General features: G+C 46.2%; 3 protein-coding genes across 4 annotated transcripts in view; 1 reads left to right on the plus strand and 2 right to left on the minus strand.

The window, feature by feature from the left end:
* The first annotated feature begins 9,304 nt into the window (after positions 1-9,304).
* Positions 9,305-27,425, plus strand: SLC35B4 (solute carrier family 35 member B4). The gene is made up of 10 exons (XM_081957628.1): positions 9,305-9,502; positions 11,933-12,046; positions 12,784-12,886; positions 13,199-13,248; positions 15,620-15,701; positions 20,640-20,703; positions 22,765-22,874; positions 23,293-23,368; positions 23,569-23,644; positions 24,988-27,425. Exons 1-10 carry the CDS (start codon positions 9,426-9,428, stop codon positions 25,238-25,240), a joined length of 1,005 nt encoding a protein of 334 aa, XP_081813754.1. The 5' UTR covers positions 9,305-9,425; the 3' UTR covers positions 25,241-27,425.
* A 3,529-nt stretch (positions 27,426-30,954) lies between these two features.
* Positions 30,955-65,838, minus strand: LRGUK (leucine rich repeats and guanylate kinase domain containing). Of its 2 annotated transcripts, XM_081957616.1 has the most exons (20): positions 65,475-65,838; positions 64,337-64,444; positions 63,080-63,161; positions 61,730-61,830; positions 60,422-60,503; positions 56,008-56,132; positions 54,420-54,563; positions 53,296-53,376; positions 51,371-51,457; positions 47,845-47,951; positions 47,314-47,433; positions 47,003-47,099; positions 45,369-45,482; positions 43,857-44,058; positions 42,946-43,062; positions 41,952-42,106; positions 36,434-36,522; positions 32,885-33,010; positions 32,253-32,386; positions 30,955-31,829 (listed from the first exon to the last, which is right to left on the minus strand). In XM_081957616.1, exons 1-20 carry the CDS (start codon positions 65,781-65,783, stop codon positions 31,630-31,632), a joined length of 2,580 nt encoding a protein of 859 aa, XP_081813742.1. In that variant the 5' UTR covers positions 65,784-65,838; the 3' UTR covers positions 30,955-31,629. The 2 variants fall into 2 exon arrangements, with proteins under 2 accessions (XP_081813742.1, XP_081813743.1); XM_081957617.1 differs by lacking the exons at positions 30,955-31,829; positions 36,434-36,522.
* A 4,782-nt stretch (positions 65,839-70,620) lies between these two features.
* The window catches only part of EXOC4 (exocyst complex component 4), a 295,460-nt gene continuing 264,776 nt past the window's right edge, over positions 70,621-101,304 (minus strand). The window contains exons 15-18 of the mRNA XM_081957613.1: positions 99,651-99,789; positions 95,947-96,125; positions 94,965-95,124; positions 70,621-72,641 (exon numbers count right to left, since the gene is read on the minus strand). Coding sequence (XP_081813739.1) covers positions 72,404-72,641; positions 94,965-95,124; positions 95,947-96,125; positions 99,651-99,789 — 716 coding nt within the window. The 3' untranslated portion in view covers positions 70,621-72,403. The remainder of the gene's footprint in view (positions 72,642-94,964; positions 95,125-95,946; positions 96,126-99,650; positions 99,790-101,304) is intronic.

Raw genomic sequence — 101,304 nt, forward strand, 5'->3', positions numbered from 1 at the left:
ACCCCCCCTGGAGGAGAGCAGCTGTCCCAGGTGAGGCCTAAACGACGGAGAGAAACAGAGAACACCAGTTGGAAGGGAGCTTGAAGGTCTTCTAGTTCAACCCTGTGCTGAATCAGGAGACCCTACACCAGGGGTGTCCAAACTTGGGAACTTTAAGACTTGTGGACTTCAACTCCCAGAATTCCCCAGCCAGCTATGCTTAAAGTTCCAAGTTTGGACACCCCTGCCCTACACTATTCTGGGCGGATGGCTGTCCAGTCTCTTCTTAAAACTGTCAGGGGACGGATGGAGCATCCACAACTTCTGTCCCACTGATTCCTCCTTCTCACAGCCAGGAAGGTTCTCCTTACTTCCAAGTTGCTTCTCTCCTTCATGAGTGTCTGTCCTCCGTTGCTTCTTCTCCTGCCTTCGGTTGCTTTGGAGAATGGACTCACCTTCCTTCCTTCCTCTCTCTGTCTCTCGAGAGAGACACAAAGGGAGTCTGCCAGGAGAAGGTTTAACTGGTAAGTTCATGGAGGACAGCTAAGGGATGAACCTTCCCAAGCCGTAAGCCCTCCTGAACTGGTCTACTAGAGTGGAAAGCCAACAGAAGGGAGCAATCGCAAAACAGGTTAATTCTATCAGTAGTTGTGGGGAAGCTGTGAAATGGATTAACTCTGAAAACAGTGAACACCTGTTGACTATTGGTGGTGGTGGAGGAGGAGGAGGAGGAGGAGGACGAGAGGAGGAGGAGCAGAAGGAGGAGGGAAGAAAGAAGGAAAGGAAGAGAGAAGGAAGGAAAGGGAGGGAGGGAAAGAAGGGAAGAAGGGAAGGAGGAAAGAAGGGAGGGAGAAAGAGAGGCAAAGAAGGAATGAAATAAGGAAGGGATGGGGGGAAAGAAAGAAAAGGGGAAGGAGGGAGGGATGAATGAAAGAAGAAAGGGAGGGAGGGAAAGAAGAGAAGAAGAAGAGAAGGAAGAAAGAAGGGAGGGAGGAGGAAGGGAGGAAGGAAAGAAAGGCGGAAAGTAGGGAAGGAGAAAGAGAGGCAAAGAAGGAAGGAATGAAATAAGAAAGGGATGGAGGGAAAGAAAGAAAAAGGGAAGGAGGGAGAGATGACTGAAAGGAGGAAGAAAGGGAGGAAGGGAAATAAGAGAGATAGAAGTGAAGAAAGGAGAGAGAGAGGAGGAAGGGAGGAAAATGGATGAAAGAAGGAAGGATGGAGGGAAAGGAAGGAAAGAAAGAAGAAAAGGATGAATGAAACAAGAAAGCAAGGAAAGGAGAGAGGGAAAGAAAGAAGGGAGGGAGGGATGAGTGAAAGAAGGAAGCAAGAAGGGGTGGAAAGAAGGAAAAGAGAAAGAGGGAAAAAAAGGAAAGAAGAAAGAGAGGGGGAGGGCAGAAAGGAGGAAGGGAGAAAGGGGAAGAAGGAAGAGAAGGAAGAAGGGAAGGAGGGAGGGAGGGCGGAAGGGCAGAAAAAAGGGAGGGAGGGAGAAAGAGATGGAAAGAAGGAAGGGAGGAAAGAAGGAAGGGATGGAAAGAAGGAGGGAGGGAGGGAAGGAAGGGTCTACATTACAAACGAGGATGAAGGCAGGTAGCCAAAGTAACCTCATATATGTAGGGCTGATTACCTGACTCCAATCACTTCCTTCATGCGCTCTACAATTCTGAGCAACAATGCAAAGTAGGGAAGTCCCACAGGCTGAGCCGACATGCTCCCTCTTGCCCAGGCCCCCATGTGCAACCCCCATGTCTACTGGGGCGCCCCCTCCCCGGAATTCACTGGGGCCGCTGCTCGTGGTGCAGCCTTGCAGCTTCCCCCCCTTCCCTCCCCCTTCGGATGCTGCCTTGTTCAACATTGACACCCCGGAGGCTGCAGTAAAAAAAAAAAACAGAATTACTCCCTCTTAAAAAAAAACCCCACATCAGGCAACTCGTGAGCTGAACGCCTTCCAGGGACTTCCCTCCCCGACATTGTCTTCAACTGCTGGACCCAAACGAGCCCCTCCCAAATCTGCCAGCCCCCCATAAATCAGCCACAAAGCAACGTTCCCCACCCCGAAGTCAACCAACAAGCACAAGCCTGCAAGATATTGTTCCCTGCCCTGGGCAGAGGGTCTTGGAGACATGGGTGGGAGATGGAGGCCCACGGCACATTTTTCACCTCTAGGTCATCTGGTTGCCCCCCACCCCTTGGATGGAGAGCCATCCGTCAACCGAAGTCACGGCCCACTGATGCTGAGCAGAGGGAGTTGGGGTTGTCCCCCCCACCCCTGCAAGGACTTTTGGATGAGCGGTTCAAGTTAACGTCCCCAGAAAACCATGGGGGCAGATTAAAGCAGGCATGGAAGGGAAGGGGGTAGAAGGGAGGGGGTCTTGGGTTGGTGGCGGACCGGAGGGCAGGTGTTTTGGGTAGTCAAGGACATGGGGATGCCAGGAAGGGGTTCAAAAATGGAAGATATGGACCTCTCATGTCTGCAGTTGATGTGCTTCATACCTTACCATTGCAAATGTTCTCCTCCTCCTTTTCCTCCTCTATTCCTACCTTATTCCTTACTAGGACTGATGACATGACCTAGTTGGGTCATAAAATGTCTGAAAGGAATCACCAAGCTCAGAGAGAACTACGGACCCCACAGCCCTCCTCTTCCTCTTCTTCTTCCTCCTCTTCCAACCCCATTCCCTACTAGCACTGATGACGTGACATAGTTGGGTCATAAAACGCCTGCAAGAAACCATCAAGCTCAGAGACAACCACGGACCCCACAGTCCTTCTCTTCTTCCTCCTCCTCCTCCAACCTCATTCCCTACTAGCACTGATGACGTGACATAGTTGGGTCATAAAACGCCTGCAAGAAACCATGAAGCTCAGAGACCCCCAAGGACCCCACAGTCCTGCTCCTCCTCTCTGCAAACCCCACTCCCTACTAGCACTGATGATGGTACTTAGTTGGGTCACGAAACGCCTGCAAGAAATTGCCAGTCCCAGAGAGGAACAAGGACCCCTCACTTCAACCCTGAGCTAGAAATATTGTTGGGACTAGTAACTTCCTCCAATAATTCCCACCTCCCAGGTTTTCAAACGAGGCCATTGGTATTGACAATCCCCCCCTGCCTTTCTTTCAGGCCCCTTCCCCACCAGGAAGAAAATTGACAGGTGCAGATTCCTAGCATAGTTGCGGGAAACCCTGAATTTGCCTGGGCTGGTGTGTGCCTGCCAAGTAAGCCCACACCTTGACGGTGTATTCAAGGGATTGTAAAAGAAGAAAGTAGTAAATCTGCCAGAGATTCCCCGAGGAAAGAAGCCGAGAGAAAGACTTCGAGATCCAGAAGATCTGCTGGTCCTTGGGGGCCGTGCAAGGTCTCTTTTCTGCTAAAACAGGGGGGGGGGGTGAGTGAGATTAGGTTCCCACAATCATGGCCACTTTCAGATACGTGGACTTCATCTCCCAGAATTCCCCAGCCAGCAAGGAATCCTGGGAGTTGAAGTCCACGTATCTGAAAGAGGCCGACCAATCTGGGAAATGCCAAACCATCCCATGGAGTATTTTGAGTGTAGGGTTTTTATGGGGGTTGCAATGTCAGAAAGAGGACGGATGGCTAGACAGACAGTCAGACAGAAAGATGAGAGAGAGAGAGAGAGAAAGAGAGAGAGAGAGAGAGAGATGATGGATGGGTAGATGAATAGGATAGATAGATAGATAGATAGATAGATAGATAGATAGATAGATAGATAGATAGACAGACACAGACAGACAGACAGACAGATATGAGAGAGAGAGAGAGAGAGAGAGAGAGATGATGGATGGATAGATGAATAGGATAGAGATAGATAGACAGATAGACAGACAGACAGATAGATGATGAATGGATAGATGAATAGGATAGACATAGACAGACAGACAGATATGAGAGAGAGATGGAAGGATATCAGAGAATCTCTCAAAGAACTGGAGATACAGGTAGCTCTCAACTCACAGCCGTTCATTTAGTGACTGTTTGAAGCTACAACGGCCCTGAAAAATTCCATATTTATTTGTTTGTTTGTTTAGTAAACGTATATGTCACCCTAGAAGCGACTGCAAAATGTTATCTCCCTTTTAGTCACCCATGCCATCCGTCTTTTCCAACACCTCTTTGTCTCCGGCCCTGGTTTTCCATGCTTTCAGCTTGGGACTTGTTACCATCTCCCTCCCTCCCTCCCTCCCTCCTCCATTTTCTCCTAAACCCAACAACATTAAGTGCTCAGAAAAAAGAGAGAAAGAAAGAAATAGGAAGAAGAAAAATAGACAGGATGTGGGGTTACACCGTACAGCTGCAATGTAATTCAGCACATAAAGAGACTGAGAGTTGAACCCCTTGTCAAAAGTGCCTCCGGGAAAGAATTCAATTTGAAACATGCTCGACAGAAAAACACACACAGGCACACAAACACAACTCAACACCTTAATGCGTGTATTTATTGTCTTTTCCAAACGATAGGATTATTGTTAGGACAAATGCATGGAAATGCATTTCCTCGGGTGACTATTCAGTTTAAGTACAGTAGCAATGAAGCCGCTGTTGCCAGTGTCCAACACAGCAGCATCACCGAGGGTGCAGATGTGGCTGCATTTGGCATAAATGCAATTCTTGTTACGTTTTTTGTTTGTTTTAATTAACAAGAGTTCAATAGGGGTAAAGATCCGAATATTCTTGCTGCAAAAGATGGTGGCACTTAGAATTTGGAATAACAGAGTTGGAAGGGACCTTGGAGGTCTTCTAGTCTAACCCCCTGCTCAGGCAGGCAACCCTACACCAAATGACCATCCAACACTTCCAGTGTTGGGACATTCACAACCTCTGGAGGCAACTTCTGTTCCACTGATTAATTGTTCTGACTGTCAGGAAATTTCTCCTCAGTTCAAGGTTGCTTCTCTCCTTGATTAGTTTCCACCCATTGCTTCTTGTTCTGCCCTCAGGTGCCTTGGAGAATAGCTTGACTCCCTCTTCTTTGTGGCATCCCCTGAGATATTGGAAGACTGCTGTCATGTCTCCCCTAGTCCTTCTTTCTCTTAAGCTAAACATACCCAGTTCCTGCAACCGTTCTTCATGTTTTAGTCTCCAACCCCCTAATCCTCTTTGTTGCTCTTCTCTGCACTCTTTCTAGAGTCTCCACATCTTTTTTACATTGTGGCGACTGAAAATGAATGCAGTATTCCAAGTAGAATAGAATAGAAGAGAATAGAATAACAGAGTTGGAAGGGACCTTGGAGGTCTTCTAGTCCAACCCCCTGCAGGAAACCTTATACCTTTTCAGACAAATGGCTATCCAACATCTTCTTAAAGACTTCCAGTGTCGGGGCGTTCACAACTTCTGGAGGCAACTTCTGTCCCACTGATTAATTGTTCTAACTGTCAGGAAGTTTCTCCTCAGTTCTAAGTTGCTTCTCTCCTTGATTAGTTTCCACCCATTGCTTCTTGTTCTACCCTCAGGTGCTTTGGAGAATAGTTTGACTCCCTCTTCTTTGTGGCAACCCCTGAGATATTGGAAGACTGCCATCATGTCTCCCCTAGTCCTTCTTTTCATTAACCTAGACATACCCAGTTTCTGCAACCGTTCTTCATATGTTTTAGTCTCCAGTCCCCTAATCCTCTTTCTTGCTCTTCTCTGCACTCTTTCTAGAGTCCCCACATCTTTTTTACATCGTGGCAACGTCAAGAAATAGAAGTTTTATGTTATATACATAGCCTACCATTTGGCTTTTGTTAGCTGTCAAACCTGGCTGCAAGGCATTAGAAACATCCAGTCTTGATTGGATTTCTGCCTGCAGTATTTGCTTTGCTTATGAATAGAGCCATCTAAATAGCTGGCTTCTTCTTTCAATAAGTTCTTTTATCTCCTTAAGTGCTGGCATCTGCTGTGGGCTATTAAGAAAGACTCAACGGAGGGGGGTGATTTCTGCCTCCTTGAAAACAAGGAAAACAAGTTTCTCCATTTCTCCTTTAAGGGGAAATATTCTATCCTGCCATTTTAATATTTCCCAAAATATTTCATTCTTCTGGAGGAATATATATATATATATATATATATATATATATATATATATATATATATATATATATATATATATATATATATATATATATATATACACATATATATATATATATACATATATATATATACACATACATACATACATACATACATACATACATATATATATATATACACATACATACATACATACATACATACATACATACATACATATATATATATATATATATTCGTAGATTTTCACGGGTGTAGGTATGCTGGTTTTGTTGTATTCGGGTCTTTTCCCGTGTAAGGTTGAGATTGTCTTTGCAACGTTTCGGCGTTGCAAAATTGCTACCAAGAAGTCTTCCATTGAGGACCTGTACGCTGCATGAGTCAAAAAGAGGGTTGTGAAAATATTTACAGACCCCTCACATCCTGGACATCAATTGTTTCAACTCCTACCCTCAAAACGACACTATAGGACACTGCACACCAGAACAACTAGACACAAGGGCAGTTTTTTTTTTCCTGAATGCCATCACTCTGCTTAATAACTAATTCCCACAATACTGTCAAACTATTTACTAAGACAGTATTACTATTCTTCTTCTTCTCATCCTTCCTATTACCTATCTCCTTTTCTACTTATGACTATAACCTTGTTGCTTGTATCTTTAGCCTTTATATTATTTAGTTTCCTAGTATGATTTGATTGCTTATTTAGTATCCTATGACTATCACCAAGTGTTGCATCTTATGATTCTTGATGAATGTATTTTTGTGTACACTGAGAGCTTATGCACTAGAGACTATTGTATTCTATTCCATTCCATTTCTTATTCTATTCTATTCCATTCCATTCCTATTCTATTGTGTTCTCTATTCCTATTCTCTATTCTATTCTATTCTATTCTATTCTATTCCTTATTCTATTCTATTCCATTCCTTATTTTATTCTATTCCATTCCTTATTCCATTTTATTCTTTCCCATTCCATTCCCTATTCTATGCTATCTCATCCTTTATTCTATTTCAATATTCTATTCTATTCTAATCCCTCTGTTAAGTATTTGTTATCTTTAGCACATAAAAAGTCCACAAACGGTTTCCCGTCTCTTATAAAGCTGTCTAGACTCTAGTCCAAAGAGCTGGGAAGCTGTTAACCCTCAACCTACTGCAAATATTCTTCATCTTGAATTCCGTGCCTACCAGGGTCAAACTCAAAGCAACTCCAACCACCTATGTCTTTGGTGTCCGGTTTTATTAAAAAGTTGCAGGCGCCACTGATCAAAACTACCTTGCACTCCCAGGTATTTCACGGTTTATTAAATGCAAATCTTTGGGGTAGAATTGATGGCTTTCTCCCTTCTGTTTGGGTTTAATAACCCCGTAGAGCTTTGTCTCTTTCGGGCATCAAAGGGGCACCCAGCTTAATATATGGGTGCCCCCCTGACCCACTATGGGCAGGGAGCCACCAAGTTAATTGCTTGCATATTTTTTTCCTCCTAAAAGCATCCATCAGAAAGGACAAAAAAGTTGTTTTTTTAAAATAAAATCCTTATTGACACCAGAATCAGCACAAAGAACTTGGGGCTCAAAGTAAGATGCTTGAGAAGAGGTGGTTGAGGAAAAACAGGTATACATGCCTTTGGTTACTTTGATCTTTTTAGATCAAAAAGGAATGGATTCTGTCAGGTGAAGATCAACACACCAAATATATATTTTGTAGCTTTCCTAGCAATAGTATGGTCATTTACATGAATCCTCTACGGTCCTTGGTGCTCTCTGAGCTTGGTGGTTTTCTTACAGACATTTCATGACCCAACTAGGTAACATCATCAGTGCTAGAAGGTCACAAAAAAGAGATCCCATGACCCCAGGGCACTGCAACCGTTATAAGTACATGCCAGTTTTCAAGCATATGAATTTTGATCGCCTGTCTATAGGAATGCCGAAATGTTTGTAAGTGTGAAAAACAGTTATGTTGAGGAACATCTGTGCAACGCATGCAATACAATATAAATACCGGTATAATATTACAAGGGACGCGGTGGCTCAGTGGCTAAGATGCCGAGCTTGTCAATCAGAAGGTCAGCAGTATGGTGGTTAAAATCCCTAATGCAATGGAGTGAGCTCCCGTGACTTGTCCCAGCTTCTGCCAACCTAACAGTTCGAAAGCAGGTAAAAATGCAAGTAGAAAAAATAGGAACCATCTTTGGTGGGAAGGGAACAATGTTCCGTGCGCCTTTGGTGTTGCGTCATGCCAGCCACATGATCACGGAGACATCTTCAGACAGCGCTGGCTCTTTGGCTTTGAAACGGAGATCAGCTCCCCCTAGAGACAGGAACAACTAGTACATATGTGCAAGGGGAACCTTTACCTATAGTATAGTATAGTATAGTATAGTATAGTATAGTATAGTATAGTATAGTATAGTATAGTATAGTATATATTATATTATATTATATTATAATATAACATTAGTGTAGTATAGTATAATATACATAACATAAAATAAGTAATATAATATAGTATAATATAGCATAGCATAGAAAAAAATAACATTAGTATAGTGTAGTGTAGTATAATATAGCATACATAACATAAAATAAGTAATATAATATAATATAGCATAGCATAGCATGTGTAGCGTAGTGTAGTATAGTTTAGTATAGTATACATAACATAAAATAAGTAATATAATATAATGTAATGTAATATAATATAATATAACATAACATTATATAGCATAGCATAGAATAACATAACATTAGTATAGCGTACTGTAGTATAGTATACATAACATAAGTAATGTAATATAATATAGCATAGCATAGCAAACCTTAGCATCGTATAGTATAATGCAATGTAATATAATATAATATAATATAATATATGCATTGCATAACATTCATGCTTTCTATTCTTTCATTTTTGCTGTCTTCGCCTTTTTTTTCTTGTTCACGTTCCCTTTACTATCCATTTTTCCCCTCTCTGAAATGCTTTTCTGTTTCTTATTAACTTTGCAAAATCTTTTCCCGAAAACCAATTCATTACTTTTTTTAATTAAAAAAGAAGAAGCAAAGCTTCCTGCGGCCACGCGGGCTCCCTCCTTCTCCACCTCTCTCCACCGCAAGCAGCTGAGAAGGATGGACTCCAACTCCCAGAAGGCCTCTGGGAAGCCGACCAGAAGGGAGCCCCGGCCTGGAGGAGAGACGGACACGTGTACAGGGGCGGAACGCGCGGGGCTTCCTGGGAGACGTAGTCCAGCCCGCGCGGGAGCGCCATAAGGTCGCCCGGCAGGGAGTCGGATGAAGAACTACAGCGGCGGAGGGAGGGCGAAGCGGGCCCGGAGCAGGAAGCGTGGGCATCACGCAGGGTGCCGGCTTGGAGTTTGCGGGCGCCCCGGTGCTCTTTGGTGGCCAGGATGCACCCCTCTTTGGCGGTGGGGCTGGTCTTTGGGGGCTGCTGCAGCAACGTGGTTTTCCTGGAGCTGCTGATCCGGTGAGTGTGGGTGCAAAAGGTGGCTGGGCTGGGCTCTGCCCTGCAGCGAGGGGATCCTTTCCCCCGGGTTTAACAGCAGCCCCGCTTCGGCTTTCTTCTGCTGGATTGCAATTCAGGGTTGATCTTTGCCCTGATGACGTTCCCTAGTTGGGTCAGGAGACGTCTGCAAGGAAAACAGCCGGCCCTGAGAATAGTAAGGACCCTCCACAGTCTTCCTCCTCCGTCAGTCTAAAAAAACAACATGCTCCCTTCTAGCTCTGATGATGTTACCTAGTTGGGTTAGGAAATGTCTGTAAAAAAACAGCTCAGAGAGCACCATGGACCTTTCAGTCCTCCCCCTACCCTTTCTAGCACTGATGATGTTACCCAGTTGGGTCATGAAACATCTTGTAAGAAAAGCAGGGAGAGCCAAGGACCCTGCAGTTGTAATTCTCCTCCTCCTCCTCCCAGATTCTTTTCTGTATTGATGTTATTACCTAGTTGGGTCATGAAATGTCTTGTAGGGAAACCACCAAGCCCAGAGAGCAATAAGGACCCCACAGTCCTCCTCCTCCTCCTCCTCCTCCTCCTCCCAGATTCTTTTCTGTATTGATGATATCACCTAGTTGGGTCATGAAAACTCTGGAAAAAAAACCTCCACCAAGCTCAGAGAGCAACAAGGACCCTCACAGGTCAATCCCCAAGGTACAAATTAATTCAAATTTTGTGGGGTCCTTAGTGCTCTCTGAGCTTCATTCTTGGCTTGCAAACACTTCCATGATCCAACTAGGGAACATCATCAGGGCGAGTGGAAAATCCCCACCCTCCTTGGCACTGATGATGTTACCTAGCTGGGTCATGAAACGCCTGCAAGAACCAACCAAGCTCAGTTCAATCTTGAACAACAGAAATTTCACTTCTGTCAACTACTGGTGTTTTCTGTAGTGCTGAGTCTCTGGATTTTTCTGAGCCTTTTTGTTAATATGTTTTTATTGTTTTATATCCCAGATTCCATTTCTATATTGAACGGTGTGTTTTCTAGGTGTCCAAAGTGTTAAAATATAAACATCACCATAATCATTATAATCATGTACATGTAAACATATATGCGATAATATCAATCGTTATTGAAAAGTATGCTATCTTCCATTATGATATCAATGACATAGCCATCAAAATATTTACTAATCATTCTTTCTTTCTCCTGTACTCCATATTTCACGTCAATCCACTCATCTAACCTCTGTATCTGTCAACTAACCATTTGTAGGAAAATTCCCATGTCACAAAATATTCTGAATCTTCTTTGATTTTCTTTCGTTTTTAAAGTCAACCTATCAATTTCTGCACATACCAGATTTTTTAAAAATTATATTAGCATCTGTCATTCGATCATTCTACATTTTTCCAGTAGTGTGCATTTACAAGCTGTTACAATATGTACAATTAAATAGGTGTTACCTTTATTATAATTTCCTATATTTTTCTGAGTCTTTTAAAAAAAAAAACACTAAAGTTTTTTTTTCCAGTTTTTGAACACAATTATCACCTTTGCAGCATTTCCACATCGGTATATCTCCATTGTGCCATTTTTGTCCATACATCTGTACATATATTTCTTTTAGTTTAGTTAGTGTAGTTTATTAAATTTATAAACCGCCCCCTCTCCCCGAAGGGACTCGGGGCGGTGTACAGACAATAAATATAATAGACAACAAAGCAAAACACAAAACGCAGACAAACCAACTTAAACACACAGTCTGTATAATAACCAAACTAACTGATAGTTAAAATAGTTTCAATTAAAACCTATTAAAAACCCCAGAATTAAAAATTTTTAAAATGCCATCCAGGAAGGTCAGGATTAGATTATACTATATTTATAGTTACAATTGGGCCAGGCCGGCTAATTTGAACAAGTGGGTCTTGAGTTTCTTACGGAAGGAGCGGAGATCAACATGATTATACATGATAGTCTATTAATATATTAATTTATCTACAATACCTCTTATGTCCATACATATGTATTTGTACTTCCTTTATACATATCAGTCTATTAATGTACTCATTGATATACAATACATCTTATATCTATCTTTGTGTACATATATTTCTTTTATACATATTAATCCATTGGCGTACTCTTTCTTATACAATGCAGCTTACATTTTCAATTTTGTTCATTTAGGCGGCTTTATAATTATTTATAATTATTTTCTAATTTCTGAATCTTTTGAATCTTTTCTGAGTCTTGATCACCTCCGTTTGAAAGAAAGAAAGAAAGAAAGAAAGAAGAAAGAAAGAAAGAGAGTGCATGGCATTTGAACTGCTTTTTCCTTTTTCTTGCTCAGTTGTATTTCTTATTTTTATTTCCAAGCTTCCCAAAGCTGCAGACAAATTGTGAATATTCTTCTCTCCTTCCCTCCTCTCATTTGTCTAACACAAACGCAGGGAATATCCAGGAAGCGGGAATTTGATTACGTTTTTTCAGTTCTTCTTCATAGCTTTGGAGGGTTTCATCTTTGAAGCCAACTTTGGAAGGAAACAGCCCACAATTCCTATCAGGTATGCCCGATCTCTTCTATTTTGAAATTGAATTTTTACTTGAATCTATCTATCTATCTATCTATCTATCTATCTATCTATCTATCTATCTATCTATCTATCTATCTATCATCTATCTATCTATCTATCTATCTATCTATCTATCTATCTATCTATCTATCTATCATCTATCTATCATCTATCTATCATCTATCATCTATCTATCTTCTATATATTCTATCTTTGTTTTTCTTTTTATATCTTTATAACAAAGACTGTATGTATGTATGTGTGTATGTGTGTGTGTGTTCTAGCATAACTCTGGAACGCCTGGCCTGTTAAGGAGAGCAAGTTCGGCGTCCTAGAGCAGCAATTGTTTATAATGTCATGGGAGGGAGAAGAGAGAGCCTGGGCCGTTATGCAGAGCGAGTGCAGTGTCCTAGAGCGGCAATTGTCTGCGATGTCCGTTCCTTCGCAGCTCCTCTGGAAAGCCAGCCGCGACGTTCGCCCTCCAGTGGGCCAATGGGGAAGCGCCTGATGGATTTGGGGCAATGCGCCAGGATTTGGGGCAATGCGCCAGGATCGTAGACAGGGCGGGAAAGAGGAGCTCATGGGAGGGGGAAGGGAGAGGGCAGGGATATTGGGCACGGGAGTAGGGGGAAGAAAGGCCCCTTGCAATGACTACCTGTCAGACGCACAAGCTTCCCGGAAACTCACATCCCACATAACCTGGAATTTTGTGCTTCTCTCTCTTCTAGGTTCTACCTCATTATGGTGGGCATGTTTTTCACAGTCAGTGTGGTGAACAACTATGCTCTCAACCTCAACATTGCGATGCCCCTGCATATGATCTTTCGATCGGTGAGAGTTTTTTCCCGTTTTTCATTATTTTGCATTGATTTACATCCCATCTTTAATATTGCCTCGCTCAGCAACAGAAATGTTGGCCTCGATTGCGGTCGTAAGTCGAGGACCCCACCTGTACCTTCAGCCCTAAAGTCATGTTCATAATCTATGGTGATAAGCGTGAAAAACCGGTCCTGGGTCACTTTTTGGGGGGGCCGTTATAACTTTGAAAGGGCACTTGTTGTAAGTCGAGGACTTACCTGTATTATCCCAATGGCTGTTACACCTGTCTCCCCCCCCCCCTTTTCCCCCTTTCTCTCCCTGTAGGGCTCTTTGATAGCCAGTATGGTGCTAGGGATCATCATTCTGAAGAAAAGGTAAGGTGGCTTCCCCTGGTAGATCTCGCAGGCCGTGGGGTTTGGCCCAAAGGACATTTGTGTACACAGGTAGTCCTCAACCTAACCCCCCCCTCCAAGGTGCTTTTTCTAGAGGCAACTGGGATTTCTTGTTCTTCTTCGTTTCACTTTTTTGTGACAAACTGAGCAACGTGGCCTGTGCAATACAACGCAGCGAGCCGTGGGCAGATCTGTAGATTGGGGAAACAAAACAGCCATTTCACAACCGCATGGCGCAACAGAGGAGAACTGAGCCCATCAGGATAAGATTCAGCAGGCCATGTGCATTCAAGAGACAAAAGACACTCTTTGGAAGACAGCAAAGCCCACATTTTGGACGGAGAGAACCGCTGCTTTGAAAGAAGGGTCAAAGAGGCCATCTTTGTAAAAATTGAACAGGCCTCTCCGCAAAGAGGGGGAGGGATATGACATCATCTATCTCCAGTTTACAACACAGTCCTTTCAGCAGTTCCAAGAAGGCTCCACACCCATTTGCTCCACTCAGTTGTGACCCTGAGGACACAGACAAACCTCCAAGTGGCCTCAAGGACTCTTTAAAAAAGGATGCAAATGACCAGCTGTCTGCAAGGAGTCTCAATCCTTCTTTTCCCCACCATTCGGTCAGAACTGAGGAAGCTTCTCGGATGAGAAGCGAAACGTCTTCAAAGAGAAACCAGAAAGTCCAGTTGCCTCCTGAAAAAAAAAGCACCCTTGGGACAACCAGCGCCTGGATGACTGAGAGTCTCCATAGACGACATTCATTTAGAGACCAAAGTTACAACGCCACTGAAAAAAGTGACTTATGTCCATTGTTCACACTTATGGCCATTGCAGCCTCCCCGTGGTCCCATGATCAAAATTCGGATGCTTGGCCACTGACTCATAGTTATGACGGTTGCAGCTTCCCAGGTGTGAGTGTGTCATGGGATCCCCTTTTGCGACCTTTTTGCGACCCATAAGGGGAGGAAGCCAAATTCACTTAACAAACGCGTGACTCACTTAACAACTGCAGTGTTAACAGCTGTGGCAAGAATGGTCCTAAAATTGGTCAAATTTCACTCGACTGTCTCGCTTAGCGACAGAAATGTTGGGCTCGGTTGTGGTCGTAAGTCGAGGACTACCTGTTTCATAGGGTGGGGGTGGGGTGTTAGGAGGATTTCAAGACCCTTCCCCCTCTCTCTGTTTTTGAGCCCCTGTTTTTTGACAAGACAATTTGAGTCCTTTTCAAAAAACGGACGAGCAACTGTTGAGAATCAGTGACATCAACCCAAAAACCTGGTTTTCTGAAAAATTGGGGGGGGGGGGGCTTGTCAACCAATATCAAGATCACGTGAAGGGTTAATACCACTTTATAAGGCCTTGGTAAGGCCACACTTGGAATATTTGCATTCAGTTTTGGTCACCAAGATGTAAAAAAGATGCGGAGACTCTGGAAAGAGTGCAGAGAAGAGCAACAAAGAGGATTAGGGGACTGGAGGCTAAAACATATGAAGAACAGTTGCAGAAAATGGGTATGTTTAGTTTAATAGAAAGAAGGACCAGGGGAGACATGATAGCAGTCTTCCAATATCTCAGGGGTTGCTACAAAGAAGAGGGAGTCAAACTATTTTCCAAGGCGCCTGAGGGCAGAACAAGAAGCAATGGGTGGAAACTAATCAAGGAGAGAAGCAACTTAGAACTGAGGAGAAATTTCCTGACAATGAGAACAATTAACCAGTGCAACATTTATCTGCCTCCAGAAGTTATGAATGCCCCAACACTGGAAGTCTTTAAGAAGATGTTGGGTAGCTATTTGTCTGAAACTGTGTAGGGTTTCCTGCCTAGGCAGGGGGTTGGACTAGAAGACCTCCAAGGTCCCTTCCAACTCTGCTATTGTATTGTATTGTCCTCTGGAAGGGGCAGGGCCAAACCAGTATGTGGGAAGGATCTTGTAATGAAATCGCCAGGCGAGAGACTGGGAGACCGAGAATTCTAGTTTTGCCTTAGGTAGGAGAGCCGGCTGGGTGACTTTGGACCAATCACCAGGAGTCAGTGAGTTCTAGTCCCTCCTTAGGCATGAAAGCCAGCTGGGTGACCTTGCACCAATCGCCAGGAGACGGTGAGTTCTAGTCCCTCACTAGGAAACAATGGCCTAAAGTCCCCCAGACAGCTTTCATGCCTAAGGCAGGACTAGAACTCACTTCCTCCTGGCTTCTAGCCAGGTGCCTTCACCACTGGACCAAACGGGCTCTTGCTTGCTTGCTGCAAAGCTGAGCTTGTCAAAGTTTGGAGGGGTTTCCCATGGAAAGCTGAGTGGGGGTCTCGGGCTGCCCTGTTCCTTCTATTGAAGCTCTCCCCTCCTTCTCTTGCCCAGGTATACTGTCTCCAAATACATCTCTATCGCTTTGGTCTCTCTGGGCATTTTCACCTGTACTCTCATGTCAGCCCAAGAACTGGTAAGTCCCGTTCCTCTCTCTGTTAAGTACCTGTCGTGTCCTCTCAAGATTAGACGCCTACCCCAGCACGCCCCACACTCTTCCCGGGCACCAACCACTGGCCAAACCTGTGCGCCCTGCCTCCCAAGGGTGGATCAGAGAGAAGCGTTCTGACTGAGGCTTCCCAAGAGCATGAAGCCGACTCCTCGTCCCAATAAAACCCCTTTTATTTAGGTTCAAGGGAATTCCTCTCCAGCAAAGTCCCGGCCAACAGTCTTTCATGAGATTTCACAATTACAGGCCTTGATCAGGCTTGGAGAGCTGCCAGGCCGATATCTTCCAAACTCCATGCTGTAGCAGCAATTCCTTGGCATGAAGTCAGGAACAGATCTTCCCCCGAATGAATTGAAGTAATTGTCTCCTGCAAACTCCACTCCCCTGTCGCTCCTCTTTTATTCCCTCTGGGAGGGGTCATTCACTGTCCACCTGTGCCTTTACTCCCGCATCGGCCCTTGTTCCTTAACTGTTCCCTTTGTCACACTGGGAACAGGCTCCAGCTGTTCTTCTGCCCCACTGATGTCTGACTCCGAAGGCAGCTGATAACTGTCGGACGGCTCTGGCCCCCTCTCTGCCTCCGACACAGAGCCCTCATCTGAGCCTTCCCCAGACTCCAGGACTGGTCCAGGTTCCTCCCCGACCTCCTCATTGTTCGAATCTGCCACCACCTCTGCTGACACCTGGCGGGCCACAACAATAGGGCTGCCACCTTCCCCTAAGAATCTCTACCTGTCCTCACAGATTACATAGGATGGGCATGCTTCTAGTCCTTTCCCCTAAATATTGCCATCTTATGGGAACTGACTTAACAACTGTCTCGCTTAGCGACAGAAATTTTGGCCTCAATTGTGGGTCATAAAGGATGGGGAGAATTTATCCCAGCTCCTGGAGAAATGCCAGGTTCTTCAAAGCTTTAAGAAAAGTTAAAAGGATGAGGGGACGGTCAAATTTAAGGGGGGGGTGTTTCCTAAAGGAGGGGCTCCCGAGCTGCCCCCAGATGGCAATATTTCAGGGAAGGGGCAAGGACTGTGCCCATCTTATTTTTAGTAGAAGGAATGGCAGAATCTGGTGGAGGAGTAAAAAGAGGTATCAGTCTTAGAATCCCTATGTAGTCACAAGCGAACTAAACTCCGTCTGGACTTCAGGGAAAGGAGATGGGATTTGAGAAGATGGAAAGATGCCAGCCCTCCTGTTAGGGTCCCAAATGTTGGGGCAGCACCTCCACATCTCCTCAAATCCCCTCCGTTCTTCTCCTTTCCCTTAAATCCGGCCAGAGTTTAGTTCGCTTGTGACTACGTAGCTGGTGCTGTTGTGGCCCGCCAGCGGTCAGTGGTACTGGCAGCAGAGTTGGACAGTGAGGAGGTTGGGGAGGAACCTGGGCCAGTCCTGGAGTCTGGGGAAGGCTTGGACGAGGGCTCTGTGTTGGAGGGAGAGAGGGGACCAGGGCTGTATGCCAGCTATCAGCTGCCTTCGGAGTCAGACATCAGTGAGGCAGAGGAACAGCTGGAGCCTGTTCCCAGTGTGCGCATGCGCAGAATGGCCAGAAGAAAAGAACAACTCAGAAATCAGGATCGACTTGGGAGTAAAGTCACAGGTGGAAGGGGATTGGCCCCTCCCATAGGAAACAAAAGAAGAGTGAAAGGGGAGGGGGCTTTTGCAGGAAGCAATTCATTCGTTCAGTTGTTAGATTCATTTCCGGAGTGTGAAGATCTGTCCGTGAATCTCCGAGACTCTGTGCCCAGCCTTTCCTTGCACAGCACCTCATTGGGAAAATATTTACACGGCAGCTTTCCAAGCTAGATAAGGTCTGTGGTCATAAATACTCCTTTGAAAGACTGTTTGCCAGGCCTTGGCTGAATGTGAATGAGAGGAATTCACATTCGTTTCATAAAAGGGACCAGGACTCTGCCTCGTGCTTTTTGGGTCAGAATAGGTGCCTCTTTTCACACCTCCCCCAGATACTGCCATTCTTTTTCCTAAAGACTGGGTGGGCACAGTCCTTGTCCCTTCCCCTAAATATCGTAGCTCGGGAGCCCTTCCCCTGTGAAACACCCCCTAAAATTTGGCAGCCCCCACCCTTTTAGTCTTCCGCAAAGCTTCAAACATTTGACTTTTCTCCAAGAGCTGGAATGAAAGACGATACGACTTGGCACCTGGACTTGGCACTCTTGTTTTGAGTGTACTTAGCTTTATGACTTGTTTTAAAATGGTTTTAAATTTGGATTGGCAACAGGCCAGGATCAATGAGTGGCTCTATGAATGTTTTAAATAAACAAATGGTTGCATCAACAGAGGGAGAGAATCAAGATCACGTCAAATGTTAATACCACTTTATAAGGCCTTGGTAAAGCCACACTTGGAATATTTGCATCCAGTTTTGGTGGCCACGATGTAAAAAAAAGATGTGGAGACTCTGGAAAGAGTGCAGAGAAGAGCAACAAAGAGGATTAGGGGACTGGAGGATAAAACATATGAAGAACGGTTGCAGGAACTGGGTATGTCTAGCTTAAGAGAAAGAAGGACTAGGGGAGACATGATAGCAGTCTTCCAATATCTCAGGGGCTGCCCCAAAGAAGAGGGAGTCAAGCTATTCTCCAAGGCACCTGAGGGCAGGACAAGAAGCAATGGGTGGAAACTAATCAAGGAGAGAAGCAACTTAGAACTGAGGAGATATTTCCTGACAGTGAGAACAATGAATCAGTGGAACAGAAGTTGCCTCCAGAAGTTGTGAATGCCCCAACACTGGAAGTCTTTAAGAAGATGTTGGATAGCTATTTGTCTGAACTGGTGTAGGGTTTCCTGCCTAGGCAGGGGGTTGGACTAGGAGATCTTCAATGTCCCTTCCAATTCTGTTATTCTATAAATGGCTTGTTGGATGGGCTGCAGCAAACTTCTTTCGTATGGCAGCAGAAGGACATTGGCAGCAAGTTGGATTTTGCCCCTCTTTGCAGTTTCGTCTTTTACTTGGCCAGGTGGCCCAGCCCCTGCCCAGACTAACTAATCCTGAACAGGTAGCCCACCTGGTCTATTTTTTTTTTGAATATTTTTGTAATTTTGTCAATTTTAAAGTTGGAACATGGCACCTGTGTGCAGAAAATGCCAGGGAAGTCATAAAAAAGGGGAGCTCTCATTTTTTGTCTGTTTTAACTTTCTGTCTGTTTAAGTTGAATTATGGTCTGCCCTATAAAATTGATTTATGATCTGCCATCAGCAAGGTAGGGCCGTTCCAAGGGGCAACAGCAAAAAAAAAAAATTACATACAACGACTAACACAAATATAATAAAGTAAAGGTAAAGGTTCCCCTCGCACATATGTGCTAGTCATTCCTGACTCTAGGGGGCAGTGCTCATCTACGTTTCAAAGCTGAAGAGCCAGCACTGTCCGAAGACGTCTCTGTGGTCATGTGGCCGGCATGACTAAATTCTGAAGGCGCACGGGACGCTGTTCCCTTCCCACCAAAGGTGGCACCTATTTTTCTACTTCCATTTTTTACCTGCTTTCGAACTGCTATGTTGGCAGAAGCTGGGACAAGTCACGGGAGCTCACTCCGTTATGCGGTGCTAGGGATTCGAACCGCCGAACTGCTGACCTTTCTGATCGACAAGCTCAGCGTCTTAGCCACTGAGCCACCCCAACACAAATACAATAAAAGCAATAAAACCTTGAGGACTTGCCCAGCAAGATTGACAGGTAGAGAAAGTAAGCAAACCGAAGGGAAATGAAGAAGAACCAGGAGATAAAATAAGAATTTGAATCCAAAGCATGAACTTCCAGGTTTACACCTTCTTATGACCACAAAGGTAGTCCTCGACATATGACCGCAATTCAGCCCAAAGTATCTGTTGGTAAGCAAGAGGGTTCACTGAGTTTTTTTATGACTTTTCTTGCCACTGTTAAGTGACTCTCTGCGGTGGTTAAGTCAGTCACAGGTTGTTAAGTGAACCTGGCTCTGCTTGGCAGAAGGGCGCCTAAGTGGATCATGTGACGCTGCAACCGTCATTAGTCCACGCCAGTTGCCAAGCCTCTGGATTTTGATCACCTGACCATGGGAAATGCTGCAAAGTGCGGAAAAACCGGCCCTAAACCACTGTTTTCAGTGTGGTTGTGACTTTGAGCAGTCACTAAATGAATGGTTGTAAGTCGAGGACTACCTGTAGCTGCCGATAAGAACCTGCCGTCGTTGATGGAGATCATGAGGACTAGTCTGAGAGCAGGGAGGAGATAAAAGGAACAGGTATGCGAAGGACTCCGGGTCAGGCTGGCCAGAGGGGCAAATTCCCCCTTTCTGCAGGTGGGATTTTGGGAAACCTTCCCTCCAAGGCTGCATTTTATGGTGGTGTTTGCAGTAATATATCAATTAAACTCATTTATAATTTTTTATCCTGATTTGATGCCTGTTGATGAATCTTATAAGAAGAGATCAATTGCAGACGCTGATATTTTCTTTCTTTCTTTCTTTTTTCTTTTCTTGCTTCTTTTGATCCATCGATCATTATCTCTTCTTCTTTCCTCCCCCCCCTCTCTTGCTTCTCTCCTTTTCTTCCATCAATGCATCAATTCATCTCTCGTCCCTCCCCCCTCCTTTTCTTTCTTCCTTCCCTTCCCACCCTTCCCTCCCCCCTCTTCCCTTTTCTTCCATCAATCTATCAATTCTTCTCTCTTGTTCCTTCTCTCCCTCCTTCCTTCCCTCCCTTCTCCCATTTTCTTCCATCAATCCTTCTCTCTTGTCCCTCCCTCCTTCTTTCCTTCCTTCCCATCCCTCCCTCTTCTCCCCTTTTCTTCCATCAATCCATCCATTCTTCTATCTTGTCCCTCCATCCTTCCTTCCTTCTTTCTCCTATTTTCTCCCATCAATCCATCCATTCTTCTCTCTTGTCCTTCCTTCCTTCCTTCCCTTGTAGAGCTCTGTGCCGGGTGCGAGTGAAGATGAGGAGAGCATCTCTGCCTTTCTCTGGTGGCTTCTAGGTGTGTAAATGCTCCCCAGGTAACCCTCATCCTGAGCCTGATGTGACCTGGGAAGGGGCACAGAACACAATCCTGTTCCCAAACCAAACCCTTTAAACCAGCCACCATATTTTTCATTTTATAGTGTGGTGGAAGGAGAAGGGCAATTCCAAAATAATAATAATTAATGTAATCCCTGAATTTGCATCTGATGCACTTAAACTTCGTATTAAATCAGATGTCATTTGTGCTCTGGCACTTCTCCTCTTTGTTCTCTTGCCAGCTATTTTGTTGTTGTTGTTATACTTTGTCCAGGCCTGATTAAAGTTGTGATGTGGTTGCTCCCTCCGCCTACACAACAGAGGTAACACTAACGCATTAATCATACCAGCGAAGCCGCTTTCTATACTGCCACCCCAGCCTTCCCCTGGCTGCCGGCCCTTTGCTAAGCTCGGCTGGATCGCTTAATCTTGAGCGTGTTCACTCAGTTGATAGGAAAAAAAACCTACGGAAATTACTCACAACATAAGAAGGGGAAGTGGGCTCTTAGCAGTATTAATACTAACCTGGGGGGGGGGGGGCTGTGGACAGGCAATATTTTTATACAGGGCCAAGGATGTGTTTTCATGGGGTCCTCAGTGGTCTCTGAGATTGATGGTGTTCTTGCAGACGTTTCATGACCCAAATAGATAACATTATCAGTGCTAAAGGAAAGGGGATTTGGGGATTGGAGGAGAAGGAGAAGGGGAGGAGGAAGCAGAAGAAAAGGAAGAGGAGTGGCAAGAGAGAGACGGTGGGGTCCTTGCTGCTCTCTGAGCTTGGTGGTTTTTTCTTGCAGACGTTTCATGACCCAACTAGGTAACATCATCCGTGCTAGAAGGGAGTGGGGTTTGTGAAGTAAAGGAGGCAAATGGGGTGGGTGGGGGAGGCGGCAGAGGAGGAGGAATGGATTGCTGGTGGGGGGTGCTTTGTTCTTTTCGTTTCCTTTTAAGCTTTTTGAGGCTGTCTTTTGAATGGCATGTAGATGTTATTTATCTCTCTCTGCCCGTCGATGGCTGTTTTGTCAGCGTGCCGGGAATTCTCCAGCCATGTTGCTCTAGGGCAGGGGTGCTGAACCTTTTCAGCACTGAGTGCCCAAACCAGAACACGCATGCACACCAGCTGGCAGGTGCATGCATGTCTTTTTTGCCCCTTTTTGGGGGCATTTTCAGGCCATTTGGGGGGTTGTTTTCAGGCTGTTTTTCGGGGCATTTTCAGGCTGGCTTTGAACATTTTTTGAGCCGTTTTCAGGTGCTCCTGAGCTTGCAAAGACCAGCTGGAAACCAGAACAGCTGGCGACGGTGCACATGGCCACAGAGAGGACTCTGTGCCATAAGTTCACCATCACGGGTCTAGGATGCTCATAGTTTCCCAGTGGAGACACACCAACACTGACTGTGCAAAAAACCCGTTTATAAACAGAGAACAAAACTCTTCCCTCCTAGCACTGATGATGTTCCCTAGTTGGGTCATGAAATGTCTGCAAGAAAAGCCCCAAGCTCAGACAGCACCAAGGACCCCACAGTCCGTCCGTCCCCTTCCTCCTCCTCCTCCTCCTCCTCCTCCAGACTGCAAACTCCCCTCCCTTTTAGCACTGATAATGTTACCTAGTTGGGTCATGAAATGTCTGCAAGTAAACAACCAAGATGGGAGAGTACCAAGGTCCCCACAGTTCAACCCTGACCTGCAATCTCTATGAACACATTTTCATGCTGTGTCTTGAATGGTGCATTTCAAGGCTACCCCTCGGTCTCTTAAGTTCGTTTTTCCTGGGTGACAGCCTTTAAGCAACCTTGGTTAGTTCCCTACAAGCTAAGATGAAGTAAATGGGGAAGTGGAAACATATCCTGGAATAAGGCAGTTTCAAACCATGTCTGTATCGTAGCCAAGGAAACAAGGTGGATGCATTCACTCAGTCAAACCTGAGACTGAGGAAATCTTATTTTAGGGAAAATGTTTTTTAAGATCCTCACCCATTCTTGGGGATTTTCGGCTGAAGGGCAGATGCCGAATGTCGGTCTCAGCATCCGCCTTATGTTTTAGGAATCGCGGCTTTGACCTTTGCCCTCTTCATGTCAGCCCTGATGGGGATTTTCCAAGAAACCATCTATAAAAAGTTTGGAAAACACTCCAAGGAAGCTTTGTTCTACAATGTAAGTGTCCACCGTCCATTTTATCTGGTTTCAATTTGCAGGAGTTACCGTAAGTGGTTTCCCCCAAATGTTAGGTGACTGTAGAATTCCCCAGCCAGCATGTTTTAAGACGGGAGGACTTCAATTCCCAGAATTCCCCAGCCAGCTTCTTTTAAAATGGGAGGACTTCAATTCCTCCAGAATTCCTCAGCTAGCATACTTTAAAATGGGTGGACTTCAATTCCCAGAATTCCCCAGCCAGCATGCTTTAAGAGGGGTGGACTTCAGCTCCCAGAATTCCTCAGCCAATAAGCTTTAAGATGGGTCGACTTCAACTCTTCCGCTGTGCTCCAGGATCTGCAGGCATGATGGGGATTGTGGTCCAAACTTAAATTTTGCCGGTTCTGTTCCGAAACTATTGTTTTATTTTTCCTCCTAGCACGCCCTTCCTCTTCCGGGGTTTCTCTTTCTGGCTCCGGATATCTACAGGCATGGACTTCTCTTCAGTCAAACCAGTGAGTTGATAACGGAGAGCTTATTTTTAATTTGAAACATGAAATTATTAAGCAGGCCCCGCTTAAAATTAGGAGGATTCTGGTAGTTGTGGAGTTGTCCACTTCAGGACCGAGTGGAGTTACTCAACGTAAGGCCAGTTGCTTAGCATGTTGCCTCTTCTTTTGATTGTCCCAGCTCACGGTCCTCTTCTTCTCCCCAGGACTCGTCCAAGTGCCATTGGTTGGGCTCAACCTACCCATCATGTGGTTGTATCTCCTGATGAACGTCGTAACTCAGTATCCTTTTTGGGGGGAAGACACCCAGCAGACTCACAGTGAGGTTGAGGCTCAGCTGACATTCCTGCGTTCCCTGCAGTAGCGGTCAAAATCGTGGAAACCTTTTGGGAAAAGTGTAATTTGAAGTTTGATGGCTAATAACGCCACTTTTGGTTTGGAGTAGTTCCATAAAATTATAGATCAATGGAAAGATAGTTCAAGCAAGAATGTAATGCAATACCTTTTATGAAGGATTTGCTATTAGAATAGCAGTTATAAAGAGGAAAAGTGAAACGCGTAGGAAAAACGAGAGATACGAAAATTATCACGATAGAAAAAAAAAGAGATATATGAAAATGTTCACCCTAGAAAAACGAGATATGCAAAAATTTGTCAGTTAATCCTTAGTTGGGTAACCTTTAGCATGATTTACAGCCTTACAACATCTTCCCATGGAGTGAAGCAAGCAAACTACTCTGTAAACCACTTAGAGAGGTCTGGAAAGCTCTATGAAGCGATACATAAGTCTTATGTGCTATAGGAAGGAAGGAAGGAAGGCAGAGAGAGAGAGAGAGAGAGGGAAAGAGGAAAGGAGAAAGAAAAAGAGAGAGAGAAAAGGAAGGAAAGAAGGGCCCTGATGATGCAGTGGTTAGAATGCAGTATTGCAAGCAAACTGCCCACTGCCTGCAGTTCGATCCTGACCAGCTCAAGGTTGACTCAGCCTTCCATCCTTCCGAGGTGGGTCAAATGAGGACCCAGATTGTTGGGTACAAGAGGTTGACTGTAAACCCCTTAGAGGGGGCTGTAAAAGCACTGTGAAGGGATGCATAAGTTTTATGTGCTGTAGGAAGGAAGGTGGAGAGAGAGAGAGAGAAAAAAAAAAGAGAGAAGGAAGGAAGGAAAGAAGGAAGGAAGGAAGGAATGGCCCTGATGATGCAGTGGTTGGAATGCAGTATTGCAGGCAAATTCTGCTCACTGCCAGCAGTTCAATCCTGACCCACTCAAGGTTGATTCAGCCTTTCATCCTTCCGAGGAGGGTCAAATGAGGACCCAGATTGTCGGGGGCAAGAGGCTGACTCTGTAAACCACTTAGAGAGGGATGAAAAGCACTGTGAAGCTGCTATTATAAGATGGCCAGGCATATAGATATTTTAAATAAAATAAAATAAAAAAATAAAAAAATGAATATCCGGTTGGTAACCAGATCAAAGAAGCTGCCAGGCCTGCAGAAACTGGAGAAGTGACCACAGCCAGGTAGAACTTCCTTTTGGCATCCCAGATGGAACGAACGCCGTCTTCGCATCTTCTCCGATCTCCTCCATTTCCCCCCCTCCTCCTTTCCCTTAACTCCGCTCCTTTCTCAGATACGTCTGCATCCGAGGCGTCTTCATCCTGACTACCGAATGTACCTCCTTGACGGTCACGCTGGTCGTGACGCTGCGGAAGTTCGTCAGCCTGATCTTCTCCATCCTCTACTTCCAGAACTCCTTCACCGTCTGGCACTGGCTGGGCACCTTCTTGGTTTTCGTGGGGATGTTGTTGTACACGGAGGTGTGGAAAAATGTGGGGTTCGTACGAGCCTGCGAACCGAAGAAGGTGGAGAAGAAGCAGGAATGATGCCGGAGAGCTTTTCGTCGGACGGAGGTCTTGATCGTGAGAGCGTTTTGTACCGTTAGGACGGAATAGGGGCCGAGATTCTTCTCTGGCAGGACGGGAAGGTTGATTTTTGTAACACAAAAGTCGCAACTCTTGGCTGGGCCAAGCTGGCGCCCCTCCCTTGGAGAAGGGGAAAGCGTTTTTTGCGTATTTGGGTTGTCGAGGTGACAATGGTGGTTTGTTTGACTGAAGAGGAATCTGATCCATGGTTTGGTGGCTCCTGCGACTCCATTAATTGGGCAGTTTTGCCCCCAAAGTTTGCAAAAAAAACCCACAAATATTCAACATCGGCGTCTTTCGGTTCACAGATATCAAACTATTGGGGTCAAACGTGGACTTTAAAACAAATATATGTGGAGTGGGGCGGTGGCCTAGAGGTGGAGCTCTCTCCTCACAATCAGGAGGCTGTGAGTTTGATCCTAGGTAGAGGCTGATATTTCTCTCTCTCGGCACAATGAGAATATATCTACCGAACAAAACTCCGCATTGGCAATGGGAAGGGGATCTGGCCACTAAACATTCTGCTAGCTTCATTCAGTTGCCCAGTCTCCACCCCGCAAGAGATTATGGGGTCATTAAAAGATGATGATGATATGTGGAAGTTGCTCTATGATAGTTTGGTTTACAGTGAAGAAGTGGCTCATTTGACCCTTTCATGAGTGATCCATGGCATGGTTGAAGAACATTGCAAAAGCTTGTTGCCTGTTTGGGACAGAAGAGCTATGCCAGTGAGAACTGGGTCCTTGGACAGGGCTGAAGAAGATGTGGGCAGCTATCAAGTTACTTTTTGGTTGGTTGGGAGTGTTGACCACCCATTTGTCATCTTGGCCCAACCAGCATCATCCAAAGTTGGTTCCTCACAAATCAGATTGCCTAAGCAGTAGCTCTCCGCATGTCTATTAATTTGTAGATAGAAGGTAAGCTAGATAGCTCTCCAGATCTTTCTCCCCAATACACATGAAGAAACCAAATCTCATGACCTTCCTCTAGAACAGAGATGACCAATCTTGGCCAGTTTTAAGACCTGTGGACTTCCAACTCGCAGAATTCCATAGCCAGCATGGCTGGTTGTGGAATTCTGGGAAGTCTATGGGTCTTAAAACTGGCCAAGGTTGGACATTCCTGGTCTAGGATAAGTATCCCTAGAATAAGGGTTTATCTAAGTGTCCCTAGTTAAAGATGGCCTATTGACAGAGGACAAGGAAGATTATCCAACTTTCTTGAGAGTCAGAGGCTTGGTCAAACAGGTTGACTATTTCTCAGGTTCCTTTCTTCCTCAACCTGAGCAAATTCAAGAAGACACCTAGACTCCAACTCACGAGAAATTCTGGGAGTTGAAGTCCATGCAACTTCCGAAAAGTTGAGGCTGAGAGATGCTGAGGAAGAGGGTTCCAGAATTTCTTCAGATGTTCTCCTGCTCTTTGGAGAAGACTCTGAATGGAGATGTTGGCCAGGAATGACAGAATAAGCGACACCACTAGGAACCAACGGGGAAACTGATTTAAAATGGGAACTCTGCAAGGTTCTTGGACTTAACTGGGGAGTCTTTTTGTCTGCGACAAGGTCTTCTCCAAACCAGGACTCCATTTGAACAAACATATCCACACTGGAGATGTTCCTGATGGGAGGACCACGAGTTAAAGCAAGCTAATTTTTTACCATGCGATCGCCTCATTTAAGCATCTGTAGATTTTGAGGGTTTATTATTTTTGCAATGTTTATATTTATAACCTGCGTTGACAAGCAAGCAGGGTTGATTTCCTTGGTGCTATCAATCGGTGTTCCTCAACTTTAAGATGTGGGGACTTCAACTCCCAGAATTCCCCAGTGTAGGGAATTCTGGGAGTTGAAGTCCACGCATCTCAAAAGTATTAGGTTGAGGAACACTGGTATAAATAACGGAGAAAGGTCTTCTTCTTTTATCCATATATGCATCTCATCTGAATTTTGGTTACTTTGGTGAAGCGGTTAAGGCACCAGAAACCAGGAGACTGTGAGTTCTGGTCCTGTTTTAGGCACAACGCCTTAAAAACTGAGCCACACACTTTTTCTGAGCCCTGGGAAGGAGGCAATGGCAAACCAGTTCAAAAAAAATACAGCTTTGTTTAGTTGCTGAGAATCAGGCGTTGATTTTTTTTTTTTAAAAGCACAATTTTCGTTTTTATCGCTTGGGGGGAATTTCCCCACCTTTACCGTAGCTCAGGGGTGTCCAAACTTGGGAACTTTAAGACTTGTGGACTTCAACTCCCATGCTGGCTGGGGAATTTTGGGAGTTGAAGTCCACAAGTCTTAAAGTTCCCAAGTTTGGACACCCCTGCCGTAGCTGAATTGGGTTGTGTTAAATTTGCGATGCTCTGGAATTGTACATATTTGGGCCCTTGCAGGTTCCTTTAGAAAGGCATCGCACAAGCATGCATTCAAACACGTGTGTGTGTGTGTGTGTGTGTGTGTGTGTGTGTGTGTTTCAAACCCTTAAAAGATAAGAATGGTAGCTGGTTTCTTTCTTTCTCCTGGTGTGTAGCGGTTTTGTGAAAGGCTAACCTCCGAGTTGAACACTTGGTGCCAACCCAGAAAAGAGGTTAACCAACATAACACGGTTAATTAAGGCCTGTTGTGGGTTTTGCAAGACTCTCCTTCGTTGGCCGAAGATGGTTTCCTATCTAAGTTGGTTGCTCAAATATACAGCGGTACAGTAGAAGCCATTTTAAGGCACAAAAGGCTGTATCTTAGCAGGCTTGGTTTAGCAGCTGCAAAGTGTTGCGAGCGACTTTGTTCCTTTCTTCCTCCGTTGCTTGAAGTCAACACGAAGAGAGACGTTCTTGAACGGTGTTTTGGCTCATTCACAAATCAACCCACATTGTATTAGCTAGTCAACCAACTAGGCGTAACGTGTTTGTTGCAGGAAAAATAAGCGCAGAGGCCCCTTCGTGGTGAACATCAAACCTGGTTTGTCTCGTGAACATAATCAGTCTCATATTTAATGGTACTTTTTGATATTTTCTGTCGACACGATACCTCGCCCTCACACACACACCGGAAATAAGGTTTTCATGGCACTCTTTCACCATAAACTTCACTGAGTACACGGTCGATGCTTTAAGCAAGAAGAGAAGTCTTAATTCATCCCTTGAAGGTCTTAGGTTGGAAAAGAGAAGCTTTTGCAAGGCATAGAGAGATTATAGCATGGATGTCTCTTTTAAAAAAAAAACTATGTGGATCCTGGCTGAAAATAGAATTTATTCAATAAAGAACGTTAGTGAAATACAGATTCCCTGATCTATATTTTTTCTGTCTCTCTATAAATCAGTGTTTCTTGACCTCAATAACTTTAAGGTCTGAGGACTTCAACTCCCACAATTCCATAATTCTCTGGCTCAATTTGGTTTATTTTTATGTGGAACTAGTTGATAACCCACCGTTCCTCGGGTATTTATTTATAGGGAGGGGTAAATGTCCGGACCAAGCGTAATTTCTAATGTTGGATTTTCCTCCTTAGCAGAGGGAGCCCCCTAGTGGAGTACTGTGAGGCCGTTGCCACAGCAACTCCACTACGATGTACAGTAGAAGCCATTTTACGACAGTACAGTAGAAGCCATTTGAAGGCACAAAGGGCTGTATCTTAACAGAACCACCTCCTCCCCTGAGGGCTTTTAGGGGCGTCTTACCCCCACAATGTTTTTTTTCCAGAGAATAAGTCATCTGTGTAACAAGTTTGGTTGAAATTGCTCCAGGCGTTCCAGAGTTATGCTGGAACACACACACAAACACACTGACGGGCAGAACAATGTTGGCCCCCAATTTTAATTCTCCGCAGCGACGGATGGGCGAATGCAAGTTTTATTTTGAAGCGCGTTAGCCTCTCAGTCAATTTGCAGTTGTGGAAATCCGAATGCACGCAACACAACAACTTTTGTTGTTCAAATAAAATGGGACCCAGTCAGAATTGAGGAACAGAAGCAGGGTGAAGGTATGTACATGAATATGTTGACGTGCAATGATGCATTGATAAGAGAGTCCTCAACTTATCACAACTGAGCCCCCAATTTCTGTGGCGGAGACAGCCGTTGCGGTTTGCCCCATTTTACGATTTTCCCACGGTCATTAAGTGAATCACTGCAGTTCAATTAGTTGCACAGTTGTTCAATGAATCTGGATTTGAGAGTGCTTTGTCGGGTCGTATAAGGGGATCCCGTGACTCTGGGACATTGCAACCGTCATAAGTATGAGTCAACTGTTGCCAATCAGCTGAATTTTGATGACACGACCATGGGGGATGTACTTAATGGCCCTCAGTGAAAATGGTTGTAAGTCACTTTTTCAGTGTTGTTCTCACTTGGAATAGTCACTAAATGAACTATTGTAAGTGAAGGATTATATTCATACCCCGACTGATGTAGGGTTCACAAATCAGAGAAAGCAGATTTTATTCTGAAATAAAATCCTTTCGTTGTCTTGAGTTGCTCGATCTATTTCTGCATAAAAATATGCCGACGGATTGCACTGAGAGTTAGTTTTGTTACACCAGGGGTCAGCTCTGGAGCCGCATCTGGCTCTTTCCTCCCTCTGCTGCGGCTCCGTCACCAGTCGGCGCCACAATTTTGAGAGGAGCTTCCAGTGAGGGGGAGGGAGAGAAGCGCAGTGCGCCAGGAGAAGACTCTGGCAGGGGGAGGGTTTTCCAGTTGTCTCCACAATTGATAGGGCTTTTGGTTATGACGGGTAGAGGAAAAAGGACGCTGCGCTAGGAAGAGACTCTATGGTGGGGGAACCGGACTTCCAATCAGCAGAGGAAAAAGGACGCTGCGCTAGGAGGAGACTCTATGGTGGGGGAACCGGACTTCTGGCCAATAGAGGAAAAAGGATGCCACACTAGGAGGAGACTCTATGGTGGGGGAACTGGACTTCCGGCCAGTAGAGGAAAAAGGATGCCGCACTAGGAAGAGACTCTATGGTGTGGGAGAACTGAACTTCCGGTCAGCTCCAGAATTGAACAGGGGGCTCCCAGTTAGGACCTTTGTGGCTCCCGGAGTTTTCTTTTCTGTGGGAAACGGGTCCCAATGGCTCTTTGAGTGTTTAAGTTTGCCGACCCCTGTGTTAGACATATACTCTTCTACAGGTGTGTGTACTTATGTATGCAGACAATGTTGTGTTGGCAGAAAAGCAAGAAATCTGCCAGAAATGTTAGAAAGATTGCACAGGTAGTCCTCGACTTCCAGCACTTCATTTAGCGACCATTCAAAGTTATGATGGCACTGAAAAAAATGACTTAGGACCGTTTTCCACACTTACGACCCTTGCGGCGTTTCCCGTGATGATGGGATCCCAGGGTTACGTGATCCCCTTTTGCGACCAGACAAGCAAAGTCAACGAGGGAAGGCAGATTCATTTAATAACCGTCTTACTAACTGAACAAGGGCAGTGATTCACTTAACAACCGTGGCAAGCAATGTTGTAAAATGGGGCAAAATCCACGTAACCAATGTTTCACTTGGCAGCAGAAATTTTGGGGACCTATTGTGGTCGTACGTTCGAAGGATTACCTGCATCTTGAAACTTAACAGCGGTTCACAGAACGTGACAACGAAAAGCCGTAGTTGACTTAAGTCGGGAATCTCCACGCAAACGTTATCGAAGGCCGAGATTCTCTGAAATTTAAAAAAAGAAGGACCCCCAACATCCCACGGGAAAATAAAATCTTTATTTCAAAGGCGCTAAACAGGTGAGGAACGTTGGAAATCGTAGAGTTAAGGCACTTTCTCCTTTGATCTACACAGGTTCCTTACATTACGGCAGGGGAAGATAGAAATATGGTTCTAAATAACATTATAATTGGCTAAATCTCTGCTTTTTACCCAGAAAAATCTCTCAGGTGGCTCAAGCGCTATTCATATCCGTGTGTGTGTGTGTGTGTGTGTTGAAATTTTACATATATGTATATGTGTGTATATATATATGTATATATATGTGTGTATATATAATTTAATATATATGTTTGTGTGTATGTATTTACACACACATAGTTAGTTATTTACACACACACACACACACATGAATATGAATAGCTCTTGAACCACCTAATTGATATAAATAAATATATATATATATATATATATTTGCAAAAAGCACCAGGAACCCACTAGAAATAACGGTGGGATCCATGTTGTGTCACCAAACAAGTGTTTTAAAAATAAATAAATGGAAGAACCGGATGTTTTCTGAGTCCAGGTGGGCTGGTTCAAGCGGGGATTCCCTCTGGGGGCCCGGAGGCAGAGTCGGGGCCCGAAAGTGCTACTCGGGAGCCAAAGGCGCTGGAGGGGACGGGGGACGGGGACGCATGACCGCTGTTCCCAAGGCTAGGGCTTCAGCCAGACGACTGAGGCGTAGCTGTCTGGGCTGGCCGCTTTGGGCTTCTTCCGGCCGGAGGGGATGGGCGGAAGGACTGGCTTGGTGTTGGATCCTGGACGGACGGTGACCGTTGGGGGGAGGTTGGGGGAGGTGGCTTTGTGCTTGGGCGTCTTCTTCTCCTTGCTGTCCGCAGGACGGTCAGCGGGCTCTGTCCAAGAGAAGAAGGGGATTGGGGTCTGCTTGGAGAAAGTGACCGTGTGACTTTCCTTTTTCTACCTTTTCTTCTTCCTTTTCTTTTTCCTTTCCTTCCTCCACTTCCCTCTCTTTTTCCTTTTCCTTCCTTCCTTTCCTTCCTTCTATTTCCTTTTTCCCTTCCTTCCCCCCTTCCTTCACTCTCTTCCTTCCCTTTTTCTTTTTTCCTTTCCTTTCCCTCCTTCCTTTTTCCTTTCTTCCCTTCCTTTCCCCCCCCTTCCTTTTCTTTCCTTCCTTCCTTCCTTCCTTCCTTCCTTCCTTCCTTCCTTCCTTCCTTCTCTTTCTCTTCTTTCCTTCCTCCCCTGCTTTCCTTTTCCTTTTCTTCCTTCCCTTTCCTCGTTTTTTTCCTCCTTCCCTGATGCGTATTCAAAGCACCCACCTTCCCGGCTCCTTTTTTCATCGGCGACTTCTATCACCAGTGTGGGCCTGGAGGTGCGGCTGAAAGAGACGCTGGGGGAAAGGGGCGCTCCTGAATCGCTGGACTTTTTGGTTGGTTGACCTGATTCCCTGTAGCTGAGGGAAGGAGAGGAGGAGGAGGTCAAGGCCCAGGAACGCGAAGCTACAGCCCACCCAGAGAAGTCATGTCAGGTGGGCTCCACCAGTTCTCTTCCCACTCAGAGGCCCTTCCTGGGCATCATGTCCTCTTAACAGAGAGATGGGGGCATTCCTTCCACGGGGATGATGGGTCTGGTGGGGCTCCAGGTGCAGAAGGTCTAATCACAAGCCCTGACACATCAGCCGTGGGCTGTGGAGATCTTCTACTCTGCCACTTGGATGGCCCCAAGGGTCCTAGATCCTGGACTCATCATGGGCACCTTTAATCAGTTGCACAGTTGGTTGTCAGGGTGGGCTGGCCGTCTTCCCGATAAGACCGATGGGGGCACTCCCTGACTGGGGATCATGGGCCTTGTAGTCTGAGGTATCTTTAGGGCTGCAGGTCGGAGAGGTCTAATCAGAAGGCCTCATGTTCTGGAGAAGGTCCCCGGAAGGAGTCCATGACTCTCTACTCACCTGTAGTCAGAGGTGGTGGGTGGGATGGAGGTGCTGGGGCTCACGCCGTGTCTGAAGGAAGTGGACGACGGGGGCTCCAAAAACTGGCCATGTATGGTGATGGGGCCTGAAATTCGGAGGGCGTCCCTGGAATGAATCAGAAAGAGCCACCGCTGGTTCTGCAGAGTCCCTCCGATTTATGCAGCTCTGAGATCCTTTTTCTGTTTTCTGGTTATGCAAATTCTATTTCTTCAACTGTTTTTCCTTTGGGCGGAATCAGTCTATCCATCCATCCATCCATCCATCCACCATGCAACTCTCTCTCTCTCTCTCATCTATCTATCTATCTATCTATCTATCTATCTATCTATCTATCTATCTATCTATCTATCTATCTATCTATCATCTATCATCTATCTATCTATCTATCTATCTATCTATCATCTATCTATCTATCTATCCATCCACCATCCATCCATCCATCCATCCATCCATCTCTCCATCTGATCTATCTATCTATCTATCTATCTATCTATCTATCTATCTATCTATCTATCTATCTATCTATCATCTATCTATCTATCTATCATCTATCTATCTATCTATCTATCCATCCACCATCCATCCATCCATCCATCCATCTCTCTCTCCATCTGATCTATCTATCATCTATCTATCTATCTATCTATCTATCTATCTATCTATCTATCTATCTATCTATCTATCTATCATCTATCTATCTATCTATCATCTATCTATCATCTATCCATCCATCCATCCATCCATCCATCCATCCATCCATCTCTCTCTCCATCTGATCTATCTATCCAACTATCTATACATCCATTCCTGTCTGTCTGTCTGTCTGTCCGTCCGTCCGTCCATCCGTCCGTCCATCCATCTATACAACCTACCCTGTAAACAAGCCCTAGACTAGAATGAGGTTAGGTTAGACTAGACTAGACTAGACTAGAATGAAGGAAGATGAATAGAATAGAATAATAATACAGAATATAATAGAATGTAGAGTAGAATAGAGAATAGAATATAAAATAGAGAATGGAAAGTAATAGAATAGAAATTAAGAATATAGAATAGAATAAAAAAGAGAACAGAACAGAATAGAATAGAATGAGAGAATGGATTCACCTAACTGCCGTGTTTAGCAACAGAAATACTTGGGCTCAAGTGTGGTCATAAGTCGAGGACCACCCATGGTCCAGATTCTAATTCCCAGGAGAGCATCCTCCACCCCAAATACATCCAATAGATCCCACGCTCCGAAAACAAATAACCCTCTTCTAGGACATGGTGGGGCGATTTTAAAAAAACGCAATGCTGTAGCAGGCTCAGACTCCAGTGGGGACAATCTTGTGCAAGCAGAGCGCACCTATGCTCACACCTGGGGAACCAGCGTGCCTTTGCGGTCCCCAAAGACACCTGGCAGGTGCGGCTGGGTGTACGTTTCTGCCATGGTTCAAATCCAGAGGATGAGGTTGTGGCCCGCGAGCAGAGCAGAACTCGGACAGTGAGGGAGTTGGGGGGGGGGGGACATGGGGCAGTCCTGGAGTGTCTGGGGAAGTCTCGGTTGAGGGCTCTGTGTCGGAGGCAGGCAGTTTTTCATCCTCCCTAGGCTTCAGGAAGGGCGAAAAACAGCCCCAATGAACTTCCGGTTGGCCTGTTGGGCCTGTTTTTTGCTCTCCCCAGCCTCCAGGGGCCTTCCTGAAGCCTGAGGAGGGGGAAAACGGCCTCCCCCCAGCTATCTGGAAGGCAAAAAATCAGCTGGCCGGAGCCGGCGACTGGTGTGCCAGCAAATATGGCTCCGCGTGCCACCTGTGGCACAGGTGCCATAGGTTCACCGTCACAGGCTTAGGCTTTGTGAATGGATACTTTGTAAAGCCAGGCCACTCTATTCATCAACAAAGGGCAGCCAGAAATTCAGAATAAGCAGCACGATAGGCAAGCAGCAGAAACTGACAAGATTAGCCGACACAAACAAAACACCCAGGATTTGCATTCCCCCCCCCTTTTTTTTTGCCTGTAGAGCCAGCCGTGACCCCGACACGACCCCATAGGAATCTGGCAACAGCCATGAAAATATGAAATGACACCCCCACCCCCCCGGAACAACCATCTCAATGACAAAGCCCCAAAGAATGTAGGAAAGCCCACCGACTCTCGGCCCCATTTTGTCAGCCACCCTCGGAAACACGCTGCTGTTGCCGTAGTTTCTGGCTACCAGATAAACATTTTGGAGACCACCTTCCCAAAATGCAGCTTGCCATCGTTTTATTTCAGTGTCTTTCTCCCAGTTTGGAACTGGATTTGATGTTACTTCCAGCAAGTCTCCAACCCCCTGCTCAAACAGGAGACCCTCTACCCATTCCACACAAATGGCAGTCCAGTCTCTTCTTAAAAACCTCCAGTGATGAAGCACCCACAATTTCTGGTGGCAAGCTGTTCCACTGGTTGATTGTTCGCACTGTCAGGAAAGTTCTTCTAATGGTGATAATTAAAATTAACAGTAATAAACCCATGTGTTTTGTTAGGGGAGACATGATAGCAGTGTTCCAATATCTCAGGGGTTGCCATAAAGAAGAGGGAGTCAAGCTATTCTCCAAGGCACCTGAGGGTAGAACAAGAAGCAATGGGTGGAAACTAATCAAGGAGAGAAGCAACTTAGAACTGAGGAGAAATTTCCTGACAGTGAGAACAATTAATCAGTGGAACAGAAGTTGCCCCCAGAAGTTGTGAATGCCCCAACACTGGAAGTCTTTAAGATGATGTTGGATAGCCATTTGTCTGAAACGGTATAGGGTTTCCTGCCTAGGCAGGGGGTTGGACTAGAAGACCTCCAAGGTCCCTTCCAACTCTATTCTCTTCTCTCTCTCTCTCTCTCTCTCTCTCTCTCTCTCTCTCTCTCTCTCTCTCCATCCATCCATCCATCCATCCATCCATCCATCCATCCATCCATCCATCTATCTATCTATCTATCTAAATTAATCAATCAGTGGAACAGAAGTTGCCACCAGAAGTTGTGAAATTCTCCAACACTGGAAGTCTTTAAGAAGATGTTGGATAGCCATTTGTCTGAAACGGTATAGGGTTTCCTGCCTAGGCAGGGGGTTGGACTAGAAGACCTCCAAGGTCCCTTCCAACTCTATTCTCTTCTCTCTCTCTCTCTCTCTCTCTCTCTCTCTCTCTCTCTCTCTCCATCCATCCATCCATCCATCCATCCATCCATCCATCCATCTATCTATCTATCTATCTATCTATCTATCTATCTATCTATCTATCTATCTAAATTAATCAATCAGTGGAACAGAAGTTGCCACCAGAAGTTGTGAAATTCTCCAACACTGGAAGTCTTTAAGAAGATGTTGGATAGCCATTTGTCTGAAACGGTATAGGGTTTCCTGCCTAGGCAGGGGGTTGGACTAGAAGACCTCCAAAGTCCCTTCCAACTCTGCTATTGTATTGCATTGTTTCCTGATTTCTCCCCGTCCCCTCTTTGGAGCAAACCATTCTCAATCTTTTTTTTTGGGGGGGGGGGGGATCATCCATTTTTACCTCTCGAACAGCTGGGAGTAGGAAGAGATGGCTTTGCCTGTCAGGCCCTGCTTGGCCAGATACTGCCTTCGATGGAGGGATGCCTCTTCCTGCAGATGGAACACAAACAGCCCCCTTAGTGTGGGGTTCAGCAAAAGGTTTGGGCACAGGTCATTATCGGGGGGAAATACAGCAGGTTCTTCAACCAGTTAACCTTGTCAAAGTTAGGGCAGCCATGAGGTCACTTCTCCCCCTGGGGGGGGGGCAGGCACTGGTGGTCTGATAGACACACCAATGGCAGGTGAAGGTTGAGAAGAAGGAACCCATGGAAGAAAAGGCCCCGTCCTGGCTGAATGGTCTTGGTAGAAAGTTCATGGGACTTCTTCAAAGACTCTGCGTGAAGGCATCTCCCTGCCTTCATTGGTGGGAGGTGAACTTGGAAAATGGAGCATGACCCAATTTCTGTGACCGGTAGGGCAGTGTTTCCCAATCTTGACAACTTTAAGATGGGTGGACTTCCAGGATTCTGAACGTGGAGATTATCCCCATCTTAAAGATTGACAGCTAGGGAATTTGGGAGTTGAAGTCCACCATCTTAAAACATGCTGGCTGGGGAATTCTGGGAGTTGAAGTCCACCCATCTCAAATCTTGCTTGTGTCAACTCCTAAAGTTGCCATATTGAGAGAAGCGGGGGGACGACGTATTCCACACATACTTTTGGCTAAAGTTGGATCTCAGATTACTGCAGCAGGCTTGGGAGGGGTGCACCTCATAGGGGAATGTGATTTATGACACAGACTGAGGGGAGGGAAGAAACGGGGGTAAATTTCAGCTATAACTCAAGCAAAGCTCAGTTCTGACTGCGAAAAGGTCTTGCCTAATGGTGCTCCTAATAAACGACTAGTTTTGTATTGAAACTTGGCTTGATACTCATGAATCAATTAGGGCATTTTTAGGAAACCTGACAGCTGGCTGGAGAATTCTGGGAGTTGTAGTCCACCCATCTTAAACCATACTGGCTGGGGAATTCTGGGAATCAAAGTCCACCCCTCTCAAAGCATGCTGGCTGGGGAATTCTTAGAGTTGACGTTCACTCGTCTTAAAGTTGCCAAGGTTTAGAAACCTGGCAATACGCTATGCTGTCCTCCCCATCAACAATTTATATCTGAACCTCTTGAGAAAACCAGGAGCTGAAGAATCCCAGATGGTGAACAATTATCCAGGATAAAAGGAAGGAAGGAACTGTGGGCAACATACATTTCCACATCCCTCACCCCTAAATTTCACTCAGACAATAACTCAATAAGTATACGAGGTAAGTTATAAAAATAGTTGACCAGTTTTGAGCTGGTACTGTCTACTCCACCTTAGCGGAATTTAATGCATCTTATGTGCAATGGTTAACTGCATTTCCTTCTTGGAAACAGAATAACAGAGTTGGAAGGGACCTTGGAGGTCGTCTAGTCCAAGCCCCTGCTCAGGCAGGAAGACCTATATGGTTTCAGACAAATGATTGTCCAGTCTCTTTTAAAAACTTCCAGTGTTGAAGCACCATAACCTCTGGTGGCAAGCTGTTCCACTGATTAATTCTTCTATCAGGAAATGTCTTAATTCTAGGTTGCTTCTCTCCTTGATTAGTTTCCATCCGTTGCTTCTTGTTCTGCCTTCAGGTGCTTTGGAGAACAGATTGACCCCCTCTTCTTGTGGCAGGCTCTCAAATATTGGAAGATCTCTATTATATCACCCCTTCTGTTCATTAGATTAGACCTACCCAGTTCCTGCAACCGTTCTTCCTATGTTTTAGCCTCCAGTCCCCTCATCCTCTTTGTTGCTCTTCTCTGCACTCTTTCCAGAGTCTCCACATCTTTTTTGTATTGAGGTGACCAAAGCTGGATGCAGGATTCCAAGTGTGGCCTTACCAAGGCCTTGTAAATTGGTATTACTGGTACTCACTTGTTTTTCCCAAACCTGCCCAACCAACCTGGCATCTAAACTTTCCCCTGGGCATGGCGGTCTAAGAGTGGCCTGCTGCCTCCTCCTTGAAGGCTTGAAGGATCCAATGGGAGAAACCGAGGCAGATGCTTCCCATTGGGCCACCTACCTCTCTCCAAAAAGAAAGCCTTTTGCTGACTGGTTGATAGCGGATTAGTTTGCGACTCCTCTTCTCCATCTGGGGGGAGGGGGGCAGCGCCAGATATGGGAGGATGGACCCTGGCCGTCCTAGCAAGGAAAGACCTCCAGGGATGAAATTCCCCATTGTGACACCATCACTCTAGAATATTCTCCCACCATCGCTCTCTGGCCTTTGGTGAGATGTCTCCTCTTACTTCTCGATCAGAATAGAGCTGGAAGGGACTGTGGAGGACTTCTAGTCCAATCCCCTGCTCAAGCAGGAGACCCTCTACCATTTCTGACAGATGGCAGCCCAGTCTCTTCTTAAAAACCTCCAGGGATGGAGCGCCAAGAGCTTCTGGAGGAAAGCCCTTCCACTGGTTGATTTTCCTCACTCTTAGGAAGTTTCTCCTTATTTCTAGGTTGCTTCTTTCCTTGATTAGTTTCCATCGTTGCTTCTTGTTCTGCCTTCTGGTGCTTTAGAGAATATGTTGATCCCCTCTTCTTTGGGGCAGCCCTCAAATAAAATAGAATAACAGAGTTGGAAGAGACCTTGGAGGTCTTCTAGTCCAACTCCCTGCCTAGGCAGGAAACCCTACACTACTTCAGACAAATGGCTATCCAACATCTTCTTAAAGACTTCCAGTGTTGGAGCATTCACAAATTCTGGAGGCAAGGAGTTCCACTGATTAATTGTTCTGTCAGAAAGTTTCTCCTTAGTTCTAGGTTGCTTCTCTCCTTGATTAGTTTCCACCCATTGCTTCTTGTTCTGCCCTCAGGTGCCTTGGAGAATAGCTTGACTCCCTTTTCTTTGTGGCAACCCCTGAGATATTGGAAGACTGCTATCCTGTCTCCCCTACTCCTTCTTTCTCTTAAGCTAAACATACCCAGTTCCTGCAACCGTTCTTTGTATCTTTTAGTCTCCAGTCCCCTAATCCTCTTTGTTGCTCTTCTCTGCACTCTTTCCAGAGTCTCCACATCTTTTCTACATCGTGGCGACCAAATAAACTGTCCATTATCCAAGGAAGGAAGCAGCAGCGTTCCTTTTGAGCCGCCCGCAATTAAAAACTTCCTCTGCTCAGCCTGTTCTATGCCTTTGGCCAGTTGGTCCATGTTTGGGAAATGATTTGTTTGATGAAGCGCTTGGCTCGGTGTGTTTGCCTCCCTTGTTGGGGAAATGGATTAATAGTTTTGGAGCATAGTTTGACTCCCTCTTCTTTGTGCAACCCCTGAGATATTGGAAGATTGCCATCATGTCTCCCGCGGTCCTTCTTTTCATTAAACTAGACCTACCCAATTCCATCCTTTCCTGTGACTTGGTACCCTTGAATGGGAGACCTTGAGGATCTAGTCATGTTGACATTTTTCTCCAGTAGTAGCCTGGGATCAAAGGGTCTCCTCACGATGGGCAAGAGAAGAAAATCAACCTTCTGAACGGAACTGAAGATGTGGCTAAGCGCCAGGGAAATCAGGAGATTCAGGCAGTTCAAACAAGTCTGAAGATTTACGGCAAGCTTAAGCGCTCTACGAGAATCTGAACTACTAACAGTCAAGGGAAATGAGCGGGAGATAAGAAAGGCATTCAAGGTGGGCTGGGCCTAGATCTCTTGTGGGTGGGAAGGGTTATGACGCGTTGGATCCCTCCCTCGGGCTCAACCTGGTCATCTCCTCCAGAAGCTTCTTGGATGAGAAGCTAAATGTGTCAGACCTGCCACAACTTGGTCCTTTAGGCAAGGGAGACCCTCAACTCCCATTTTTAGTGAAAGGTATACTTTACTAGATGGGATGCGGTGACTCAGTGGCTAATACGCTGAGCTTGTCGATCAGAAAGGTCAGCAGTTCGGTGGTTTGAATCCCTTGTGACGCATAACGGAAGGAGCGCCTGTTACTTGTCCCAGCTTCTGCCAACCTAACAGTTCGAAAGCAGGTAAAAAATGCAAGTAGAAAAATAGGAACCACCTTTGGTGGGAAAGGGACATCGTTTCGTGGGCCTTCGGTGTTGAGTCATGCTGGCCACATGACCACGGAGATGTCTTCGGACAGTGCTGGCTCTTCGGGTTTGAAACGGAGATGAGCACCGCCCCCTAGAGTCGGGAACGACTAGCAGATATGTGCGAGGAGAACCTTTACCTTATACTTTACTAAAAGTCAAGTGGTATACAATATAACAAAGCCAGAACTGAAGTTCGCACACCAAACTCTGCCAATTAACATTCTCCATCCGGTTCCTCCCCAGTATCTCCCCCTTGCTGGTCTCTTATTGTCCAATGGTACTTGAATAAATCATTTTGGGAAATGTCTCTTCAACGGCAGACTGGGTGGTCTGCCATTCCCAGCGCTTTGATCTTGGGATAGAGTCTCCAAAAGGTATGATGAGTAGTCAGCCTTCCCCTCTCCCAACTGGCTCCCTCCACCCATGTTCCATGGCAGACTGGCAGTTAGCAATTGTGAAGCTCAAACCTATGAGGGCGATTCTGACAAAGAACTTTATTTTTTCGATGAAAAAAACCCAAGAATGTCCAGTTGCCTTTTGGGAAAAGCACCTTTGTGGTGGCCTGTTGACTACCAGCCCCTCCAGCAGCCAAATCGGAGGAGGAGGCGGCGTGGGAGAGGGTCAGCATCAAGGCAACCTGAGAGCTCCAAGGGGGAAGAGGGAGTGGAGCTGGCAGAGAGAGACAGAGGCAGAGCCTGGACCGTCTGTCAGCCCTCCGATGGAGAGTCAACAGCCCCCAGGTCTGGAAGTGGCTGATGAGGAAGAGGAGGAACAGCTGGGTCCAGTGCCTGATGCACGGATGCACAGAAGGCAGAGGAGAGCAGTGGAAATCTATGGGCTGGTCCTTGGGATGGAAGATCCCTGAGTGCCTGATGTGCAGATGTGCAGAAGGCAGAGGAGAGGAGAGCAGTGGAAATCTATGGGCTGGTTCTTGGGACAGAAGATCCCTGAGTGCCTGATGTGCAGAAGGCAGAGGAGAGGAGAGCAGTGGAAATCTCGCGTCCTTGGGACGGAAGATCCCTGAGTGCCTGACCTGTGGATGTGCAGAAGGCAGAGGAGAGAAGAGCAGTGGAAATCTATGGGCTGGTCCTTGGGACGAAAGAGCCAAAACTGCTAGCGAAGCACCACCTGAGCTCTGGGGATCAAAGGCAGGGGGCGGAGATGAATAGATGTGGCAGACAACTATTCATCTCTCTGCCGGAGGGACTTGTTAGCCTATAGTGAGAGAGAAACTTTTTGCCGGGGCTGCCGGCGGTCCTAATAAATGAATTACTTCAGAGGGTTTGTCGTGTTTAGGGTCAGAAGAACCTTTGGGACATTTCTGGAAATCCATCTGGACTTCAAAGCGTAGGTGCTTCCAAGTGTCCAGTTCGGATTAACATAACTTTGTGTTTCACTAATCGCTCAAAACATGTTCCTGGTCTTTTACTTACCACCCGAGTCTTCTGCGATGAAAGCTGGGCTGATATTTTGGCGGAGTAATTTTTGGCGGAAGAATCCATAAATTCGTTGGGAGTGGGCGAGGGGGCGACCCCGTCAGTCCCCCGGACGCTGACTTTCAGAACTGCAGGTGCCTCCTTGCTGGGGACTAAAAACAAACAGCAGATAATGGGTTGGAACGGCTCTGTCCTCAGAAATCGTGGGTGCTTTATCACTGGAGGTTTTCAAGAAGAGATTGGACAGCTATTTTCTGGCATGGTTTAGGGCAAACCCATGGCATGCGTGCCAGAGGTGGCACGAAGGGCCGTCTATGTGGGCACACACATCGTTACCAGCTGCTCTTCTGGTATCCGGCATGTTGGTCTTTGAGAGCGGCCATTTTTTGGCCATTTTTGGCTGTTTTCTGGCTGTTTTTCATGCTAAAAACAGCCTGAAAATGGCCTGGAAAATGGCCACAAAACCAGCCAAAAATGGCCCAAAATCACATCATTTTTCCAGCCATTTTCAGGCAATTTTTAAGGTCATTTTTTGGGGGACAAAAATGGCCTGAAAACGGCCCGTAAAACATCAAAAAACAGCCCTGCGTGTGCTGGCCAGCTGGTCTATGGGTCTTTCTAATCCCACCCCTTTCTAGTGTCTCCCTCTGTCCCAGAACACAAATTCTTGTATTTCCATCACAGCTTTCCATTATATCCAGCCGTTCATATCCCTTTCCCAATTCACCATCTTAATGCAAAGGTTCATATTAAAGAGCCACCCTCCAAGGTTTTAATAAATAAATTGTTAAGGCAATGGTGATTTAATAGCTGACCAGCTGCTGTAAGGCTGTAAACAGAGATGATGAAATGAGAATGAGTCAGCAGGGTTACTGTCACTTTAAGAAGCTGTATATATAAGGGAGGCTCTAGGCACCAAGTTTCCTTTCCCAATGAGACTTTCTCCTTCCAAGGAATTGTGGGAGTTGTAGGATTCAGCCGTGTTTAATACCTGAAAGGTATTTGCCATCCGCTGCAGTAACCGTGGCTGTGGATTCAGAAGGCTGCACCAGCCCCAGGAACTCTTCCAGAAGACCGCTAAGTTTGGAGAAGGCTTCGTCGTAATCATCTAGAGGGTTTTTTGGGAGAAGAAGAGAAGAGTTTTGGTCAAGGCTGGGAGAAGATGCAGCCTCTGGCAGCCCAGATCATTCTCATAATCTCGCATCTAAGTACCGTGTTTCCCCCAAAATAAGACTGGGTCTTATATTCATTTTTATTATTTTGGGGAAAATACAGCACTAAACGCCTCCGTCTGATGTCGATCTTAACTGGGTCTTATTTTGGGGGTAGGGCTTATATTACGAGCATCCTGAAAAGTCATGCTAGGGCTTATTTTCCCATTGGGTCTTATTTTTGGGAAAACAAGGTAGGCCTTAACTTACGACCACTTGTTTAGTGATTGTTCAGTTATAACGGCGCTGAAGAAAGTGACTTATGGCCAGTTTTTGTACTTATGATATACATAGCATCCCTACATGGGTGCTTGGCAAATGGCATGGGAGGTCTTCAACTCCCAAAATGCTGGCTGGGGAATTCTGGTAGTTGAAGTCCACCCATCTTAAAACATGCTGCCCAGGGAGTTCTGGGAGTTGAAGTCCCACCCATCATAAATCATGCTAGCAGGGAAATTCTGGGAATTGAAGCCCCACCCATCATAAATCATGCTGGCTGGGGAATTCTGGGAGTTGGCCCATGCCTCTTCAAGTTATCAAAGTTGAGAAAGAGCCACAGTAGAGTTGTGGGTTAAGGGCCAGTTAACTGTGCAACCTGAGGTCCACTTGCATTTGCTTCCAATGGATATTTCATTGTGATCCTTCTGGTTAGGATTAGCTTTAAACCTAGTTTATAAAGTAACAGACTGACCTACATTGATGACGGCATCGAAGAAGCCTGGGAAATCCTGATTCACTCTGGTGTACATGTCCACCCTACGGAGAGCTTCCTCGATCTCCGGTCTGCTGAACAAGCCCATCCTTCGGAGGTGACCCCCATATTTCTCTTTGTTCACTGGAATCAGTAGGATGTATCGTGGCTTGAAGTAGGAATTCTTCAAACTTCTGACACCCTTTGAGAGAGAGTGAGAGAGAGAGAGTGAGAGAGAAAGACACACACAGAGAGAAAGTATAAGTTTAACTGTGGGGAACCTTTAGTTACTAAATAACTCCAAGGACCAATTCAATGCAGAAATGCGTAAGATTAAAAAAACCCAAAGGTGCTTGGTTTGGGTTCTCCAAACTATGTGGCTGAGCCACATTAAAAAGTCTATAAATCTCAGTAAGCCATCTTCTTTACACAGTGTTTTTTCAACCTTGAAGACTTCAGCAACAAGAATTCCCCAGCCAACATTCTGTAGATGCTCCATATGAGGATATCGTCCAAATACACGAGTACACCCTTATACAGACATTCGTGCCGCACCTCACTGATGAACTGCGGGAAGACGGCTGGTGCTCCCTGCCATCCAAAGGGCATGACCCGGTATTGATAGCTTTAAAAAATAGCTTCTGACAATTGCGCGGCTCACTGTGAGCCGTGTGATCGTCGGATGCTATTTTTTTAGATTTTAAAAGCATTTTGTCCCTGCCAGTTCGCCGGCGGGGGTGAAAGGTTTCCCATGATTGCGTGGCTCACAGCTGAGCTGCACAATTGTTGGAAGCTTTTTTTGTTTTACTACCGGCTTGCAGAACCAAGGGCAATCCTCCCTAATGGTTCGGCCGAACTTGCAGACTGGCTGGTTGTTGTACAGTCACAATGCAAGTCCTTTCAGCAGTCCCAAGAAGGCTCCACAACCATTTGCCCCCATCAGGTGACCCTGAGGACTCAGACAAACCTCCATGTGGCCTCACCGACATTCTTTCTTTCTTTAACCATATAATATACTTTTACAGCTTTCCATATCAGCATATATATTCTACCTTTGTGGTTTACGACAACTTTCTTAATGGATGCAAATGACTAGATTTCTGCAGGGAATATAAATCCTTCCCTTCCCCGAGCGAGAAGTGAAATGTCTACAAAGAAAAACTAGTCCAGTTGCCTCTTGAAAAAGCACTTTTGGCACAACTATCTTAAAGCCTGCTTGTCTGGGGAATTCTGGGAGTTGAAGTCCACCTACCTCAAAGTTGCTAAGGTTGAGAAGCCCTGCTTTAAGATAGGTTCACGGGAGTTTGCTGGCTCTTTTAGCCCCTTTGCCCTCTTTCTCCCACAATTCTCTTCCCTCCTTCCGCCGCAGGAGTCTTACCTTCCACCTCTCCGTTCTCTGGATTCTTCTCCAGACCTTCCTGCTTCCTTTGAACCAGACCACAGTTTAAACCCAAGTGCATAAGCCTCGCCGCCCTGAAAATGCTTCTGCCGCCAGGCCAGGGGGCTTCCTACCTCTATATCTAAATGCATGCAGGTGGCCAGACCCTCCCTAGCGATGGTTTCAATGATCTCTCGGCTCAGCCCATAATAGAAGCCGTTATATTTGAAAGTGACGATGAATTTCCCCTGAAATGAGAAGGAAAAAAAAAACAAAAACAAAAATGGAAGCCTGGGTGAAGCAAATAGCAAAGGATGAGCATTCAGAATGAGCCCTGCCTGGATTCTAGCACATCATAGTTTTTATATTTTCTACTTATTATCCTCTTCTGGGGGTCCTTGGTGTTCTCTGAGCTTGATGGTTTTCTTGCAGACATTTCAGGACCGAATTAGGTAACATCATCAATGCTAGAGGGGAGTAGGGTTTGCTCAGTCCCTTCTAGAACTGATGATGTTACCTAGTTGGGTCATGAAATGTCTGCAAAGAAATCACCAAGCTCAGAGAGCACCAAGGACCTCACAAAAAGACTCCTCTTTTTCCTCCTCCTCCTCCCTTTTCCTCCATCCCCTCCTCCTCCGCAAACCCTACTCCCTTCTAGCACTGATGATGTTACCTAGTTGGGTCATGAAACGTCTGCAAGGAAACAACCAAGCTCAGAGAGTATCAAGGAAGTCACAATCCTCCCCCCCTCCAAATCCCTCTCCCTTCTAGCACTGATGATGATACCTAGTTGGATCAGGAAACGTCTGCAAGGAAACCACTAAGCTCAGAGAGCACTAAGGACCCCACAACCCATCTCCCCTTCTTCCTCCTCCTCCTCCCTCCGCAAAGCTCCCTTGCTGATCTTTGCTGTCCTCTGAGCGTTGGTGGTTTTCTCGCAGACGTTTCAGGACCGAGTTAGGTAACATCATCAGTGCTAGAGGAGAGCACTGATGATGTGACCTGGTTATGTCATAAAACATGCCCAAGAAAACAACCGAGTTCAGAGAGTGCCAAGGGGCCCAGCGTCCCATTTCCTGTCCTATTCTCTTCTATCAGCTTTGTTGTACCAAACTTTCCCATCAGCTGAGATTACAAGACACCTGTTCGAATCCTCCAATTGTTACCAACCTACGACAACGCAGGCGGAAGACGGACACACAAGAGAGCAAACTTTCTAGATTTTTTCAACCTCTGAAGGCCCAAAAGTCCCATCCTTCTGTCCACCCCAAATGGGACCTGGCGTCAGGCCTGCAGCCATCTTTTCTTTTGAATCTTTGCCCTGCCACACTTTCTATTATTTTGCTATGACTTTTCTATGGTGGGAAAATGGGGGGGGGGGGATTGTACGGAGTTAGATGATACGTAGCCATAACAGAATTCCTTCTAGAAAGCCAAGGTCATCCTTTCTTCTCTGCACCTCTGCACCTGACCGTAACTGGATGGGTGGAACTGCCAGCATGGCAGTGGGAGACTGGACCACGGGATGGACTTGTGGGTGTGGGGGCAAGATCTTGAACTTTCAACTGGGTGGGGAAAACTGGGAAACTTTCAGATTCGGGTTTTCCCAGATTTGCCAACATGGCTCTCTTCATAAATTGGAACTTTGAGGAATCCTTTGCCTCGGACTCTGATTTACTTTTGGATGCTATCTGGAACCCTGACACCTGGGCTGGGATCTGCAGATAACTTCCCTTGTTACTCTGCAAAAGACTGATTCCCCCTTTACCGTGATCACCATCTTGTCAAATTCCTCCTGAGATATGTAATAGTAGTCTAATCTGTTCTCTTCTCCGAAATAAGGACTCCTGGTGGTATGACAGGGGCTGAGAAGGAAGCAAAGCAGAAAGAGAAGGAGCTGTTAAAAGAGCACCAAGGAGCCCCCTATTCCCTCTTTTAACCCAACACGGTGGGCAATGAGAAAACTAGATTCATTAGAAAAGACTGCAGCGTGCTCCCTTTCTACTATTCCCCCCCCCTCCTTGAGTACGTCTGCCTCCACCAACTCCTCAAAGGTTCCCAAACGTGTAGGACTCCTACCTGTATCTGAAATAGTTGTTGAACTTCCGACAAAGCCTGTGACAAAGTTCTCGCTTCCAGCAAGCCAACGGTCCAGTCAAGACCAACATGGGGTAGGGGGTATCGAGGTTGGGCAGGGTACTGTAGGAGGAGAAGAGATGTAGAACCTTGATGAGGTTCCTGAGATGGGCAAAGAAGGACATTGGACAACGAAACCCTTGTGTGAGTAGTTCTCATTATTGTAGTAGATGAACTTCCGTTAGGTTACGTAGTAGACCACGGACCGATGTGATTTTATGCAATGTAACCAGGGTCTTCTTTCAAAATTAAAAGAGTGGGTTAAAAACCAAAAAGCTTTAAAACTTCAAACAGTCAAAGCCTTCCAAAGTCCCAATAGATTTTCTAAGAATAAACCTGGAATTTCCACATTTCCAGTTTTGAAAGAGAAGGAGAGGAGAGGAAAGGCTGTAGAAGGCCTACTTCGTGACAGGAGGAGGAGGAGGAGGAGGAGGAGGAGGAGGAGGAGGAGGAGGAGGAGGAGGAGGTGGTCACCTGTTGAAGATGTGCTGGGGTTGCATCATGCTGTACATGATGTGAGTTATGTGGTCCTGAGCAGCCATCACTTCTTGAGGGGGGTCGTACTTGTTCACAGCGGCGACCTGATCCCAGTAAGGAAAAGGGAAAATGTGGGTCAATTATGCCTACAGGTATTTATTTATTTATTTATTTATTTATTTATTTATTTATTTATTTATTATTAGCGTTTATATACCGCCCCCTCTCCCGAGAGGGACTCGGGGCGGTGTACAGTCCATACCAAAATACAACAGATTAAAACGTAGAAATAACTATATAAATACATGTATAAGAGGAGGGTAAAATATGCCAAACTGTACAGCTAATAAATAAATCAATACAAAAGTTTAAAATATCAAGTTAAATTTAAAACAATATCCCTCTAAAAACCAGTAAGAATGTGTATGCCAGGAGGTAAACGTTAAAATTATGCCAAACCAGCCAGTCGGAACAGGTGTGTTTTCAGTTTCTGTCGGAAGGAGCGGAGGTCAGTAGTGGTTCTAATATCGGGGGGGAGGTCATTCCAGAGGGTTGGGCCCATCACAGAGAAGGCTCTGCTCCTTGGTGTCGCCCGTTGGCATTGCCTCGTGGACGGCACCAGGAGAAGGCCCTCCCTGTGAGAGCGGATTGGCCGCAGGGATGTATGTGGGAGGATGCGATCCCGCAGGTAACTAGGCCCTATGCCATGGAGCGCTTTAAAGATGGTGATCAGAACCTTGAAACGCACCCGAAAGACCACAGGTAGCCAGTGCAGCTCGCGCAGGAGAGGTGTTACGTGGGAGTACCTAGTACTCCCCATGACTACCCGCGCGGCTGCGTTCTGGACTAGCTGCAGTCTTCGGGCGCGTCCCAAGGGAAGCCCCATGTAGAGAGCGTTACAGTAGTCCAGGCGAGACGTCACCAGTGCATGAGTGACTGTGCGTAGGGCATCACGGTCCAGAAGGGGGCGCAATTGGCGCACCAGGCGAACCTGGAACGCCCCCCTTGCCACGGCTGCCACATGGTCATCCATTGACAGCCGGGCGTCTAGGAGGACACCCAAATTGCGCGCCCGTTCCACAGGGGGCAATTGTTCGCCCCCTATGGCCAGTGATGGGATCAACTGGCTGAACCGAGGCGCCGGTAGCCACAGCCACTCAGTCTTGGAGGGGTTGAGTTTGAGTCTGTTGTCCCCCATCCAGACCCCGACGGCTTCCAAACACCGGGACATCACTTCGACAGCCTCGTTGGGGTGGCTTGGGGTTGAGATGTACAACTGAGTATCATCAGCGTACAGATGGTACTCAACCCCAAAACCACGGATGATCTCACCCAGCGGCTTCACGTATGCGTTGAACCGAAGGGGCGAGAGGACCGACCCCTGAGGCACCCCACAGGAGAGTGGCCTCGGGGTTGACCTCTGCCCCCCAGTCAACACATATTGCATCCGGCCGGAGAGGTAGGAGCCGAACCACCGTAAAACGGTGCCTCCAACTCCCATCCCCTCCAGCCGGCGCAGTAGGATACCATGGTCGATGGTATCAAAAGCCGCTGAGAGGTCTAATAGGACCAGGATAGAGGAGCAACCTCTATCTCTGGCCCTCCAGAGATCATCCACCAACGCGACCAAGGCTGTCTCGGTGCTGTGCCCGGGTCGGAAACCGGACTGGCGCGGGTCTAGATATACGGATTCGTCGAGGTGACGTGGAAATTGCTGCGCCACCACATTCTCGACAACCTTCGCTAAAAAGGGGAGGTTGGAGATTGGACGATAATTAGCTAGCTCCGTTGGGTCAAGTGAAGGCCTCTTGAGCAGGGGCCTCACCACCGCCTCTTTCAAGGCAGTCGGCAAGGAACCCTCGCTCAATGAGGCGTTTACCAGGCCCAGAAGCCAGCCTCGCGTCACCTCCCAGGATGCCAGTACCAACCAGGAGGGGCACGGGTCCATTGAACATGTGGTGGGTCGCAGCCGTCCACGCAACCCGTCTAAATCCTCGGGGGCAACAGAGTCAAACTCCTCCCAGAGTGGACTCACAAGACTCACTGATGTCGGCTGGTAGTCCTCAACTCACAAGGGTGGCGCAGTGGTTAGAATGCAGCATTGCAGGCTAACTTCTGCCGACTGCCAGCAGTTTGATGCTGACCGGCTCAAGGTTGACTCAGCCTTTCATCCTTCCAAGGTGGGTAAAATGAGGACCCAGACTGTTGGGGGCAAGAGAGGCTGACTCTGTAAACAGCTTAGAGAGGGCTGAAAAGCACTGTGAAGCGGTATATAAGTCTAAATGCAATTGCTAAGTGGGAAGGAAGGAAGGATGGAAGGAAGGAAGGAAGGTAGGTGGTGGTGCAGTGGTTAGAGTGAAGTATTGCAGGCAAATTCTGTCCACTGCCAGCAGTTCAATCCTGACCGGCTCAAGATTGACTCAGCCTTCCATCCTTCTGAGGTCAGTAAAATGAGGAGCCAGATTGTTGAGGGCAAGAGGCTGACACTATAAACCACTTAGAGAGGACTGTAGAGCACTGTAAAGCAGTATATAAGTCTAAGTGCTATTGGTAAGTACTAAGGAAGGGAGAAAGAGAAAGGGAGGGAGGGAGGGAGGGAGGGAGGGAGGGAGGGAGGAAGGAAGGAAGGAAGGAAGGAAGGAAGGAAGGAAGGAAGGAAGGAAGAGCCATGGTGGTGCAGTGGTGAGACTGCAGTATTGCAGGCAAATTCTGCCCACTGCTATCAGTTCCATGGCATAGGGCCTAGTTACCTGCGGGATCGCATCCTCCCGCACACATCCCTGCGGCCAATCCGCTCTCACAGGGAGGGCCTTCTCCTGGTGCCGTCCACGAGGCAATGCCAACGGGCGACACCGAGGAGTAGGGCCTTCTCTGTGATGGGCCCAACCCTCTGGAATGACCTCCCCCCCGACATTAGAACCACTACTGACCTCCGCTCCTTCCGACAGAAACTGAAGACACACCTGTTCCGACTGGCTGGTTTGGCATAATTTACAACGTCTGCCCCCCTGGCATATACTTTTTATGGGTTTTTAGAGGGATAGTGCATAAATTGTATGATTTTTTAAATTCTTATATTGTTTATTTATTAGCTGTACAGTTTTGGCCTATTTTATCCTCCTCCTATGCATACATGTATTTTATTTGGTGTTTTTTAATATGGACTGTACACCGCCCCGAGTCCCTTTCGGGAGAGGGGGCGGTATATAAGTGCTAATAAATGAAATGAAAATGAATGAAAGTTCAATTCTGACTGGTTCAAGGTTGAGTCAGCCATCATTCTGAGGTGGGTAAAATGAGGAGCCAGATCGTTGGGGAGCAAGAGGCTGACTCTGTATACCACTTAGAGAGGCCTTTAAAAGCACTGTAAAGCAGTATATAAGCCTAGGTGCTATTGCTATCTATCATCTATCTGTGATGGCGCAGAGATTAGAAGGCAGTACTGCAGGCTAACTCTGCCAGCGGTTCGATTCTGACCAGCTCAAGGTTCAGCCATCCATCTTTCTGAGGTGGGGGCATTTACCTTTTCCTCCACGGAGATCTTCTTGTGATCCAGTTTGGTCAGACGGAGCAGCATAAAAATCACCAGGAGCCAATAATCTTCTTGGTCCTGAGGAAAAGGCAGAGATGGGTTCGTCTCAGGTTTTTTTGTTGGATTTCAGGCTAACAGAGGAAAAGTTATTTCATCAGTTGATCCTCGCGTGCTTTGGGACGCAGAGAAGGAAGAGACGCTCAGAAATAAGAGGGTACAGGAAGTCTCTGACTTATAACAATTCGCTTAGCGACCACTCGAAGTTACGACAGCACTGGAAAAAGGGACCTATGACCATTTTTTTTCACACTTACAACCTATTGCAGCTTCCCCAAGGTCATGTGATTAAAATTCAGACGTTTGGTAACTGACTTGTGTTTGTGACGGTTGCAGTGTCCCCGGGTCACGTGATCCTCCTTTTTGCGACCTCCTGACAAGCAAAGTCAAGGGGAAAGCCTGGTTCCCATAACAACCTTTTTTTAAATAGCAGAGTTGGAAGGGACCTTGGAGGTCTTCTAGTCCAACCCCCTGCCTAGGCAGGAAACTCTACACCACTTCAGACAAATGGATATCCCACATCTTCTTAAAGACTTCCAGTGTTGGGGCATTCACAACTTCTGGAGGCAACTTCTATTCCACTGATTAATTGTTCTAACTGTCAGGAAATTTCTCCTCAGTTCTAAGTTGCTTCTCTCCTTGATTAGTTTCCACCCATTGCTTCTTGTTCTACTCTCAGGTGCCTTGGAGAATAGTTTGGGTATAGGCTATACCTAATAACTGGTATAACTGGGTGTAGGATCTCCATTTTGAGCAGGGGGGGTTGAACTAGAAGACCTCTAAGGTCCCTTCCGGCCAGTAGTAAAATCAATTTTTTTTTACTACCGGTTCTGTGGGTGTGGCTTGGTGGGGGTGTCATGTGACTGGGTGGGCGTGGCTATGTAGTCATGTAACCGGGGGATCAAAAGACCGAAACTCACTTTAACAATGACCTGCTGGAGCAGGGTTGGACTAGATGACCTCCAGGTCCATTCCAGCCCTGGATTATCCTCTGAAACTGCGTCTAGTGCCAGGTTTGTAGTCCTTCCTCCCTCTCCTTTTTCCCTCCCTCCCTCCCTTTCTTTTTCTTCTTTCTTTTCTCTCTTTCTTTCTCTCTTTTTCTTTCTTTCTCAGCCTCCCCCCCCCCTGTTTTTGGCCCAGATTGTTGGGGGCAACATGCTGATTCTGTAAACCACTTAGAGAGGGCTGCAAAGTACTGTGAAGCAGTATAAAGGTACTCCTCAACTCACGACCACAACTGAGCCCAAAATTCACATTGTTAAATGAATCACTGCAGTTGTTAACACACTGCCGTGATTGTAACGTGGTCGTTGAGTGAATCTGGCTTCCCCCTTGATTTCGCTGGTCAGAAGGTCGCAAAAGGAGATCACGTGACCCCGGGACACCACAACCGTCATAAAGGTGAATCGGTTGCCAAGCATCTGGATGTAAGTCAAGTGACCGTGGGGATGCTGCAACGGTCGTGTGAGAAACAGCCCTACGCTCCTTTTTTTCAGTGTCGTTGAAACTTTGGTCACTAAGCGAAATGTTGTAAGCCGAGGACTACCTGTAAAAAAATCGAAGTGCTATTGCTATCTCACTATCTAAAGCGACTCTGCTTCCTCTCCTGCTCCTTTTAGGAGACGCGACCTCAAATTATTGCCTGTCCCTTAATCGTCCTATTAAATGACGTTAGAGCAGGGGTGTCCAAACTTAGCAACTTTAAGACTTGTGGACTTCAACTCCCAGAATTCCCCAGCCAGCAGAGCTGGCTGGGGAATTCTGGGAGTTGAAGTCCACAAGTCTTAAAGTTGCCAAGTTTGGACACCCATGCGTTAGAGTAATAAAAATTTGCCATGTTCCAATATTTCATTCCTCACCTGAACGGGATTCTTCAACAGGTTAAACACTCTCAGCAGAGGCAGAGATTCAATATATTCCAGCTCGCTAAGTTCAGACACCTGAGGACGAGAAGAAGAACAGAATGGGCGAAAGGAAAAGAGGGAGGAGAAGGCTTCAAAACCCTGGAGGGATGGAGGGAAGCAGCAGCCCCATCAGGCAGCAGGCGACATGTAAGACTTTCCTCATCTCGGTTGCGCAGGGAGAAAACTGAAAAGAACAAAAAAGAACCAAGAAACTCAGGTTTCTAACCCTCATGGCTTTTGAGCTTCCCCCAAGGGAGGCCCCCCAGATGTGGAGGCTGCTGGATGAGAGTCCTGGGCATCGTAATCCTGAAATATCTTGGGTTGGGAGAAGGTTGCTCTGAAGTTATGTTTGAAATTATACCGGAAAGGCTTAGGACAGACATTCCTGAGACATTCCAAACTTTCCTAGGGAAGGTTTGAGATTTCTAGCAGCTGAGGATGGGGTTTTGGGTATGTATGTATGTATGTATGTATGTATGTATGTATGTGAGATAGATAGATAGATAGATAGATAGATAGATAGATAGATAGATAGATAGATAGATAGATAGACAGACATAATAAAGACGTTAAAGTGATGAACAGACATGATAAAACAGACAAGAGATAAACAGACATGATACAAAGAGATAGACAGGCATTAGAGATAGATAGATAGACAGACAGTGATAGATAGAACTAAATAGAGATAGATAAAAAGATATAGATAGATAGAATGATATAGAACTAAATAGAGATAGATATATGATAGATAGAAAGATGGATGGATGGATAGATAATAGATAGATAGAGTATGGATGGTTGGTTGGTTATATACTAGGATGGATGATAGATGATAGAATGAATAAATGGATGGATGATGGATGGATAAACAAAGCTATGATGGCTAGATAGATGATGGCTCAGCTGCGTAACAAACTATGCAAAACAATAGCTACTCAAAAATGGGTGTGTCCGATTTACAGAGTCCATTTTCTCAAGCACATTTTTAAAGTAGCTCCCTCTCCCTTCTTTTCCTTCACCCCCCCCCCCCATATCCGAAAGAGAAGGACTCTCCTGGGCTCCTGTGTCCATCTTACCTGGTTATCTTCCAGGTTGATGTCCTGCAGGAGCAGGTGGTCTTCCAGACCCTCCAAGCTGTTGATCTGGTTGCCAGACAGATCCAAGACTTGTAAGACCTTGAGTTTCTCCAAGCCAACCGCCTTCTGGATCTGGTTCGATTGCTGCCAAAATAATCATCAGCCTCCAGTATCCAAAACACAGGGGTTTTATTTGGGGGGGGGGGGGGGGGTGAAATCCAAGCACAAATCAAGGACCCACATTGCTTGGGTCATCCCACATCATTTTATAAACAGGGGGTTCTCGACTCACAAGAGTTCATTTAGCAACCACTCAAGGTTACGTCGTCACTGGGGGGAAAAAGGGGAACTGTGACCGTTCTTCACGCTTACAACCATTGTGGCGTCCCCGTGGGTGATGTGATCCAAATTCAGATGGATTGGCCACTGGTTCATATTTATGACGGTCGCGTTGTCCCCAGGGGTTACGCGATCTCCCTTTTGCAACCTTACGACAAGTGAAGTCCAGGGGAAAGGCAGAGAGACATAATGAATTAGACACGTTGTGACTAATTCAACAACTGCAGTGGTTCACTTAACAAATACAGCAAGGAAAGTCGTAAAATGGGACAAAACCCACTGAACAAATGGATGGAAGGTGGTAAAAGGGGATCATGTGTCCCAGGACACCGCAACCGTCATAAATACGAGCCAGTTGCCAAGCGTCTCCATTTTAATTGTGGGACTACGGGGATGTTGCAACAATGGTAAGTGTGAAAAATGGCTATAAGTCACTTCTTGTAACTTTATATGGTCACTAAACGAAGTGTTGTAAGTCGAGGGTTGTCTATATCTCCCTACACTGCAAAACGGAGGGTGGAATTACGTCCAAGCCCATCTTGTCCAGGTGATGCTTGTCCTTAAATTAACTGAGAATAAACCCGGATTCTTAAAGGGAAGGGCAGGGGTGGGGAATCATGGCCCTTTGATGACACTTGGACTTCAACTCCCAGAATTCCTGAATCATCCATACTGGCTATGCCCCCTTTATAACTCACGGACTTCAACTCCCAGAATTCCTAAGTCAGCCCTGCTGGCTATGCCCCCTTTATAACTCACGGACTTCAACTCCCAGAATTCCTAAGTCAGCCATGCTGGCTATGCCCCCTTTATAACTCACGGACTTCAACTCCCAGAATTCCAGAGCCATCCATGCTGGCTAGGTCCCCTTTACAACTCGTGGACTTCAACTCCCAGAATTCCTGAGCCATCCATGCTGGCTATGCCCCCTTTATAACTCACGGACTTCAACTCCCAGAATTCCAGAGCCATCCATGCTGGCTATGCCCCCTTTATAACTCACGGACTTCCAGAATTCCTGAGTCAGCCATGTTGGCTATGCCCCCATTATAACTCATGGACTTCAACTCCCAGAATTCCTGAGTCAGCCATGTTGGCTCAGGAATTCTGAGAGTTGAAGTCCACGAGTCATCCAAGGTCCCTCGTTCTCCACCTTTGATGTAGGGCTTCAAACCCCACCATCGTTTACGACAGCCCAACATATTACATCCGGAGAGAAGTCCATCTCAGGCAACCAATGAAAACTCACCAGGCAGAGAGTTTTGAGGGGCAAATTTGACAAGCCGGTAATGGCTTTGATCTTGTTGTTCGCCAAGCTGAGGTAGGTCAGGTTGTGGCAGTTCTCCAAGCCCCTGATCTCCTCGATGCTGTTATCTGCACGTCGGCATGAGAGTTAAAAGAAATGAAACGGCCACCTGGATGAGGTCAAAGCTCACGGATGAAGGACTTGGGGAGAACAACTCCATGGACTGAAGAGAACCTGAGGGAGAGGTTGACTTGAGCGAACGATGGGCAACGGGCACCCTCGCCAAGCTTCTTCTTGGTCAAAGTCTGTGGAGATTCTCCGTCATCCAGTTCATGGTTGCCCCAAAGGCGCATTTTTTTCCAAGAGGCAACTGAACTTAATGGTTTTTTCTTTTGAAGAGGTTTCGCTCCTCATCCGAGAAGCTTCTTCAGTTCTAGCGTCAGTTCTAGAACTTTCTTCCGTGCCAACGTTCGAACTGAAGCAGCTTCTCGGACGAGAAGCGAAACATTTTTCAGGGGAAAACAAAACGAGACAGTCCGGTTGCCTTTTTGGAGAAGCATTGGATAACCGTGTGCTGGATGATTGGGGAGCTCCACTCTTCCTTGTTTCTTCTATCCACTGGAAGAGCCCATTAGTCACGGCTGGAATGAGATTTGTTCCTACAGAGAAGAGTTTTGCCCCCCAGGCAATGCAACAGCAGGCCTGCCGAAGTTGTGGGTGCTTCATCTGGAAGCTTTCAAGAAGAGACTCGACTGTCAGGAATGGTGGGGGGTTGGACTAGATGACCTACAAGGTCCCTTCTAACCTGTGTTAATCTGTTATTATTCTGTTATTCAGAGGTTGTGGGAGCTTCATCCCTGGAGGCTTTCAAGAAGAGACTGGATTGACATCTGTCAGGAATGGTGTAGGGTCTCCTGCTTGGATGGGGGGTTGGACTAGATGACCTACAAGGTCCCTTCCAACTCCGTTATTCTGTAAATTTAATCTTCTTACCTTCCAGGTAAGGCCAGGAAAGATTCTTTTCTGAAACTTGAGGTGGGGGGACACACAAGGAAAATATAACAATATTGGGCTGGAGAGACCAAAGCTCCAGCTTGGTACAGGTAGTCCTCAACTTACGGGCGCAACTAAGTCCCAAATTTCCATTGCTAAGTGAGACCTTTGTTAAGGAAGTTTTACCCCATTTTTGTCTCAGTTGTCGAGCAAATCATTGCCATCCTAACTTAATTGCAACGATTCGCTTAGCAACAGTGGCAAAAAAAGTCGTAAGATGGGGTAAAACTTGCTGAATACATATTTCACTTAGCGACAGAAACTTTGGGCTCAATTAAGTCGAAAGCTACCTGCTTGTGCATCAGGAGCTTTGATGATCCCGGGGGGAAATAAGAATAAAGTCAGTAAAACAGGAGGTTAAGCAAATGTTGATGGTATCTAAGCAACATTTAGATACCGTTTAAATGTTGGTCTTGAGCCTTTTGGAGCAACTAACTTGGGATTCCCAGGAGGGGAAGCTGCACAGGAAGAATAGTTTAAATATTTTACATCTTGGGATTAAAAAGACAGTTAAGTTTCCAAGTCTCTATTTACTGACTTCACTGTGCATCGTACCTCACTCAAGGGAGGGACTGATAGCACTCTGTAAAGCTTTGGTAAGGCCACACTTGGAATATTGGATCCAATTTTGTGGAGATGTGGAGACTCTGGAAAGAGGGCAGAGAAGAGCAACCAGGATGATGAGGGGGCTGGAGGCTCAAACATACGATGAACGGTTGCAGGAACTGGGCTTGGCTAGTCTAGGGAAGAGAAGGACCAGGGGAGGCAGGATAGCAGCCTTCCAATGTTTGAGGGGCTGCCCCAGAGAGAAGGGGGTCAAGCTATTCTCCAAAGCACCCAAAGGCCAGACAAGGAACAATGGATGGAAACTGACCAAGCAGAGATTCAACCTGGAAATAAGGAGAAATTTCCTAACAGTGAGAACAATTAACCAATGTTTCCTTTGGAAGTTGTGGGAGCTTCCATCACGGAAGCTTTCAAGAAGAGATTGGACTTCCATTTGTCAGCAATGGTGTAGGGTCTCCTGCTTGAGCGGGGGTTGGACTAGATGACCTACAAGATCCCTTCCAACTCTGATTCTATTCTATTCTATTCTGTCCTGTCTCTATTCTATTCTCCATTCTATTCTTTTCTTTTGTATCCTATCCTATCTTATTCTATTCCTTATTCTATTCTATTCTATTCTATTCTATCCTGCCCTACTCTACTCCTTATTCTATTCTTTCCTATTCTGTCCTGTCTCTATTTTATTCTGCATTCTATTCTTTTCTCTTGTATCCTATCCTATCCTATCCTATCCTATTCCTTATTCTATTCTACTCTATTCCTTATTCTATTCTATTCTATTCTATCCTATTCTATTTCTATTATATTCCCTATTCTATTCTATTCTATTCTATTCTAATCTAATCTTCTAGTCTATCCTTGTTATTCTGTAATCTAATATTTTAAATATTTTCCATCTTGAAATTGGAAACAGGCTGAAGTTTCCAAGTCTCTATTTACTGACTTCACTGTGTAGAGCCTTTTTGAGTAGAGGGGAAACAGGTGCTTGATAAATGATTCCCCTTCAAGCACTCATATTATTCTTTCTGCGTTTGAGAAAAAGGAGGCTAGTATCAAACCGGGGATTAAAAGCAATAAACACACGTGAAAGCCTGTTTAAGCCAGGAGAATTTCTCCCAAGATATGGCTCTCTGCTCCGGAGACAGAAAAACGTTTCCAAGGGAGCCGTTGCCGAAGGATTGGTCCCCGTCGGAGGACAATTGGAAGGAAAATGACGTCAATGCATCTCCTGGCGCACGATATGCACAGTCACGGAGGCCTAGGGAGGCTGTAGGGTGGAGGAAGAGCATGACTGCAGAAAAAACATGGATTTCTGAGGAATTCACAAGCAGTCCTCGTCTTCCGACGGCCAGAAATTCCTGTCGCCGAGCGAGACATCGGTTCAAGGCATTCGGGCCCCGTTCTACGACTTTTCTCGCCGTGCTTGGGAAGTGAAATCACTGCGGTTGTTGAGTTCGTCACACGGTCGTTAAGTGAATCCGGCTTCCTGTGGCAGGATTTCAAGATTTCGGTTGAGAATCTGAGGCAGCCTCAATTTTATGACGTTTCTTGCTGTGGTTGTGAAGTGGACCTCTGCAGTCGTTAAGTTAGTGATGCGGTTGCTAAGTGAATCCGGCTTTGGCTTTGTCGGTCAGAAGGTCGCAAAAGGGGATCGTGTGACCTCCGGGACGTTCGTCATAAATAGGAGTCAGTTGCCAAGCGTCTGAATTTTGATCACTGGGGATGCAGCTATGGGCGTAAGTATGAAAAACGGTTGCATCTCCCCCCCCCCCCCGCCCCCATGCCATTGTAAATTTGAACGGTCTCTAAACAAAGTGTCGTAAGTTGAGGATTATCTGGATAAAGAAAGGGGCTTTGAACATCTGTTCTGGCCACACTGCAAACATTACTTTTTTGTAGAGTTGGATAAAAAAGAGCTTTTAAAAATAATTGGATTTGGGGAGGCCTTTAGAGGAATTTCGTAGCAAATCCAACCCCCAAATTTACAATGATTCATTTAGTGACCATGCAAAGCTACGATGTCAGAGAAAAAAATGACTTAGGAGCGTTTTTCACACTTAACGACCGTTGCAGCATCCCCTTGGTCCCATGATCACAATTCGGACGCTTGGCAATTGACTCAATTTATGACGGTTGCAGGGATCCCCTTTTACGACCTTCTGACGAGGAAAGTCAATGGGGAAGCCGGATTCACTTAACAACCACGTCACTAACTTAACGAGCGCAGCGATCCGCTTAACAACCACAGCAAGAAAAGTCATAAAATCGAGGCAAGGCTCGCTTCACAACTGCCCTGCTTAGCAACCGAAATCTGAAATCCTGCCACAGAAAACTGCGGCAAGGAAGGGCGTATCATGGGGCAAAACTCAGCGACCGTCTTGCTTAGCGATGAAAATGTTGGGCTCCAATGTGTCGTAAAATGAGGACTACCTGTACTTTAAGAGTGGTTTCGTAACACAAGGGCTGGGGTGAATGAGCATTTCACACAACGGCCGTCATAAGTAGGTTTGATCGGTCCCAAAATGTCCAATGGATGGAAGGCCAATTAAAACTTCACCCTATCAGGATGTTTAGGGTGCTAATTGCTGCAATTAAAAAGGCTGCAGGGACTGCTGTGGCCTTTGCTGTACAGCTTGCAACCTTCCTCTTCCTTCCTTTCTTTCTTTTTAATAAAAAAAAATCCTCTTTTAAAAAAGGCAGCTTGGATTGGGAATCTACTGGGATCCAAGGAAGGGCTTTGAATAGACAAATTCCCTGCTCTGTTCTAAATGCATCTTCTTCTTTTTTTAAAGGATACTGTCCAGTATGAGCTTTGTGAGCGACTGATAATCGGAAAGGTTTTTCATTTGTGGAATGTCGTTGTGGGAAAAATTAGCCACCTGGAAAGAGAACAAAAAAATGGAGGAGGATACGTGAAGATGTCCTAACCAACTAGCAGTCGGAAGACATGAGGAAAACATGTGTGCAACACATGACTTGACCATAGTTTCAACAGGGAAACTGTGAGCATCCAAGTGAAAGCCAAGTCCAAAATCCCCAGAGAATTCCTGGAAGCTGGCACTCTGACCAAAACAGCCATCAACAGGCGCAATGAGGTAGAAAACGTTTACATACCATTTGAGAGAGTTAAGCACATAGCTGAAAAGGAAACAAGAAGTCTAAGCGTAACCTTGCTAGCAATCGGCACTGAAATAAGCAGAGTTTAATGCCAAGATTAACACTAGGCCAACAATTAAGGACACCCCGATCAAACCGGCAACTCAGACAACAAACAGTAAACAACAACCTAATTAAAGAATGACCAAAACCACTTCTAACAACACTGACAGGGCAAGCCACCAATGTATAAACAGAGAGAAACCCCACTCCCCTGTAGCCCTGATGACGTTACCTACTTGGGTCATGAAATGTCTGCAAGGAAACCACCAAACTCAGAGAGTACCAAGGCCTCACTGTTCAACTGTGAGATACAATTATTCTATTGCTGTCTTATATCGCAGCCCAGTCACCATCATCAATTCAATTCAGGATAATTTGGAAAAACAGGAAAGAAAAAGAAAGGAAGGAAGGAAGAGAAGAGAAAGAAAGAAAAAAAGAAAGAGGGAGGAAGGAAGGAAGGGGAAAAGGAGGGAGAGGGAGAGAGAGAAAGAAAGAGAAAAAGAAAGGAAGGAATCCTATAAATTTCTACAAAGGTTTTAAGTGCTTCAAGCTGCAAAGATAAATGCAGCCGATCTATGAAAAAGATCAAAAATTCCATTTTCTCCATTTAGTGTCAAGCGCCAAGGAAATCAGGAGATCCAAGCATTTCAGATGGGCCTAAAGATTGATTTGCAAGCTTAAGCTCTCTACAAGAATCTGAACTACTAACAGCCAGAGGAAATTGGCAGTAGATAAGAGTAGAAGGAATTCACAGGCTGGATTGAAATCTCTGGTGGGTGCAGAAGGGACTCATGACTAATGATGCATTTGACCCCTCCCACAGCCTCAGCCCGGTCATCTCCTAGAAGATGATGCTTTGAACAAGGCAGTTTGACTGGCCAGCTAACTGCACGGGTTGTGTGTGTGAGCCCAAAACACTCAGGCACAGCAGTGTTTTGCAACTCACCTGGAGATTCCTGGGTGGTCTGAAGTCAAAATAGGTCCTTAGGGCATTATGGGAGACATCCAGTTCCAACAGGTAAGGCATGTAACTGATGCAAGAGAGATCTAAAAAGAAAAACGAGAGGAGGGATATAGAAAAAGATACGTGCAACTGAGGCTGGTCTGATTTTAATTCTAGTTTTGGATCTGAATGGGTCTGCGGATGACGAGCTGGGGCCGATGGAGGATGAGGGGGGCAGCTTCGTTGGCTCCAGAGGGACATGGGGAAGAGGGCAGGACAAGGCAGCTCAGGGTCCCTTGAGTCTGGGACGGCTTGCCAGCAGGGAAGAACAGGGACAGGACGACCGAGAGAGGGGGGGAAGAGAGGGCAGGCAGTGGAGATTAGGCGTGATGGAGCTCAGGCAACGAGCAACACGTGCCTCCTCCTGATCCAAGAGCATGGAGAGCGGAGAGAAGGCACGAACAGCGCAGACTGACTCATCTACTCAGGAGGAGAGCGCCCTGGCCATCTTCACAAGGAACACCTGGGGACTGAGACTTAAGGAGACACCATGGGGAGGAGTGCCTGTCGGGAAGAAACGTGGAGCTTTGTGTGTTATTGTCGATGTCTGGTATTCGCTGGACTTCTTGCCTTACTGCTGCCTTCTTCCTTTCCCTTGCTGGATTTCTCTCCTTGAAGCCTTCGTGCTAAAGGCATTTTGCTGGACTATTTGCAGCCAGAGGCTGCTGGAGGGGTGTATGCGTGTGTGTGTGAGAGAGGGAGGGAGGGAGCTAGTGTGCGGGGGAAAGTTGGAGCAATAAAGGGGAGTTCGAACTATCAGCTGGCTGTGTTGCCTCTGTGCCTTGTCCCCCGGGATCATCCCAATGCCCTTGAATGCTGCATGAAAATAGCTGTTCTGTTCAGGTAGTCCTTGACCTATGACCACAATTGACCCCCAAATTTCTGCTGCTAAGTGAAACATTTGCTAAGTGAGTTTTTGCCCCATGTTTGTGACCTTTTTGTTTTTTGCCCCAATTGTTAAATGAATCGCTGCCGTTGTTAAGTTGGGAACACGGTTGTTAAGTGAATTGAGATCTCCCCCTTGACTTCACTCGTCAGAAGGTCGCAAAAGGGGATCACATGACCCCGGGACAAAGCAACTGTCATAAATACGAGTCAGTTGCCAAGCATATGAATCGATCACGTGACCCTGGGGACGCTGGAAGGGTCCCAAGTGTGAAACCCGGTCATCTGTCCCTTTTTCTCAGTGCTGCTGCAACTTTGAATGGTCGCTAAATGAACGGTCGTAAGTCGAGGACTCCCTGTCCAATGGCCGACCACTTCAAGGGGTTAGTAGCGGTGGAGCTGACGTACCGCTGATTTTATTGTAGGAAAGATTGAGCTTTTCGAGATGAATGTATTTGCAAAGGACATGGATGTCACTCAAGAGATAATCCTGCGGGGAATAAAAAGGGGGGGAGAGAGGGGTCAGGGGATCTTTCCGGTCGATCTCCTGGAGAACTTCTGCAGGAGACCCCGAGGACTCACCCACCGAGTTCAAAATCCTGCTCTCAGTGGACAGAGTCGGAATGGTCAGCGTTTCTTCCTCTTTTTCCTCCCAAAGTTTTTTCTATGTTTTTAATACAACTTTACACATATGATAGTGACAAAGTGTTGACCGGATTTTACATCCTCTCCTTTTACACAATCCATTTTACATCATAGCTTGGTTTTCCCTTTCAGCCAAATTATTTTCTTCCATTATTTTCCTTTTTTTTAATACTCATTTTTTCTGAATATCGTATTTTTCAGAGTATAAGATGCACCAAGGTTCTGAAGAGGCAAATTGAAAAAAAAAAGTTTTGCACTCTGCAAACCTCCCCAAAACGGGCCGTTTTTCACAAAAACGGAAAACAGTCTGTTTTTCGCTCATTTCTGCCCTCCCCAACCCCCAGGAGCTCTCTGAAAGCCTCCTAAAGGCTATGCATGGCCGTTTTGGTGAAGGGGGCGGGGTTTCGAGTGACAAAAAAATGCTGCATTCTGTGTATAAGATGCACCCAGATCTTTTTTGAGGGAAAAAGGTGCATCTTATACTCCGAAAAATATGGTACATAAACAATATCTTCAATTGCCCCCTCAAAAATGGCACCAAATGATCATTTCATATTTCTCTATTGGTCTGTTTTACTATAAACAATATATATCCTCTAGTTATGTTTTGACCTAGAGAGCATTTCTTCAAAAAAATTTCTACAATTAACAATATACTAAATGTTCTTTATTTCGTAATCAGTTGAATAACAATGCCAAACATACTACTATTCCCTTTAATGTAACACTTTAATGTAACTCTTAACTTTAATGTAACTCTTCCCCCCCCCCCTTCCTCTTTTATCCATTTTCTCTTGGGCTCTCACAAATTCCACTTTTAATCATTTTTCTTCTTTTCCCCCTTTCGACTAACTTCTTCTTTTTCTTTTTCCTGTTTTTATGGTTATAGTATCTTTTCTTCAGAGTATTCATTTTTATTATTCTGCGTCTATTGTGCTTCAGTGTTTCAATGGGAGTAGCCTAGCCAACATCTCAGTGACCTTAGTGACTATGCTGGGGACAAAGTTTTCCTAAACTCACCGAAAGTGACAGGTGAAGGTAGACACGCTCCGTGCCGGAGGCGGAACGTCCCAAGGTGTGGAGGGCTTCGGCAATTGTGCCTTCGTTCAACATACCGTCAAACTTCACCTGCAGGCATGCAAGAGAGGAAGGGCAGAGGGTGGGGCAGAGGGAAAATAATCCAAATGCAAGATTTACCACTTGTAGCTTGGTGAGCAGAGGGCAGTCTTCCTCCTCCTCTTCCTTCCCCCCCTCCTCCACTCCTCCTCCTTTCCTTCCTCCTCCTCCTCCTCCTCCTCCTCCTCCTCCTCCTCCTCCTCCTCCCCCCTTCTCCTTCATCATCATCATCATGGCACAGCCAACCAGAGGTTCAGCCTGGGTTTGGCATCTCTGTTCACCTACTGAGTCCTTACCTGGCAAATCTGGATGTTTGATGGTGTTACAGATATTCAAGGCAGAATGGAAGCAGTTCCAAGTATTACATTATTATTGTTGCTATTGTTATTATTGCCCTTCCAAAAGCCCCTCCCGTAAATCTCCCAATAAGAGCCCCCTTATCAATTCCCTGTAGTAATGCTCTGTGTAGAGGCACCTTTCCAAAAGTTCCCCCCCCCCCCGCAGGTCTCCTCAGGAGCCTCCCCTTCCCAATTCCTGTAATGCCCCGTATAGGGGCGCCCTTCCAAAAGCCCATCCCGTAAATCTCCCAAGAGCCCCCTCCCCAATTCCTGTACTGCCTCGTATAGGGGCGCCCTCCCAAAAGCCCCTCCCGTAAATCTCTTAATAAGAAAACCCCTCATTACCATAATGCTCTGTGTAGGGGCCCCTTTCCAATCCACCCAACTCCCCTCAGGAGCCCCCCTCCTCAATTCCCATAATGCCCTGTATAGGAACGCCCTTCCCAAAAAGCCCCTCCTGTAAATCTCCCAATAAGAGCCCCCTTATCAATTCCCGTAATGCTCCGTGTAGAGGCACCTTTCCAAAAACACCCCCCCCATTCCCGTAATTCTCCGTACAGGAGCGCCCTTCCAAAAGCCCCAATAAGCAATAAGCCATTCCTCGTTACCGTAATGCCTCCGCGATCCCAAAACTCCCCCTTCCCGTAAATCTCCTAGTAGCGCCCCCCCCAAACCACCATCACCACCAGCAGCAGCGGCCGCACCTCCTCCGTGGGCTCCAGCTCGGGCTCCGACTCGGTGGACTCCTCCTCCTCCTCTTCCTCCTCCTCGGTCTCCTGCAGCTCCTCCTCCTGGCTCCGCGGAGGCCGCTCGTCCTGGCCGGTGCGGAGAAGCGAGAAGGTGACGGAAGGCGCCGCCACCCAGGACCGCGTCACGGCCATGCGGTCCTCCAGGGAGGCCAGGCTGTGGTCCGGATACGAATGGCTGCTCTGCGATGACAGGGGCGACGGCGACCGGGGTAGCGGGGGCAGCGGGGGCAGCGGCATCTCCCTGCCTTTCGCCTGGGGCTTCATCCCTCAGGAGCGGAGCGCCGCCATCTTGTTGGCAGGCCGTTGCCAGGCGACGCCAAGGGGGGGCGGGCGCGCTTGCCGACGTTGCGTAATCGCCGACGCGCGTTAAGGTCACGGCGTCTCGTCGCCGCGCGCGGGGCATGTCGGGAACTGCAGTTCGGGCTGGCTTCCATGTTTGGCCCTGGTTTATAATGGGTGTTAAATTTATTTGCCGCCTGTTTCAAGCAGGTGACTCCTGGGAGGCTTTGGCCTACTATACTTAGGAGTGTTGTTGTTTTTTAACCTGGGGGACTTTAAGGGGGAGGTGGAGCCTTGATTGAGTAGGGAATTCTGGGAGTTGAAGTCCACCCATTTTAAATCCTGCTGGCTGTGGAATTCTGGGAGTTGAAGTCCACCCATCTTAAATCCTGCTGGCTGTGGAATTCTGGGAATCAAAGTCCACCCATCTTAAATCCTGCTGGCTGGGGAATTCTGGGAATTGAAGTCCGTCCATTTTAAATCCTGCTGGCTGGGGAATTCTGGGAATTGAAGTCCACCCATCTTAAAGCCTGCTGGCTGAGGAATTCTGGGAATTGAAGTCCATCCATTTTAAAGCCTGCTGGCTGGGGAATTCTGGGAGTTGAAGTCTACCCATCTTAAAGTATGCTGGCTGTGGAATTCTGGGAGTTGGAGTTCATCCATCTTAAAGCGTGCTGGCTGGGGAATCCTGGGAGTTGGAGTCCATCCATCTTAAAGCCTGCTGGCAGGGGAATTCTGGGAGTTGAAGTCCACCCCTCAGGTTGGGAAAAATGCTTAATATGAGCCATTAACTGGAGCAGAGAGTTCCTGATGGATGATATCTGGGTGCCCCGATTTCCCACCCACCATGCAAAGGCTCTTCTTAACCCCCCTCCCCACCTCTGTGTTGCCCCCATTTGAGGTAGGCCACTTCAAGAAAGAAACACCCTAAGAAGTAGCAGGAAATAGTATTACATTAGGATTAGTAAGGAAGGCCTGGCTAATTAGAATAAACAAAAGAATTAAATGGAAAGGTTAGAGGTTGAAAGATAGCATTATTATGCATGCTGAAATAATATTATAATTGGCATGAGAATGATATACTGAAATACTGAATTAAAAAAATGAAAATCTATATTTTAATACAAATGTATTAATACTAGTATAGAAACTTAATGTAACAAATGTTATTGATATTAGTATTATTTCTATCAAAATGAACGATACCCAGATGTCACACTGTTCATATATTGATGTTGATGTATATATAAAAATAAAATAAAAATATAAGAAAGAAAGAAAGAAAGAAAGAAAGAAAGAAAGAAAGAAAGAAAGAAAGAAAGAAATAGCAGGACTGCAGTGTATGGATTCAGACTGTAATTCAGATACTCCTTGGCTTGCAACAGCTCGCTTCATTGCCAAAGTTATGAAATCAAGTGACTTGTGACGGTTGTTCACACTTAATGACCGTTGCAGCCTCCCTATGGTCACGTGATCAAAATTTGGATCCTTGTCAATTGGTTCATATTTTATTGCCGTTGCGGTATCTCGGGGTCACTTTTTACAACCAAAGCCACTTAACAATTGTCCTGCTTAGCAACAGAAATTTGGGGTTCATTTATGGTTGTAAGTTGAGGACTGTCTGTAGCAGATTTTGGGAAAGTGAGCCAAGTTTTCTCTTCCTGCCTCTTACACCACCGAGCATCAAGGAGGGCCCATCTTGAGTTTCTTTCTCACCTGAGGTCATTGCTGGAGCCAAAGCAAGGAAGGGTGGATCCCCTGGCATGTACATAGGACGTTTGCGGTGTCCCAGGGTCATAGGATCCCTTTTGGTGACCTCCTGTAAGCAAAGTCAATAAGGAAGCCAGATTCACTTAACAACCTTGTCACTAATTTAGCAACTGGGGCGATTCACTGAACAAATGTGACAAGAACATTTGTAAAATGAGACGAAGCTCACTTAAGAAATGTCTCACAGAGCAACATAAAGTTTGCTCTGAATGGTGGTCATACGTCGACGATGTACCTGTATAGCACTGGTATAAAAGTACCGTATTTCAGAATATTCATAGCTCAGGGTCGAATTGTGCTGCTCTGTGAGCTTCGTTGCTTGCCTGAAGACGTTTGATGACCCAGCTAGGTAACAGCTTCAATATTATGAAAGTTCAAGCAATTGGCTGAATTCCTGGAAGCAGCAGATTTGAACTATGACTGATGCTGCTTTGGGGTAAAGGTAAAAATAAAGGTTCCCCTCACACGTATGTGCTAGTCGTTCCTGACACTAGGGGGCGGTGCTCATCTCCGTTTAAAGCCGAAGAGCCAGCGCTGTCCGAAGACGTCTCCGTGGTCATGTGGCCGGCATGACTCAATGCCGAAGGCGCATTGAATGCTGTAACCTTCCCACCAAAGGTGGTTCCTATTTTTCTACTTGCATTTTTTACCTGCTTTCGAACTGCTAGGTTGGCAGAAGCTGGGACAAGGAATGGGAGCTCACTCCGTTACGCAGCGCTAGGGATTCGAGCCGCTGAACGGCCGACCTTTCTGATCGACATGTTCACCGTCTTAGACAAGCATCTTTCCTTCTAATGATGTTTATTAAATTACAATTCTTTTTTTTAAAAAATCAGAAAATTTGGAGAGTTATTTGCTACCCCAGAGCTGCATAGCTGTCCGGCAACATTCTTCTAAAATCAAATTTATTTGGTGACATTTGCCTCCCCAACCGGCCTGCCATTCAGCTCAAGGCCCTGGCTTTGGCTGCAGAAGGAAACACCGAGGAAGGGTCTTTCTTAAACGGCCCGTTTTAAAAATATCCTGCTGAGATTTCCATCTGGACATGCTGGCATTCTATACCCAGGAAAAAAAAACAGCCACCTCTAATCAAATTAACAGTTAGGCTGGCAAAACAACTATACTGTCCTGGTGGGCATTTATGAGTGAGTGAGAGTGAGTGAGAGTGAGAGAGGCAGAGAGGGAGACAAAGGGAGGGAGGGAGAGAGAGGCAGACAGACAGACACACACACACATACACAGAGGGAGAGAGACACAGACAGAGAGAGAGAAAGAAACAGATACACAGAGAGAGAAAGAGACAGAGAAATGGAGACAGAGACACACAGAGAGAGGGAGGGAGGCAGAGAGGAAGAGAGAGGGAGGGAGGGAGAGGGGAGGAGAGAGAGGGGGGGAATGGTCCTTGAATTTTGGAGAAAGCTGGCAGCCTGGCACCTTAGGTTTATGAGTTCTCCACACCCTGAAGTGGTCCAGAGTTTATTTCCCACCATCTAGAAAACACCCGTCTCTCTCTCCACTGGGATTTGCAAAGGCTCAGCCAAAAGAAGAGGTTATTAAAAAGTTTAGGTGGGTGCGGGGGGAGGGGGGGACTTCTCCCACCTGCTGGCCTGCGGCAGAGTAAAATCCACGGCTCTTGGGTGCCTCTGCCTCGCTAGCCCTTCGGATCACTCGGCGGATGCCATGCTGAAGAGGGAGCTGAATTTATTAGGGTGCAAATAAAGGGGTCTTTGGGGCTCCCTGAGCTTGATGGTTTTCTTGCAGACTGTTCTCACCGAGGCTTCCCGAGATCATGAAGCCAACTCCTGGTCCCGACAAAAAAAACCTTTCATTAATTGACTGTGAATTCTGCTCATTCACATCCAGCAAAGTCTTTCAAAGGAGGATTTACAGTCACAGACCTTATCTGGATTGGAGAGCTGCCAGGCTGAGATCTGCAGAACTTGGCAAGGAGCCTCGGAGAGTCACGAACCAATTAAGCGAACTAATGGTCTCCTGCAAACTCCACTCCCCTTTCGCTCCTCTTTGATTTCCTCTGGGAGGGGCCATTCACCGTCCACCTGTGGCCTTACTCCCAAGTCGACCCCTGTTCTTTAGCTGTTCCCTTTGTCTGGCAGCTCTGCGCATGCGCACACTGGGAACAGGCTCCAGCTGTTCTTCTGCCTCACTGATGTCTGACTCCGAAGGCAGCTGATAACTGGCATACAGCTCTTTGCCCCCTCTCTGCCTCCGACACAGAGCCCTCATCCGAGCCTTCCTCAGACTCCAGGACTGGCCCAGGTTCCCCCCCAACCTCCTCACTGTCCGAATCTGCTGCCAGCTCTGCTGTCTGCTGGTGGGCCACAACACAGACATTTCATTACTCAAGCCATCATCACAAGCTGAAAGAGGTTGTGTATAAACAGAGAGCAAACCCCACTCCCTTCTATCACTGATGATGTTCCTTAGTTGGGTCATGAAATGTCTGCAAGAAAACAACTAAACTCAGAGAGCACCAAGGACCCCACAGTCCTTCTCCTTCTCCTCCCCCTCCTCTTAAACAAACCCCACTCCCTTCTATCACTGACAATGTTACCTAATTGGGTAGTGACATATCTGCAAGAAAACAACCAGACAGCACTAAAGTAAGCATAGTCTTCCTCCTCCTCGCCACAAACCCCACTCCCTTCCAGCACTGATAATGTTACGTAGTTGGGTCTTAAAATATCTGCAACAAAACCACCAAGCTCAGAGAGCATCAAGGACTCCTCATTTCAACCTGAGCTACAAATATTTTCCTTTTTTTGGTGCAAATAAAGCCATGGAAAATCCTTCCTCCCCCTTCTCCTCCTCTCTGCAAACCCCACTCCCTTCTAACACTGATGATGTTATCTAGTTGGGTGATGAAACGGCAACGATTCACTGAACAACAGTGGCAAGAAAAGTCGCAACATGGGGCAAAACTGAACAAATGTCTGGGCTTAGTGCTAGAAATGTTGGTCTCAATTGTGGTCATGTTGATCTCTAATCGAAGAGATCATCGGTGCATCGAAGGAGCCCACAGTGCAATCACGAGGAGTTTCAAAATTATCTTTTAATTTTCCAGTTGAACCAAGAGGCAAAGCAAGGGAAGCAGGAGAAAAGGGTGGAAGATCCGGGACCAGGTGAGAGAAAGCAATTTTTGCTTTGCGTTCATGTGGACTACAATCCAAATTGCTGCTCCCTTCTCATCCTCGAAAATATTTATAATAAAGCAAGAAAAAAATCCCCAAACCACTGAATTCTCAAAATCAGGCACCAATTTTGTTTTTTGTTTACTCCAGTAGGCAGAAGGGAGCATGATCAGATCTGAACTAGGCATGACAGGATCCTGCAAAGGGAATTTCTCCCCGACATCCATCTAGATTCCTTTAGATGTCACTGGTCCTGTCGTAGTTTTGGACCAGGTTTATTGGGATGATCTGGCATCTGCCATGCAAATATCTTGATGTCTGCCGGTCCCTCTGCCCATCCTTCCTGGCAAAGCAGGCTCCCGAGACCAAGCCAATGTGTGAAGTTGTGCAGAGTGGAAGCCATCCCAGCCTCTTGAAATTGGTGTAAAAATAAAGTAATGCTACTAAGTTCTAATGATGAGCTAAAGCTAGCCATAAGGACCCAAACTCTAGGAGGAAAATATATACTGCATTTTTCGGAGTATAAGACGCACCTAGCTTTTGGGGAGGAAAACAAGAAGAAAAAATCTGCCTCTGCCTCCCAGCAATTTGCCTCCTTGCAGCAAACAGAAAACAGCGTGTTTCAGTTTCAGCACAGCCTGATTAGCACAAGCAGCTGATTGTTGGTTGGATCGACCTCCCAACGACCAGCTGTTTCAGGCTGCAGGATTGCCATAGTCTGTTGCCACCTCTGCACGCCCCATTTTTGGCCTCTGCATCCTGTTTTCAGCCTCTGCACGCCCCATTTTCTGCCCGTTCTGGGCGGCAGGGATCGAATGGGTAAAAAATGGGGCGTGCAGAGGCCAAAAATGGGATACAGAGGCTGAAAATGGGGCAGGCGGAGGCAGCAATAAGCTATGGCAATCCCTGCAGCCTGAAACAGCTGATGGTCAGGAGGCCGATCCAACCGACAATCAGCTGCTTGTGCTACTCAGGCTGTGCTGAAGCTGAAACAGGCTGCTTGCTGCAAGGAGGCAAATTGCTGGGAGGCAGAGGCCAAAGGGTGGGGGAGGGCGGTAGGTGGGGGTGGGGCTACATTCGGTGTGTAAGGCCGAATTTTCACCCTCTTGAGGGGGAAAAGTGTGCCTTATACTCTGAAAAAGACGGTATATATCCTAAACACCATTGAGTGATTAGGTGGAGCACAGTCCTACGTGAAGATAATTGTGATTAAATATTGAAAGTAAATGAAATTCTGAAAAGAACACCCATTAACAACATGGCCCAGTGCTTAATATCACCCTTAACATCACTCTAGGTGTGTCTTGGAACAACAATGGGCCAGCCAGAAACTGGTCTCGCAGGGTTCCTCTCCCCTTTTTCAGAGCTGAAGTTTGGTTAGAAATGGTTCCTCAGGTTTTCTCCAATTTGGATCCTTCTGGATCAATGAGACAACCCTCCCCTTCCTCTTCCTCACCCTTATGCGCCCTAGAGAACCAACTCCCCCTAAATTGCAACCAATCCCTGTTGACGTGTCATGGAGTTAGGGATCCCACAGAGAAGATCTCCCAACTCGCCCTGCCCCGCCCATCACCCCAGAGAAAAAGCTAACCGGAAAAGGCCGGAATACCCAAACGTTGCCCCATAGAGAGAGACATTTCCCTTCTGCGGGCTATGAAGGAATAGGGCTGCTGCTAGCAGATGAAGCTACACGGTGGTGATTTTCTTGTCCTTGGTGGCTTGCTTGATGGCGGCCTGCTCACAGATGATCTCTTTCAGGCGTTGCAACCTCATGTTTTGCGTGGTTTGGTCTCCCACGCCAGTCTGGCTGCGGTGGAGTAAGCTCAGGGCGTGGATGTACTCCAGCTCCGTGTACTTCACGCCCTGGTCCACCACCAGGTTGAGCAGCTCGTCCGCCGTGTTGTAGAGCATCTCGTAATACTGCCTGCAAGGCAAAGACAGGATTTACATCATCATCACAGTGCTAAACTTTGCTACGGTCTTTTTAGGTTTTTTTTAACTCCCCCCCCCCACCCCTTGAGGTGTTCTGTAAGGCACCATTACAGAAGGAGGTGACTCTTTGGATGTCCCTCCCCTTGAGCAGGAGGTCTTCAGCCTAGAAAGGTTAAGAAGGTGCTTTGGTTCATGAAGTGGAGGGAAGAGAAAGAGATACGGTGGACAGAAAAGTCTACAAAAAGGAGCTTGGGTTGGGAGGCATTCGGAAGGGATGAGATGGGTTTGGTTGGGATGGTTTAGGGTGGATTGGGATGGGATGCATTGGAACGGGTTGGGATGGGAAGGGTTAAGTTGGGATGGGTTGAGATGCATTGGGATGGGATGGATTGAGTTTGGTTAGGATGGGTTAAGTTGGGTTGGGATGGGTTAAGTTGTGATGTATTTGGATGGAATGGGTTGGGATGGGATGGGATAGGATATGTTGGGATTGGTTGGTTGGGATGGGATGCATTGAGTTTGGTTAGGATGGGTTAAGCTGGGAGGCTTGGGTTGGGATGGGATATGATATGTTGGGATTGATTGGTTGGGATGGGATGCATTGAGATGGGATGGGTTGGAATTAGATGCATTGGGATGGGATGCATTGAGTTTGGTTAGGATGGATTAAACTGGGAGGCTTGGGTTGGGATGGGATAGGATATGTTGGGATTGATTGGTTGGGATGGGATGCATTGAGATGGGATGGGTTGGAATTAGATGCATTGGGATGGGATGCATTGAGTTTGGTTAGGATGGGTTGGGATGGGTTGGATAGTGATGCATTGGGAAAGGATGGGTTGGCAGGGGATATGATATGTTTGGGATTGGTTGGCTGGGATGGGATGCATTGAGATGGGATGGGTTGGAACTAGATGCATTGGGATGGGATGAATTGAGTTTGGTTGGGATGGGTTGGGTTGCATTGGGACGGAATGGGTTGGGTTCAGATGGGATAGGATATCTTGGGGTTGCTTGGTTGGGATAGGATGCATTGAGGGGATGAGATGGGTTGCAATTAGATGCATTGGGATGGGATGAAATTAATTCGGATGGGACGGTTGGGTTGTGATGAGTTGGGGTGTGATGCATTGGGATGGGAAGGATGGGATGGGATGAATTGGGATGGGATGATTTGGGTTGGGGGGAGAGGGAATATGTTGGGATGGACAAGTAGCAGCCTTCTGTGCAAAGCATTTCTGCTCACTTCTTGCAGCCAAGGCTGACCATGGAAGGAGAAGAGGGTTTTCTCAAGTCCACAGATTGTCCTTGGCTGACAGAGTTTGAGATCTGAAAGAACTGGCCCTCCCTGCTTTGGGTCAAGCTGCCTGGCCCTCTTCCATGCCCAGAGTCACGCTCCCTCCCTCCAGGACTTATAGTTGCTGTCAGTCCTGGGAAGATCAGATGGTTTTCCATTAAAATAATACAATACAATACAATACAATAACAGAGTTGGAAGGGACCTTGGAGGTCTTCTAGTCCAACCCCCTGCTTAGGAAGGAAACTCTATACTGTTTCAACAAATGGTTATCCAACATTTTCTTAAAGACTTCCAGTGTTGGGGCATTCACAACTTCTGGAGGCAACTTCTGTTCCACTGATTCATTGTTCTCACTGTCAGGAAATATCTCCTCAGTTCTAAGTTGCTTCTCTCCTTGATTAGTTTCCACCCATTGCTTCTTGTCCTGCCCTCAGGTGCCTTGGAGAATAGCTTGACTCCCTCTTCTTTGGGGCAGCCCCTGAGATATTGGAAGACTGCTATCATGTCTCCCCTAGTCCTTCTTTCTCTTAAGCTAAACATACCCAGTTCCTGCAACCGTTCTTCATATGTTTTAGTCTCCAGTCCCCTAATCCTCTTTGTTGCTCTTCTCTGCACTCTTTCCAGAGTCTCCACATCTTTTCTACATCGTGGCGACCAAATAAACTGTTCATTATCCAAGGAAGGAAGCAGCAGCGTTCCTTTTGAGCCACTCGCAATTAAAATCTCCCTCTGCTCGGCCTGTTCTACGCCTTTGGCCAGTCGGTCCATGTTTGGGAAATGATTTGTTTGATGAAGCGCTTGGCTCGGTGTGTTTGCCTCCCTTGCTGGGGAAATGGATGAATAAATATTGATCAGGAGGGCTTCCTGTTTTCTTTTGCCAAAGCAATTCGATGCGTCTAACACTCCTGATGTTATCAAATAATGAAATATGGACGAGTTAGTCAAATCCTCCATGTAGCCTCACTGTCTTTCACAGGTTTTGCCTACGGCGGTCAAAAAATACTCCGTCTGGTTTTCAGGGGGGAAAGAGTCCGATACAATTGAATCAAGCTGCGGAAATGCAGCTTGATTCAATGCGAGGATAATTCTTACCAAGCTGGGCTCCATTTCCTGCTCTCCGCGCTTCATTGAAACTGGTAGGACCGTACAGGTAAGTCTTACGACAGTCCATTTAGTGACCGTTCAAAGTTGGAAAGAGTGACTTATGCCGTTTCCCACACGGATGGCCGTTTTGCAGCATTCCCCAAGGTCATGTGATTTGCAGTCAGATGCTGGACAACTGGTTTCATCTTTATGACCGTTTGCAGTGTCCCGGGGTCCCCCTTTTGTGACCTGACCAGCAAAGTCAATGGAGAAGCCAGATTCACTTAACAACGGCGTTACTCATTTAACGGCTGCAGTGATTCGCTTAACACACGTGGCAAGAAAATTCGTCAAATGGGGCCAAACCCACTTAAGAAATTTCTCACTTAGCAACATAAATTTGGGGCTCAATTGTGGTCGAAAGTCGAGGACTACCTGTACGTGATTCGGTCCTCGTTGTATCACAGTAGTTACTGCTACTGTTCACTAGGGGGGGGGGGCGCTATGGTTCTGACCCACAATGAATAATCCATAAAATTCTTGGGATGCCAACATAAAGCCTTATAAAGCCGAAGTAAGGCCACACCTGGAAGGCTGCATCCAGTTTTGGTCTCTATATTAGAAAAAAGAGGTTGAGACTTTGGAAAAAGTGCAGAGAAGAGCAAACTAAGAAGATTAAAGACATGGAGACAAAAACATAGGAAGAACGGTTGCAGGATTTGGGTTTGGCTAATCTAGAGAAAAGAAAGACTAAGATGGGACATAATAGCAGCATTCCAGTAATTTCAATACAATAGTAGAGTTGGAAGGGACCTTGGAGATCCAAATCCCAGCACGTTCTATTACTTTCTTTATTGCTATTTCATCTGTGGACGTACTTCTGTTTTTTTTTCAAATTTTGTGCATGGGTGATTCTAGCCATTGGATATTTTTTTTAAAAGTTTTTTATTTAACATAAATTAAAAAGTTGGACACAGTGTAAACTGTCCTGGCGTAATCTATGCCGTACATGCTAAGATATCAAGTTATACATTGCAGGCACCCTGTTTTTTTTAATACAATACAATACAATAGCAGAGTTGGAAGGGACCTTGGAGGTCTTCTAGTCCAACCCCCTGCTTAGGCAGGAAACCCTATACCGTTCCAGACAAATGGCTATCCAACATCTTCTTAAAGACTTCCAGTGTTGGGGCATTCACAACTTCTGGAGGCAAGGAGTTCCACTGATTAATTGTTCTGACTGTCAGGAAATTTCTCCTCAGTTCTAAGTTGCTTCTCTCCTTGATTAGTTTCCACCCATTTGAAGGGATGCCCCAAAGAAAAGGGGGTCAACTTATTCTCCAAAGCACCAGAAGGCAGGAGAAGAAGCAATGGATGGAAACTAATCAAGGACAGAAGCAATCTGAAATTAAGGAAAAACTTCCTAACAGTGAGGACAATTCACCAGTGGAACTGCTTGCCACCAGAAGTTCTAGGTGCTCCCTCAATGGAGGTTTTTAAGAAGAGACTGGACAGTGACTTGTGAAATGGTGTAAGGTCTTCTGTTTGAGCAGGGGGTTGGACTAGAAGACCTCCAAGGTCCCTACCAGCTCTGTTCTGATTGATTCTTTGAACATCAGCCTGTCTTGGTGGTGCCTTATGGTTTTGATTCTTGTTCACCACCCAGAATTCCTTCTGTTAGATGGGTGGCTATATAAGCCTGTTAAATAAATGATTAACTCTGAAAGTTAACAGTGACTTGGAACACCTTAACCAGAAAAATTATATTTTTGAGTGGAAAACAAATGAACAAATACGTGCAATGTTTATTGGCTTCTTAAATCCGCCTCAAATGTAAAACAATCATTTTTTTGGGATGAGACGATCTTGGAAGATCAGGTTAAGAGCAAATGCATGATTTTAGCAGCAGATTTTAATGGGATAATCGTAGACGGAGTGCATGCCAAAAATAACATTGCCAATCCCTTCCAAATCTTTCTTCTTCTTTTCCTTTTCCTTTTAAAAATGGTAATATCATTTCCTGGCTGGCTGGCTGGTTGTCAAACGCCCTATAATCCTATTGAAAAAGATTGTTTTCTTTTCAAATTAGATTTATTTGAAAACGGATGTTTCTTCTATTTAAAAAAAAAAAAGGAATCCAAAGTCCAGATTTACGCAGGTAACTTAGCTGCAAGGAAGAAAAGACAGACAGAAGGACGCGCAGAAAATGGAAGCAATAAATAGAAGAGAGAGAAAAACCATAGGTCAGAGGTGGTGAATTACTTACAGAGATGAATCCTTTTAAGGTTTGGAGATTAAGGAACTCTCTAAATTATCAAATCTATTTTCCCCCCCTCCCTAGAGATGGGAGGCTGATCACGATTAAGTCGAGAAAATCACCTTCGGAGCCCTTGTTTTGTTTAGAGGGGTCCTGGGTTAGAGGTGAAAATTAGCATTTAAATGGAGACACGTCCTGATGGCACTCAAGGGAGAATTGTTTCATTGCGACCCGCCTCGCCAAATGAGGTTATTATTATTTTTATAATATCTCAGGGGGGTTTCTGGGAGGCCCAGCTTGATCACGTTCGCTCGCGTTTGCATTAAATAAACTAGAAGGTTGGCATCCAGAATGGTAGTGTCACCTCTCACGATGCTTCTCAAAAAACAAGGCTAGGGAGGACTTTCAGGGAGCAAGAATCAACTTTTAGGACCTTGTGGTCCATCTCTGCTTGATATTGGAGGCCTTCAAGAGAAGTTGGAATGCAATCAACTTGACTCCTTTCTCAACTGTAGGAAGTTGGCATCCACCACCCGCCTCCTAGAAAAAGGAAATATCCTGGGAAATATTGAAAAAGGCAGAATATTATCTTTTCCCTGGATCAGAAATGGAGAAACATGTTTTTTAGGCAGGAAACAGACTCGCTCTTAATAGCCCCCACCTTTGTCAATGGGCCATTAAAAGGCCAGAGCCAGTCTATTCTACATATCAGAGATCTCCCCCTTCAGCTCCAGGGTGATGGGATTAAGGCATGATAGTATTAGCCCTTTACCCATCTCACCACGGGGCATCTGGGAAATCAACGAAACTTGGACTCAAAACACAGCCTAGAGAGTTGCCCCTGCATGGCCCCATGGGAGTCTGACAACCAATCAGAATACGAGATCAAGTTCAAAGGCCAGAGAGGGCATAAAACCAGGGACTTTCAGCATCTCTGCCTCTTTCTCTTCTTCACCCAACATCTGGAAGCATCTGATCCCCCTTTTCTATTCAGGAGCTCAAGCCATGGGATCCTGTCCACCATTAAACCATCTTTCCAAGCAGCCTCCATGTTTCCAGTGTCTTTTTCCCCACTTGGAGCTGAATCCAGAAGGACATTTTCTTCCAACACAACGGTGGCAACTTTAAGAAATCTGAACTTCAATTCCCAGAATTCCCCAGCCAGAATGAACCGCGCTAGATAAAACTTAAGAGGCCAAAGAGCAAGAATCAATTTTTAGGTCCTTGTGTCCATCTCTTTTTGGATTTGAATAAAAATAATGCTACTAAGTCTCACTCGCCATCTTCAGGCTGGGTTTTGGGCTTAAAGTGTGATTGGAGCTGCCGTCTTTCTATAAATCTTGGTGGGGATGTGTGGAGTGCTGGCTTTGTTTCAGTAAGTGGAATGATTGGTTGTGTGGTTGTATCATGATTGGTAGATTGGTGCTGATTGGTGCTGGCTGTGTGTCCATTGTTGTTTCGTGTTGTAACGGCCTGGGTGGTGGGTGGGGCTCATTTGTTGACTAGGGCTGGTTTCCAGATGTCTGGTAAGCGGGAGGTATCGTCACGTTTATTCATGTTGGGGGGGGGGGTTTCTCTATTTCGATAGCTTCCATAATTATTCTCTTGTTGAAGTGTTCTGTTTTGGAGATTAACCTGGTTCCTTCAAAATTAATTTCATGTCCTGTAGCTTTAAGGTGCTGGAAAAGAGAGGAAGTTTTTTCTTTTTTTTTTTCTTACTGTGTTCTTTTGTTCTGTGATGCATGCATTTATTCTCCTGTTCGTTTGTCCTATGTATGTTGCAGGGCAGATTTTGCATGGTATTTCGTAGACTCCTTGGTTTTCTAGCTGGATTTTGTCTTTGGGGTTTCTTAAGATGTTGGCTATTTTTTGGTCAGTGCTGAAGGCTGTTTTGATATTGTGTTTGTGGAGAATTTTGCTGATTTTATCTGTGGTGCCTTTGATGTAAGGGTGGAGGGCGATACCGTTGTCCTGTTCTGTGTCTCAGTTCTTGGGGGGTGTCTCCCTTTGGATTAGGTTGGTAATTGTTTTTCTTTGGAATCCGTTGGAGATTAATACGTTTGTGAGAGTGTGTAATTCAGTTTTCAGGTGGTCTTTGTCGGCTAGGCGTTTGGTTCTGGAGATGAGGGTCTTGGCTACAGAGTTGATCTGTGCAGGGTGGTGATGGGATTGTGCATTTAAGTAGCGGTTGGTGTGTGTTTTTTTCCGGTAGATGGTGTGTCCTAGGGAGCCATTGGGTTTTTTGTAGATTAGGACGTCCAGAAAGGGAAGTTGGTTGTTTGCTTCTATTTCCATGGTGAATTGTATTTTGGGGACATCCTAATCTACAAAAAATCCAATGGCTCCCTAGGACACACCATCTACTGGAAAAAAACACACACCAACTGCTGCTTAAACATTTTTTGCTGATAAATAAATGAAAGGAGACTAGTATAGATCTACTTCAAACTATTTGGCTCTCATCAGATAGACTTACCCTTACTGGGATTTGAACTTGGCTATTTTACATGTTAGGCAGTAATATTAACCTCTAAGCCACAAGCTCTCCTCCCTTATCAGCTGAGCCAGGGGAATGATTAGGTGTTTTTGTCAATGCACCTGGTATGCCCAAATATGGGAGGGTGCTTCTCTTTTGCCTTTCATATATATACGGTACATCCTCAACACCATCGAGTAAATCAATGGAGGGGTCGTGTATGCATGCGTGGGAGGGGGGGCGGTGCGCATGCGGGGGGTGTCGCATGCGCATTGCACTATTAACTGAAATTTAGGGCTCAATTGCAATCATTAAGTCTACCTGTGTTAAGTTCCCTGCAAATGAGTCTGACACTGAGCGACCACTGAATTTCGGGTTATATGGATATATCTGAGGTCCCCTCCCCCCCCCCCATTTGACCATTCTCTTTGAACATTTGCAACACAAGAAGCATTTCCCGAGCTGTGAAAACAGTCCCCAATTCATATACTGGGCCTGATTTTAAGCTGAAAGAGAAAGCTGGACTTTGTGAATCGGAACAGGGGGGGGGGAGAAAGGACGATTGGGAGAAATTGGGCTAATCTGCCATTTCAGAGTCCGGGCTCATCACATCCTGCCGAAGTCATCTAATCCCTAATCAGCTCATGATTTAAGGTAATCAAGGTTAAATTCTGCTCGCGGCTGATTGAAGCTGCATTTGTAAGCTAGAGGGCTTCCCTAGGCCAGGAAGGAGAAGAAAAAGAAAAAGAGGAAGAGGAAGAAGAAGAAGAAGAAGAAGAAGAAGAAGAAGAAGAAGAAGAAGAAGAAGAAGAAGAAAAGAGGAGAGGAAGAACCAGAATGAGAGGAGAAGGAGGAGGAGGAGGAGAAGGAAGAGAAGGAGAAGAAGAAGAAGAAAAGGAGGAGAGAAAGAAGGAGAAGAAGGAGAAGAAGAGAGGAGAAGGAAGAGGAGGAGAAGAAGAAGAGAGGAAAAGGAGAAGGGAGATGGAGGAGGAGAAGAAGAAGAGAGGAGGAGGAGGAGGAAGAGAAGAAGAAGAGAGGAGGAGAGGAAGAAGAAGGTGAAGGAAGAGGAGAAGGAGGAGAAGAAGGAAGGAGAAGGAGGAGAAGAAGAGAGAAGGAGAAGGAGGAGAAGGATGATATTTTTTCTTTTGTTTGACTGACACTTTAAAAACAATTGCCGTTTTTAAAAACAATGGGCCGTCTGGGGGAACTTGGTTTAATCTAACCACAGAGAGAAGTGGTTGTTGCATCCCGAGACACTAAACATCGGCTAAATTGTCGCAACCCAAGACACTAGACGTCGGCAAAATTGTCGCATCCCGAGACACTAAACGTCAGCAAAATTGTCGCATCCCGAGACACTGGACGTCGGCAAAATTGTTGCATCCCGAGACACTAGACGTCGGCAAAATTGTCGCATCCCGAGACACTAGACGTCGGCAAAATTGTCGCATCCCGAGACACTAGACGTCGGCAAAATTGTCGCATCCCGAGACATTGACGTCGACAAAATTGTTGCATCCCGAGACACTAGACGTCGGGAAAATTGTTGCATCCCGAGACACTAGACGTCGGCAAAATTGCCGCATCCCAAGACACTAGACCTCGGCAAAATTGCCGCATCCCGAGACACTAGACGTCGGCAAAATTGCCGCATCCTGTGATACTAATCGTCTACCCCGTCTGTCTCGGGAAAAGAAACTTTTCCTACAATTTTGCCTACCAAAAGCACGCTGCTAATGATACTGTCTGCGGGTTAATTGTAGAAAAGGCAGGGTGCGGGTGGGGAGCCCTCCCACGATGTTGCTTTTAAAACGGGGGTCCCCTATACCCCCCCCATAAGTAATTCAGCAAGAAAACCTCCGGTCCCTGTTCTTTTTTTTTTTTTTTTTTGCTTTCCTCCCCCCTCCTGCCCGAGTGGAACATTATTATAGGGCATTAAAGCAGCCCCTTCCGCACTTATCTAAATCTTTAATTAGTTCTATAATATACCGATGATATCAGGCCTAATTAAATTTATATAGATAAAGGGCAATGAGATTCGAACCAACTGAGCTGGAAAGTACATATTAAACAGCAAATTTAATGGTTCACGCCGATAAGTGCAATTTCCCCCCGCACAAAAACCCAAATTCAATTTGGGGGCCCCTTGTGTTCAAATTGATTTCGCAATGTGCAAATCACGGCCGGGGGGGGGGGGGGGCGCTTGTTCACGTATCAGGAAAAGTGCTAATCCACCCTATTTAAACACCCCTCATTAAGGCTCGATGCTGTGTCGGAATCAGGGAGGGGGCCCCCGCTGGAATTTGCAATTTTTTTTTAAAAAAAAAAGGCAGAAATTGTCCAAGTCGGATGCCGGTTTTATAAAGGATATTAAGTGATTTTCGCTCCCTGCAAAAAAAAATGAGGGGAGGGAGGGAGAATGTTAACACCGAGTCTGCGGGGAAAGAGAGAAGTCAGCACTTTTGTGCGCCAGTCAGCAGAAAAAACATAACACAATTTTCGCTTCCCCCGCTGGGAACGAGGGACTTAGGCCTCCGCAGAGAATGGGGATCGTTCGGGAGTTGTACCCGAGGGCCGGATGCTGGAACAACCGCCAAAAGAGATTGTCTACGTCTGCTCTAATCGGTTAAGCATGGGCCGCTTGCGGTGGCTAACTGTGCGCAAGACTCTTATTGTGGCCGACAGGAAGAGAATATATTTGTAGTCCGGGGTGGAATTTTAGCGTTCTTGGTACTCTGTGGGCTTAGTGGTTTTCTCTAAGACGTTTCATCACCCAATGAGGTAGCATCATCAGTGCTAGAAGGGAGGGGATGTGGGAAGTGGAAAAGAAGGAGAGGAGGAGGAGGAAGAATATGAGGTCCTTTGTACTGTCTGAGTGTGATAGTTTTCTTGCAGACCTTTCATGACCTAGCAAGGTAACATCATCAGTGCTACAAGAAAGGGGGATTTGTGGAAAGAGGAGGATGAGGAGGATTGTGGGGGTGCTTTGTGCTCTCTGAATTTGGTTGCTTTCTTCAAGACGTTTCATGATCCGACTGGGGAACATCGTCAGTGCTAGAAGGGAGTGGGGTTTGTGGAGTGGAGGAGGAGAAAGAGAAGGAGAAAAGGAAGAAGGAAGGAGAAGGAAGGATGGCAAATGAGGAGGAGAAGAAGAAGGTGCTAGAGAAGGGAAGAGGAAGATGAGGAGACCTTGGTGCTCTCTGAGCTTGATGGTTTTCTTGCAGATGTTTCATGACCCAACTAGGTAACATTATCAGCGCTAAAAGGAAATGGGATTTGGGGAGTGGAGGAGAAGGAGAAGGGGACAAGGAGGAAGAAGAAAAGGAAGAGGAGTAGCAAGAGGAGGAGGAGAACTGTGGAGTCCTTGATGCTCTCTGAGCTTGGCTTTTTTCTTGCAGATGTTTCATGACCAAACTAGGTAACATCATCAATGCTAAATGGGAGTAGGTTTTTTAAGTGGAGATGAAGGAGAAGGCAGAAGGGAAGAGAAGAGGAAGATGAGAAGGAGAAGAACTGTGGACTCCTGGGTGCTCTCTGAGCTTGGTTGTTTTTCTTGCAGATGTTTCATGACCTAACTAGGTAACATCATCAGAGCTAGAAGGGAGTGGGATTTGCTCTTTGCTTATGTACAAGTAGTACACCCTGCCTGTGTTAGTGGGAGTGTTTTTAGGGGACCCTTCAGTTAGGTATGGATTACTGTTTGCTTGTTTGTCTGAGCTGGTAGTTCCTTGATTGGGGCATTGTTTGCTACTTGGTTGTTGTCTAGTGTTAATCTTGGTGCTTATTGGCCATTGACTGTTGACAAGGAGGTCTTTGGATCTCCAGCTTTTTGAGTTGCCTCTTCTGAATGGTATGTAGACATTGTTGATCTCTATGTGCCTGTTGATGGCTGATTTGTCTGAGTGCCAGGCTTCCAGGAATTCTCTAAGTAGTTTTGGGGACTTGGCTTGGTCCTATTCTCCAAAGCACCTGAAGGCAGGACAAAAAGTAATGGGTGGAAACTAATCAAGGAGACAACCAACCTAGGAGAAATTTCCTGACAGTGAAAACAATCAATCAGTCCAACGACTTGCCTGCAGAAGTTGTGAGCTCTCCAACACTGGAGGTTTTTAAGAAGATCTTGGATAGCCATTTGTCTGAAACGACATAGGGTCTCCTTCCTGAGCAGGGGGTTGGACTAGAAGACCTCCAAGGTCCCTTCCAACTCTGTTATTCTGTTCTGGTCTAGGATGCTCAAAATTTCCCTAGTGAAACTATGATTGTGTCTGTCTGTCTGTTAAGGAGTTTTCATCTGACTGATGGTTGGTGTTTATGGATGTGCTCAGCTAGACTTCTGCCTGTTTGTTGTACACGGTGGATGCTGAATTTCTCACACAGTAAATTGTAGACGAGTGATCGTCTAATCAACACTGCAGGGACCGCAACTTCTAAGCTGTGCCAGCTGGAAAACCTGGCATCGGCAGCCTCAAAGCAGCTGAAGGGTAGCCAAATGTGGGGTCTGCTCGAAGCCCAAAGGCTTGCCGCGGGCTTGCAAGAACTGACCCCAGTCTCCGTCTGATGGCTAATCCCGTTCCCAGTAAACGGGACTGAAGGAAGGGAGAGGATCAACGGCTGAAATGCGAAACTGGAGAGCAAGCCGGCTAAATGGACTGCGAGCTGGGACTTATTGGACTAAGGCTGGCTAAGCCGCAAATTTGCGTGAAACCCCAATCAGATTTAAGCTTGCGCTGTCGCTGTGCCACAAACTGTCTATCCCCGTGATGGCATACCTATGGCACGCATGAGCCATTTCTGAGGGCACATGAGGCGTTGCCCTGTCAGCTGCAGCGTGTATGTGTGTGCTGGCCAGCTGATTTTCGGCCTTGATTTTTGGCCGTTTTTCACTCTCCAGAGGATTCCCTGAAGCCTCCGGAGGGAGAAAAACGGCCTAACAGGCAACCCGGAAGTCTATTCCCGAACTTCCGGTTTGCGTATTGGCCCGTTTTTCGCCCTCCCCAGCCTCCTAGAAAGCGTTTGGAGCCTGGGGAGGGTAGAAAACGGGCCTACCGGAAGTCGGAAAACGGGCAGTTTCCAGCCTCCAGAGGGTCTCTGGGGGGTGGAGGAGGCTGTTTTCGCCCTCCCCAGGTTCCAAGAAAGCCATGTGCCATGTGCGGGACAGCGTGTGTGTGTGTGTGTCAGACTCCCAGAATCCCCCAGCCAGCACAGGACTTCAAGTCGCCAAGATTGAGAAACACTGCGGTAGAGCAACCGCTCCCAAACTTTTGGGGGACCAGTTCCGTGAAGAGAGGTTTTCCCGCGGACCGGAGGGGGTCATGGTTTTGCCTGCTGCCTGTATGTCGCGGATGGGGCTTCGCTTCTTTGTGCAGCCCGGTTTCTGGCATGCTGGTAGCGGACCATGGACTGGGGGGTTAGGGACCCCTGAGGTAGAGCGATACAGATGTATTGCTGGCTATTGTGTAGAGGACAGGCCCCCAACTTTGGGGCATCAGGGACAGGTTGTGTGGAGAAAGGTTTTCCAGGGGACCGGAGGGGGTGTGGCTTTGCGTTCTGCCGCCTGCATACTGTAGGTGGGGCTTAGCTTGTTTGCGCAGCCTGGTGCCTGGCATGTCGCATCACAGTGTAGGTCCACGGACGGGGGGTTGGGAACCTCTGGTATAGAAAAATTTCCTCGCATAGCCCATCTTGCTTGCCTGACCCACCACTCTCCTCTCTCTCTCTCTCTTTGCTCCTTTCTCTCTCTTCTTGTTCCTCTCTCCTCTCTCTTCTCTTTCTTTCTTGTCTCTCTTCTTTCTCTTCTTTTTCCTCTTTCTTGCTCCTCTCTTCCCTCTTCCTTCTCTTCCCTCTTCTCATTCCTCTATCCTCTCTCTTCTTTCTCCTCTTTCTTGCTCCTCTCCTCTTTCTTTCTTTACCATTCCTTCCACTTTTGTTCCTCTCCTCTCTTTTTTCTCCTCTTCCTCTCTCTTCTTTCTCCTCTCTTCTCTCCTTTCTCCTTTCTCTTCTTTCTTGTCTCTCCTCTCTCCTTTCTCCTCTCTCTCTTCTCTCTTCTCCTGTCTTCTTTCTTTCTTTTTCTTTCCTTCCTTCCTCTTTTGTTCCTCTCTCCTCTCTCTTCTTTCTTTCTCTCTTCCTCCTTTTTCTTCTCTTCTTTCTCCTCTATCTTCCTCTCTCTCTTTCTCCTTTTTCTTCTCTCCTTTCTTTTTCTCCCGTCTCTCTTCTTTCTCCTGTCTCTTCTTTCTTGTCTCTCTTCTCTTTCTCCTCTCTCTTCCTCTCTTCTTTCTTTTTCTTTCCTTCCTTCCTCTCTCCTCTCTCCTTTCTCTTCCTCTCTCTCTTCTTTCTCCCCATTCTTCTTTCTTGTCTTTCTCTCTTCTTTCTCCTCTCTCTTCCTCTCTCTCTTCTTTCTCTTTTCTCTTCTCTTCTTTCTCCTGTCTCTCTTCTTTCTCCTCTTCTTTCTCCTCTATTCTTTCTCCCCTCTCTCTCTCTCTCCATTTTTCCTGCCCTGTGCCAATGCTCAAGATGCCAGTTCTCCGGTCTCTGTTAGCGGCAATTATTTATACTCATTTTGCAGGTTTGTAGCATCTGAGCAAAGGAGAAAGTGAGAAAGGGAGGGTGTGCACACGTCGGGACCACACATCTGATGTGTGAAATTTCGGGGCGTTCCCATCAGGCGGCCCACAGATGCCACTTGCAAGGTTCCTCCGACAGTCTCCATCTGGCAGATATGCTAATCCGGAGACAGGAATTAAGCGCTTACCCTGCGCAGCACCGGGATGCGGGGTTTTGAACGCTGCTTTTACTAACAGGAGGTTTCAAAGGAATAATACTCTTCTGCAGGGGTCAAGATTCAGAGCTTGCCATTACAGGCAGTCCTCGACTTACAACGGTTCGCTTAGTGACTGCTCCAAATTACAACGGTGCTGAAAAAAGTAACTTATGACCGTTTTTCTCACTCTTACGATTGTTGCAGGATCCGCTCGATCAAATAATCAAAATTCAGCTTTGCTGGCTGAGGAATTCTGGGAGTTGAAGTCCACAAGTCTTCAAGTTGCTAAGACTGGAGACCCCTGGCCTAGATTGCTACCAAAAATCTGATTAACCTCGCTTGGTTTCCTTAGCAAATCTATCTGGAAGCAGTTTGCCATGGTCTCCTTCCTAGGTGGTTTCTTTTAACCTTCCAGTGTCATGGTGGGATGTCTAACTGGCTTCCGATCCAAGCATTAACGATCTGCAAACCCATTTAATTTCTCTCCCCAAACAAGGTTTGGTATGTGGAGCGTGAGTAAAAGACGAGGTAGAACTTCCAGAATGTGGACTACCTAAGATCCGAAGCTCTTCTCCTCAACTCTCTATTTGACCCACGTTGGGACTGTGGACACCTGGGTTATGGGTGTGTAGTAGCACACAACAGCAGATCTCTCTCTGTGTGTAGAGATATACTCTCTCACTTCTGGCCTCTAGGCTGTTCAGATGATGGACCACCGATTCAGTCCCCGTTGGAAGAGCTACGACACAAGTCCCAAGGACTTTCTTCTCCGGCCTTCAGGTTTCTCAGTCCAGCTGGACACTTGTCGGTCCACCCAAAAGCAGGGATGATGACCTGTGGCTGGGAGCATCAAACAGAAAGCTTCATGGCGCACCGAAGGAGATTTATGGAAATGAAGGATCAATCTGCCCAATTTATAAGCCCTCTTTGGCAGAGAGGGACAACCCAAAAGATGTGTGTTGTGAGCTCGGGCTTCGCCGAAGCTAATGAGGGAGAGATTTTTGTTCGTTCTACAAACGGTTGTACAAGTTCTGGCTCAACCCCAACTGGGTTGGGTTCAAAATCCCTTCCGTATTTTCCTTTCGGTTGGCCTCCAACGAGCGTCCCGCTTGGTTTTTTGGCTCCGGTGTAACACAACTTGCCAGCTGTGGGTCTTGCCAACGGTCTTGCCAAGTGCCCAATCTCGGAGTGTGACAAGCCAGGATGGGTACTTGCACAAGGCTGGGTTGCTACTTCAAATCCCCGATTGCTTCATTAGTGGCCTAAAGCAGCGGGAAAGCAAGCAGCTCAGCGGCCAAAAGAGGTTAGCCCACCCTTGAGTAAGAGAATAACAGGGTTGGAAAGGACCTTGGAGGTCTTCTAGTCCAACCCCCTGTTCAAGCAGGACATCCTGGTAGCAGAACTTGCCTCTTCTCCAAGCAAAGTCAACGGGGGGAGTCAGATTCACTTAACAACTGGGTTACTAGCTTAACGGCTGCGGTGATTCGCTGAACAACGGGGGCAAGAAAGCTCACGACTACAATGTCCGTCCGTTGTGTTCGAAGAGGACCTTGACACTTAACAGGTGGTGGGCAGCCCACGATGTGTCCGCAGGGGGCTGGTAAGGCCTCTATGGGCACTAAATGTTCTGCCCCACGTCGGGTAGACCTGTATGGGCACCAGTGTGGCAGCATTTGCAGCTGTGGCTTTTTGGTGGAGTGCTCGCTTCTCTTGCGCTACGGTTGCCCTTCTGTCCTCGGATGCCTGGCAGCCTTGGTGGACCAGCGTGCGCCATGTCGATCGGTCTCCTGCCAGGGTTTCCTGGGAGGCGGTGTCGATATCGAGGGACTTGAAGGAGGCTTTCAATGTGTCTTTGCATCGCCTTCCTTCCCCCCCCCGCCCCCCCCCCCCCGTGTGATCGCTTTCCTTGAGGCAGCTCACCATAGAAGAGCTGTTTGGGGATGCGGTGGTCTTGGCATCCTGGCAACATGGCCTGCCCAGAGTGTCTGGGCATTCCTCAGCAGGGTGTGAACGGATGGCAGGCCTGCTCTGGAGAGGAACTTCTGTATCTGGCACCTTGTCCTGCCACCGGATCCTCAGAATGCTACGGAGGCAGTGAACGTTAAGTGTAAAGCGAGAAAATGGATTGGAAAATGTATAAATGTTTATAAAATGTATAAATTAACCGTGAGAGGGATCTTGGAGTCCTAGTGGACAACCATTTAAATAGGAGCCAGCCGTGTGCAGCAGCTGCCAAAAAAAGCCAATGCAATCCTAAACTGCATCAACAGAAGGATAGAATCAAGATCACGTGAAGGGTTAATACCACTTTATAAGGCCTTGGTAAGGCCACACTTGGAATACTGCATTCAGTTTTGGTCACCACGATGTAGAAAAGATGCGGAGACTCTAGAAAGAGTGCAGAGAAGAGCAACAAAGAGGATTAGGGGACTGGTGGATAAAATATAGGATGAAACAGTTGCAGGAACTGGGTATGTCTAGTTTAATAGAAAGAAGGACTAGGGGAGACATGATAGCATTGTTCCAATATCTCAGGGGTTGCCACAAAGAAGAGGGAGTCAAACTATTCTCCAAGGCACCTGAGCGCAGGACAAGAAGCAATGGGTGGAAACTAATCAAGGAGAGAAGCAACTTAGAAATGCCCACCCAGTCACGTGACCACCTAGCCACGCCCACCCAGCCAGTCATTAAGCAGATCATATTAGTGGTCCATGGGATTTAACATGATGAATTGAGTGGTCCCTGAGGTCCGAAAAGTTGGGGACATTTGCGTTAGGCAACCCATCACGCATGGATTTAATCTGACCCACTGCCTAGTACCTAGGGAGAGAAGCGAGGGTAGACCCCAGGAAAACAGAGGGTGAGGGGGGGGGGGGTTCAGGCTTAATCCATCACAAATGAAGCTCATTGTTTTTTGTTTTTTTTTAAGCATAGGATTCGTGCTAATTAATGCTGTGCTAAGATCAGAGCTCCGCAAAAACAGCGGGGAAGACCACAAACAAGGGGGTGGGAGGGAAATTACATCGGAGACTATTTAGGGAGCCAAGTTCTTAATTGCCAATGAAATAATACCGCTTTTGCTTTCTTTTTTTGTCGGGAACATAAAGCAGGATCCAAGCCGACTTCATTAAAATGAGGTTTAAGCTTGTCGGGCCTTTCAGCCTCCAATGGGCTTAGCATATTTCAACGATTGTTCTTTTTCTCCCCTGAAGCTGGCCTGAATATTGAGGTCTTCAGCGGAGCTGGCTTCAGATCCTTCTCCAATCAAAAGGGATCACAGGATAACCGAGTTGGAAGGGACCTTGGAGGTCTTCTAGTCCAACCCCCTGCTCAAGCAAGGAACCCTCTACCATCCCAGATAAATGGCTGCCCAATCTCTTCTTGAAAACCTCCACTCTTGGAGCACCTATAATTTCTGGTGGTGAGCTGTTCCACTGGTTAATTGTTCTGTCAGGAAATTTCTCCTTAATTAGAAAACGAGAGGAAGAGGAGGGAAGAAAGGAAGGGATAAGGAGAGGAGGGTGGAAGGGAGAGAAAGAGAAGGAGAGAGGGTAGGAAGGGGAAGAGGAAGAGTAGGAATAGGGAAGAGGTAAGGGAAGAAGGAAGGGGAAGGAGAGGAGGGAAGGAAGGAAGGGATAAGGAGAGGAGGGTGGAAGGGAGGGAAAGAGAAGGAGAGAGGGTAGGAAGGGTAAGAGGTAGAGTAGGAGAAGGGGAGAGGTAAGGGAAGAAGGAAGGAGAAGGAGAGGAGGAAGGAAGAAAGGAGAGAAGGGAGGGAGAAAAGAAAGGGAAAATAACGTGGTGTTATAACAGACAGAAGGGGTGGTAAATAAAGCCACCCAAATTGTATATTATAATCTTTTAAATGGAATGACGAATGTATATGAATGACAAATGTAAAGAAGAATAACAACTATGTTAATGTATACTTATAATTGTATGTAAGGAAATAAAAAATAAAAGTACTTTTCAACCAAGGAAATTTCTCCTTAATTCTAGGTTGTTGGATATTTTTCCTGATTTTTGAACTTTTATCTGAAGGACGTTTGCCTCTTGCTAATATTCTTTTAATATCAAGATGAAACATCCTTATCGGACCAGGATTTCACCATTATTCAACTACAGGACAAGAGGTGGATTTTGCAGTAAATTTCCCCTGGAGTGGGGAGGGAATGGAGATTTTACCGTATCCTTCCTCTGCCCAACAAGCCACGCCAACAGAACCGGTAGTAAAAAATTCTGAATCCCACCACTGCTACATACCTAACAGCTTTATAGGTAGTCCTTGACTTACAACAGTTCATTTAGTGACGGTTAAAAGTTACGTTGGCACGGAAAAAAAGTGACTAATGACCGTTTTTCACACTTACGACCACTGCAGCATCCCTGTGGTCACATGATCAAAATTAAGACACCTGGCAACTGACTCGTATTTACGACGGTCACAGTGTCCCGAGGTCACGTGACCCCCTCCCTTTTGCGACCTTCCAACAAGCAGTCTCGACGGAGACGCCCTGTGCGCTCAACGGCCGTGTTTCTATCTTAACAACTGCAGCGATTCGCTCAAGAACTGACAGGAGAAAGGTCGTAAAAGGGGGCAAATCTCCCTCGACAACCACCTTGCTTAGCGACAGGAATTTGGGGCTCCATTGTGGTCGTAAGTCGAGGACAACCTGTGTTTTCTTTTCTTTTACGAGTTTAAAGACTGCTCTTGCCTAAGAAACACATCCCACATTGCAACTTCGAAAACGGGTCTTAAGTCTCGTTTTTCTGGGCACGTCATATCTTTGAATGTTCAGTAAATGACCAGTTATAAGTCAAGGACTACCTGTATAGCCCCCCCTCCTCTTTATTTCTCTCTTAGCAACCATGTGAGGTAGGCAGTGGGGCAGCCCTAAACCCATCAGCAAAGCTTTCAAAATTAACAACTAAATAATATGTTCTCTGGGATAACCACCATGGTTTGGCCTGGGAAATGCCAATTTTTCTCACCCTGAGAAACCTAAAGACAGATGGACTTCAACTCCCAGAATTCCGTAGCCATGCTTGGGTAGGGAATTCTGGGAGTTGAAGTCCACCCATCTTAAAGCATGTGTCAGGCCTGCAGCCATCTTTTCTTTTGGGTCTTTGGCCTGCCACGCTTGCTATTATTCTGCTGTGCATTTTCTATGGTGGGAAAATAGGAGGGAGGATTGTACGGAGTTAGATGATATGTAGCCATAACAAAATTCTTTCTAGAAAGCAAAGGTCATCCTTTCTTCTCTGCACCTCTGCACCTGACCGGAACTGGATGGGTGGAAGCTGCCAGCATGGCAGTGGGAGATTGGACCATGGGATGGACTTGTGGGTGTGAGGGCAAGATCATGAACTTTCAACTGGGTGGGGAAAACTGGGAAACTTTCCGATTCAGGTTTTCCCAGATGCGCCAACGTGGCTCTTTTCGTAAATTGGAACTTTGAGCAATCCTTTGCCTGGGACTCTGATTTACTTTTGGATGCTATTTGGAACGCTGACATCATGCAGGATGGGGAATTCTAGGAGTTGAAGTCTACCCATCTAAAAGTCATTCAAGTGGAGAACAACCTATACTAATCTATGTAGATGATTTACAGATCGCAACATCGGGGTTTACAAAGCACCTCAGTCGCAAATAAAGCTCATGATAGGCTATAAAATCCAGACCTTTTTGGGGGGATCTCATCCACAATTGTGCCAATTTTGTTACATTTATGTGGTTTTCGGGCTAGAACATGGAGCCGAGCATTGGCAAAATTGCCAGAATAAAACATCTCTGTGTTCAGGATGAAAATAAGAACTCACCCTTCCTGCCTTGCACATCGTACACATTTGGGACCAACCAAAATATACAACCGGATTGTGAATTCCACGGAGAAAAAAAATGAAATTACGAAGCATCTGACTCTTGCTTGGCGTGGCCACTAGATGACAGCCTTGCATTGCCAAAGCACCACTGTCTGTTGTATTGTGGTACTGTCGAAACAGTTTTGTTAAAAATGAGGTGGATAATTCTATCCATCCATCCATCTCTATCTTTTTTCATTGTCAACCATGCTTTTTTAAAAAAAGTTTAAGTTCCTGCCATCCCAAAATAAAAAAGCCACTTTGGAAGTTTACAGAGCATAAATCCATAATAAAACAAACATAATATATAATATGTTGTTGTATTTGTGCTGATAAATAAATAAAGGGAGACTAGTATAGATCTATTTCAAGCTATTTAGCTCTCATCAGCTACTCACACCCTTACTGGGATTTGAACCTGGGTATCCCAGTAAGGGTATGGCTAGCTGATGAGAACTAAATAGCTTGAAATAGATCTATACTAGTCTCCCTGTATTTATTTATCAGCACAAATATAACACAAACATAGCAAAGGCAACATAAAAAAAATAAAAAATAAAAATATGGTTTTCTGCCTGGATGGTCTCCTGTAATGAGCCGAAAGGACAGAAAGGGGGAGTAGTGAGCTCCCTCCCATATTTGGGCATACCAGGGGTTGTAACACAAATACATACATATACATATACATACACACACACACACACACACACACATATATGCGCCAATCTCTCCTTCTGTTTCAGGCTGTGCTCGGTGTGCCAGTTGCTATTGACACACCTCCAGTGTGTCGATGCCCACCAAAAAAACCTGGCCTAATTTAGTTGACAATGGGAGAGGGGGGAAGCGGGGGGGGGGGGAGAGAGAGAGAGAGAGAGAGAGAGAGAGAGAGAGAGAGAGGGAGAGAGGGAGAGGGAGAGGGAGAGAGAGAGGAAGAAACGAAATCATTCCGAAAGGAAAGGATGGAGATTGAGGACGCTATCCCGAGGAGAATTGGCCACGGAGGTCCCTGTGCTGCATTGCGGCTGTGCAATTCCTTGCCGTTGTCGATGTTGGCATGACTAGGCCTGAGTCGATAACAAGATTATTCCCCATACGAGGGTCCCAATAATTGAAGTTGTGAGTGGGCTCTGTTCTTCACCCATCTAATTTGGGGAGGGTGGGGTGGAAGAAGGGAAAAAAGTGGGGGGGGGGAGACACAGGATTATGGGTGTATCCCTTTCTCGGCAGGTGGGATGGGGGCGTAGGGGTGCAACAAAGCATAAAAGTTTTTTTTGGGGGGATGGGGTCCAGACGGATATGGGTCCTTGACCGTACACACACACACACACACACACACACACACACACACACACACACACACACACACACACTTCTTGAAATACGCTTATGAATATTTCATTTCTTCAGCTGTCCACTCCTGAAATAACTAATGTCAAGATTAAAGAGACAATCAGCCGGAAAGGAGAAAAGGGCCGGCGCATCGTGTATCTGTTTGCAAAATCAATGCAAATCTTACCACTGGCTTCCATTAACCCCGCTGCCAATCCTTGGACCGTGCCAAATGACTCCGGAATTAGGTCGGGATGAATAGACTAAACCGAGTTTTGACCCACCCCCAGCCCCAGCCCGCCAGGGTAGGATTTGCAGCCTTAAGCAACCCCCTGTTTGCTGGTTAGGGAAGTGGTGGGGGGTGGAGGTCTCCCCCTCAATCAGCATCAGCCGGAGAAAAGAGCATCCAAGTGGAAGCCGTCGCTTCCTATTCGACCATCCGGATGGCTCAAGGAAGTGCAGCTAAGGCAGCCAATCACCAGGAGGCAGTGAATTCTAGTCCTGCCTTAGGCATGAAAGCCCTTTGGGTGACTCACCAGGAGACGGTGAGTTCTAGTCCTGCCTTTGGCTTAAAAGCCAGCTGGGTGACTTTAGTCCGATCACCAGGGGACAGTGAGTTCTAGTCCTGCCTTAGGCATGAAAGCCAACTGGGTGACTTTGGGCCAATCACCAGGAGACTGGGAGTTTTAGACATGAAAGTCGTTGGGGTGACTTTGAACCAATCACCAGGAGACGGTGAGTTCTAGTCCTGCCTTAGGCATGAAAGCCAACTGGGTGACTTTAGGCCAATCACCAGGAGACTGGGAGTTCTAGACATGAAAGTCGTTAGGGTGACTTTGAACCAATCACCAGGAGACGGTGAGTTGTAGTCCTGCCTTAGGCATGAAAGCCAGCTGGTTGACTTTGGGCCAATCACTAGGAGCCCATGAGTTCTAGTCCTCCCCGAGAAATTCGGGCACTTGGCCAATGGTATGTATTTACAGCAGGTCACATGATCACCGTTTGTAACCTTCCCTGCAGGTTCTTGACAAGCAAAGTCAACGGGGGAAGCCAGATGCGCTTAGCGATTCACTTAACGTTGGCAGCAATTTGCTTAACAACCGTGGCCACAAACGGTCATAAAATGGGGCAGAACTCAACGGCCTCGCTTAGAGAGGGAAACTTGGGGCTCCGCTCAGATCGGACGTTTAGAACTACCCATGCCCCACCCCGATGTTTGCCCCGAAGCCCCCGACCCACTCTCCTTCCTCCCACCTTGCAAAGTCCAGATCAGCCTCTCGCGACATGGTGATGTTAGTCAGATTCTGCTGAAGGATGAAGATGTTTCGGCACATCTTCTTAATGCCGGACTCACTGATGCGCTTGAAGTACTGAGCCCCGTTGATGAGAATGCAGGAAATTAAATGACCCAAACCTGGACCAGAGAGAGAGAGAGAGAGAAATCTCAGGTCAGGAGAAAGAAATGTTGCAATTCTATCTTTGTCATTTAATGATCCCGTAATCCCTCACAGAGTGGAGTGAATGGGGCTGAGTTTTTTACTGGCCCGATGCCATTCCTGTTGCCAATGAGGAGTTTTGCTCAGCAGATATATTCTCATTCTGCCCAGAGAGAGAAATATCTGCCTCTACCTAGGATTGAACTCACAGCCTCCTGATTGTGAGGTGAGAGCTCCACACCATTCAAATGTTGCAGTTCTATAAAACTCTTAAATTATGACACGGGTGGTCCTCGACTTACAACCATTCGCTTAGCGACTGTTGGAAGCTAGAATGGCCCTGAAAAAAGTGACTTATGGCCACTCCTCACCCTTATGACCACTGAAGCACCCCCATGGTTACGGGATCCATACAGGCAGCCCTCAGCGTACAACCACAATTGATTCCAAAAATGGACAGTTACACCTCCCAAGGTCGTGTGATTTGTGACCTTCTAGCGGAGCCAAGCCAATGGAAGCCAGATCCACTTAATAACCGGGGGAGTAACTGAACCACTGCAGGGATTCACTTAACAACCGTGGTAAGGAAGGCCGTAAAATGGGACAAAACTCAATTAATTAATGTCTCGCTTAGCAACAGGAATTGTGGTCGTTAGTCGAGGACTACCTGTACACTCAAAGGACAGAATCAAGGTACACTGGTTCTTTTTTTTTTTAATTATTATTTTTCTCTGTTTCTAGGATGAGAAAGCAAGGCTGCCCACTTTGCCCACTTCATCTCTCCCTGGCAAGCAACCCACCTTCGAAGATGTACTGGAACTTGTGCTGTTGCAAGCTGGCATTCATGGCTTCTTCCACGGCGCTGATGTCCTTGTTGAGCCGCACCACCAGGGGGTCATAATCCATGCTCTCCACATTGGCCACAATGGCATAGTTGCCCTGCTTAGCCAAAGGGATCAGGTAGTGGAAGCAATGGACCCTGTAAAGGAGAAGGCTCTTGTTTGTTTGTTTGTTTGGATTTATATGCCGCCCTTCTCCAAAAGGACTCAGGGCGGCGTACAACATTAAAAAAAAAACACACATCCCAAAAGTTTAAAAAAAAATTAAATCCATATCCAAAGAAACAAACCGAATTTAAAAGACAATACATTTAAAATACCGTATTTTTCGCCCTATAAGACGCTCCGGAATATAAGACGCACCCAATTTTAAAGGAGGAAAATCTAGAAAAAAAAGATTCTGAACCAAATACTGTAGTAAAATATTTTATATCAACTGTATAAAGTTAACAGCAGTTTAAGAACAATTTTATGTCCCTCATTTTTAGATGACCCAGGTGGCTACATTCGGTGTATAAGACGCACCCAGATTTTTACCCTCTTTTTTGGAGTAAAAAAGTGCGTCTTATAGGGCGAAAAATACGGTAAATTAAAATTTACAGGCCAGGCCGGCTTGCTGGAAAAGCCAACTTTTTAGGGCGCGTCGGAAGGACCGGAGGTCAGGGATTATGCGAAGCTCCGGGGGCAGCTCATTCCAGAGGGAAGGCGCTCCCACAGAGAAGGCTCTCCCCCTGGGGGTCACCAGCTGACACTGTCTGGCCGACGGCACCCTGAGGAGGTCAACTCTGGATCTTCAATCCAGGGTTGCTGTTCTTTTTTTTAAATTCAAGGTGTTTTTTTTATTTTTTAATGCAAATTATACATATGATAGGTACTGAGACTTTTCTGATTCACACCAAGTTGCTACAACTGCCCATTGTTATTTGCCATACTGCTGCTTGCAGTGGTCCTCAACTTACGGCTGTAACTGAGCCCTGCGTATACAGTTAGAAGCCATGACAGTCATAAAACAGATGGCCATGTTGACCGGATCCCATTCTCAAAGGTTTCGCGTTGCCCCTTCTGAGTCTCCGCTCCTTCGCACTGAAATGTTTGCGTTGATCTTAACTCTACTCCGGCATTAAGGTTTCCCAAAAATATTGTCGATTGCACAGCAGGAAGCCAGATTTCGCAAAATGTATCTTGGAAGACATTATATGTAAATTGTGGCCGCTACCAAATGACTAACCTTTCATTTAAGAAAACTGACCGGTCAAGGAGAGAGTGCAGAAACAGAAACCACAACTTTTATGATCTTCTGTTTGAAGTTCATGTAGAACCGGGATGGCGAACCTAAGGCGCGCATGCCCGAAGTGGTACCCGAAGTCATGTCGCTTGGCACGCACAGCTTTACCTGTTTCTCTCCTGGGTTTCTGGCGCGCATGAGTGTGATGATCAGCTGTCCTTCGCGCATGCGGCAGTGCCGAAAACTGGCTTGCGCAAGTGTGCCGGCCAGCTGATCGTTGGGTGACGGAGTGCAGCCCCAACGAGTGAGCGCGGCGTTTCCGTGAGAACTTTTTGGCACTCGGTGCCAAAAGGTTTCGCCATCACTGATATAGAATGACGCAAAAGAAATGCAACGGTACTAACCATCATCGTGTCTCCGATAACTTCATGGGTTTCTAGATTTCTTGGGAGCAAGGCAGATGTTCCCAATCAGATTGAAGACTACACATCCGTGAACGCCAATTAGCAATCAGAAGACATGATGAAAACTGCTTAATTGCACAACACATGGACAGATTTCACCATAGTTTCGACTGGGAAACTGTGAGCATCTTAGATTAAGCCAAGTCCAAAAACACTAGGGAATTTCTAGGAGCCTGGTGTCAATTGGCCATCAACAGGCACACAGAGATAAACGATGTCTACACACCATTTAAAAGAGCAAAAAGCTCAAAAAGGAAACAAAAAGATCAAGACCTCCTTACCAGCAATCAATAGCCATATGAGCGGAGAGCAATCTCGAGGTTAACAGTAGATCGACCAACACGCCATAATCAACACCCCAATCCAGGACAATTACCAACTCAGAAAAAACAATCCAACAATAAAACAACAGCCTAATCAAGGAACCATCAAGAGCACTCCCGCCAACACACGTATATAAAATGATAGCAAACCCCACTTCTCTTCCAGCACTGATGATGTTACCTAGTTGGGTCATGAAATGTCTGCAAGAAAACTACCAAGTTCAGGGAGCATCCAGGACTTGGACCCAAGCCTGAACTACAAAGATATCCTTTTATTGGTAAAAGAGAGTTGAGAGGTCATCTAGTCCAATGTTTCTTAACTTTGGCAGCTTGAAGATGTGTGGACTTCAACTCCCAGAATTCCCCAGCCAGGATATTGGTGTAGGCTGTAGGGAAATACTTTGAGTTAAAAGTCTTCACATCTTGCCAAGATGAGAGACACTGGTCTAGAGTCTATAAAGATGCTAAACTGTGTGAATAAATAAATGTACGCCACACACAGAGAACTTGATTACAAGCGAGCGAATATTCTCGGTTCATACACTGTACAGACTCATCCACTTCCGCTTTCGTGCCCGATGCAAAGCTCTCCTGCGCATCCTAGAAAGTTGGAAGTTAGCGAAGACTCTCGTCAACCTGGTTAAGACTCCGGTGTCTGTGTTTTTAATTGCATCTTGCAATCTTAAATCAAGATGAGGAGTGATTAAAATCTCACACACCTGCCATCACCAGCTTGGAAAATCTGTGGCTCTTAACTTTCAGCCCTTCCTACTCTATCTGTACTACGGGTATAATTACACAGAACTCCCTGACAGGGAGAAGAGGAAATAATGTATATGAAATGTTTTTACATGCTAATTTTATCCGTAATTGCTCTATATGCTGCTTTATAAATTCCAAGGATTTCCTCCCCCAGGAACCTGTGGATCTTGGGGGTATTCAGATACACTTAGATTTAGACACACCTACCCGGCACAAAGCAAGAAACCCAGAGATGGTGAGTTCTAGTCCCGCCTTAGGCCTGAAAGACGGCTGGGTGACTTTAGGCCAATCACTGGGAGATGATGAGTTCTAGTTCCACTTTGGGACAATCACCAGGAGACAGTGAGTTCTAGACCTGCCTAAGGTATGAAAGCCAGCTGGGTGACTTTGGGCCAATCACCAGGAGACGGTGAGTTCTAGTCCTGCCTTAGGCCTGAAAGACGGCTGGGTGACTTTGGGCCAATCACTGGAAGATGATGAGTTCTAGTTCCACTTTGGGCCAATCACCAGGAGACAGTGAGTTCTAGTCCTTCTTTATGTATGAAAGCCGGCTGGGTGACTTTGGGCCAATCACCAGGAGACAGTGAGTTCTAGTCCTTCTTTATGTATGAAAGCCGGCTGGGTGACTTTGGGCCAATCACCAGGAGACAGTGAGTTCTAGTCCTTCTTTATGTATGAAAACCAACTGGGTGACTTTGGGCCAATCACCAGGAGACAGTGAGTTCTAGACCTGCCTAAGGTATGAAAGCCGGCTGGGTGACTTTGGGCCAATCCTTCTCTCTCGAGCCAATCCATCTCATGGGGCTGTTGCTCTGACATTAAGCATGTTTGCCATTTGGGTTATTTATAAAAACTAAATGAACAAACAAACAAACCATCTGCATGTCTCACCTGACTTCCAGGTGTAAAACGAGCAAGCAGGAGTCTGCCATCTCCTGGAAAGATCGAGCCAAATCGGTGAGGGTCTGCAGGATCTGTTCCGACACCGGTGGGAGATCGGTTTTGCTGTGAGCATCTTGGGCAGGAGAAGCTGAGAAGAGTGAGAGAAGAGACATCAGGACGCTGCCTCCATTTACAAACCAGACACAGTTCTCTGCTGCTACAGATGACAAGATCCTAACTTAAGAAAGTGAAGACTCTTGAAAGGGATTATTTCAAAAGGAACCTTTAATTAAGAAGAATGGAAGCCGTTAAAGGCAAAACAACATCTGAATCCCTTTAGGCAATGCAAGTAGAATTAAAGTAATAGTGACCCCTCCCCTTTGTTAGAATGCAGATTCTAGCCAATACACAAGTGTGAAGATGTTTCCTTTATCAACCGCCCTGAGAGCTGAATAAACATACATTCCCATGGCTACCTTCCGTTAGGCATTAAAGTAAAACACCCCACACGGCCATCATTCCCCAAAAGGTGATGGGATCTCAAGACTTTTGGCTTGTCACAGGCACTGCCAATAAATTGACTCCAAGGCCCCCCTCCTCCCAATTGAATGGCAGTATCACTTTTAGGGATCTGACATCTCCGCTGTGAGGTCCTGGGTGCTGAGCTTGGTTGCTTTTCTCGCAGACGGTTCATGACCCAACTAGGTAACGTCATCAGGGCTAGACGGCTTGCCCCCTTCCGTGTGGGTTCACACAACCCCAGCATGCAAACACCCATAACAGCAATCAGGTTTTCACAGAGATTTCTTCCCCTTTTCAAAATCATATGCAAAAGCTTTTTCTCTTTTACCCTAGGCTGTTTTAACTATTGACATTCTTTCCTTCTTTCTTTCTTTTTTTTGAACGATTTGTTTGGTCCTTCCTTTCGCTGCTTTTAACTACCTGCTGAGCTCTGTTTCCTATTCAATTTATGGATTTCATTTCATTGTTAACCCACCCTAACAGGCCCAGCTGAACAATTTGCCTCCTTAAAATTGAAGATAAATGGGAACGACACCAGCAAAGCTTAAAATATGACTTTGCTGTTTGTTGTTCCCAAGGTGAACTTAGAAATTCAAGGTGATCGCACCTGGCCCCATTCACAGATGCAGACGCCATCTGTGTTTGCTCCTTATTACTTGGGAAGGCTGTTTCCTCTTAGGCATTTTCTCCCCAAACCCATCTGGATTTGGACTCAGAGTACAAATTAGCAGAATTACAAAGTTGGAAGGGACCTTTGAGGTCTTCTAGTCCAACCCTCTACTCAGGCAGGAAACCCTATGCCATTTCAGACAGATGGTTGCCCAATCTCTTCTTAAAATCTTCCAGTGTTGGAGCATTTACAACGTCTGGAGGCAGGTTGTTCCACTGGTTAATTGTTCTCACTGTCAGGAAATTTCTCCTCAGTTCTAAGTTGCTTCTCTCCTTGATTAGTTTCCACCCATTGCTTCTTGTTCTACCCTCAGGTGCTTTGGAGAATAGCTTGACTCCCTCTTCTTTGTGGCAACCCCTGAGATATTGGAAGACTGCTATCATGTCTCCCCTGGTCCTTCTTTCTCTTAAGCTAGACATACCCAGTTCCTGCAACCGTTCTTCATATGTTTTAGTCTCCAGTCCCCTAATC

This window comes from Natrix helvetica (assembly GCF_964273705.1).
Source record: "Natrix helvetica genome assembly, chromosome: 6".
NCBI classification, from domain to species: domain Eukaryota; kingdom Metazoa; phylum Chordata; class Lepidosauria; order Squamata; family Natricidae; genus Natrix; species Natrix helvetica.

Excerpts from the sequence above, each read along its gene's own strand:
- SLC35B4 (XM_081957628.1), top strand. The coding sequence starts at position 9,426 with ATGCACCCCTCTTTGGCGGTGGGGCTGGTCTTTGGGGGCTGCTGCAGC. Across the intron at positions 9,503-11,932 it reads TTCCTGGAGCTGCTGATCCG|GGAATATCCAGGAAGCGGGA; the intron begins GTGAGTGTGGGT and ends ACACAAACGCAG. Across the intron at positions 23,645-24,987 it reads CTGATGAACGTCGTAACTCA|ATACGTCTGCATCCGAGGCG; the intron begins GTATCCTTTTTG and ends CTCCTTTCTCAG.
- LRGUK (XM_081957616.1), bottom strand. The coding sequence starts at position 65,783 with ATGAAGCCCCAGGCGAAAGGCAGGGAGATGCCGCTGCCCCCGCTGCCC. Across the intron at positions 60,504-61,729 it reads GACCACCCAGGAATCTCCAG|GTGGCTAATTTTTCCCACAA; the intron begins GTGAGTTGCAAA and ends TTCTCTTTCCAG. Across the intron at positions 53,377-54,419 it reads TCAACCTGGAAGATAACCAG|GTGTCTGAACTTAGCGAGCT; the intron begins GTAAGATGGACA and ends TCTCGTCCTCAG.